General features: G+C 35.9%; 1 protein-coding gene across 8 annotated transcripts; it reads right to left on the bottom strand.

The window, feature by feature from the left end:
- Positions 1-48,479: 48,479 nt before the first annotated feature.
- CEP170 (centrosomal protein 170kDa) lies at positions 48,480-126,337 on the bottom strand. Of its 8 annotated transcripts, none has more exons than XM_014950798.1 (19): positions 126,198-126,332; positions 120,365-120,454; positions 113,997-114,075; positions 113,324-113,382; positions 113,055-113,217; positions 112,016-112,150; positions 103,339-103,812; positions 100,180-100,826; positions 85,669-85,818; positions 79,791-79,917; positions 73,008-74,831; positions 68,608-68,658; positions 66,757-66,991; positions 63,286-63,463; positions 61,698-61,865; positions 61,310-61,398; positions 54,768-54,861; positions 52,464-52,515; positions 48,480-50,835 (listed from the first exon to the last, which is right to left on the bottom strand). In XM_014950798.1, exons 1-19 carry the CDS (start codon positions 126,300-126,302, stop codon positions 50,549-50,551), a joined length of 5,007 nt encoding a protein of 1,668 aa, XP_014806284.1. In that variant the 5' UTR covers positions 126,303-126,332; the 3' UTR covers positions 48,480-50,548. The 8 variants fall into 8 exon arrangements, with proteins under 8 accessions (XP_014806284.1, XP_014806286.1, XP_014806289.1 ...); XM_014950800.1 differs by having other exon boundaries at positions 63,316-63,463; XM_014950803.1 differs by lacking the exon at positions 85,669-85,818 and having other exon boundaries at positions 126,198-126,337.
- Positions 126,338-144,179: the final 17,842 nt, after the last annotated feature.

Raw genomic sequence — 144,179 nt, 5'->3', positions numbered from 1 at the left:
GTCCTCAGCATCACCCATTTCACTCTACAGTTCTACTTCTCAGCAGTACTTGCTTATGAAGACATAGCTGGAAAGTCAACTTACATGTATGCCTATTATAAGAAAAAGGACAAAAACTTTTCATGTTGCCCAATTAATTCTTGTTCCTGAAGATAAAACAAGAGTTCTAGTATAGAACAGCATTAAATACCCTAAATTCAACAGAATATGGACATACTGCTCTTTTCTATTGACAGGGAAAAAAATCTTCCAGAGTAACAATGGTGTCTATATTAAGGCCATAAGTTTAGTTAGGGGAGATACTGGATTCTTACAGCATGCAGGTAATAAGATTTTTTTCTCTCATTTCTCTGTTAATTTCTTTTGAAAATGAAAGCTGGTAACCAGAAATCACATATATAACTGTTGTTATACATTCAGTATGAAAACAGCAATACTTATTAACATGGTGCAGGGGTAGGTCCAGCAAAAGCACTTACAAGCTGGATGGAGAAGTTGTGTGGCTGCCCCTTTGCCATGCCTTCATACACCATTCTGGGGTGCTAATGAGAAAGCAGGCAGCAGATTTGAACTCTTTTATTACTCATCTGTCTTATTAGTAATGAATGTGCCACTGGAGGAGATTTCTCAGGATACAGACTCATGGTATCATTTTAGGAAAACATAAATCAGATCTGCTGTTTTGGAAACAGTCAAAAGTACTTAAAACTATTGCATAGCATTTTAAGGCATCATTGACATACATTACTTGCTATTTTAAAAGTATTATTATTTCCATTCTTATTATTCCATTATTATTATTTCCATTTCCCATAAACCATTTAAAAACCTGTAGACTATAACTTCAGCAGGTTCACAATAGTTAAGTGAAAAAGTAAATGAGTGTTGATCTGTACTGAGGAGAAGAGAAAAAACTATATTAGGAAAAGCAGCTTTCTTTGGCGTTCAGAACAGCTTTCATCTATGACTGCAAATTCACTCGGATTCCTAAGCAGCTGACCTTTCTTTCTTCTGCAGTCTCACTAAATTGATTTTACATACACTACCTTTTTTAATGAGTTAGCCAATCATTTTGCTCAAAGCAGTGAAGCTCTAGCTAACATTTCATTTCTTCTTTGCCAAAATCCCTTGAAAAATAAAATCGAATCAGAGAAGACAATATGTTCCACATAGCATCTTTCCATTTCCAGATATCCCTAAGGCAATGTGAAAACACTGACAATGCAATAACTCTGCATGTAACTATGGCAGTGATTACTTACCTTGCAACAATTCACACACAAATTTGAATATGGCACTAGAGTATGTGTTAGAGAGAAATAAAGTTGGTTAAGATACTGAGTATAACTTATGATCCTGAGCACCCCTTTTGGTTGTAGAATAAATGATACATTCAGGTATGCCAAGCATGATTGTAATGCCATTGCTACATGGACAGATACAGCTTGAAAAAGCTAGTGAAACAGGATTAAATCTTCAAGAAGGAAAAATACTTTCCAAAACTGTTTTCTTTACATTAGGTAGTCTACAACAAAAATCAAGGAACTTTCTCTGTACTTCTTTTATAAAAGATTGTGCAGTATTCAGACTTTCATTCTGTCAAGCAATGGCTGCTGTAACAATAGTCAGGCTTCCTGTTTAGAGGATGTCAGACTTAACCCTGCAGCTGGTGTGTAGTAGTGCACCAACACAGCAGCAAGCCAGAGGACTACTGTGTGAGGTCGGAATCTCAAAATATTCTGATCAGTACCCTGGGTCTGGTTTAGACATGGTCAAAACAGTCATTCTGGGAATGTTAATAAGGTGAAATTGTAACATGCACATTTGTGCAAGCAAGCAAGTACTATTGTGTATCCCAAAATGGAGGAAGGAAATGAAGGCAGAGAAAAAGAAACAGAGGACATCTACACATCTTGAGCAGTTACAGCTAAGAAGCACTATCATATCTGCAAGCAAAGAAAATCAAACAAGTTCTAAATGCAATGAAATGTTCCCCTACTTCCCAAACCTATGTCCATGGCATACAGCAGACCTTTGGGTATTGTTTAATGTCCGCACCAGCTCAGGCATGAAGAGCTGCAGCCGACAATAGTAGAATACTGATCTCTCAGCAGTCACTACAGAATAAGGAGATAGCTCCTTTAAGAATAATCTTTTTACCCTGAAAACACGTCCAATGACACCACGTTGCACATATCCACATTTCCATGGGATATGCCATATGTCTGCCAGAGTTACTGCAGTACAATCACTTCCATTTGGTCTCTAAAAAAAATTCCATCCATTAAGCTGCACTGCTCTTGCACAGCTGTTCGGCTGCCGTCTCGTGCTGAGAAATGTTCTCCAAACACACTAGTGCTGCATTGGCACATTACACAAATCAGGCTCCTCCTATCTATAGATACAACAGTGTTGTGCCTAGCTCTTTTCACATAAATTACATCATTTGCCATCTGTAATCTCTCTGCTATTTTGCATTGAATATAGTCTAAGCATTAATTTACTAACAGGGACAGGTGCTGTTTCACTCTCATAAGCCCTGCCCAGGACAGCACACGCTCCTCTATTACGAGACCTGTTTGAAACACTACAGCTGCAGAATACCTCTTTTTTTTTTTCTCCTCCTTAGATTATGGTTGAAATTCCCACTTAGTCATATACTTTACGCTCCAGACAGACTGTGGCTCAATTGCTTAAATACAAAATAAACAGTATTATATCCTTCAGATTCATGGTAGCTGCAATATAATTCACATTCTCTTTAACGTGACATGTACCAAACATGCATGGTCTGACGTTATAGCTTCTGTAGTGCCACTCCCCAATCTTAGTGACTCACAGAGCATTCTTCTCAGACAGAGCTCTTTGTTTCATATATCCTGCTCTCTCTTGTTGTTGTCCTTGTAATCTACTATCAGCTCTTATATGCAATTTTTACAGATGGCTGAGCTGAAAAGTTTATTTGTCTTCTTCAGTTTTGGGAATAAAATTTTGCAATATATTGTGCAACAGCAGATAGCAGGAAAGGTTTTTTTTTTCATGTGAAAACCAAATGAGGATATAATTTTTACTAGTACCATGAAAAGAAACAAAAAGCTAAGAAATCTGAATGCAAAGACAGTGGTCCTGAAGAGAAAAGATTATGTACACACACGTTTCTATTTCTTTTTTTGTTGTGCATTACAAATAGTAACAGCAAGAACTGAAAAGAGCTGCACATGAAATAAAGCTGATGCCCCACATCTATTACTACTAAGACATACACTGAACTCCATGTCTATTACAGAGAAAACACAAGCCTATTAAACTTTTTTTTTCCATGTTAGATGGCTGGTAAGATAAAACTGACACCAAAAACATGTAAGTACATGCATTTGTAACTACTTATTCGAGTCACAAAAATTTCTATCACCATCTGTCTTCATTCCATATGTATGAAGATATTAATAAATTATGGGTCCAATTAAAAGCACAGAAAGACATATTTAAGTGTGCTTCTTTTAAGAAAGGAGCTTGCAGAACTAAAATTGCATTCATTCAGAATTAAGAAATTAACTCCCTTGAGATACTCTAAGTCAGATCTTGTTAGGCTAACTGCTCTGTGGCTTGTGTGACATTAAGCAAAGAATAGCTCTGGTTTTCCAAAAATGCTTCTTTTCATATAGTAATAATTATACTACTATTTATTATAATTACAGCTACTTGCTCAATATGAAGGTTTCACAGATATAGATTGTATAAGTTGTTTAGATCTAGCACACCATGGATATTTTAATACCAGTAGATTTTGGAACTAGGTTTTAATATATGGAGTGAGAATTTAATTTCTTGTTTAAAGAATATACACATGAACTTCCCTGAACTCTAGATCAACATTCAGTCTTATACTATAAAACTAAAATAGCTTTATGAAGTGCTGCAAGGAACATTTCAACTCACTTCAGACATAATAAACTCCAGTAAAATTCATCATAATTTTTCCTTAGTTTCCAAAAAAGCTAGCCATCTGAATGCTTTTCTGTATAAAGTTAGGAAAATATTGTCTAAAAGGATTAGAAAGGATCAATCTTTTTCTAATCAAATCTAAAATCAATTAATCGATCAATCAATCTGATCAATCTAGAAGGATCAATCCTTTTCTAAAAGCACTAGCAGCATAAGCATTCAGTTCTGCCACCACTGTGACCACAATGGGGAGGAACATATAGGGAAAGGAAGTGCATTTGCTTGTGCTGCATTAAGCACATGATATCAACTTCAATGGAAGAACTTGTGTCTGAAGGCACAGCTTTCACTTGTGAATGTAAGATTCATTTTTTCTCTTCTGATTTAGCCATCAGGTCTCTCCCTCATGCCTTTTATGCTTTTGAGAGAGGAAAAGGATTCAGAAACTTAAGAACAAGAGGAGCAGAATAACTGAGGCCTATTCTTCTAACTCTCTGTCTATCTTCTAGTAAACTAATCCAATATGCCTTATTTTTTTATTTAATCTTTGATTAGAATCCTCTCCTTTCATACCAAACACAAATTATTGAGTGTTGTGATAGCTGATAAGACTACGCTTCTGCATCGAGACTACTCACTACAGAACTAAAATCCTCATCAGTGACAGAGGCAGGGGGAGGATTCAGACATCATCATCTCAATCTTCCTGTATCAAATACTCAGCCACTATACTTATTATATGCTCTCACAAGGGAATAAATATTTAGGATACAAATGAGCAAAGTACTGAAAACAAATGCTTAATTTGAGGCATGTCTTGGTATCACCAACTCACATGCTAAAAACCAAACATTTTTTACAGCACACGTTGAAGAGTTTAATGTACAGAGGTCCTCTACAGAAAAAAAAAACAAAGAAAATCCTTCACTCGCTGAGCCAGGGAAGGAGGGCCCAAGCTAGGCTACAAAACTGCATGCTCTTGAGCAACAAATGGAATCAAATGATTCCTTAAATGATAATCTCATTCAATATTCCTACTTTCCAGAGGTTTTTAATGGTGAAAAATTAATGTCCTGATTGATTTTCCAATCATCTTTCATTTCCATCTGTATGCAAATGGCATTAATATTGAACTCCCCTGTAGAAAGGCTTTGATCTACTAGTGTGCTACTTCGTTGTACAATTAGAGGCTTCTTCACCCTCCCCTAATTTCATAACCTATTATACTCCAGACAGTAAAAACTGTCTAGTTTTCCAGAGATGCAATTAACTTTTTCTTTTAAATGAGGGTCATGCACATTTCATACTTGTACCATACCAATCATGTAATTTGTATTTATTTTTATATTGCTATCTAATTGCATTTAAGAAGATAGAGCAAGTTCAGAGCTGAGTCTAAAGGAAACAAGATCACTATCAATGACCTCTTTTTCTGACATCTCTCTTTCTTTCTTCATGTACTTCCTGGACTAAATTAGCCTTTGCTGTAACAACATGGAAATAAAACAGGATTGTAGCTGGATGAAGCTGACAGACGGAGTGCTTAATTCTTTCCCCCCATAAGCACTAGACGCAAGTAAAGGTATAGCAAAAGGGAAGTATCCATAACTACTCTCTCTCTCCAGAATAGATTTGTGCTGCTTTTGTCCCTAGTGTAATTTACGCAATCTCACAACTGTCTAAATTATGCTGAACAATGTCCTGAAAGCAATCTGAGCAGTGAGATACCTTTTTTACTGTGCCATAAAAGCAGGGTGGAGAGAAGTTCAAAAGCACGATGCAGCCTAGGGATTCTCTACACTGCCTTACTAAACTGCTATTTTAAAATATTTTATTAGAAAAATTGGCACAAATTTGGAGGCTTAATGACTCACTTGAAACTCTTTATTGATAAGCAATGTGCATATCTCTGAGCATTATACTGCAGTTCTCAAAAAGTACTCTTCAAACTGCACTTTATTAACACCTCATTAGAATCTTATTAAACTCTTCAAAAATACACGAGAAACCACAAGACTGTGAAAAATAGGAGAGAAAAGCCAAGAATCCTGTCTCAGGCAGTATACGTCAAAGCAAGGTTCGCTGTGTGATTGATTTCTTTAAATACTGTGAGGTACCAGACATGTGCTGACACTGATGATACTGTCCCAAAATAATATGATGTGGTATTATTTTTGAGGATCTTGTCCTCAGGCAAGATAAAGCCTGCCAATGTAACAAAAACATTAATGCACACACCAATACTGTATGTTCTCTTCTCAATAAAACAAGAAATAAAAGAAATTTTAAAAGAATTAATGAAGGATGAGCGAAAAAAGAGGACAGCCTTACCATTTGCATTGAGGTCATCAATGGATTTTTCTCTTCAGGTATGTTTATATTCTTATGAAGCAAGCTATCACTGACAAATTAAATCTTTGACAACGCATTTATATTTTTTTTAATTTACTGAGTCTTCTCAACAGCCCAATATAGTGTCAGTTCTCACTATTAAATACCCTTCCTTCAATACAAATAAAGGGCTCTTGGGAATCACACAGGTGCTTGAAATGCTTTATTTTTGATGGATCTTTATGTATATCTGGGTATTATAAAAGACTCTTCAACTAAAGACTAACTTACCGATGTAACGGAAAGGAAATCTACTTTTGTTTTTTCCCTTAAATATGGCACTCTATCCAACTTTAGTCTAGTTTTTCATGAAATTAGATTTATAGAACACATTGGTGGTTTCTCCCTCCCAGATAACTTTTAAACCCATGGGCTAAATTTTCAACAAAAGGGTAGGATTTTCAGAAAGAAAGTTCTGACAAATTCTAGAAAAACGGGTAATTGGTTGAACAAAAAATAACTGATTATAAAGCAATTTTTCTGAATGAAAAATGGAGACAAATTAAGCTTTTTTTTCAACTCCTCAGCAGCAGAAAGCTTCTCTCTCAGGGCCTGTATGATAATTTACTTTTAGGCATGTGTCGAATTTTGACAGTTACTGTATCTGCTCTTTTTGCCTAGGGAATAAGTTTGCACACGAAATCAGGTAGGAGTATTGGTACAACCTGGCATTATTGTAGGTATTAGGGTGACAGGGTTATAGAGGATATGAATAAGACAGAACTCAAAATTTGCTAATGCCATCACTTACCTACTTATTGTAAGTCTAAGATAGCAAAGTTAATTTACTCTAGCAAAAAGAATCTTTTAGAGCTCAATTCATTAGAATGACTAACTGTATCTGTATAGTTTGATTGGAAGCAACAGCACAAAACAAACCTTGATTTAAATCTGTAACTTCATTTTTAACGGATCTGTTACATCATGGATTAAGTCCAAGAAAAATTAAATGCATAGCCAGTATTGTATAACATCACCATTGACTACTACTACTGTTTTTCTCAGTTTCAAAACAGAGATTCTAGTATTTTCAAATTACTACTTTCTTTTCTTGTCTGAGTCTTTTGGCCACCCAAATTCAAACACCTGAAAGGGATTACAGAATCACAGAATGATGTGGGGCTGGAAGGGATCTCTGGAGATCATCTAGTCCAACCCTCCTGCCAAAGCAGGTCCATTTAGAGCAGGTTGCACAGGAACATGTCCAGGCAGGACATACAACATCCCATTCATATTTCTCCTTCAATATCTCTTAACAAAGTGTATATATTTCAAACCATTCCAGTTATAAGATTCACATACAATAGAGAAAGTTTTACTTTTCTTTCAGGTGTATATGGTTCTCATATCAGAAATGGCAGAAGCAATTACAAAGACTTCTTGGGAATGCAGGAAAGGAGTTTAGTTTAAGACATTACAAGGGGAACAGTTGCTCCAATAGCTAATGAAACCCCTCAGTTAATGTAAGGGGGTCTATATTTAACATGATCAATAACAATGATTATCCAAGCTATACAGGGAAGAGTGTTAATGACAGAAGTCATTCTCATTTCTCACGTGGTGAGCACAAGGTGATGTGGGACATCAGACATACAGAGAAAAAAAAGACAGGAAATAGAAGGACAGAAAATATAAGGCAGAAATCAGTGAAGCAGCAAAATAGAAATGAGAGAGAAAAGAGAATAGAAAAGCAGGTAAAAGCTGAGAGATTATTTCACACATCAAAATAACGGATCATGACAGGTAAATTTATTTGCATTTGGTAGAGTATGTGCTCTCCAAGATACTCAAATAGTATCTTTCTAGTAAGCTGGCACTGTTCCCCATGTTCAGAGCACCTCCTGTGCTGAAAGTCACAGCTACTGTCCGTCACAACTGCAGATTCCTTTTCAGAATAAACTCAAAGAACACACCATTCAATTCCCTCCTTTTTCCCTTACATATTTTTATCACCATGAAAAAAATATCTGGATGTGTAGCTGGCAAGGGAGCCACATCCTTCTTTAACAGAGGTTCCAATCATCCAGGCCTCTTTCAAATGATAAAAACAGCCCTTAAGAGTAATGCTTTATGTTAACATAAAAGTACAGTATAGATATCCAAAAGAAAAACTCCTTTATGAACATGTACTTATGTCAGAAAGAAACCTCTGACTGCTAAATTCTTGAAGAAAAGTCCCATTCAAATTTTACCCAGCATAATTTACCAATATATTTAAATAATATGTTTAAATATATTATGTAGGACAATAGTCATTTGTTGTGCCTGTCTTCATCTCCCTCTGCTCACATTTTTCTTTACCATTCTTCTTGAAAGTGACCCTTCAATTAATGCTTCTCTGCTTTTTTTTTTTTAGTGAGTCCTGCTTTATACTTTGTTTGTACCAGCAAAAATAATGAGTGACTAAAAAAATGGCTTTTGTACACTCAGTGAACCATAACTCTGTATACCATAATTTATACCTAGTGTAATCACACATTATTTTCTTTTTGTTCCCTGCCAAGCACAAATGTTTAAAACAATCAGGTCAAAGTCTGCATTTTCATATCAATCATGTCTAAACTTACCAAACATTTTGCTTCTAAACTTTTATTTAGTTGTTTGATTTTGTACTTTGCGCACAATCTAGATACATAGAACAAAAATACTTTAATACTCAAGGGTACGTACTTACCAGCCATTTTTATGCTTGGTTCAGGTCCTGGGGATACTGTATGTACAGACACTTTGATGTAGGAGATAATAACTTTATTTAAAACAGGTTCTAGGTTTGCTTTTGCTTTTTAAGAAACTTTCCTGTCACAAAAAATGTAATTGGCAAACATACCTTTTTACATTTTAGTTTTAAATAACAGGTGAGATCTTACATCAGGATCTACTTACATATTCCACTACTCCTGACAGTCTTTCTATTCATCCAAAGGCTGTAGATTTCCTTTACGGTTACTGTTGTTTCACTTCACGCGCTAAGGACATTGTTATGCTATTTTAGAGAAAGAAGATGTAATTTTAAAATGTTTGTAGTGATTTCTTTGAAATACACTGACATTCTGCTTTCCCAAAGCACACTGTATTAAATGTATTAGTCTTTTATATTTTTAACCAAGATTTGTCAATATTTTTAATGTTTATTTTCCTTTCCCTACACAGTTGCCTGGATGCCAAAACTCTGAACTGGGTGTTTACCTTTATGAATATTTGTGCATCTAGTCACAAAACTTCCCCTCTGGACTAGGCAGACATTAACACACCACCTACGTTAACAGTTGTCATATATAGGGCTTCTAACGAGGCAGATCTTTAGTAGGAAATCCACAGGCATCAGCATCCTCTGCAAAACCCAACCCACTGCGCAGAGTCTCCTAGGCAGTACCAGCAGGAGTCAGGTAGCTGCACCGCCCTCCTCTCCACAGCTGCACTCACATCACACCTGCATCCTGCCCTGCTCCTTGCAACGGCTCCTACGGGTATTAACGGTGAAAGAAGATTAAACCCTCCTCAGGGTGACTATTTACCTCATGCCCTGTCCCGTGCTAGGGGAAACACCTCTGTAGCGTCACTCGTCTCCCTAGCCTTCATTTTGTCGGTCCTCTCACCCCAAAGAAATAAGCAGTACCAGTGAGCGGCTGTCGAGACAACAAAGGACGAACACAAAAGGCAGAGGGAGGCGGCGGCACCTCGGGCGGCTGCCGCTTCCCCTCAGCGCCCGTGAAGGGGTCTGGCGGCCGTTAGCCGTTGGCCGTTGGGCGCGAGACGGTCAGGTGAGGGGAGCGCAACCGCCGCCTCGCGCTGGAGCCATAACGGCCTCGTGCGCCGCGCCCTTCCTGCGGGCTGGGGCGGGGGCTGGGGAGGCGGCGGCCCCGCTCCGCACTTCGGCCCCGCTCCGCACTTCGGCCCCGCTCCGGCAGGCGCCGTGTAGCTCTGCCGATACCGGCTCTTACCCACCCGCGTAGGTCCGTGGGCTTCGGCGGATTCCCAGTCGGCTTACCCCAGTAAAGGGCCCCGCGAGAAAGACTGAATAAAAGGCAGTGGTAACAGGGCAGTGCCAAAAAATTTAAACCGTTTAAAATAATTCGATTCTCTGACTGCAGCCCTCTGCCTTGCAACTTTCTGTGCTTTGTAGTCAGTATGGAAGTTAAGTGGGTTCGCAAGTCTGAAGGAGCAGTGTCTGAACCGCTCAACGGTACAGGTCACCTCAAAACTGGGATAATTTTTTTTGCAGTTTCAGGTTTGTATGAGCTGAGGGAAGCCAACCTCACCTGCACCATCCACAGAAAAAGCACTTTGACCCGTGCCCTTTTCCCTGTGAAGGTGACAGTGAATCCATGCTCCTGTCTCTATGGCTGTGGCTGGAGGCGATGGGGGTAAAGCTGTACCTCGGAGATCTGCAGATATCACATGGTAGTACTCACTTGCCTCAGAAGGTTGTTGACAGGTTATGTTCACTAATTTTTGTATGAGTCACACTGTTACTAAATCGATAGAGGTACATAAAAGCCTACCAGTGAACAAAAATAAATAAGAACATTTCTTCTCCCTAACTCACCATCTGCCACATGCTTATGATACCTTCAAACTAGTTCAGGTAGTTAAGGCATATTTCTATAGACTAGCCTCACTGTTCCCATGAATTTTCCTCAGAAAGTGCAAGCAAATAACATTTCATTAATACAGTCTTGGGGAATTATCATGTATTTGGTCCAGTTAACCACTTCTGTGGGGTTTTCTAATTGCATTCAAAAAAAGCACAGATTGAACAGCTCCATGGACTTGCCAACAAAAGCTAGTTAGATTTGAATATTGCTATTAGGTATTTTCTGAGTTGGTACTTAGTGTGAATAGCCTAACTGCATAAAGTCACACCAAACCCAGGACTGACTGCAACAGAGACCAAGAGCATCTGTCTCAGCAGCAGCACTAGAACAAGGCAAGCCAATATGCTGCTTCTCAATAATGCTTCTCCACCCTCCAGACACTCACAGCTCAGGGATAACATTTATGTTTGTAGTAACCATTAATAGATTTCTCATCCATGAACTTGACCAATCCAGCCATAAATCTACATAGGCTTTTAGCACCAAAATAACCTTTAACTCAGCAGCTCAGATACCCACTGCACAAAAGGTCACCTTGTGTGTTTGGAAACAGATTGCTGTATATTTCATGTCCTTGGTTTTTGCACACAAGTGACGTGCAAATATGTGTGACATATAACATTTCCATGCTGCTCAGGATTTTACAGTTGTATTATTTAGTCATTTCCAGTATGTAGCTCTTCCGAATGTTGTTCTTGTTGCCCTTCTTCAGATTTCTGCTACTGCATCCTTTCTGAGATGGAGAAAGAGGCGAATGCCTTACAGCATTCATGACGCAGGCATACCATGGATGTATACAATGTCAGAGACACATTACTAAAAATTCCTAGTGTTTGATTTGCTCTTTTGATTGGTAAGAGCACTGATCAGACAATTTTAGAAATAGCAGTGAAAACAGTGGTGCTATATTCTCTGACTTCTGAAGTGCTGATTTGGGCTTTACAGTCCAAATGCAGTAACACCTCGTCGCTGAAGTGATTTGTCCAGGCTAGCTATTCTTCCTGGCACAAAAGGAATAAGCAGTGCCCTGACTGATACTGGTTTCCTAAGCTGTTTTATTTGTAGTTACGGGAAAAAGTTTTGCCATGTTTGTATTTCATGTAAGAAATGAGACTTCACTCATGCAACACCAAATACTGGGCTTATACTTGGAGCCTGTGAAATTTTTTTATAACTGCATAAACCCACTATCAGTAGAGGATAAAAATAAAAGCTGAACTTTTACAGATTTTTATTTGATTTAAATGCAAGTAAAAACATTATTTCATGTCTGGCCTAGGTTCCCCAAGCTTGTCGAGCTGGACCATGTGTGAGAAACATTGCAAGGCTCAACAACTGTGTAGTCTAGTGTTTGGGAAATACACTGTTGAAGGGCCGACCAATAAAAAAACTAAATAAAACAAATTACAAACCGCAAAAGGAATGCGAACTCCCAGCTGTCTGTAACCTGCATTTTGTTGATTAGATTTGTTCTGATGTAAATAAACACATTGCATCACTTTTCTGTAATATTAAACCAGATTTAAAATTGGTTTTATTTAAAAATTTAATCAGTTGGATATAAGTAGATTTGCTGAACGTTATGGGAGTTCGAGTGAATTAAATAATCAGTATTTTCACATTTTAGCTTTTATCCCTTTTTCCCTTGCAAGAAATTAATAATATATTTGGCTCAGACCTATCTACTTTATGGCACCTTTCTCACTATAATTTTTTTCAGCTGTCATGTTCTTTGTTCTCATGAGTTTCAACATGGGCAGTCCATTGCTGGATTATGTAAGAGCCACAGTCTAGGATGCTAGACAGTAATGGCTTTGGCATGCAACTTAACATTTGCAATTGCAAGGTGGTGCCAAGGCTCAAAACTAGGCAGGATTGGGAGTTTGGTTTATAGCTGGCCTTCAGGAGCAGGAGGAAAAATGATGACATGAACAAATAGCTTCTGATTAGCTGCAGGCTCTTATAGTTCACTGCATTTTGGCTATATCCATGCCTAGGCATAGTACTGCAACTAATAATACTAGGGCTTAATAATAAGGATTTAAAACAGAACAAGACAAGGAGCTTGCTTTAGATCTGGTTCCTGAAAGTCCTACAATAGCAGGATAGTGTCTGTTACCAAATTATTTAAGGTCCATTCCCAAATAGAAAGTTCTTAATGAGCAATGTTAGGATTTGAATTTGCATCCTGCAACAGAAAAAGGCTAACTTGAGGAGTGGTACTAGCATTCTGATATGCTAGCAGCAGTAATTAACTCACTTCATAGGATGTCCTGAAGAAACAAGGGGCTTAGCCCTTTATGCCATACCTATCCCCATCTGCAGTCATCATCCAGAGAATGGCTCAGATGAACATGAACCCTGTATGGTCACATAACTTGTTGCTGCTGAAGTACTGCTGTGCTGCCATTCAAATCAAGCTTAGACTACACTTGGGATTAGAAAATGATAGAAAGATGATAAAGATTCAGCTTATGATTAGGTGAACAATGACAACAAAGATGAGGGCTGGTACCTGCTTGGGCAACTTTTCATGGATATTTCTGGAGCAGATATGGGATAGTAGGCTACAGATGGATGGTAGGTTAGCAACTAGAATTTAAGTAACAGGCAGTGAAGGGCAAAATGGCTGTTGCATCTTGCAGTATTTGTGAAGCAAGATGTAGACTGCAGAAGTACAGGGATGTGACTCATGATTTGTTAAAGTTAGGACTGGTTCATTTAGGCCTCGGTTTTTATACATATACTCATGATCCCATGGAAAGGACCATTATTTGCTTATTCCTCAACATACTTGCCTCCATCACAGCACTTGGGTATTTTGCAGAATCCATCAGAAGAACAATCCTTTTGGTCCACACTGCTGTGAATACTACCTCGAACCCTACACTGCCACTAAGCCTATATGCTGGTCCAGTAACATATATTCACCCCACAACTAAACATAAAATCTGTTGGCTGTGTTCCACTAATCCTTATCCCACTGGTGGGTATTTTTTATGACCTGTCAATAAGCCTAAAATTTCATTCCTTGCTACTCCCATCCATAACTGAACTCTAACATGAGACACAACTGTAAACTTAGATTTGGGTTGTACCTGACCATGCAATTGGTAGGGAATTTACACATTCTGTCACTGATCCTAAACTTAGCCATCTAGATTACAGCAGTTACAGCACCATTCATCATTGCTTTCCCGTGTCTTGCAGGTTTTAGTGACTAGCCTTAACCTTGTCCTCAGAATTAATCAGGAAGCAATTGTCTTGCTGGCTTCAGCGTCTTTTTGTCTTGCAACATTCAGGCATAATCATAAATTCCCCAGCCCTTGTGCCTATACTGGACCATAACCTACACTCTGTATACCTGTCCTGCACAGACACAGAATTACTACTACTGGAGAACCACTATCTTTTCAAGCAACATTTAACCTTTAATTCTTTTTTCAGATTATGCCATAAGAAGGACATGCTCTTTAAGTTGTCTGACAGCTGAAATTTAGCTACAAAGTGCTGTCATCCTGAAATTTAGAACAAAGTGCTGTCATTACACTTAAGTGCTGTCATCCTGAATACTACGGCATCCAACTAGGGTATATTTATACTGGGGTTAGGGCAGTTCAAGGCAAGTATCATTAGAAATACGAGCTCTGGGTGAACTGATAGTTGGAGTCTTAGAGCCTGAAACTTCAGGCCACAAAAAAGTTATTTCTGCATTATTTGGGTACCTCAATCTAAGGTACATGACAGTGCTTCCAAGCACATGACTGTGAAGCCGTGATCTCACTTCCAGGTTAAAGTAGTGTCACATCATTTGCACAGAAATGGATCTCCTGAACACAGCAGCAAAGTAAGCTGGTGGTAACACATTGTATAGTAGCTTAGTAGTAGGAGTGAAATTCTTTTCTGTCTGTCTAGCAGATCTTCTCCTATGAGCACACAAACCATCAAGCTACGTGGATTTCCGCAGTGGAGAGCACCAAGACCCACTAGTGAAGCTGATCTGTTTTTCAAAACTAATTCAAGAACGACTTCGGAAACACAGTGGATATGACTTTCCAAACAAACTGCATACAAGTGCATAAGGTTAGAAGAACTGATCAAAGGAGGAAGACCTAAGCTCCAGTCCCTTCTCTAAAGACTGATGCATTGTATCCTACAGTGTTTTCATATATAAGAAGTTGGGACAAACACCAGGACTCATGTCTTCCCCTCATCAAGAATTCCTTCTACACTTAAAAGAAACCAGTTCACATCTTTCTTTACTGACAGCATTGATATTGCTAGTTCTCCAATTATTGCTAGATTTTCAATGAAATCCACTATGCTGAATTGGTTAAACAGGCTAATCAGTTCTCATGACAGTCCCCAAAAGAGCAGGAGTATATAATATATGCTTATGCTATATATACGGGATACATAATATAGTGAAACTGAGTGATGTGTTCAGTTATAGACACAATCTAGTTCACAGCTAGGTTTTTCATTAAGTGCAAGCAGTTGATTTATGTAAGTTATCCTGGAAAATTCTAGTAAGAGCAGGGAGAAGGACAAGTATAGTTTGGGATCCCAAGGGAATTACAAGCCTCACTGAGGCCAGTGGATGCCATGAGCACTTTCTGGCTCAGCTGGAGCTGATACAATAACAACAACGCAGTAATAACAACAAATGGGAGCCACAGCCCAAATACACTGGGCTGCATAAGCAGGGCGGAGAGGATGCACCTCTGTCCGTAGAGGGTGTAGTGATTCCCGCTGCAGGGGTCCTGGGTCACTGGTTGCAGTCTGTGCGGCTGGAAGGAGAAAGGCAGCAGCAGCAGCAATTGCAAACATGACTAATTGAGAGCATAGACACAACTTGTGGAGGCTGGGGTATGACAGATGTGAGGATTTTGAAATAAAGCAGTAACCCACTGTGTTTAAAGAAACATGACTTTATGCAAGTAAACAAGATTAGACCAGAGACTATGCCAGACTTTGGAGTCTGCTTTTTAATTCTAGTGGAACAACTGAAAGTCAATAGGCTTGAATCATATGCTAAAAGCAGGTACCATACACAAGTATTTTCCAGATTTATGAACTCTATTTTTTTTTAACGAGAAGCAAAATTATTCAAACCACTGAAAGAACAGAAGAAAAAAAGAAAATCAGTGACTGCCTGCATGCCTCCATTTCTTGTCCATCAATAACAGCTCTGAAACTTGTGGCCTAGGTACTATAAACATTATACTCAGGTTTAGGTTCATGCACATCAGTCATATTGAAGACAACGGAATTTTGAGTAGTTCGTGTACTAGTCAAGAGACCAATGTGTAAAAATGACTGCAATACTGAAGTCAGAGAAAGCCATTCATTTTCATAATTCTGTTTCTTCCCCCACAAAGAAAAGGAAAATATATAAAACAGCCTAGAATTTAACTCAGGAAAACAGGCTTTTAGGTCTTAGCAATGAATTAGCTGAAGTAATTATGGCAAGTTCTATGTTGCTAATGCAGACATTCAAAAGTAAAACATATTATTGGGCTCCTGATGTCAGGTTAAAAATAACTAGTACAAGCTTTGAGTGAACACAAATGCATTTCTCTCAAAAATGGTTTTCCAGAAGATTAACACAGACTTTGATTCTACAAGGACCTGTATTTTTTTCATTTATGAGAACAAGCAGTTGAAGTAAATCTACTGAAATAAGATGAAATATTTGCTTAGAACTTTGCCTTGTTTGATAGGAGGCTTGATATAATTATCATAAAGAGTTTTAAATCAAAGGAATGTGAAGATATATTTTAACTGGGTACATAGCAAAAGGAACATTATTATGAAATAAAGAGATCATGGGTTTCCTATCATTGAGTGATGTTATATGAGTAATGAATGTAAAAATGGTTTATCAGCACTAAAAGATAAAAATATGTCAGTTATATCTTAATGTCTCGCAAAGGAAGATGCAACATATTAGATCTGTTTATATTATTCTTCTACCAGTAGAATAAATTACTTATATTGGATTTCTGTTATTTCAGAACTGAACGGGTGAAGAACCAGTCTGTCTAGCTTTTAGAATATTGTATTTGACAAAAAAAATATTCAGATGTGCATACTGGGAGAGCTTAATATAAGTCACACTGTTTATCAATCCAGAGAATTGTCTTCAAAAATTGTGCTTAATCAAAACATGTTCCATCAAAGTGATAATGAGGGTGTCACAACTAATCATATAAGGAATAAAACCACTTTACAGGACAACACAAAACAATAACATACTGCTTAGTGGGGGAGGGAAAGCCTGTGGATGTTGTTTATCTAGACTTTAGGTTAAAAAAAAATGGCCACTGAAGAAACTGGCCACTCATGGCTTGGATGGTGGGGGTCAGTTTCTTCTCCCAAGTAACAGACAATAGGACAAGAGGAAAGGGCCTCAAGTTTTGACTGGATATTGGGAAAAATTTCTTCACCAAAAGGGTTGTCAAGCATTGGAATGGGCTGCCCAGAGAAGTGGTTGAGTCACCATCCCTGGAGGTATTTAAAAGACATGTAGATGTGGTGATTAGGGACATGTTTTAGCGGTGGACTTGGCAGTGCTACCTTAATGGTTGGACTGAATGATCTTAAAGGTCTTTTCCAACCTAAATGATTCTATGATTCTATAAGCAATCAAGATTCTTCTGGTTAATTTGTCCCTGCCCATGGCATGGGGGTTGGAACTAGATGATCTTTAAGGTCCCTACCAACTCTAACCATTCTATGATTCTATGACTCTAATTTGGATGTGAGACTTAAAAATGATCCCAATCCTACTGAAGGTTTCTACTACATTTTCACTAAGAAGTTGAAAGAAAAAATAATGAATATTCTGTCTCTGCTAGGCAAACAGAATTCTCTAAAACACATCTTTGATACAAAGCAACATCCAGTGAGATCAGGATGAAAAAACCAATCTCTTCCCAGTTTTTGACCTATGTTGAGACTCCTATGGACCCAGAAGATAGAGAACAGAACAGGGACATTGCAAATTTGAATTCTGTGCCAAGCTCTCACATAAATCTTCTGTATGACTTTGGACAACTCACACCACATGTCTTTCATTCCCTTATGAACATTATGCCTGTTGTATGTCATTAGATAGCAATCCCTGTGAGACAAAGGCTTTTATTGTGTGTTTGTACAGCACACAGTGCAACAATGTCAGGGCTTAAATTAAAGTCTCTAGGTATGATAAATAAACATGGGTATGTTCAGCAAAAATAAGATAAACAACAAATGAGATTGTACATGACAGTATAATCAAACAAGGAAAATGGACTGTTTGGATTTGACACTATCCAGCTGTTAAACATAACACTGAGTAGAGGTATATAGGATAGTTTTGATTCTTGCTATTGACACCAAAGTAAAGCTAGAGGGCAAGTTTAGAATTTTTGTAAGACAAATTCTGCCCTGCGAAACATAATTGAATCTGTTGTAGCAATTATTTTTAAATGGAGAGCCATAATTTTCCCTTTGATTATTATGTTAAAAGGTTTGAAAGAGATTTGAATAACAATGCACCTAACTCTCCTTCCACACAAGTGAAAGTTCCCAGTAAAGCTGATAGTTATATGATTGAAAGCTGAAAACTCAGGCCATGTGAGGTATGGCAGTTCCAGCAGTTAGTTATGGTCCTGGGCAGCCATGAGGGTTGGACAAGATGACCTCCAGAGGTCCCTTCCAATCTCAACTGTTCTGTGATTCTATGAGCACTCTGAATCCCTAATGCTGAAGTATGGCAATTCTTGGAACACTGGCAAAATTCTAGACAATGGAAGAAAATTTATGCTATTACAATATTAAAAACACCTATTAGAGACTATCAGTCTGACATCAGTCTTGGTCAAGAGACCGAAGTGGCTGGAAAGGACTCTGTTAGTGAGGAATTAAATATGACAGTGTAATTGCAGCTAAGGAACATAGGTACATACAGTGGATATTTTCATTAACTTGATTATTTGATGGCATTATAATTTGGGGTGCAAGTACACCCCACGCCCCAAAAAAGAAAATGTTGATTTAATAAATTGCTTTGTGACATTTTTATCAAAAAACAACTTTGACAGAATTTAAATTATATATATAGAATCTTCACATTTAAGCCAGGATACATCAGTTACATTTATACTTAATTTCTTCAGTTTTTCATCCCTCATTCTGAAGTACAAACTCTGAACCTAAAAGAACGTGTAAAATCACTAATAAGATTTACAGGTGAGATTGAAGGGCTAAAAAGTAATTAAAAGGACAGATTACTGACAAAAATCAAACCAGATTACTAGGTAAACTGTCACTTGAGGGGAGGAAGTAAGCAACGAAATAGACAGCCCATACTCATCAATAAAAGAATATGGGATGTTTTACTTATAGCACAGAAGGCTATATGCTATGCCTTAAAAAGATTATGTCCTCCACTGTATGGCCAAATCAATATGAGCACACTTTTTGAACAGCAATAAGGAAGTAACGCATATATGGCTTGGAAGTCAAGATTGCATAGGTTAAAACATTAGTACTTTTTGTATCCATACTAGTGCCACTGAAGTCATGTGTCCAGTTCTAATGATTAAGCCTCAAGAAGAATAGGAAATAAATTACAGAAGATTTAGAGAAAAAAAATCACAAGCATAACTGAGATGTAGAATATGTTCCTTCCAGTGGAGAAATTTCTCCTGCTTCCAAAAGCAGACTAATTTAAAATGAACATAAATCTCTCTGGATTACATAGTGGTGAAAATGTCATCATATCTCTGAGATAACAGTATCTTCAATCTGGTAGTGTAGCTGAATGCTGGAACAGGCTTAAGTATAGCATCGACTATATTTAATTAGGTTCTATGTTTCTCTGATTCTCCAGCCCACCCTTTCAAGAAAAAACTGCTAGAGAACTTCTTAAGACCTCCCAGTGGCTGATGACTCACACAGTGAAAGAACCTTGTGCAGCAGAAACATAATATATGCAGATAGCGTTTTCAGTTACCTCAGAGACTCCCTTCGGCTCATCTTACTAATTCAATGCACATACTTGGAAATTATATGCTTTGAATTACAACTTTTTTCCCTTCAGAATGAAAATATTACTAATCATACAGTGAAGTCCTGACATTTAGCCTCTCTTAATTGTTCATAACTTTAAACTTCACCAACCTCTCATGAATTTGTCTTAAACTGCTGCTTATCTCTATTTTTCTGTGTTTCTTTTTCAATTGTTGTAGCAATGCTCAGGTCGTGACTTCAGGCAAGAAAGATCTTGGAGGATTTGCTAAATGCTAATAAGATGATCACATAGACATTAAATTTCTTTAGTAATAACAAATGTGGAAGGAGATACAGATAAAAAGGAATGGTACTGTAGCAGAACCATTCTAGTTTATGTCTTTTAGAATGTTCTTTTAAGCACCAGGCATTCAAACTGTAAATGACCCAAGCAATCAGTAACAGGTTCTTTTGTACAGAAAGGAGCAAATAGCCCCACTAACAAGACTATTGTAAACCAGAAATTTAACTTTGAAGTTAGCAAAAGAAACAACCACTTAGAGTAAAGGATTAGCCAAAATCTGCGTATTGTAAGAAAAGATCAGTGAAACAACTATCACTCTGATGTTTAGCTGTGCAGCTAAATCCACCTAATATCAAGAGCCTCAGTAAGAATCAGATTCCTGATATAGCCTTTGGCTATATGTCTGAGTGAAGCCAGAGAGAAATTAAAAGGTCAAGACTGTATCTCAAAAACTCAGTGTAAATGTGGTCATCATTTATTGAAGCCAAGTAAGATCTTTCAAAACCAATAATTTAGCCAAGGCATTCTGAAACTATAAGCCCATAAAAGACGTAATGCAAGTGTTTGAGTCCAGGGTCTAAAGATCAGCCTCACTTGACTAATGTTTTTAACAGAGCCAGGCACTGTTGAGACAGTTCTTCCAAATCCTTACCATTTTGTCAGCTCATTTGCTTCCTTCAACATCAGTCGTACGTTGCTGGTTCTGATAGATAGGCCCTGTGGTATAAATGCACAGACTTAATTCATCATCATGTTAAATCTGTTCTACTTGTGTACCGCAATGCAAAGTGAAGCAGATGATAATGTTCTGATTGAAAAGCACTTTTTAAACTTGCCTACCATAGATATCAATGAGAATGTAGGCTTATGTAAATTTTTGTATCTTTATTGGTAAAACCAAGTTACTTTAGAGAATGAATTTAATTAGTATGGAGTCTTATTTAAAATATGTTTGTTTGCTACCGTATCATAAAGAGAAATGTGTCATTGGCATGTGTCTCAAGCTGTTAATGCATCTGATTTCTTAGCACTGCATTATATCAGACAACTCCTAAGTTTGTAAACATCAACAAATTAATGTCAGTCCCTCATGTAGGAGTCAACTGCATTTTCATATTAGCCATGAGTTGCATCTATTTTCCATAGAGATATTATAACCTTATTTAAAAACAGTCCTTTGGAAAGGAAATGTATTTATCACTTTCCACAGGATGACAGCCATTGATCTCAGACTGTTGTTTTCTGTCGCATTCTTTGAATTTAAACCAGTGATGTCTGGAACTAAGTTCTCTTTGCATATACAGACAGCAGAAACATGCCAGGCTGCATCTAAGTTATATTAAATTCTGTTAATGGTATGGCCATTGCAATCATCCAGTTTTTTATAGCAAACCATGCCACGGTTTGTAGCTTTACATAGTGGCTTGTGCACCTTTCCTCAGTAGCGCTGAAAAACACCACCAGCCTTGTCACTGTCACTTGGTTCAGCCCCTTCTCTGTAATTAGCTGGCCTGCCCCACTCTCTGGCTGGGGCTGTGGGACCGTTCTGGCTGGTGATACCTTGACCTGCCAGCTCCAGGCTCCCTGGGATGCCAGGGAGCTGCCAGCCCACACTGTGCCCAGACAATAGGCAAAACTACCTGGCTACCTCCCTTCAAAGCCCTCCTTGTGAATCTCATCTGTGGTGAAAATAAAAGCTAAATCAAAGCTTGATTTTGTTTAGTTTGCCTTAGTATATTCATGGTGCTTTCGGTGGACCAGTACACAGCTATGTGTTGTCATTGTCACTTTTTCTTCATGTTCTTAGCTGCTTGTATGGAGCCATGTAAAAGAAGATATTCATGGCATATTCAATCACTGAGAAATATTGTCATTAGAAAAGCTGGTAGCTTGGAAACTCGGTATTAATCACTCTTATCTGTAAACCTGGGGATGGAGCGCTGAATTATTTTACTTTAATTTAAGTCACTGCTCCAAAATTTCTTTTATTTTAGTCTTTCCACAAGCTATATAGTTTTGAAAAGCCAAACAAGAAATAGAAGGAACTTGACTATTTTGCATTTTGAAATCTTGTTATGATTTGGCGATATTAAATTCTTCCCACGTGGAGCAAGAGCCCTTTTTAAATCTTAGTTGGCTGTAAAGTGAACAAGAGTACCTCAGTCTGGGGAAGACATCCTGAATTATTTGGTATCTCTGAAAATTAATTTTTTTATCTGCAAATACTTCCTATAAAATTAGGTCAAATTCTAACATAATTTTTGAAGTGTAGATCAGAGTCACTTCATTGACTTCAGACTGGAGACCTGGAGAGTTCTAGTACTTACATAATTTCATGTTTTCTACTGTCATCAAGATGGCAGCCTTCCCAAAATTTGTATGGATGACAAAATTATATCACCAGTTACTTCCCCCAAAATTATATTGATTCGTTTAATAGCTTTTGGCACTATGCCCAGAATTGTCTTTAATAAATAATTTTCCTGTTCTCTAAAGATTTTTATTTTGTCTTGAATTTACATAGTTTTTATAACAAGTCTCTTTGATTAAAAGCACTATTAAGTATAGTTAAGAATGAATGGAACCAAATTTGAGCAATTAATCATTTTCAATTCCACAAGCCAATATTGGTAAGTATAGAATAGCTCTGGCTGTCCTTCACTGAGATATGGGTAATTTTTCAAAGCCTAATGCCTGTCCAACCTGGAAAACAGCCACAGCGTATCTTATAAAAATTCCATTCACCAGCATTGTTGCAGCTATAATGCTCAGTAAGACTCTGCAGAGATTGTTGACTGGTCTCAGTCAGTTCTTCCAGACTGCAAGTGAAAAGTTTACTACTGCTCCCTCTAAATGACCTTCTTATACTTGCATTCTTTGCAAAACAGAGTTGAAAAACTGAAGAACTGAAGAACTGCAGCATAGTGGAATCATGCTCATTTGCAGACACAACTTGTCTAAGGGCAGCTCCCTCTTCCAACAAAGCAGGTGTGCAGGCTATCTTCTATACACTAAAATAAAACAAAGCTAGTGAATGGTTCACTGGCCTTGAAACCAATTGGCATAGGCTACATCCACACTGGCTCACACCTGACCCACATTCTCCTCTGGGTTCTATGTTGAGTTTGATTTTCAGTTCTCAGAGGCTGTGCCACCATACCTCAGAAGATGTTTTTGTAGGATGAGACAAAATGTGTCTCTTCTTGCCTCTCTGAGTGTGACACAAGGGCAGGTAGGAGCACCTGATCGTACAAAACCTGCTGGACAGTGCTGAAGGACGGTGAAGGGCCCGAGGAAGTAAGCCTGGGGCAGCACTGTTCACTCAACATATTGGAAATGGTCTCTGGAACATGCTTTTCCCTGGACTGTTCCTGGGCATCATCTCAGAGAGTGCTAGTTGGCACAAACCAAAATGGTGTCAGGTGAAGGATTAATGATACCTTACTGAGTTTCAAGACTCAGACAAAGCCACAGGGTCTGAAAAAGACCTTTTGCACCACAGGACACCAGTAAAGAAAGTCATGGTCTTACAGATGTGGGCTTCTATTTCTATCAAAGATGCAGACTGCTATAGTTGCATGGCTAACCAACCATTTGCAAGCAACTGTTTTGTTGCTGGTGATGAAGGGTTATATTGCTGTTGCCAACTGGCAACTCTTATTTTAAGAATGTACCTGAAATTAAGTATGATTTCCAGTTAAAGCAGATTTCCAACTGTAGCATAAGAGCTCAGATGCTTATAGTTTGTGCTCAGACAAAAGCCAAGAGTCATGTTAACCAAGAAGACTCCCATGTCATGGGTTTGGGAAACCACATGAACATCACTGCAAAGCAGTGGCAGGTTGCAGCACAGGATTCTCAGAACATCCAGCATTCATATTCTTTGACTTGTGGCAATGATGAAGCAATCATGAGGATGCTTTTGAATGCCTTTGTTTTGGGACTTCCTGTCTTTTCTTTCCCAGCTGAGGTAAAACCCTGTGTACAAACCATATGACTGCAGAGTAATTCAAATATGCTTTCAGCATTTGGTGCTGGAACACCTGTTTGAGAGGCTGAAGAAAAAGTGGCACTTGATTCAGAATCACAAAATGCAAATGAAAATGCACAGAACTGCAAGTTCACACCAGGATACCATGTCTATAAAACTTAAGACAACTATTCTACATGCTAAAGTTCACTGTTGTTGAAGGCCTCTTACAGCAGTTCACATAAGTGCCCTGTCCCAAGCAATATGGAGCTAGGGTCAAGGAAAATTCAAAATACTGTACAAGTTAGCATCAATGCTGTATGTGGTAGTTGTAAGGAGTAATAGATTGCTAATGCTTGTATTGTTTTATGGATTGTGAAATACCTTGGGACATGTTTTAATGATATGTTACAGTGTATTGAAATGCCTGTAGTGCTTATTTTTTTTAGACTTCTGGTGCAAATGGACTGCCAATCTGCAAGGGTTACTGTGTGCCAAATTAATTTTATAGATTGTGTTGGTAAAGGTCTATTCATTTAGCAAATAAAATATCAGTTAATTATATCTCTGTGCTTGTTCATTAGGGACATAGGGTGCCATTTAGTTGGTTCACATAAATTGCTCAAGCTTTTCTGTGTGTCTGTGCCCATTTTAATAAAAACTTTTTGCAGATCAGTGGCTTCCTCTTTCTTGCTTTTAAATTACTGAGAATGTGTGCTTGAACATGGTAACTTAGAAAAATACTGACAAGTAAAGATACTTCGATCACTAAATAAGGTTCAACTTGTAGTTCAGAAATGGATGGGAAGGCACCTTTGGTAGAAGAGAGAAGGATTTCCTGGTAGATGACTACTGAATTGAGTGGAAAGCAAAGTTTTGTGGTTTGCCAACTGTGTTTGACTTAATTATTTTTCATCTCTTTCCCAATATTGGATTTTCAGCACCACCCATCCCAAGGTGGTCACTCCCCACATAAAAAGAAACTGAAAAAAACACAATCCAAGCACTAAATGTAGTACTGCTTCATAAATGTAACAACCATAATGCATCATAGGCCAGCTGGCAGTTGTTGCCCAAGATCAGATGCTTGAAGTGCTGTCAATCACATCTTCAAATTGCACAAATAGGAGGCTGTGCTAGACTGCTGGTTAGTGTCTTTTGTCTTTCATAATTGCTCATTTGGCACTGCTACCCAAACCGATAAATGCCCAGCTTAGTGGGATTACATTATGAAGATTAATTGTTTTATTACTCAAGCCAAAATTATGGCGCTTGGCCTATTCTCTTCATCTGTTCACCAAAATATAAGTATCCCTCTCTGTGCAATTATCTGCATAGGAACACATCCTTAGCTTCCTGTAACAGGTGTTAGCTGGCCATCAGGAGTCAGCAGGTCTCTGCTGGTACTGGGTAGGAAAAATGAATGCTGAGTAAGGCTTTCTGAAATGCCATCCATCTTCCAGTAAGTAGATGGACAGAATGGTTAGAAGACACAGAATCAGGGAGCTGTAAGGATAACAGGGGCTGGGGTAGGGGGTCATCTGTACTCGAGGCTGCACTTGCATCTTTGTGACAGTCTTATTTGCAGGCTGAACGTGTAGAGAGGCCAGAAGTAAGAGATTGGCATGTACTTGAGGCCTGAGGAAAAAGCCTCAGGACAGAGCCTGCAATATCATTGCTACATTATTGGCATACTTTAAGCAGAATCCAGGCTGTTCAGGTGAGAGAAGACTCTGAGGAAAAAAATAACCTCATAAAACCTTACAGATAAATGCTGTAGGGAAGTAACTATAGCGGCTCCAGTGTCTTTGACCATCTTAGTTTGATGGGGGTGAAGAGATGCATGCTGTGAAAGTCTCTATATTTTAAATAGAACAGCAACCTGTATGATATTGTAAATATTTATTACTCTCTTTGCGGTAAATAATTTGAATTCACTTCTGATTTGGTGAATGCTATTTTATCTTTTGTGTGTACTTCTGTGAAGTACAATTGGAATCAAGTTCATTTTAGTTAAGATAAGGGCATCTCTTCATCCTACACCCCTTTCTGCTGTCAGTAGTCAATTCTATACAAGAAGAGCCTCCCTGGAGCAAGGTATTTTGGAGTGAGGGGGACCCCAGATTTGTATTTGTGATAGTAACTTGATGGTTCAGAGCCAATGCAAGGTAAAACTTCAGTAGAGTTGCACTATTACAAAAATGAGCAAGAGCAGAATCAGCAAAGGTATTGCTCTGTATCTCACACTGTTGAGAGAGCCGCAAATCAGAGTTGATCCTCAGTTGCACTGCCTCCATATTTAGCATGGAATCGCAACTGTTTTAATACCCCACAGACAGAAAGGGGATGACTAATTCAAGAACCTTCTTTTATTAATGACCTAGATATTTAATCAGCAGCTGTTTACTTCATCCACCTTTCAGCTATTTAAAGATATTCGGCTTGCTTATCTTTGAAGTTCCTTGTTTATCCCTTGTTGAGTGTGTGACGAGTTTTGACATACTGTGCTAATTTAATTTTGTTTTTCAAGTCTATGGCATGAGAACACATCTTCAAGCTGGTTTTCATTGTATTTTTATATTCTCATAGCTGAGAGATAATCAGCTAGACTCTTCCAGAAGCTCTGGAGGTTGTAGTACTGTCAGTAGAAAGAAGATGAAGCACTGCTGCGTCCCAGAGCATGCAGAGTCCACACGTGGGCTACGCCATGGCAGTCTGTAAATGGGTACTGCCTGATAACCCCTCCACCTCGCTCTCCTGATGTGAATTGCCTTGTTAAAAACTTGAAACATAGCCATGATATCACCAAATTGCACTGAGTGTTTATTGAGACATCTTAATAAAGTTTACGTTAAGCTAGTCACTGGGGGCAGGAAGGCCTTCAGCTGATGGTTTAACTGCATTTATTTGGTGAGGAGTAATGAATTATTGCTGCTACGAAGCATGAATATTTTATGGGTAGTGATGTGTGTTAATAAATGAGTGTTTGCAAGTTTTGGGGTAGCAAGGGGAGAGTCAATGCCAGGCTTTGTAGAGTTGAAACACAACTCAGGTATTTCTTGACATAAATAGATAGGATAAAGCTAACTTTCCCTGGTGGGATGAATCTTACTGACAGTACGGTTCTTCTGCTGGTACTCATTATGTTCTGGGACAAAAATGTAACTGCTTTTTTAAAAACCTTGCCATCTCAAAACCACGTATTTTGCTCGTTCTAACAAATAACTAGTTATATAGATGAGTGACAGATTTAATAGTGCTGGAGTATGTTGATTAGACCTGTATCAGCGGTACCCTTATAACAGGAGTGCAATGTTTGTTTGTTTCTATCTTGCATGGCAGTGGAATACGCTGGAACACAGAAATATTTTTCGATTTTAGAAGAACGCATTCAAGCATTGACCTTCAGGGTATTAGTCATTATCTGTGATTAATGACCAACTGGTAATAAACAGCTCAAAGCAAAGATAAAATTAATGTTGTAGCCAAACATCAGCAGATAAAATTTGGCTGAGCAGCTGTGTTTCTAAATCAACTGTCACCTAAAATGTCACATAATCCATGTCATATTATGAAGTAGATGTTTTGCTCAAATGAGGATCAACTGATAAGCGTGCTGTATTGTTAAACCGGAACTGGGCTTCACCTATGAGGACTTTTTTCTTACCCTGACAAGTAGCTGGCCTGCTGGTGAACCTATGCTGAAGTGTTTTCTTTTTTCTGCGGATGACAGTTCAGACACTGGGCAGTCCTGAAAGACAGAAAGAAACCTAGGATGCAAAGCCTTCATATGACAGTTTAAAGGGATAAGCATGTTGATACAGAATACTGCCATGGTTTTTTCTAAGAAAACAGGGAGTGGGAAAGTAAATTTCACATTATTTCACTGTTACAGTTTCCCCAATAGGGACACTAGGGAGAAAGAAGTTGATGCAACTGAAGAACATTCAAGATTTCTGAATCCTGCATTTGACACTATTTCACCTTCTTCCTTCTTTAAACTTCAACTAATATACTGGGGGTCTTTTTTGTGGGCACAAATCACAGAAGTTCATTTTCTTAGGTACAGAAGGAAAGCTGCAAATAATTTGGGTGATGTGATTGATACTAAGATTTTAGAAAATCATTTTCAAAATCTAAGAAATGTAAGTTTGTTTCCAGAGCTCCTAATTTATATGAACACCACATGAAGGAATGCATATAATAAATCACAGATCTGCAGGCTCACATGACAGGAAAGCTACTAAGCTGGGCTACTTCCTAGAAATGAGTTCCAGCAGCACCTTGTTACAAGCTACTGCCTAAGCCACACAGCGTTTGCACAGAGTAAATTTGGCATTCAGAATAAGCAGCCTTTTGCTCGCCAGTTTGAACCTTCTTGGAGGTATTTGGGTTAAAATTTCAGAATTATTTACACAAGCACAGAGATGGCAAATGTTATCCTCATAATAAAATAGGTATGGTCCATACTGGTAACATCACTCCGTGGGCTGCAAGTTAAATAAGGCATGTTGTCAACAAGGCCTACATTGTAGTATGACAGATAGTGTGAAACATACTGCTGTGGCTGTGTTACCTAAAGCAAGAATGTCTATACTAGTGAAGCACTGCCTCACAGATAGTTATACTCTGTATGCTACTATTGCACAAAGTTAATTTGTATAGCTTGAACTACCAATCAATAATTTTTCCATTAACTTTGCAGTAATGAAAAGTACTGGAGTGAAACTATTGATATGTTCAATAGTTAATTCCCAAATAATAGTTTTGGAAAGGATTTGCACTGACATTATTTATCATCTATGAGAAAGGTTTACGTTTCCAATATTTTAAGTTGCCTATAGAAGTTACAAAACAAAGTCCCTTAACCTTTAGTGCATATTCAGCCATCCTGTTTTCTGTACTGGCACTGAGTCTTTTCTTCACCATGCTTCTCATCTGCCTGGATGTTCTCTTTACCTTTTCTGATTTTTTTTTACTAGTGAAGGTGTAGATTTGCATTATGTGCGGACCAGCATAAAAATACCTATTATCTACAAGTATTCAGAGCAAAATTATAAGCCTGCCATTTCTCAGATTCCTGAAAAGGGACAAGATGAATTTCTCTTCTAAGAGATCTAAGACCTGATCCTGGATTCCTTGTCCAAATCCTCTACTGACTTCAGTGTGAGTTTGGGGACTATGAGAAAAAATGGATGAATAGCCCTAAAAAGACAGATTATCCTACCATATTGTCAGGGCTCCTAGTGATTTGTTCATTAACAACTTTCACTTCTTTCTGGCTGCTAGCTTTATTCCACCAAATAGAACAAGAAACCTCCCATGTCCAAGACATAAAAGTTATTCATCTCATGTAGAAGCAGCCTGTAAAACACAAACCAACAAATATTAACCCCTTCCCACAGTCAGGTACAGATGACAAGCAAGACTCATCTTTGGTTTCTGTTCCACAGGATAAAGGATAAACTCTCCACTGTGCAAAAAAAAAGGATATTTACACATCCCTCTGTTTACCCCAACCTGCACCATGTGGTCACATCTATCTTTTTTGACTTTTCTCCCAAGTATATCAACTGAGAGAATCACCCTCAGAAGTATACAGCCCATCTTAAAAAATCTTTGGTGAAAATACACTACCAATGGTGCCTGTTCCTACAGCTTTTATCTGCTTAAAAAACTGGGACAGTCCTGTAATTCCTACACAAAGGTCACAGCAGAACTGTTAGCTCATTCGTGAAGGTTAAAAATTCAAGACTTTCCCAGAGTTGGTAAAATCTAATTATATATCAGAATTGGGATTGAACCCTAAGAGAAGAATGAATCCAATTGCAAAGACCCACCACAAATCTTGAAATTGTACCAACTGTAAAGGTCTTTTACCAAAATGAATTTCTGTAATGTGAAAGAAAAAAAAACAGTTTTTGAACTAATAGCCTTTTCCCTAGATTTTAACTGAATCTTAATTTCTATTTGATATATGCTATTATAAGTGTCCAGGCCCACATCTCAGGACAAAAATACTTAATGCTTAACAATGCATAGTACCATAGTACATAAAAGAATAAAACTGGGGGGTGGGGGGGAGGGATAGGAAGCCAGTTAATTAATCTAAGTTCAGGATGAGTTTTGCTGCACAGTAGAATTCAAAATGAACCTGGTTTGCTCATTCTCCCGTGGATTTCCTGCTTCATTACAGAACAGCCTTACCAAAACAGAAAATTATTACTATACCTTAGTAAGCTTCCACATCTTTTTCCTTTTTCCAGAGAGATGAGAAGAGTTAGGGAAAATTGAATGCTTATGTAATTAATTAAAGAAATGCAACACCTTCTCAACATATAGACCTTAGTCTTGTATTTTTACTGTTTATTAACCCTCTGCCTTCTTTTTAGAATCCAGAACTTGACATTACTTCTAATCATGAAAGCTCCCAGCAGTCTCAAATCCCAAATTTTCTCAGTATTCAAGTAGCAGTCTCATGGGGTAAAACACAGCAGAAAACAGGTAAAGGGAAAGATCATTGTGAGCAAAAGACAACATGCAAGGTTATCTCTGCATGTATTTTCCTCAAGAAAGCATAAAATTGTTGGAAAAGGTGACTGCACTGGAAATTTTTGGGAAAGAAGGTGCTTTCCCCAAATGAGAAAACAAATCCCAGCAATGTGCTGCTGGTCACAGTCCATTGCAGAAATTCATGTTCAAGTTACCCATTCCTCTAAGCTGCAGTGGGCTTCTCAAACTTGGCAAAAGTTGGCAGCTTCATAAAGAACAAAGTGGGGCGGGGGAAAAGTGGAGGAAAGGGCAGTAGTTAAGGTTATGAGGCACTTATTTGTGGCTTAAAATAAAGACAACACACAATACAGTGTGTTGGGCTGTGATTCATTGCCCTTTTTCAAATTTCAGGAACAGACATCTAAAATAACATCTGAAAGCACCTTATTGAGATACTGGAGGGAGCCTACACCTCTCTATCTGCTAATATAAAAATCCTTGTTATCTGTCCTCCACAGGCAACTTATTTTTGTCATTTACAAGTAGAGTTCCTAAGGTCCTTTGCATGTTCTTTTAAATATGAGGTCCTAGATAACAAAAGCTGCTTCAAGGAGGCACTGATGTGTACAGCCTGACCTGACCTTCACCTGCTTCAAGTACAAACCAGACCAGCGTGTACAGATGCTAGTCAGACAGATGTCCTGATTTTTTTCTCTCCCCATGCCTATCTTAGGATACCAGTACCTACATCAAGCGTCTGCATCTAATGTATCTGTATTATACACTGAGCAACAGTCTCAGAAAAAGCAACTGTATTCCTGTATACCATACTGGGACTTATGTGCACTGGCGCATGTACACACACACACACATGCATACACACAGAGCAATTACATACATAATTATTAGCTATTTCCCATCTATAACTTGCTATTTGTCCATGCAGTTACTGTACCTGTGAGCAGCACCGCAGGGACGGTTCTGAAACTTTAGACCGATGTGCCATCTAGTGACAATGCAGATGATCCTGAAAACCAACCTCAGATTCTTTCTGCCATTTTACCTGAAACAGAAGTCGCTGACTCTTGCCACATGAGCTCACTTCAGTTTGGAAGAGATTTGTGTTTTCAAGTTTTTGCTTTGTGCTTTGGACTGTGTAATCCCGAGTCTCCATACAAACCTGTGTGTTTGTTTTGAAATAATGCTCAGCCTGCAATGGATAACTGTGTAGCTGCTTTTTCAACATCTCAAGTTATGTTTACTAACCACATTCTTAGAAAGTCTTCCTTTATGGTGGTCCAAGAACCTGCTAGGTATTTGAGATGCTATACCAGACATTAATAATCCTTTCCTCTTTTTCTCTTTTTCCTGTCTGCAGTTAGAACAGCTTGATTAGTTTATAATGGGGTTCATTTATATTTGAAAATGTACAATTGCCAGGAAATTGGTGTAGAAAAAGCAGATGAGGGAGGAGAGATTAACATTTTATTCTGAAAAATGCCCTTAATTTAAATATTAGCAAGAGGTGATCATTCAGCTGAGCAATATTATCTTTGCACCCATACCTGAAAGACAGTGAAAAGATACAAGGAAACTGACAGAAGATCTTGAGTTTAAATTTGCATTTTTACGATTTGCATGGGGTTTTGCTTTAAAGAAAACATTTCTTAAGCTAGCTATATATGGGTTATATATATGTTAAACACATATACGTATCAACATATCTATAAAAGTTTAAAAATAGACACCTGAAAAATTAATGTCTAAATAAAGATTATTTAACATTTAAGCACGAATAAAGGTCAAGAAAAGGAATCAACCATTCTCAATCATTTTATAAGCAAAAGATAATCACTATTCAAACTTTTTTTTTTTAATTGAAGTTACTCACTCAGCTGCTACAAAAGTGGAACAAGATCAGAAGAGCTGATCCAAGCTGGAAAGCATTTGAGGACCTCAAAAGAGGGACAGACAATTAAAACGAAAAACAACAGAGGAAAAGTACAGTCAGCTCTGGTAATAGAAGTGGCCACTATCATAGCAACGCAGTTGTCATTCTAGATGCCATTTAGCCTGAAGAATAAATCCATTGATCTAAGCCAATGTCGGAGGCACATTCCAGAGACAAGATGCGTACAGCAGTGACCATTATATCTATTTTCACTGGCATAAATTTTTTTAAGTGACTAGGTTACCTCTAATTTTGGCATCCAAAGACTCCAGTTTACAGAATGAGCTGCACAGCTGATATCTGAATGTACATTAGACTTGTCAATTCTTAAAAATTCACCATAGAACTATATAGCTACTTTTAAGAATTATTAGTATTATTATTTTTAATTACTCATGGAATTTTATATTAATTTACTTTAAATACTCATGTTCCCACTAAGTCTTGGTTGGTTATTGATTTCAGAAACCAAAATTGGGTCAGGTGCCAATCCTAAACAGCTCACAAGCCAAGATTGTTGATTATAGAGGGTAGTGTGCTGATCAGCTCCGTTTAATATGCCCATTTCCCCCACAACTGTATTTTAGCTTTGGAGATGCTCAACAATGCCATCTTTGTGAATGCATTGTCCTTTTAGTCATGTATCTGGTACGGCCAGCAAGAGGATTTGCAAATCCCCAAGTCTAAATAAAAATATGTACATAGCTTGTGAAAATGGACCAGACAAACTGATCCGTCTTTATGACAAACTTCATGGGCCAGACTAGCCTGGTTTGCCTGCTGCCTTCTTGCTATCATTTCTCAGTTGGAACTACCAAACTTTAAAAAAAAAGGTGCAGGATGCTCTTTGGGATGACAGGTGATGCCAGTTCCAAGCCTGCAGTTGGACAAGCAGTAGATCAGAAGCAAAACTGCTCTTTCACAAGCTTTCATGGGCACAATGTTCATAAAAGAAGAAGAAATATTGTTTCATTTTCTGAACTGAAGTTTTTACACAGAGGATGTTTAGCAGTAAAGACACAGAAAGATATCTGTAGTCTACAGAGCCACAGTGTTCCCTTCCCAAGGATGACCCAGAGCACAAAAAGGGCACTGTATAGATTCAGTCTCTGGTCTGAACACATCAGTCTCAAGTCTGCATACTTCAGTCACACGGTACGCAGCTTTACAGCTAGGCCCACTTCTTCCAGACCCATGAGCAGGAAAATAGGCAGAAACAGTCATGGTAGCACTGCGTTTATCAAGTATGTGCTACATGTGACTTCTGTGAAGCTGTGAAAGTTCAGGTCAGCATGAAATCCTCTCTCCCTGCTCTGTGACAGACTAAAGCTAGCAGCTGGCCAGAGCTCATGGTCTCAACCAGGTCTTTTGCTGGTACTCAGATGCAGTGGTGGACCAGTCCTCTCGCTTTCTTCACTGAAGTTTTTTCCCTCAAGGTCTGATAGAACTGGACTGACTGATAATAGCATGTTACTAAACCTGACTGAAGCAGCATGCAACTGGAATACCTCTCATAGTTGGTCTCTCTCCTGGAAAGGCTGTAGACCTGGGAAAATTTACAGCTGAATAGGAATTTCAGACATTACTACAGCAAATAGTTATAACAGTGAAAGAGCTACACAACATGCTATGTATCTGTCCGTAGATCAACAATAGTGAAGGTCAGATTTCCTTTTATCTTTGTTTCCCTTGGGAAAACACCTTTTGCAATAGCCTAGGTTCAGGTAGTAATACCAGTTTCCTCTTTTATGTTAATATAATTGTAAAATCTGCATTCTGAGTAAAGCCGTTGCTCAATTTGTAGTTCTTCAGTTATGCAGTTAAGTGGCTGAAGGAGACAACACCTGAGTTTTACTGCACGTTGCTCACAAACAGCAGATTCAAAGGCTTTTAAATCCAAGACCTGTTTTTAAGAATTGTGATGTCTGTTTGAGTCAAGCAAGGCAATTTTATGGTTTCTAAAAGCCTAGAACGATCCAGCTACCAATTGCAAAACTGGGCTGACTCACTCATTAGATCAGATTTGATATTTATAAATAATTCTGTGTGGATGTATATAGGACAAAGCACAGTTCAGCCATCTGCCACACAGCTGGATGGCTTGTGTCGCACACTGGCTGTTTTGAAGGTTGACAGGTGTAACTTCCCTGAAAGGAAGAAAGAAAGAAAGAGAAAAAGAGAGAGACGGGCAGAAGGGAACAAGTAGTAGTGCAGAGGCACAAAATCTCCACAGTCTTCCCTAGTTTATGTTTGCTCTTCTGCTTCCCTTCGCAATGTGCTATTCCAGCACCTCCCAGGTGCTCATTCAGCCACATAGCTGGTGTGTCTAATGCGTGTAAGACTTGTGCACTGGCTTTTTTGAGCTCTTTGGTGAGAAACAAGAGCCTGTGCTGGTGAGATGCACATAGTGGAGGGGACAGAGGCCTGCTGGCTACCGCCATGGTCTGCTCACTCCCTCATTTTAGTTACAATTGAACGTTTGAGTTCTGGATATGGTTATGTTGCAAAGAAAGCATGTGTAGAAACACTTTCATCAATACATATGTATTAAAGAATCTGCTCTGATCTCTTTATTCTTTCCCAAGAGAACAGCCATTTTAGTTTGCCATCTGGTGATCTGCAGAAGGTGAGTAGAAGGGCTACTTGTATGGAGTTGAGACAGAAAAGTTTGTGGAAGAAATAGTTGCTGAACAGCAGTAGTAGATGGCAGAGAGAACAGAAAACCTGAGCATCTGCTCTTTCTTTCTAATGTATGTCCTCGTGCTGGGATGGGAATGACTGAGAAGCAGGAGACAGCCAAATGTCTGTGCCAGGAATCACAACAACAATTGTCTCAAAGTCCGTACATAGTAAATAGCCAGAATAACCTTATAAATGTTTAGAAAAAGCTCAGTATGAATGTGGGCTGACATGGATAACATTTTGAGTTGATATAGTGCAGGCGCTCAGTCTAGAATAATCGACCCAATTTCCAGCAGTTCTCATTAGCCACATGCCTTGTAATGGAGTGAGTGTCAGTGAAGGGTAAACAGCTGAAACACGGCAGTGTGAGCCCTTGGTTTAAGTACTAGAAGGTAAATCAATATAATGCAAATCTTTCTAATCACTTTGTACTTCAGCTTTGTGTCTCAGCACAGTCTCCAGAGATGAGGAGTTAAAGGGAAACAAAAAGTGAAGAAAGGAAAATGAAAAATTGCAAGTTCTTTGGATCTGAAAAGTCTAAAATTATGATTTCCTATCCTATCTGAAATCATTTTAGACAAGATTTCACATGTTTTCTCTTAACACCTATGCCATATTCCAAATGTCTATAGAATAAAAATCTAAAGCTTCAAATCGCTAACTCAGAAGTGCAGTGAACTCATTTCATCTCCAGATGCCAGTCACGTGTGAAACGAGTTTGATATGTTCAATTTCTTTTCACAGCTAGCAGAAGTCTTGGTTCCTTCCTTAGCACCAGAAATGTATATGTATATGTGGTTTGCAATTCTAGCTCACATTACAAATCATCATCAAAGTTCATTGGCAAAGCTGGAGGGAGTTGCCTATAAGAAGTTGCTTGCAAAATGTTATCTAGTTCTTTTAAGGGTTTCACTATAAATTCCTGCTATTAATAAAAAAAAAAAATCACAAAGATAAGGCACATAGCTGTACATAACATAAAAAAGAAAGAGGATGCAAAATGAGAGAGGTTCCACGTTCCTAATCAATCAAGAGATTGATTCTTATTTGCACAAACCTGAAGAAACAGGCAGAATTTCACAGTGTATATTGGAAGCAGGGACTGAATACAAAGCAAATTAAATAAATGTTTTTGTCAGTTTACCTTGCATGCCCAAAGGAATACCACAGCCAAAATTTGCAGCCACAGGCACCAGTTATTTTTATGCCAGCCATTTACATAGCTTGACCATTAACTGTCTTTGTCTGAATTGCTATATTTGGTTGTGCAGTTGAGACAGGAGACTTGAAATTTAGCAGGAGCTATTGCATATTTGCACTGCAAATAAGGAGGTGGTTTTAATGCCATTTGAGAAAAGCCATGTTGCAGTTTGGACTTTAATTTGATATCATTAACTGTACTCCATGACTAATGCTGAAATCCTAAGGGCTGTTTCTCATGGCCTCGAGCTTAATTCCCTAATGATCAAGTGTCACATTACCCTCTCTGTCTGCCATTTCTCAAACATGCATGGGAAATGTAAACGGTGCAAAGGCAGATTTAATCTTTCTGTTGTATGATGGAAAATGTCTGTGGCGTTATAACCAGAAAACTCCACAGCTTTCTTACAAGCCACTTTATCAGATTATTTTCTCCAAGTTCAGTAAAGTGTCATGAGATAGATGAGGCAAAGAATAAAGCACCCTGCAGATGATGAGAGCACAACACCCAAAATCAGATACTGAACTTACTTGTCTCACATTGTTCTGAAGTGTAACTGTGAATAGCAGGAATCAAAGGCCACTGATATCAAGTTTGTAATGGTTAGTATCAAATAGGAGATAGATGTAGCTGTTGGTTTCATTTCTCTGACTGCAAAGGAGCCTCTTCCAGGTGAAGGAAAGCCAGACTAGTAGACTGACTCAGTACTCTCATCTTCTCTTGTAAAATGATACCCCTTATTCTCAGACAATCAGGACCAGGCACTCCTGCTGAACAAGCTACAACATATCTAGGACCATTTGAGGAGTTTTGTTATGTGACCTGGCTTGTGATGGCCAGACTTCCTCCTGGCCGAGGCAAAGCCTGGCCTTTGCTACAGCTGTTCTTCCCTAAGTGAGCCAGACTTGTTTTAGTCCTTACAGGCTGGTTGTTTACAGGAGCTGGCTCTGCACAGCTGCACAAAAATCAAGAAGAGTTGCTGTTGTTTGGCCATAGAAATAATAATGTCACTGTGTAAGTACTTAGTGCAGAATCTCTTCACGCATCCCACTGCTGAGGTTACATAGCGCAAATTGCATATTTATAGAAGTTTATTAAAGCTATCTCAAGCTAATTTAAACTAATTCTCATCTAATAGCTATTGTTCATCACTGCTTAGGTAACTCACACTCCTGGAATAGTCAAATGTGGTAGCCTACCCTTTTCATTTACATTAGCTTTGAGAGCTGAGTTTTAGGTCATTGATTCACCTTTTGCTGTAAATAATAATACATGTTGCTGAGAGCATGACAAATCTGGAAACCAAGATAAGTACCAGCAGCAAAGGGTTAGCATCTCAACATGAGCACTTAATTACATTGCTCAGCACAGCTGACATGTATTAATTCTTATTGATGTTCCCCTGGAAAACATTATAGAGAATTAGGGAATAAGTGGAGGCACAAAAATATCAAGCTGAAATAGTGCTTTGGCTTCTTGTGTGCTGCCAGTGGGATTGAGTCTCTGTGACTGTTCCTGTGTAATGGATGCAGTGACAGAGGAAATGGACCTGGCACTCTCCTTGCTCAAACAGTCTTACCTGACCTTCTTCAGGAGAAGGTGGCATGTCCTAGAGGCTGCCTGCCTCACTGGGACGGACTCCTTCACAACTTCTGTTCTGTTTCTGTAGGAGTGAAATCAAAACCAGTGGGTTCTTTAGCTTCTTGAGGTGTCACTGCCATCTTCTATGTTTAGTAAAGGAGCGAAAAGGTAACAAATTCATTCAATTTCAGTTATAGCTGTAGAGGCCTGCCTGGCAAATGCGCTCTCAGCTGTCAATGCCCGACTCAGATTTGAGATGCAGTGAACTTACAGGATTCATTGCGCAGGATACAGGAATTCTTGGCTTGTTAAACAATCCCAAAATGTTAAATACTCTTGACAAGAGGAGCCACTTTTCTGACTTCACAGAAAAGTTTCAGTGACCACCATACAGTTGGCAGACACATACAGACTTTGAGGACTGCAGAATTAAATTACATTCATTGATTTATCTTGGCTTCTGCTTTTAGAAAGAGCTCTTTAACAACCTAAATGGGAATATGTGATCCTGTTTTGCTCTTCAGAAAGCTGCTTGATAATGAAACAAAAATAAATGACTAATCTGCGTTATGCTAGGCTATGCTTTAAAACAATACAAATAAAATCAGCCAAGGAAAGTTCTTGTGAATCTTTTAAGACACATTTTGCTTTTAGTCTTAAGTTCCTCCCACTACAAAAATACAAAAGTTATTAATTGTTATAGATTGAGATAAAAATCTATTTAAATGTCCTATCTAAAGAGATAGGAAGTTTTGCAATGTACCGCACAACGCAGCACTTTATTGTGCATTCCCCCTGCAGTTACTGTTCTTCCTCACTAGAGAGTGGCTGCTGGGTATCCTGCCTGCTCAATATGTGCCTCTTGAAAGTGTCTCTTAGGGAGAAACTATTTGTGTCCACATCTTAAACAGCTCAAGCTGTTCCACTCCACCTGTCAAGCACTTTGCTGTCCTTCCTTACTGCCTTTTTGTGCAGCATCCCATAGTCACTGTGTGCTCAGTTCTTTGCAACAAGGCGATCCAAAATTACTACAGTGCTTTGAAAAGAGCCCAGAGCACAGAAAGACTGTGAGGGTACTGAAAGGTCCATAAAGTGGTCTTCAAACAGCTCCTGAGATGGTGACATTCCCTTGAATGCAGGGATATTTGGGACTGGAGTGTCACGGTTAATTGGGCATGAACAGTAGGTTTTTTTCAATAATCCTATGATGGATAAGGACCAGAGGAATCAGCCTAATCCAGATGTGTTTAGGTCATGGAAAACTTTTCATTTGCTCAATTATAATGTTAATATTAGGGATTTGATAGACAGATTATCAGCTTTATTTTGACTTGAATTCTCTGCAAAGCACATTAGGATCTTTTTTTCACCAAGCATAACTTTCTTTGTTAAAACAAGGATAAATAAATCGGAACAAGCAGCCCAGCGAGGAAGGGAAGAGAAACCATAAAAGAAAAAAAAATCTCTCTTTCTTCCTTGCTCACCAGGATTTAACAGTAATAAATCCCTATAATCCAATTTTCTGGTGGGAGAAGAGACTCCTTATTTCCACTGTGTTCAGTCTTGCTGGCCGGGCCAAGGGAGACCAAACGTGAGGAGGAGATGAGCAGCCATCAATCGCACAAGCACCTCTGGAAACACATTGCTGTCGAGGTGGTCCCACTGGCTTTCACTGCACTGTTCCAGTGGTGACAGTTCTTCAAAACTCCTCCTGTATGTTGTTTATGAGAAAGAGGAGGATACTGCATAGAGCTACAACAGGAGCCTTAATCCCTCAGAGTGCTGGGGCTGGTACATAAAGGCACCAACTGATCAGGCAATTCCCAACCTGTATTTGTAACAGCTTGGACCAGGGTCTCTCTGTGTGGCAGAAGCTGGAAACTGCTCATTCTTACAACATTAATTTTTCTTCTGAATATCAATCAAAAAAAATAAAGTGCTTAGAAAAAAAGTAAAGGCCAAAGTTGTTCTCTTTGTTATGCATGTGTAGGTCATGTGCTGACATGGATGGATAAAAATATTCTAGTTATTCAAGTTCCAAATAAGTAAAAAACAAATGTAGAAATGATAAGCTAGTAAATTTGTAGTTTCAGCCAGAATGACTCAAATTACAGCTCTGACATGACAACTTCACTTTAAAAAAAAAAAAAAATTGAGAAAGTTTCAAATGCAGAAGGATATTAAATTTGAGGAATAAAATTATTTTTGCCAGGACCACACATAAAGGGGAATTTCCATGCAGTAAATACTCAAGATACCTGTCCATTAATTTTTCTCCAGTTACTTCCCATAATTAAATCCCAACTGGTTGTTAGCACTGTACCAGTTAGCACTCTACTCTGTTCATAAGACTTCTTGCTCAAAGTTCAGGGTCCAGCTTTCTGATTTTTAGTAACTTGACTTCTCTGTCATTTTCCCTGTTTGACCGCAGGCAATAACATCTTGGCTTCTCCATTATTTGCACATCTGGGCAAAAAACTACTGTGTTTGAGCCAATGCCCTGCTTTTCTTGATTCTGTGGATCCTGTTCACTTCTCAAATTCCTTTTATTTTTTTGACACTCCAGATTTAGCAACAACAGCTGACTGGTTCTGGTATCTCAGTGCAGCAATGGCCCTTTCCTCCCCTCTTTCATGTTTTTTGAATGAGTTCAAGGGATTTCACAAAGCCCCTGAGGCATTTTTTTTAGTTGCTTCAAGCAATCTCATGTAAGAACCACTGTTTCACAGATCTATCGTTTAACTGAACATCTGCTCTCATTTTTGCATTACCAAAATTTTCACTTATTCTAGGAAAGAGATGTAAGCATTTACTCAAGCCTTCAAAAATGTGCACCCTGTTTTTCTCCTGTAAATTAGACATAGAGGAAGTCTAGCTTTCCAGAGCCCTTGCTGGCATTTCCCTCTTCTTCTGTTTCTGCTGGAAGGGCTGGAAGGTTTCCCCTGCCCCACCAGTGACACAGCCCACAGCCAGCCTGGCTGCCTCCACTGTCCCCATGCCCAAGGCCTGTTGAACTGCAGAAATTGCTCTGCCAACTGCCAGCTCCTGCAGCCCTAGACGTTCCTGAGTTAGAAAATTAATGAGTTAGAAAAGTGCAGCATGCCCTCGTACCCGAGTCCTCCTGGGTGAGGAGAGAGCCTCCTCTGGGTAACCGGATTTTCTATCCAGGCAATCAACTTCCACAGAAATCTCCAACACTTTGAATGTCTTTGCAGCATGACCTATTAGTCGTTGAAATCTAGACCGGGAAAGGTTTACGTGGCTTTGTGGGTTTACCTGAAAATATGATAGAGGTTGGACCAATCAAACTTTGTTTTCCTCAGTTTGTTCTGGGAAACTTAAATCCTTTAAAAAACTGTTTTCTGGGAAGCCTCCCCTCGCCTTTGCCCCTGCCTCTCTGTGCTCCACCTCCCCCCCTCCCCCTGCCCCGGCCCCATTTTATTTACTTGAGGAATTTGTGGTCCTGATGGCAATACATTTGAAAAGCTTTGATTCCGGTGAGACCATGCATTCTTTGTTGTAGCTTGGTTCAGCAGGAGTACCAGGTCACAATTTCTTCCCTTAGAAGCTCTGCTGCTATGAAGAGCAGCACTGCTTTGTCTTTATTATGCACTCCTTGGACTTTAGCGCACTGGTTCCTATTGGAGAAAAAATCAGTGAGACAAATCTAGTATATTCCTTGGTGAAATTGCCTTACATGAGAGAAACAGGAGAGCCAGAGAGCCAGGAGAGGCCAGGGAGAACCTGACTGTCTGAAAATGATCACTGTCTCTCCTGCCTCTGGTTTCTCTTTTGACAGCAATGCCAAAAAACACTCGTACAGAACGTGGGATTATCCACTTAACTCTGTCCTTCTATTTTGTCATTAACTTTGTATAATTCAGGGTTATCCATGATAAAGAAGAAAGGAAATCTGATCATTTTTTCAAAGGAAGGCAGATTTAATGGGCCATGTGGCCTTTCTCAAGATAACAACTTTAACATTTGAATTCTTGGTAAAATGGCAGTTTAACTAGAAAATTTTAAATGCTTCAGATTTTTTTTTTCTTCTGGATGCAATAATGTATTCATTAGTTATACAAAGGTATATCACCATATTTTTCTCTTTTCCTGAAAAGTAGACAGGCAGGTGAATGGCTTTAGGTCTTTTTTGAACCGTATGTACTCTAAATACCAAAATTATTTTTTGGGTATCATGATCCTGTGGACATTTAACATACATGAACAACACACACACAACCAGTATCTGAGGCTGTACACATCTACAAACACTCCAGAAACATCTGGGGTCTACAGCTGTGTTCTGTCCTATGGGGAAACTGCGTTGTGACTACGTGGAGGTACAAAATATAATCTTTCATATATTCTCAATAATTTTTGGACAATGGAACAAAATACAGTTGCTTAGATCCCTTTCACTCTGGGCTTCTGCATACATTTAGAAATGGAATCCTTACATTAGAAAACTAAAATAAATGGCTTCATCAGTGCACCTGCAATGCTGCAAAACTGGCAGCAAATCTAAAGCCCCAAGTATCAGTGGCTGAAAACTTGTAATGATACGATCTCTGCTAGCCCTTTAAATCTTAAGATAAAAAAAAAATGGACACTTTTAAATATATGCACATAAATCAGGATAATTTGCATTAAGAATTAGAGCACGTAAAGCACAGGCAGACTATATTAATTCAAATAAAACTGATACACATCACTGCATTCAGCGTTGTCTAGCAGACAGAAATAAGGCTAAACCTGAAAAATAACTTTTCACAGGAGACCTGGGAAAATTTTGAGATATGCACAGCAATAAGGATTATGCCTGAAGACTCCATGTTTAACAGAAAGAAAAAAGTATTCCAAAACACCAAGTTAGGCTCATGTTCTGAGGAGGCTACCAAAACCAGCTGGTTAACACAGCTCGCTGGGAGAGATACCTGCCTCTCAGCAGCTCCGAATACACCAGCAAGGAACACTGTTAGAAACCCAAACTTGGGAAAGAGAAGGAAGCAAAATTGATCTGGCTGTAAGGACACAGGTCATCAGCTCTGTCAAATCCACTTGAGAGTCAGGGATGACTTTGATATTAAAAAATGAGCACTGTCAGATCAAATGGTGCATTATTACTACCATCAGGCCATATGTTGTCACTTACTGAGATTTCAGCAGTGGGAGAGCCTTGCCTCAGCACTTTCTAGACAGCAAATACAATAAGAGTTTCTTAGTCTATTTTCCCATCTGTAAGACCAGGATGAAGCTATATCCTCATAGAAATTTCAAAATGTTTGTGAAGTGCTTGAAAGTTTTCAGAAGGAAAGTGCCACTGGAGGGTAAAATCTTGTAACTGTTTCTTTGGCTTCAACAGTGCAGTGCAAGCCTACAAGCAATACTGATGTTTGTAAAATTATCCAGGCCAGTCCTCTGAGCTGCAGTCTGGGAGGCTCCAGAAAGCGGCAAGACTGGTTCATTGATCTGCAGTGATTCTCCAAAGCTCATTTAGCTTCAGGCTTTTCACTGTGTCTCCCTGGAGAAAATAATTAATTAGAAATTTCCTTCAGATATGCTTTTTCATCATACGCTATAGATTTTTTTCTACTATCCTGTGCTTTCCATTTTTTGGCTTACTGCATTTTAAGCAGCAAGACAAGTTCCAGCATGCTTCTTCATCTGGAGGAATTTAAATATCAATTAAAAGAAACCATTGATGTCAGCCAGGATAATTTCTTCCTACTAATTTTAATATCATCGCTTTTGCAACATCAGGTTAAAGCTTATAATCAACTAATTTTAAATGCTTTTTAAAATGCCTGTGCTGGGCGGGCAGCTTTTTTGAATTCTACAAAACTGCATATAAGCAAAAACCAAAATGTAGTGATCTAGTTTTGCACTCAGTTAAGCGAGTGCATGAACATTAACAGTTACATGAACCTTTCAATTGATTACATGGAGGCCAGCTCTGCTTGACTTGTAATTGAGTGCTGGAGCATTAGGCGACAAATGCATGGTTTTATTGAACATTTTTCTCCCAGTTACAGAAAATCCACATATTTTCCAAATAAAATCACTTAATCATTAAAAAGGAAATTACAGCTTTCTATGATAATGTAACTTTGAACTTTGAAAAATACTTAAATTGGACAAAGTTAGAAATTTAGTTACTCAAGCTGCTTGGAAACCTAAAAACATGTTCTCAAAAACTCCAAGTGGCAAATGCTGCTTACACCAAAGAGCAAACCCTGCTCACATAGACTGAACCATAGCACCCCTCCTAAGTCCAGAATGCCTGCTGCGAATGGCAACACAGAGATAAGCCACTAAGCTGTGTTTTCAGACTTGTATTTTAACTTCTGTTGTCCACAGAGTAATAACTTCAGGGTGCCGCAGATGTGATTTTCAATAAACCCCAGCATTTTTAAATGTGCAAAGGTATTGGAGAGGAGGAGCTATCTTTGGGGAGGTTGTGCGTTTAGAAAATCAACTCAAGAAATCACTATAGCAACATTTTTACCTCAGACTTGCAACAGGAAGAAAGCAACTTCTAAAGTGTTAAGAACATTGCATAAGCTGCATTAAAAAAAGCTGATTTTTGTAAATGACCATTTTATCAGCCATTCGTTGTACTGACAGCAACAATGACATAAGGAGCTTGGTTTACATATAGCCTTGCATATTTGGAAACAAGGAATGAACACGGTTGTGCTGCAAATTTTTGCTAGCACTTGAGTTCCCAAGTGTGCAGGTATTAAGATTACAATATTATACAAATGCATCTTTAGTCAGTTAAATAAATTTCATCTGTGAGGTGCAAAAATGATTTTAGGAAAACAGCATAAAATTAACTGCCCTGGAGAACATGAATTTGTTTGGGGTTTTTTGTTCCACTGTATGGAAAGAGCTCTCTATTGTTTCAGTCAGTTTATTTGCGAAACTCTGTCTATTCTGCAGAGTGAAAAATGATGTGATTACTAACACACATAATAACTCCTAAGTATTTCCAGCTGCCATCCTCTGCCAAGGAGCAGGGAGGCTGCAGTCTGTCTTGCACCTGGGGTACGTCTCGCAGCAGGAAGTGTGTATCCCTGCACAGCTTCTGACCAGCTCTGAAAGCACTGTTCTTGTGGCCAAATTCTTACGTGCCATCTGCGTTTCCCAGCTCTCCTTTGCACTAAAATTGCCTCAAATTAGCTGCACCACTCAGTAACACGCACTACTCTGGTCTGGGACTTGGTATTCCCTCCCCAACCCCACTGGCTTCTGTTTATCTGTCTATAGATTTCTTTCTACAGTTTTCACAAAAGTTTGCTAAGCCTTTTGCATTTTATTGATTCTCCTTATCCAATAATGTCTGCTGAGAACACAGCATTTTTCCTGCTCATTTTTTAATCAGTTGTTACATTGAAAAATACCATTTATGTTATTTCCTCCAATAACCTTATTAAGGCATTTCATTTCTTAATACTTCTAAAATCTCCTGAATTATTTGCAATCATCTCTCTCATCTCTCAACAAAATCAGTCACTGACAACTCAAACCACAACTCACATTCCCATCAGTATTACTTCCTTAATAAATTTTTCTTAACTTGTAAATAACATCATCTTAGAGGTGATGCTGTGAATGAAAAGTGAAGCTACCCATTAACTTTTTAGAATTCTATATATAATCCTTGTTGTTTTGCATCCAGCTTCACATAGGTCCATATGTACATGAATAGACGTACAGAACTTAGAAAGCTCATGTTGCATATTTTTTTAAAATCCTTATTAGTAACTCAGCTTTTTCTGCTTAGGAAAACCACAGTTTGCTTGAAATATGTCATGCTACTACTAAAATGTTATTTTTTAATATAATATGAAAAACCTCTAGAGTCCTGATAGTGCTTTTAGCTACTCCATAGGAGCAGAAAGACTTATAAATTATAAACATGTGTATTAATTTTTAAAACAGGTCTAAAATGCTAGCCCTAAAGAATTGATGGACTAGAGTAGCAGATCTTAGCAAGGACACACATTAACTGGTAAGTGAAAATGTAGGGTTTATCCCTGAAATGAAAAAATCTCTCTCCCCTCACTCTACCCCTGAGGCCCTACTGCTTGAATAATTTTTGCAAGTATAACTTGAAAATTGCCCTATGTTCCCATGAGGATATTAAATAACTACAAACTCCTATTTTAATACAGACTCCCCAAAGAGGGCATTCTCTAATACCTTGTGATTTCAAGAGCTCTCCTCAGATGTGAGGTAAGAATGTTAAAATCTCACAAAACAGCAACAGCTTGTGAAGTTGGTAGCAAAACAAAGTGAGCATTGGGTTTGTTTTTTCATTATGAACTCTGATCCAGTTGGAGCAGGTAAAGATCAAGATCTTTGACAGGCTTCCAGTTATCTAATCCTGCTTTAAAGTATTTCCAGGGCTGCATAATCCCATTTGTTTGCTAACGATATCTTTTCCTCCAGAAATATAAGAATAGCGACAAAATTATCTGAAAAGAAAACACCTTGCTCCCAAGCCACTCCTCTGTTGGCTCTCACTCGCTAGACCATCACTGGGTAAGGCTTACCAAGTTAAAAATAAAAAACTGTTTTTACAAGATTACTGAGCTAGTGCAGCTGGAAATGCTGTTCTTTAGCATTAGGCAACCAATATTGCCAAGACTGGTATTGTCGGATGTATTTAGTATAGTACCAGGACTGTAACCTCAGCATTTACAGGTGTGCTCCACTTGAAGTCAAAGATGACATTCTTCTGCTTTTAAGAATCTGATTATTCATCAAGATGAAGGTAAACAACTTGTATGGTGAGCAGCTGTGTCTTCCTCGTAATTCTCTTCAGATACAAAAGACTTGGTGGTGTGAAATCTCCTTGGCATGTAACAAGTGGCCTCCTTTTTCTGTACGCACTATTTCACTGAATGCTTCATGCATTCCTGCACACCCTTTCATTTCATGGCTGCATGAGAAGTAGTAACTGTAGACCTTTCCTGTGCTTGAAATATTTCCAGTAAAAATTACAAAGGCCTTCCAATGGGCATGGACTGAAATTCAGTTTTCTGTAGGAAGCAGTATTCTCTTCAGAGACTGAAGTACTAATTGCTTTTGGTAGTGAAACACCATCTTGCTGTTACCAGTTACCAGGTCAGGCACATAAATTATACTCTCAACTTTATTTCTGTATGCTGCAACTAGATGTGTCCTTAAAAGTATTTCTTGGGTGTATAATTAAAACCGTGCACATAACTAAGGGAGGAACCAACAGCACTGATCAGAAAAGGCTTGAACTCTGCTTTCTCTGTGTCCCGGCATGTCAGCCCCACTTCCTGATGTCAAAAGGAAGCAGGGGACTGATGCAATCTGGCTGGATTTCCTACGTACTTCTGAAAAACATCCCTGTGTAGCCTTGGCTCAAAGTACAGTGGACAGATGAAAATATTACGTGGGAAGAAATAACAAAATGCTACCCTATTGCTCACAGAAATGGGGGTCTGTGCATGAGAATATTAACCCAGAAGTGCATTCCCCTCACTTCTGCAAAGATAAAAGGGACACTGGCAACAAGTGAGGAAACAACAGCTGATTAAGTTGGGGAATATGAAAAAGTTCTGAGCATCTAGAAAGCCCTTTGAACCTTCTCGTTTCTTTGACCATAGCAAACTGGCATCTCTGAACAGCAGTATCTCCTGCCCTTCTTGAGCGAAGTGCTACTGAGTGTTCCTGTGTGCCATTAGTGCAGTCTCAACGCTGTCAGACTGGGGATACAAAGGAAAAATAGCTGCACTGAAGAGCAAGATCAGAGCTAGCTGCTTCCAAGTCACAGCAAAGCTCAGCAACACTGAACCACAATCTGGGAAGGAATTCTTGGAGCTTTATACTAAACTCACAGTTTTGTTCTTGCATGAAGGTAGCTACAGAAAAGGAATTTTAGCGTCTTACAGGAAATCATGTAAAGAGCCGAAGCTGGGACAGAAGGAAAAAGTCACCAGTCTGGAGGCAAATCAGAATGTTCAATAAAGTTTTCCAACATATGAAGCAGAAGGAAAGCAGTCTGAAAAGCATCTATTGTTGCACCTGGCAGGTGCATCAAAATTCATTTACTTTGATTCTACAAAGGGAAACACAGTCACTATCTGGTGACAGCCATACTGGATTATTTTTTCCTCTAGCTTTGCACACAAAAATCAATTCAAGTCTGAAAATGAACCTGAGTATGGGAAAATAAGCCAATACTGTCAGTATAGAATAAATGATGCAGCAGTGACAATAATATAACTTTTTTTCTGGAGAAAAGCTGTTTATGAAAAAATGTCATTGCCTATTTCAGTAAAGGTAAGAAGACTGTGAACTTCCCAGCTCTCAAATACTAATTCACACATTTGTAAAGTTCCAGAAACACTTTATTTAAAAATGGAGTTGTAAATGCATATAACAAAATAACATACATAATAAATGTAACAAAAATAAATAAGGAGAACATGTTCATACAAAATAAGAACATAGTAATGCAAAATGCTTATTACAGAACGTAAAAGTATAAATGCCTGAAAGAACACAAACAGAATCTCGCATGAAGAGCCTGCACCTTTAGTCCTTCCTAGCCCTTTCCTACTTTCCACTCGAGTCTGCAGAAAAATCATGTTCCCAAGCATTAAACAAAAGAAGGAATTATGGTGATGGTTTGGTACACTTGGTTTTCAACACCTAGCTCTAGTTTCGATTTATTTTTGCCCTTCTGCACCTTCTAAAACTTTTCTTCGAGCCTCTGTAAACTAGTGTAGTTCAGGCTTCCACAGTTAGCTGGAGTAGAGCATATTGAGTCATACATGAAGGCTGTTTTTAATTTTTTTAAAGAAAATATGAAATCCATTATACAACAGATTAGTGGTTTTGTTTTTACATCTCTACAAAAAAAGTTTTTGCATTTTTATTAACTGGTCCAACTTTTACTGACTTCTGAAAGCCTGTACAATTTAAAAGTGTACAGAAAGTAGTTTTTTTTAAACAAATGTCATATAGGATTATTGCTGAAATATTAAAGACCATTTCATAAAAGCTGCAAAACTGTATCTTCAACCTTAATATATAGAGACAGATGCAAACATAGGAAAATTCCAGTCTATTAGTTACATTTAACAGAAATAACATTCCTCCAAATTACAGTGTTCTGGAAATACAAAGTAATTTACTTTTATTTTTATTATTATTTCCGAATGTTAAGTTACTGGGACAACTTATAAGGAAAATAGGCTTATATAGGAAACTTTAAATAGACTTGCTTTTCAGTGGTATAAGCAAAATGTCTATGTTAGCAGTCGTCTTCCAGAATTCTTTTAAATATGTAAGACAGAGACAGCTTTACTAGCAAGACTACAGGAAAACATACAGAAGCAAATAAAATCATTTGCTTGGGAGCGCATCTATCGATCAAGCAAATTATGACAACTCTATTTCCAAGTCCCCTAAAGAAAACTTTACATCTCGTGATCATTCCAAGGAACAGTAATTTCTTCCATAAGCTTATGTTGCTTTTGAATTGGCGAGAGCTCATTTGCCTCAATATGCTTTAAAATGTCCACATTGCTGTATGTTTAAATTTGTTTCCTAGTTTCAACAAACATTTGGACAGAAATGAGATATGAAATACTTCTACTTTCATTAACATCAAATAGATGTTTGAAGAAGATCAAAAAGTGCCAAATAGTCCTTTCGGAAAGTGGATTAAAACACTGCAATGATAATACATGTACAGTATTATCCGTTTTCTGTGTACACCAAAACACTGCTTGCTGTTTAATAATATCGATATGTTCACCTACCACTCCCAGCAAATCTTAGTGCAAACATAATATGTGAACTTTGTAAACCCCAAGACAATTTACGCAGCAACAAGGTTATATAAATCACAGAGCTGTTTGAGATTTTCAGTACACAAAAATGAATACTTCCTGAAATCTGTCTTACCTTTTGCAGTAATGTGTCATTGTAGTCAAAGATAATGTTTCATATATAAATCATCTAATTCAGAATCAAATGTAACTGTTCAACAGTTCTGTACAAACTTTAGTGGAGGAATTCCATTCATCAGAGCAGCTTGGCAAAGAGATTTGGGGTTTCAGTAACATTAAATATTAGACTGCTTTCATGGCTTTTCAAAAGAAATAAATCTATTAAGGGGAAACTGCTGATATAATAATTCTTTTGCAAAGCACACAACCACAAAGGGCAAACCTGCCACAATCTGCTTTCCTACACTTGTATCTATGCATATCTTTATGATTTGAAAAGGATTTGTGTGACAATCAAGCATCACAGTTAAAGAAAACTGGTTTAATAAAACAACTGCTGTTTGACCAAGCCTTTTATTTTAAAAATTATAAAACCACTATTATATTTTTTCCTTTATTCCTAAACATTCCACACGAAAGGTTTTTGTATCAACACTGAGATGTCACTCGCGCAGTGTGGCATCCTCCTCTTCCCCATCTGGGTTAAACCTATTGAAATGTATGCTGAAGTCCGACTCGGATTCAGCATTCTCAAATTCAGGTGCAACAGGGGCAGCGGTGGGTCGAGGAGCCCGAGCTTCAGGCTGGCAGTTTGGCTGCACTTGAGGGCGGGTACTTTGGGAAACAGGACTGGCCTTCGGCTTCGGCTGAGCTGGTAAGATGGGGCTGACGAATCCCAAGTTGCTCAGAGCATCCAGGGTACCATCAGGGTCAATCATAGCATTAATTGCTAAGCAATGAAGAAAAGATTAAAGGGACAAGGAAGAAACCATAAAAAATACGATACAGAAATCCTGTTCAAACACTTTTATTTTTATGATGACAGACGTGAGCCTTTATGTATCCAACATATCTGTAGCTGATACATACATTTAAATGCACTTACATACGTTAAAGATTTAGATGAAATGAAGCTGCACAAACTAAGCACTGCTTGATGCGTGGACAGGAAAGAGAGATGACAAACCATCTATGATTAGGCTTATCGGAACTGAAATATGGGATTTTTAGGGGGCTTTATCTCTAATATTACCACTATACTATGCTTCATTCCACCCTACTCCACCCCAAATATCCATACCTGCTAATTCCATGATTGAATGAAATTTCTATTAAAGAGGAATCATTTATCCTTTTTAATGCATAAACAATGGACTTATTCTGTGTGTCTCTCTCCACACAATGAGGGAAAACTGAAGCATCTCGTACAACTTCATTTTACTGTAGTATTAACACATTTGTCAAATTTATCAGAACCTTTCTCTTTTTTATTTCCAAAACTGTACTAACATCTATTTGAACACCACTGCATGCACAAAGAAATGATTTAGCCTCTTTCTCTGGGCCTTATTTCTTTGTTATATTCTCTAAACACAATATAATTTGCCATAAATTAACATTTTTTAATTATTGCTGAACATGAAAGAAATACTAATTTGTCTCTGAAGTTGGCTAATGATTCCTTCTGAAGTACTCTTTTTAAAACATGTTTTATTGTAGGATTAAATCTCAATACTAAAAATTACAAATATAGGAAATGTACATCAAATGCAGTAAACACTACATATAATAAGCATGGACCACTAATGCATTTGACCACTTCAAACTAAACAATAAATTAATTATAAACAAATAAGACTGCAACTTCTTTTTAAAAGACACTCAGTTTTTAAGTTGATTTTGATAAATATGTGTGTCAAAATATCAGATTTTATAAGCACACCATACTTCTTTCAATTTTATACATACATAAATTGTTGCACGCGCAAAGCCAAGTAACTTTTCTATTTTTTAGTCTTTGGGCTCCACAATTACAATAAGTGGATTCAACAGTGTGCAGGGAAGATGTCAAGAGCTAATTCTAAATTTTCATTTTATTGTATCAGATAATTATTGAAGTTTTTTTTTTTTAGATTTCCTTCGTATTATGATCCCAGTGCATTCCTTACAATGAATTGTGCTACACATGAGGGTATTACTGACGTGCAAAGAATATTTTATAAAGCCCAATCTTAGGATTCTCTATCACCTACTCTTCAATATTTATCCACAAAAAATATTTCTATTAAGAATGTTTCACAAATAATTCCTTTGGGATTCTCTGAACCATTTCATTTTTAGTTGAGCTTTTTCTCCCCTATATAAACAGATATCCTCACTCTTTTGTTTTAAAATAATTTTGTGATGCTTCTTTACCAAATGTGCCAACAATTATATGATATTAATGTATGTAACTGACACCATGAATATATTTAAGTAAATGTGATAACTTTGTTTCATGATATATATATGTAGATATATATTTAAAAAATTTAAAGCAAGCAACAATGAAACAGAAAAATGAAAAAAGATTTTTACCTTGCAGCTGTTTCTCAACTCGTTTCAGTTCCTGTAAGATTGATGATATTTCCTAGGAAAGAAAGAAATAAAAGTTTCATAAAGGAAAAAAGAGACTCAAACTACCTATCAGTAGTAAAAAATCCCCCTCCCCAGCCTTTGCAATATGCTGTTTGGGTTGTCCCTCCTGGCATCAAGAACATCCTTGCTTTTGGGTCGCCTAGCCACATCCACCCTGGGTCCCGGGAGGCAGTGCTTAAGGCTGGACAGCTGTGGCCTACTCAAACCAAGAGCTCCTCCGCACTTGCTGGGGTCAACAAGCCTCACTCTGGCCCTTGCTCATCTGCCTGCACTACCTTCCCAAGCACAGACTTGTAGGCACCACACTTCTGTAAAAATGGGGCAAAGCAACAGCAAGCCTCTAAAGCAAAGCTACAGTATAAGCCCAGTACTAATGGAATAGCGTGGCTTATAACCTTGTTCAGATGCGAGTCAGAATAGTAAGATGCCTGCATCAGAATTTTGTCTGCAACCATTGGGCCCTGTGCCTGAGACCCGATACAGCACACCAACATTGGGTCCTCAGCACTCTTTTGCCTTACAGATTTTTCTCCTCTGCGCTGCACTACTTGCTAATGCAGACATAGCCACAGCAACACACTCAGAAACACAACTATTAAATGTACCACAGCTTAAATTACAAATACATAATTCCTACAACTGAAGAACCCTACACTGAAGAATATCGTTAATCCAACTGCTGAGGAGAGCTATTAGTGGTCTTCAAAAGATGAGAATTTTCAAAGGCACTGATTTCAGAAATCCGTTTAACCCATTTCATAAACTCATTCTGTACTAAGTAATGTGATTTTTGTGGGTGGCAAAGAGATTGATTACCTTGGGTTTTACAAAGTCATTATTCCACATCTATTACAAAGTCAGATTCCACATCTGAACTGGACATAAATGTTCCAAGGACAAAACAAACATCAGTTACAGTTGCCCTTGGTTAACTTTTAATAACATTCTGTGGTAAAAATAAGCACTGCATTTGAACAATATATTGCTCTGAAAACTGAGCAGAAACTTGAAAATCACTGCATAGGCAAAAAACCCCAAACCCATACACTTTCAAACAATGTGAGATGCTTTAATGCATTGAAAAAGAATTTGTAAAATGCTGAACTTCGGAATAAACATACAACTAATATTTTTCCTTTTTTAATGAATGCCTCAAAACCTGATATTCATGGCATTTAAAATATAAAACACTGAACTCCAATCTTATTCTGAAAATGGGCAGGAAAAGAGAAACTCTTTATATTATCATATTTCTAAATGAGAAACTTACATGAGCAGCTTGCTAAATTAAACTTTAAAAAACCAAAAACTGCCAGTGTATCTATTAAATTATAACACTGAGTTACTAATAATAGCTCTGGATGAGTTAAATAACGCACGATGAGCTAACAGAGAAGTGTTAGCCAGTTCAACAACAGAGGAAACGTGTTCACATTTTGCTTTGAGCAGTCCAATACAAAGTATATGAGAAGGAAAACTGCCTTTGCAAACTGACATTCATCATACTCCAGACAGGATAATGCAGCTGGACTCTCCGCCTGCTCTCACATGCAGAGATGCTTTTCAACCCCTACACTCTGAAGGAGAAGTGGAGGAGAAGCATACTAGGAAATAACATGTATGCTCTGTTCCCTCACACTGTCACACAGTCTAGTCATGAAATGGCCCTAATTAGGCAGGGGTAGAAGACTACTTGAAGCAACTAGAGCTGTAGTTGATACCCTACATTTATCACTTCCACACAAATTCAACATGATTATTTTTCATTGAAGAGTGCTTTTACTGCAATGTGTCTACAGATTATTTTCATTCATATATAGTAAGATACAACTATTTCTCTAAATATTAATAATCAGTATCAATAGTATTAAGCATTATATATTAATATTAATAGGTAATCAGTAGGTAAAGTAGTTTTTAGATTGTAAAACATTCAAACTAATGGTTGTTAACTTTTCTTAAACAAAGGTACTGATGGTCTATATATACTCTGAAACCCTTTAATTGCATTCTCTATCTGAGAATTTCCCCTGAACAATTACTTAAGACTGCTTCCTTACAAGACAGCAAGTCTTAGCAATTATTAAAGAAGATCAGGTTTATTCTTGAAATATACAGACTGTCTAAGTAAAATCTTTTAAAGATATTTCCAATGATACAAAGGCAAAAAACACAATCCTCTACTGATCATTTAAAAATTAGGTAAGAGGCTCAAACAATCGCAGTAAAGATAACTATTCGTACCATGCTTGATGTTTTCACAATAGGAACTTCACTTTCAGCTCGCAACTTGTTTTCAATTTCTTCCCAATTTCTGTCTTTGTCCTTAAATAATATTCTAGAGAAAAGAAATTCAAGAACAATACATTCAAAATAGATTAAAATAAACAAAGTAGACCAGAAGATTAGATAACATGATATGAGAAAGCAGCAAAGGGAGCACTGAATAGAAGTAAAATCTGAAATATTGAAAACTGACAGGATCCAACCATACAGTTTAAATTTTCAGCGAAGCATACACGATTTCAGCAATATCATTACTATTGACATTAAAATGGCAGTTCTGTAGCTGGATAATTGTTTATGGTGTTGAAAAGACATAGCTGATTCTTTCCTCCAGCAATGAAATTTTGTTTTTAAAAATCCAACTGTTTTACGGTAGTCAGAGAATTCTCTATTAACACTGCATTTTACAACAATTGCAGAACATAAGATAAAGATTAAAAAATGGTAAATAAATGAAACTCTTTTACATTTGTATTTTATATTAACATAATGAAAAATAAAACACTTCAGGAAATTTAAAGAAAAATGCATTTCACAGAAGTTTTAATTGAAAAGTTTCAACAAATTGTATACATGTATACATGATTTAGTAATATAAGTATCAATTCTCTTACATGTTTAAAGAAGTTACTTCTATTATATGTAAAGAAGTTACTTGCCAAAGCATAATATGAGATTCCCCTTTATTTATGTTTCGCTTCCCTGCTGTGATAAATAATTTTTGTTTTCATTGGCATATCATAAATGTAACATAAAAAAGGAATGTGCAGATATTTAAGGTCTGGGTATTTATATTTTTTTAAAGTAATACCATGATGACAGAGGAGCCCAAATCCACTTCTTCTCTAATTGGCATTTCAGAGTTAAAAGTACAAAAATAGCTGCAGTAAAACTGTTAAGCAAGCAAAAAGGGAAATTAAAATCATGACTGAAAAGTAGTACATTTTAAAGTAGTAGCTAGTGTAGGTAGGTCTCTGAGGAAATAATTTTTAGGTGGAAATTCATAATACCTTGAATCCAATAAAGACCTTCTAATTCATAAGAATTCAAAAGAAAGGTTGTTGACTCAGTATTGCATTTCTGTTAATCTTTCTTCCATTATTTATACCCTATGGAAAATGTTACGCTCTATTATTACCGTGTTAAGAAAGTCTAGTTTTCCAAGACGGGTACCCTGTTTTATCAGTATATAGATATCTGGAAGACCTCTGATACAGAGATCTTCCCTTGCTGCTGCTTCAGGACATGATTTTGTCAGATGTTTTGTTGAGAGGAAGTGCTACTCTCATGACACAATGTCATGGGATCAAGGCAAAACACCACTTTTGCACATGGCTTTAGTATATTAATGTACAAAGCATACAAAGAGTAAACATTAGTACATACATTTTCTGAGGAAGAAAAAAATAAACTAAAAGTAATCAAAACTAGAGTGAAGAAAACATGAAACACTTTAGGTCCTCGAGTAGTGCCATCATCTTGTAACAAAGTTGATCATCAGACATCTGACAAGATTGATTTTGTGTTCTGGAAGAGAATGTAAAAGCTTGCAAAGCTATACAACTGCAAACCTGGACACCAGAAAGTCCAATTAAAATCAATAATTTAGGACGTCCATGACACTGATGAGTTAAAATAAATAAATAAAAAGCAGAGCAAATTAAATCCATTATAGGATCTTACACAAAAAAAACAGGCAACTCCTAGAAATATTTGGATTCAGTATACAGAGAATCTTAGGCAGCTATACTTTCTGTACTTTAATAGCATTTATATCACACTGAAATCAACAGGAACACAGAAGATAAGGCTTTATGTATCAGTAAACAGCACTAGTAAGAAAAATACAGACATTGTGACACTGCTTGCTTTTTTTTCATTTACCCTCTTGCTCACTCTATATTAAAATACTCCTATCTTTATGTATGCAATTGGTGCCTTTGCTTGTGTATGTGGTGTTTTCAGTCTTACTCTCTTTAAGAGAAAATGTTCTTACTTCTCTTTCACATTTTGAAAGCTTTACATTTCATAGGTCATTTAATTAAAAGGGGAAAAAAAATGAAAGCATTAATTTTAAAAATGCTATTATTTCCACCATAAAATGGACAGGCCAACTGGTGTTTGCTATAATTTTAGAAAGCCTATTTCCTTTTTACAACATTTTTTTCAATTCCTCTTTTAGTGCATTTTAACCTCCTGGAGAAGCATCTTCATCTCTGTCTCCTTTGCTCGTCCTTCTTCTAACCATACTCTTTGTATTAAAAAGGCTGTATTTAAGAATGCCTGCCACCTTCTGCTCTTGCCTTTCTCTACTTTCTGAGGCAAATCTGCCTAAACTTTCTTATTTGGTTGTGCTCAGATCCCATTTTTCTTTCATTGCACTTTGCAGGCTGCACCACAAACCGCAGAGACCGACAAGTAGTACGTGCACTGACCTGAATGCTTTTCCTAGATTTTGCCTGACTGAAGAGGTACTTGCTGGCTACAAATCAAGCCAATAACACTTCATTCACATTGTACAGCACCAACAAAATCACGTAGGTCTTCTCACTGCAAAACTTATTTACCTATTCCCCCCATAATCTCTGAAAATTCCTGTAAACTCATTATAACATATAATGCGGCAGAAAAGCAGAAGAACTGCCTATCTGCTTCCCGAGAAGTCACCACAATAATTTGTTAGCAAAGAATGGATTATAGGATACATGGCGAGAATGCTGCAGAATTTTTAAATATGATGTAGTTTTGTGTACACCAGCAAATAAGAACCTGATTATAGAAAGTAATGAATAAAAATGATTGTATTCATAAATAAATGAATAAAAATAAAAAGTAACCGAGCAATACCCAAGCCATGACCTTATCCTGAAGAAAATTACAAATCACAGAATCACAGAATGACCATGGTTGGAAGGGACCTCTGAGATCACTGAGTCCAACCTCAAAAAAACTAACAAACAAAAACCCAACAACAAAACAAAGACAACGAAACAAAAACCACCACATCACACCCACCCACAAACCAATAATCTTGGGCACTACAGCATGCCCTGAAGTGCCATGTCTAGATGTATCTTAAGTACCTCCAGGGATGGTGACTCCACCACCTCCCCAGGCAGGCTGTTCCAGCGCCTGACCGCTCTCTCAGTAAAGTAATTCTTCCTAATATCTAATCTAAACCTCCCCTGGAGGATTTGATGAAAGGAAAGAACCAGGCACCTGAATAGGTTCAAACTGAGCACCACAGTAGGACTTGGGGAAAAAAACCCAACAGTTTGACAAGCACTGGGAAAAGTTAGCCAAAGAACACAGCGTCAAAAGCTGTCAATCCTGTTTCTTCATATAAGGTAGGAATGATGACAGAACTCAGTGGAACTCCTCAGAACCTTAGAAAACAGAAATGACAGCTCTAATGAAGTGGGGAGGAAACTAGTCAAGCAAAAAGATAAATCTTTTATCCTCGTATTAATTTATTTTCATGATTGATATCGGCTTATTTTAATTTCTGACAGGTTTGCTTGTCAAGAATGACTGAAAATATTTATGTTCTTAATATTTTAGCCAAAGTGAAAGGGGTCTTTTTGTAAAGCTAGGTATTGCAACTAAAATATAAATGAAAGAAGAGGGCTCACATTCACAGAGAGCACATCTTTCTCCACTTGGACCCAGACAGGAAGGATGCAATGTTTTAATATGTATGATGCAATTTGTAAGGACTGTAATTACCCTATCCTGTCTGTGCTCTCGGGAGGGAGGTTTACATTGGTGAACAAGAAAATCTGAGAGGACTTTTAAAACACAGTCAGGGTTACTGGCTTACTCTTATTGGTGCCTCTAAATCTCTCCTTTCAGGTTCAAGTACTTTGGAAAAAATACACCACTGCTTGACAAATCCCGATTTATTCTCATTGTATCTGTTCTGGGCAGAATTTTTAAGTAGCTTAACTCCAGTAAAAGGAATAGCAGCACAACAGCTGGTTGAACTCATGTACATCAAAAAACAAAGCTAAGGTAAAATCTGTAATAGGGCCTAGCTGCCTTATATACTCTCTAACAAAATTTCTGAAACTATTTTTTCCTCATTCAAAATACTAATGACATTATGAATAACATCATATTATTCATATTTATTCTGAGAAGCAGGAAAAGGAAGTTTTGATCACAGCTATGGGGAATATCCGAAATAATTGCTTATTAATTAAAGTTTCTCCACTGTATTTTTATAGAAATATGCAATGCCACTCTCTTTAAATGTATATAGAATGTTTATAGGGATGCTTACATTTATAATATCATACATGATCACATCATTTTTACATTCCTTACAATGCAGGTGACTTTTCTTCTAAGATCAGAAAATTAATCAGAAAAGTGTAAGACTTGATTTTATAGTTATCTGCTTTTCTCAGAATAAATTTGCATACATAAATTTATTTTAACTCATGGTACTGAACTCAGTTTTTTATGTTAAGTAAACTACAGCTGTGCTAGCAAGATATTTACAGCTCAGAAACTGCCAACCATCAAGAAAAATTAGCACAATGAAAAAGGTAGAGCATCTACTACTGCTTCTGAGCAATTTGAGATACATATTATCCTAGATGCCTACCACAAATAAGTGAGTCAATAAGCAAGATTCTTGTTCCAATGATGCAGCTTTAAAAGGAAAAAAAAATATATATTGGTAAGCAGAGTTCCTTATAGATGTCACTGTATTTTTCCAGACAATTATAAACAAAATACTACATTAAGTTTTGTTTTGTGCATATTTCCAAATTGCAAACACATTTTAAAATTACTTTCAAAGAATGGTCATGCTTAATTACCTCTTTGCATGTATTTATTTGCTCATTTTTTGAGATCAGCCATTAAAGTAAATGATAGCCTGCACTCAGAGGTTGATTAAACTTGAACAAGTTGTGAAATTTTACATAATTTGTAATAAATTCTGCATAATGAAGTTGAACTCTGCTAATTTGGCACAGCTTTTGAGAGTAACCGTATTGTACACCTGTATTTCACTAACTCATTTGTATCCAAAATTTACATAGCAAAAGACATCTATGCCTTTTGTTAAAGGATATCAAAGTAAATAGTATGATACATAAAAGAATGTATCTGGTGAAACCAAAGAGGGAAAGGCAGCAAATGGTGTATTTCCAGTATTATAATCCCACAGCCCCAAAACGGTGAGTTGAAAAAGAGAAATGAGATTAATTTTTTCAGGATTTTTTATCAGTCCAGGAGCTTGTTCCAAGATAGTAAAAATAATGTACTCAAAAATGTTACGTATAATCACCGGTAAAAAACAACACACAAAAAACCTTAGAACAGAAATTATAAGAATGGGCTGCAGACTTTTAAAGACTTGATTCTTCACTGAGTGATAATCTTCCTTCTACAAATATCAGGACAAGAAATGGCAGATAACCTACAGTTTTTACCAATTTATATATTTTCTTTTTCTTCTTCTTGATTTCTATGGTCATGTCTTTTTTGGTACTCCCACAATTACCTTCAGATATGTTAGTATTTTGCTGCTTTTATGAGTTACATCACCATATGCTGAAATACATTTGTGATTTGGTGACTAAGATTTCAATATTTAACGCTTTTACACAAACTGATCAATTATAGTATTTTCTCACATTCAGAAAATTATACATGAAGTTCAGCCAAATGACTTCCTTATTATTAATGTACTCCATTTTAAAATTATTAACTGCACAGAGATATGAAGGACATGTGAAATATACAGTCCTGAACTTTATATTTAGAGTTTTGTTTTATGCCTGTCAACGAAAGTGGTCACCAAATGGCTGTACACTCACTCATTCAAGTTAAACAGAATTGTTGACAGAACAACATGTTACCATTTTTGACATGTCTATAACTTCCTGTTAATATCACATTTTATGCAGGAATCTAACTATCTAAGCAGGAATTTTCAGTTAAAAATAACAGATGGTTACATCTGTTACTTTAGATTTAGAACTCAATAGTGACCACACTGTCTCCAGAGCAAGGTCTTTTTCAGCAGGATTTCCTGAAGCTGCTCTCCTCTGTACCATTTGTTTTCCTTCCTAAAACCAGTGATCCCTACAATAACTTGGAAAATGTACAGGGTCCAGTTTTACAGTTCAGTAACATTTTAACCTTACATTTTAAGGAAGGGAGTTTTACAAGGCTTGCATAGATTTGGCACAGCATTTGCATGTGTTCGAACAGCTCTTCTGCTGGAAGTATGATGGATATTGTTCTGTCCATGTAAACTTTGCTGATATCTATCTTCATATAACGTGAAATACACACAAGCAATAATGGAAAAATTATTAATCCCAAATCTTTCTGAATGCTAGAAAGGCCATAGGTAACATTGCTTTTTTTTGTTACTACTAAATATGTTTCCTCTATCTGTATTATACATACTTCTTCTACTAATAGGAACGTTGATGAGAGCAGAATATTTTCAGTAATAACAATATTTTTTAAAAACCCACCTGATTTTGCCAGCTGTTTTGTCTATGGATTGTCTTATCTTGCGAGAAAATTGGAAGACTGAGGACAACAGCAAACTGTCCCCCATAACCTGCAGTAAGTTTTTAATAAAAAAAGATATTATTATTTTAATGGGAATTAAATACAAACAATTCCATATATTTTGAAATTTTTTTAACTTAAAAAAAAATATACATGTGTTCTTATTAGCATCATAGACAAACAATATGATTTGAACATTTGCAAATTAAGTAACACAAACATTTTTTTCCAGTGTTAATACCACCTGCTACAGGTAGGAAAGAAAGGATAGTTTCTAATTAAGGGGGGAGGCAACTGCAAAAGCTTAAAATAGACACATTACTAGAGAGAATCCTGTTGTGGACTCACTTCATCTCTGCTCCAAGTCCTTCTCCGGGTAATTGTTGGGGGGTCAAGGGCATCTGTTAGCTGAGGTCTAGCATCATTAGGCCGACCATTCCCCTCTGGTGGCTTGGCATGCACTAGTGGAGGGATTTTTCTAAAATTGAGACTTTCATCAAATACTCGGTCAACCAACTGGGGGAGGTAAAAGAAAAATGCAGTTTATGAAGCCTACTGCATACATGCAAGATCAGATTAATATTTTTTTCCTTCTGAAAGTTTGCAAGAATCCTATCAAACAAAAATCATTCTGTTGTCTTGCACGCTATGAAATAATGCATCTCTTGTGTAAGAACACGTTGTATAAATGAAGGCCTTTTTTCAAATACCAGACATACATAGTAAAATTAGACTACCCCACTGAAATTTTGCTTATGGGCAGGTAACGTAATAGTTAGATATAAACTGGTATTGAATAACTGGTTCCTTTGGTTGAAGGAATATGTCTGGAATTAAGTATAGTACTATCAAATTTAGGTTTTTTTCCAGATTAGTCCTAGTCTTACAGAAACATCTGTACCTACTTAAAGGAGATACTGCCACCTGCAGTAGTATATACACACTGTACAAAATTTCTTTAAGAAGAAAATAATTATTTAGTAATATAAAACTCAGAGTGATCCAACTGGATCTAAGAAAATGAGAACTTCACTCTCTTAAAATTTGGCCATAAGTCCATGAGAATTAAAAACAAAATCTATGTGAGTGCAGCTACAATTTTTCTGACTATACAACTCACAGATTTCATATCACTGTTTATATCTTTTTTTCCACAGAAAAAGACAATATTATACTAAACACACTAAATTAATGTATTAACCAAACTTTATGCACACATAAATGAATAAACACATTTTGAAAAGAATACTATGAAGAAAAAAATGCAGTAAACATTTACAACATATTAGGGTGAATTCTAATATGGTAGAAAGTGATGGTTTAAGTTCAGATTAACATGTTTACCAGCATTAGACCTGTGATGGTTACTAGAACAAGTTAGTCAATATATTCATAGAACAGCACACCAGAGATAGTAAAAGAAAATAAGAATTATTACAAGCACAAGGCAAACTTATTTCAAGGCAATTTTTGACAGTGTTATTAAGAAAGAAAATCTAAAGGTCTTGTCAACTGATGGTACCTAAGTATTTCAGTGTTCAGAAAACAAAACTTTAATGTCACCTGTGAGAAGAGGGACTTTTTTGTTTTTAATAGCTATGCAAAGTATTAAATGCATACGTTTACATATATTTCTGCATACACACTAATATTTTTAAATGCACTTAGATACTGTACAACGGTATCTAAGGCTACAGACAAATAAGAAACAAATAACTACCTTGTCCTATGTTTCGTGGAAAAAAAGAGACAGACAGATAGTATGCATCCTTTTGACAAGCTGTGTTCATAGAATAATTTCTGGATTGTTTATTGAAACATAAAGGAACTTTAAATTAAAAAACAATGTAGAGATCATGCATACAGGTTGAGTGGAAATAACTAAAAAAGGCTATGCGAAATGCTAAAAGCAAAAGAAATAAAGAAAAGGAAGAACCTTATGCATTTCTCCATGAAGATCTCCTACCTCTTCTCTAGTGTCTATGGCAGAGCCAGGGGTGGTGGCAGCAGTGCTTACTGTGGTACTGGGAGCAGTGCCTGATGAAGTCACTGAATCTATCTCTCCTGCTACATCGTTGATTTCCCGTGCGATGAGAGCCAGATCTTGACTGATCCTAATAATAAAGAGAGTGTTACATTCTCCCCTACAAATACTTCGGGATCAGTAGAGCCCAATCTGCGGCCTTTGAGCTTCCAAGTTCTAGCTCCTGATAACTGTGCTATGAAAATATGCCCTTCTAAATGGAAAGTTTATTTGCAGAACCATAAAAGCAAACTTTTAACTGAAGCTTTTAATCTACATGCTGTAGAAGGCATTCTCAAGAGACAGAGAATCCTTGTATCTTTCTAGGATTCCCAGGCAGAGATGTACGCAACATGCAGTAAATTCAACATGTGGGATACATTGGAAATATGCTGAAAATACTGCACAGATGACCTGTATACATATAGTAAATCTGAAATGTCCAGAACACATTTAATTTATACCTCAGTTTACCTATTTGAAAGGAACTCCTTCAGGACCTCTGATTATGTAGCAGCCCTGCAACTTGCTCAGATCAAGCTTCTTAACGTGTCTGAAATTCCAGACCAGTATCCTAAATCTTCAAATTTAATCAAGACAAGCTTTCTAGTTGGAAAAACAGAACATGCCTATAAAAACCTGGACATGATGGCACTACATAAAATCATTTGAATTCTCAGCTGAAGATTCCTTTTCCTTTCTTCTGATCCACCACATCAAAAAATAGCTCTGCTGTGTATTCTGCTCAGCACAGGAAGGAAGCTTGCCTAGCTCTGCTTGTGTTACCTCTCCAGGACATGCCAAAAAGAGGAGGGAAAAAACCTCAGCACAAAGGAAAAGCTAAAAGCCCCCTACTAACTATGGCACCCTGAATCTCCAGTTTGGATCAAGCAGTTCAGAAGATGCAGAATTAGAGCTGCCCAGCAAGCGATCCCCTTTCGTGCTCCTGTCTGAAAGGAGTGAAGGCACAGAAGTCAACAGTGCTAATTCTGCACCACCAAGGACTCTGTGAACAGCAGCACCTGCCACTTTAGAAGGAGTTGCACAGCCACGTGACAGTGATGCACACCATGCTGGACAGTGCTGGTTAAAGGTGAGCTTCTTTCTGCTATTTATTTTCACTTTGTCTTCAAGACAAGAAGAACAGACACCATTGACCTAGAGATAGTTTAAGACTGAGCAGAATTTAAGAAAGGCAAACATAATTAGAGGAATTTCCAGTCAAATTCCAACACTGGATTTTGTGTCTAACCATCAGCAACCCACAATAAAATGCAACCTTGTGTAGCACAGATGCACCTGTAACTGGGATATGCTGTAGAAGAATAAGCAGCAATCACTCATGACCACTCAAGACAGTATTTCTGAATTCAAACTATCACAATGGAACACTAAAGCAGAAACAAAGTCAATTAATCTTTTTAATAAATTAAAATATCCTAAGTACCTACTACATTAATTACTTTAACCTAATTACTACATCTTATGGGTCAATTTCAATTTGTATTTCATGCTCTTATATATATGTATTATTAAAACTCCAAAACTTCAAGGTTTAAGCTAATATTCTGAGTAGAAGAGATACTACAGCACCTACTTTTTTCTTTTTTCCCACACAACCACATGCTTTTTTCTTAAAACAGAGAAGTTGCCAATAATCATGTTTGAATTTCTCAGACAAATTTTGGTATATAATCAATAGTTGTGAAGAAAATAAAACCCAAGAAATTTCAATTATCAGTACATCCTCCAGAGGATAAATATCATAAAACACCATAATAAAAAGCACTATCAATCAACTATGACTTATCTCTCCACAGAAATCAACAATGCATTAACATGCCATAGCCACTTCAACTGAGTTCTTACTAAGCAATCAAAATTACGAAAAATGTCAGATGTCTACATGTAAAGGAATTCAAATGAATCCTGAAAATACCATAATAAACAACTCTAACATGGATGGCAAGTAACTTGTTAGACAATCATCATAGTGAAACGCTAGGCAAGAGGAAAAATAAATCTGGAATTAGTTTCAATGTGACAGTAATCTATAGTCAGTACTCAATAATGTATAATTCTGTATAAAACCAATATAGATAGAGCACTAAATTAAATGGATTATGAAAAAGAAAATGCAAATGGAGCTGAGACAAAATTATCTTATAAAGGACAGAAGTTAAACTTAAAGCCGGGGGAGCAATACTGTGAATCAACACAGAGATACTGAGGCACACAAAGAATCAACTAGTGATCTAGAGCAGGGGGGCTCAGCAGGGGGTAACCAAGGGAACTGGTGTTGGAAGCAGTGACAATAAATGACAGTAGTCTAGCATTTCTCAACTGCTGACTGATAGCTTTCTTAACCTTAACTGTCCTCATTAAATGCAGTTTGTGTAAAATTTCTGTACACAGAATACAAACTTGGCAATACCAATTTGAGCCTCTCACCACTTCCACTGGAAACAAAGAAGTTGAAAAAGGTAGGGTAATTAATTAATAATTAATCACACTAAGCAAAACACAATGCTTCACAGCTGTGAGACCACAGAGTTAAAATTAATTTTAAAAGCACAACATTTTTTGTTTAGACTTCCAAATTAAGTTCTGGGACAAGGTTCAGAATCTGAACACTGGTATCTAAGTTTTAAATAACATTTATGTACTTACACAGTTTTATTTATTTAGTGCAAGGTATTGGAAGTTTTCACTGCCTGGATATTGTATGATAAAGGAATAACTGGTTACCAGAATGTAGGACTGACTACCTTTTCCTCGGTTCACTTGAAGCAGTGCTACTAGCAATAATGGAGGGATTGCTATACTAAGCTCAGGGACTCGCAACAAAAGAAATTACTTTTCGATGAACACATATAATTTAAATCAGATAGTATCTAACATGAAATAATGTCTAGATAAACAAAAAATTTAAATGAGAACATGGTCTCTCCCATTGCCAAAAATAATTTTTTTCCTCTTTCTGTCATCTATGCATTTACCCGAACTTTTACCTTGACATGAATATAAAGAGCAGATAGACTTCAGCCTCAGGAAATATACCACTAGCAACTAAGTGTTCTACACAGAGTACCTCTGCAAGTTCTATTAATGTGACCAGAAGTTCTGGGATCTGGCTATCGTAAGTCAGGAAATTATTATTATTTTCCATTAGAAAGAGATGCGCTGGCAACACGAGTGTTCTCTCTGCCAGTCTCTCATAAGAATTTTAAATGAATTAAAAGAATTACCCATGCAGTTTGTGAATGAAAATGGGAAATGGAGTGATACAGAAAATCCATTAGCTCTCTTTCTCCTATATAGGTACCTGCATAACTGGTTTGGTACAAATCTTTGTTATTTTAGAGGCACTCCTTTAAAACCAACCTTGCTATTTCTTCTCGGTGAGCAGTCCAGTCACGAATGTAGTCTTCCTGTTCCTTTATTCTGTGTTTGAATGTATTGCTACTTTGAGCTGCTGTCCCAGTGCTCTGCAGTCGTGTGGTTTTCAGGGCTGGAGAGGTACGTAGACGGGTATGTTTAGGGGAATTACGGTTTGATCCAAATTCATCTTCTGAGGTGGAAGCATAATCTGTGGGAAAGCGCCTCCATCTTGCACTTACTAAATTAGTTCAATTATTAAAAAAGAATTATTATTGCATCTTCAATAAGAAAAAAAAATCAGTTCAGTAACATCACAAAAATACACAACTATTCATTATCAATCCCCAGATACCTCACAAAAGGTTTATTTACTACATCTTAAAAAGAAAGCTACAAAATCTGTGTTAAATAATAAATATTGATTAATAAAAACATAAAACGGATGCTCTTTGTATAATGATGAGTGAAATAAGATGTAAAAGCCAGTAATTGCATATGAGCTTAAGCAAACTGTATTACAAAACAAGGGCCCAATTCATGAACATTTAAGTATATAGTCAGATTGCACTTTTTCTGCAGATTTTTTCCCAAGTTTAGTTCAAGATTTAAGTGATATACAAAAAATGAAGAGACATGAAGGAAGGATGGAGCTGGCACCAAGCTTAGAAGGCATGCTTACATAAGAAAAGCATAAAAATCCTAGATGATACATTACATATTCAGTACAGAAAAAATATTTTAAAGTTAATGCTGTGTTATAAAAACCAACAGCACATCTACAAAAACAGCAGCCTCAAAGCAAAAAGCATATATTTTCACATGTAGCACATAAAGCACATACAGCCATGTTGCTGAAGACAGTTTGAAGTATTAGAGAGCTGAAAGTCTCTAGGAGGCTCTCATTCCCCTAGAATTCCTAATCTAGTAAAAGCATTCCAGATATGCTGTCCTCAAACATTCCCAGCAGGAATAGATAGCACTAGGTGTAAAGGAATGCTCATCATGACAACCTGCTAAAGTCTTGCAGGGGATTTAGTCTCCCAAACTCACTGACATTCATGAGGCTCTATAATTACGGTAGAAATTTTAAAAAGTGCGTGATCACCTCTTGATAATTTAAAAACAATAGATTCAAGTAATGTGTATCATTTAATATCAGAAAAAAGCAAGAAAATGCACGAATGATTTCTCCTGAAAATTTTTTTAAAATTTGCAAGTGAAGTATATGTTAATATGAATTTAAGCAACCAAAAATGAAAGTAATTTTTCATTGAGAAAAGATTTGTGTAACGCTCTCGAAGATTACAGTATGTAGAATATGACATTGGTGTATAAGCTTACATCCCTTCCCTCATATAAATAATACATTTTTAACCACTGAAAACAAAAATATGCTTGTGCAATTTTTTTCAGGTCTAAATGTGGGCTTCAAATCATGTCCAGTTCTACGAGCTTTTTTTTTTTTTTTAAATACTGTAACTTTACTGAGGAAAATAAAAATGTCTCTCCAGGCATTTACTGTTCTCTTTTTAGAGTTTTCAAACTTGTTTTGATCTTAGGGAAGTAGAACATAAGCAGAAAAAGCACATTTCCCCACCAAAAGCATGCAAGAAATGGGTGACCGAAGTCCAAAGAGCTTTATGAGTTGGGCCCACATTTTATCATCAATTTTTGTTTAAATTCTTTGTCCCAGTTCAAATTATATGCATCAAAATAAATATGAAGTTTATCTTAAAATCTCTCAGGTGCAGCAACTCAGCACTGTACAATGAGCATATGTAGTCATATTTTTAAAAACTAAAAATTGAATGAGAAGTGAAATATCAGAAACAGATTTGATTTCTAGTACTCTACCACTGTAAGTTTCAACATCAGGATCTGGGTCTGGGAGAAGCTTGGATTTCTCTGTGTACAAAATAGTGTTTTATCATGTTAATTCGTATTAAAACATTCAGATTAGAATCATTTGCTTAAATAAAATATATTGATGAGATTAGTTTTAGGTCCTCTTTTCCACCCACACTTTTTAGGAAAAGATTCTTAAATTATACATTTAATCAGAAAAAAGAGAGTTTTGTAAAAGCTTAAAAATTTCAGAAATACTAACTGAAATGACATCAATAGCAATTGTCTGCTTAGTACCATAAAATCCCTCTACTTTTTTAAAGACAATTAAATTTTAAGGCCTTAAATTATTATTTATTTATATATTATCAATGGGTTTCTCATTAATATGGGGAAAAAATTAATGCAAGTTTAACAGTAAAAACCTCAAAGTTGTATTATTCATGACAAGCAATATCCAAGCATGTTTCCCATTAAGCTATACATTTGCACATACATGATTTTAATACTATTCATAAATTATGCAGCCCCAAAATGTCATTGTAGTTTATGTAGATTTCTGAATGCTATTGTGCAATTAATTATCTTAGATACCAAAGACTGAGAATATCAGCACCAGTAACAAGAAATACTCAAAAAACTTGGCTAAAATAATCAGTAGACAAATCTAATTTTGTGGCTACTCTGTGAGAAGTACAATTTGTTGACAATACCTTAAGCTTGCAAGTTTAATGACTGGACACCATAATCTCACTTTTAACACTTTTAGATTTGAGGACAGACTTTATTAAGCATATCCCTTATAAAATACTTTACTCTCATTGATGCATTGCCTTCTCAAGGTTCATCCATTTCAAAGATTCTGAGATTTGGTGCTCAGTGATGCTAAAGAGCAGTTAATAAGGGTGTTTTCTCTCCATCCTCAAACTTTGATCAACCTTTCTGCTAGTTATTTGCAATGACAGCTAGGCCAGCAAGCCAGCTGAGTTTGCCAAACACAACTAGTTGCTCAAGGTCTCTGTGTTTGACTCAATGTTTAATTTTATAGTTGCAGCTTAGCACTTTTTGACTAGGTCTGATCTGCAATTCTGAAAAAACATGTTTGGTTCTTCTCTGTTTTTATTGATCATGCTCTACTGTTTGATGATTCAGTGCCTTGATTAAATCTTTCATTGCTTGTGCTATAAAATTACTAACTCTGCTTCGCAAGTCTTCACAGTGTTGTCAGTTATCAAGCCTCCTACCACAGAAACACCCTGGTAATTACTTTAACGCTGGTAATTCTCATCCAAGATGTTCCATTTGTCTGCCTGCCCTTTCACTTAAAAGTAAGCAATACTTAACTGTATCAAGGCTTAAAAAGATCTTTTAAATTATGGGCTTGCTGACAACTCTGACAATTTTAATGCTATTATGTTGCAATTCATCCACATGAAGTACAAGACAATAAAAAAATCCAGTGATTGCAGCTTTTTTTGCTCCTTTTTTACAGACATGTATTTTTGAACATTCAAAAACATTTGGGAAATGTGGAAATAATTTTCTCTTTGGTGAACTGGATTTAAGAAGCAAGATTCTGCTGCCAATATTTAGTGAATGTACAATGTGGTAACATTAACTGAACTCTGATGAGAAGAACAATGGAACATTTTTAACACTTTAATAGCAACCAGTGTTCTGGTAAAAGAAAAAAACCCAAACAACCCAAACCCTATATTGGTAATGACCATTCATTTTCCAGCCTGTCTAGGCCCAGGGATAGAAGAAAATACATCCCCGTTATGCCTTGATTAAATGTGCCCAAAGTAAAACATATTCAAACAGTTGAAGCACTTTTGTCAGACTCTTCATTAGTAATTTCCAAAAGTGATAAAATTAAGTGAATTGTTGACTTTTCTAGAAACAAAGTAAATTCAGGAATTACATGCTTTGCACCTAAAAGCTTCTGCTACGTGACATTTTTAGATGTTGCATGCAAGTAACATTCTAGTCATAGATGTTTTAAATACATATATCTAAGGATAAAAGAATAAACAATACTATTAATACCCCGATGTGTTGGGTAGATACTAGCATCTTTTTGTAAGATGCTAGTGGGAAAATGGGGATGTATTGAGTAGTGGCCTATGTATAACAGTGGGGAGAGAGATATACTCTTATACTAGATGACACCACTTTCAAAGCAATTGAGATTTTCCTAAAGTATACTCTAAATAGTCCAGTAAAAAAATTATGCAATAAGCTTACTGATACAGACAAAATCTGGAACTCCAAATTCTTTACTTACATAATAGCAAGATTTGATTGATTTATTAAGCCATGATTTTGTTTTGAAAGTATATGACTGCTTTAGATGCAGTCAGATACTTCCGATTTCCAGTTTTTGCCTTTACATTGATACAGGCTTCTCCCTGATTTTGATATATAAAATGATAAAACTTTTCAGGAAAGAAGCAATTTCTAGTGTAAATTTTTCTAAGAATGGTCTTTTTAAAATACCTAGCTTATTATGCTGTTGTAGCTCACGGGAAGATAGCATCTTTTCTCTCTTGAAAACATAGTAGTATGAATTGAACATTAAACAAGGATGGCCATAATAGACTAGTAGACTCAGAAGAAAAAGATATACCCAATCCCCTGAGCAAAAGTGGCAAATCACTTCAATGCAACAACCTGGAAAAACTTCAAGAAGCATGCAATAGTTCACATGGACATAAAACTCAAAATCCGTAGATAGTTTTGGGAAAAACACAAGTGAAATGACAAGTAACATCTGGGGTTTACCTTTTCAAAAGTCCGCAATATCACGATGTGAACTACTGTTAATTATTAAAGTAAGCATACAGAAGCAGTCTGAACTGACACTCTTCCCTGACCTAATGTTGCCACCTTTCAGGCTGCACACATAAATTTAAAACTTTGATTGAAAATGAAAACATACCATTTTTACAATGATATCTTTCAGGGAAAGACTATAGTTTTTCCTGGAAGTTTCACCTTTTTTTTAATCTTTGTAGACAACTGTCATAATATTAAACAGATTCAACTTCATTTGTATCTCTCCAGAAATTTCTATTCAGCTAATAAATGACACAGCCAAAAGATACCTGTATGGGGAATAAGCACTTCTAAGAATGCTAAGAAGGTACATTTATAATATACAAGCAACAAAAGGGCAGTAGGGCTGTGGGAAATTTAAAGTATCACAGAAGTTTATATCAACTCTGAATGGGAAGCAGTAAAGGAGAATATATAATCCCAGTAGCAACACTTTTTTTTTTTTTCCTTAGATTGGTTTGGCTTCAAATATAGTCAGTGTGGTAGTATGGCAATTCAAAAAGCAAGATGACATCAACTTCAGATGTTCATTACAAATGAAAGTTGACTTATTTACTTATTATTACACTTTGCCTTGGTTGATTTAATATTGCTCTTGGAAAAAAAACTTGCAGCCTTTCACACTGCTTACACTTAAAAGTGTTATATTAACTTGTAAGAGAATAGGAGGTTAAAATTAATCAATTATACAGATTATTCCTTCCATACATAGGACAATATTATAGTAAAGGAAATATCACCCAAAAGGAGATTAACATTATTTCGAAATAATGATGAAATCACAAATTCTAATGATTTGGAAAAAAGAACAGAAAGTATTCCAAGGCTAAGCAAACATTTTAATATAAATTTCTTAACTTTATGGTATTTAGTTAGGTAGTGTTTGTGTTTTATTTTTACATTTGTTACTTAATTATTATTCTTACCAAACAAACCTCGCTTTTGTAGATGATAGAATAGTTTAGGTTGGAAGGGACCTTTAAATGTCACCTAGTCTAACTCCCCTGCAATGAGCAGGGATATTTTCAACTAGATCAGGTTGCTCAGGGTCCCTTCCAGTTGTATAATCTCATCTTAAATTATAAATACAATTATTCTACAGATGCTCAGGGTATACCTCAAGGAACGCTTGCTGTTCAGCACATTTACAAGCCTACCTTACAAACTAATATTATATCTTCTATGTAGTAAAAAGTGCTGCTGACTTTCTGAACTTCTACTACCATGACCCGAGCAAAGACATCTCTGCTCTGTTTTTTTGCTAATGCAAATCAGTGCTGCCACATCTGATTGTCTCAATGCAAGTCTTTGTTACTGGTTTCCAGTTAAAAAAAATAATATTCAAACAGTTAAAATCACAAAGACAAGAAATTCTAATCCTTTAAGTGAGTAACATCCATAAGCCCCGCCAAGGAAGCCTCCTCCTCCAAAAAGAAAGACTGCATCAGCTAAAATGCAACGTTACATAAAAAATGTTCCTTAAAAATATATACACAAACAAACAAATAAATAAATCCAAATATGCAAAACATCTAGCATTGTGTAAGACTAGTTCAAATAATCTCACATACCTGAAGGAGAATTATGAGCTGAAGCCAAAGATTTGGATTTTGAATCTGAAAGTCGGGAAATACTATTGGCTCGAGTTCTAGCAGAAACTTTACTACTGTCTCCTGCTGATGTTAACCTTGCACCACTTCTGATAATAGCTTCTGGGGTACGAGATGAGGCAGTGCTTCTAGTTATTGTTGCTTCAGAATCACTACGTGCTGATAAAGAGCCAAGTCGAGTTCTGCGAGGTTGAGCAAGTAAGTCTATCCTGGAAATATTTCTCCTCCCCGATGGAGGCTTTGATGTAGAACTTGTAGTGGACACTTCGGAAGCCACTGAAGCCTTATCAGCATCAGCAAGCTCACTATCTGAGGCTTCACCAAGCCGTGCTCTGCGCAAGAGAGAAGTCCTTGTAGGACGAGGTCTTGGAAGAGTGGTAGATTTACTAGATTGCCCCAGTGCAACAGGAGAGGTTTTTGATTTAGATGACTTTCCTTCCATTTTGGAATGTAGAAGCTCATCTGCTGAAGCAAAAGGAACTCTTCCATGTGATTTGCCAGAGTAGGTTTCCTGGTCAGACGATAAGATATCAGAAATGGCAGAATGAGGTACACTAGATGTTTGGTCATCATCTGTCAAATCCACTGATGGTTGTCTCATTCTTCCACTGGATTGCACAGTTTTGCGAGCATCAGCTCTAGACCCACTATCTGAAGATCGACTTTTAGTCTTCTTTTCCATCTTTTCTCTGGCACTTGCTGCAGAAGATTTTAAGACATCCTTTGAAGGGGAACCGGAAGAACACCTATCTTTATATAAGGTTGTAAAGCTCTTCCGCTTCTGCGTGGATTTTCTTTCAGTGTCACCAGTAACGAGACTGATTGTGCTGGCTGTATCTACATCTGATTCAGGTGATATGGAATTATCTCTGTTATAGCTAGGAGTCTCAGGGCCTTCATCAGTTTTATTTTCTTCACGCAATTTAGCTTCAAGGAAAGCCATTACAGCTTCTGTGTCTTTCAAAATGAGTGTTGTATCCAGACTGGAATCAGTGTCCATTGAATCACTTCTGTCATGTATCCTGTTTCCGGATGCTAAAGGGGCAGCAGATCCACTTTGCTTATTAATGTGAGGAATAAGTTCTATAGGTATATTTGTGCTAGGCTTATCTATAGTAAAGCTACCTTGCCTCACTAATGGTTTTGAAGATTCCTTTTTTTCTCCTCCAGATGCTTTGGAACTTTGTCCTTTAATAGTTTCTTCATTTTTTCTTCTTTTGCCCTCACTCTGTGGCAACTTCATTTCTGCTTTATCTGTAACATATGCAGGAGCTTTGTCTTGATTGTCTGAAGTTTTGGGTGACATCTCTTCCCTACCTTTCTCAATGTGGTTTGCAGCAGGTTTTGCAGAGGACAGTTTTGTGGGTGTCCAGTGTCCTTGTTCCTTTCTTTCTTGTTGTTGAATTTTTGCTAAAGCTTGTTTCACCACAGAAGTTTCTCTGCCAGTTTCAACTCTCTCTTTACTGGAAGAGCTGGGGAAAGAAAAAACTTTGTCTCCAGTAGCTTTGGGCGAAAGACCATTCATTGTTCTGCTTGACTTAGCTATACTTCTGCTGTCAGCATCTGAGGCACGAGCTGGAGTTTCTTTCTCCTGAAGTTCAGTGTCTTGCTTTTCACCTATTTCTGATCTCTGATGAGATGTAGTTTTTGCTTTTGAGCTGTCATTCACTTTCTCCTCTTTGGGAAGCTGTGGAAGAGTCCTCCTCTTTCGCTCACCCTGGCTGGTCATAGAAGCAGCTGAACCAGTGCTTCTAACAGAAATACCAGACTCACTGATGTCTGTGTCTAAAAATGAAAAAGAAAAAAATAGCTGAGAAGTCATACAATAGCAAGGTAAACAGAAACATTAAATTCTTACAACCGCATAAGACTAATAAAACAACATAAAATAGAATTGAAAAAAGTTGTCAGTCCATCCCTCTGTTCTATGGCAGGATCAATTATACTTAGATAAATATACATTAAAAAACATATAACAAATTCTTTAAAATCTCAGTTGATGGACATTTGACCATCCCTAGAAGCTATTTGGGTCAGTAACTCTTTAAATAATATTCTTTGGAGAAGGCCCAGATCATGTTAATTTAAACCACTACTGCTTGTCCTGTTCTCATTAGGCATCATTTCCTCTTTACAGGAAAGTGGAAACACTCCTCTTATTATAGACTGGAGTCTGTTTGCGAATTACATTAACTACCTCCAAACTATAATAAGTTGTACATAAGTATCAATATTATTTCATTTCATTATTGCAATGTATTTTGTAATAAAACACAAACAAAATCACAATTTTAGAATAGGTACCTCTTATTTAAAAAATTACATATATAAAAAAAATTTCTGTATTACTAGAAGTAGAATGTTAGAATGTCATACAAAAGAACAGTTCATTCTATACAATCCAAAGTGCTGATGCTGAGCATGTGTCTATCAAAGCAATGTCTAAAAGGTTGCAATGGAATTACTGCAATAAACCATTTCTGGTTTATCACTGAGATGTGACCAAGACAGAAAAAGCCATCTTCCAAAAGTATACTACCTAAAACTAGCACATTGCAGGAACAGGGAAAGAGCTGTTAAGGAGGCAGGGTAAGAGTGCAAAGACAGAACAACACTTCTTCCTGCTCTGCTACAAACAGGCTGAATTTTTTCCAAACCATGAATAATTTTGGCTGTGATTAAACAATTGTCTGTTTGTATGACATCCTGGTCTAACTACTACCTTGGTGACACTCTGGGACTATATACTGGGAAAGGGAACACCTCATGAACACTTGCATCATTCTTGTAGAGGGACTATGGTATTTTTTCCTGCTTAATTGTAATTTCAGTATATATGTTACATAATATGGGCTAGGATCACTCTCATATACAAAGGAAAGTTTTCATAGATAACAAGAAATTTAGCTACATGAGATACACTCCCTCTGAAATCAATCTCTTTGAGCCAGCAGTGTAGACTAGGACCAAATATATATGAACCTAAAGCTCCCACAGTATGGTAAAATATGTACACAACAAACCACTGTTAGATCAGCAAACCATTACAACAGGGAGTGGAAAGCAAGTCTTACACTCTAAACAAATTCAGCATCAGATTTCAAAGCTACTGAGTAGAGTAAGATCCCCCTCTTTCCTCCCTACCTGCCTGGTCCACAGCTCAAGGTCTTGTTTCACCAAGGTTCTAGAGCCTCTCCCTGCTAGACCTCCCCTCAAGGAAGAGGCTCTAGTGCTGGGAGACACTCTTTCAGCAGTATTGAAAAGCCCTACTCATGAAGAAAGATGATGGTTGAGAGAGCAAAAAGAATGCTTTTAACCCAAATAAGACGTGGCAGTATAGAAATACAGAGAAAATGTATGAAAAGCATCAAAAGAAGGCAGTACAACCACTTTAGTGCTACCATGGAATTCTTAGGAGGTATAGAATGCTCTTTAGGCAGAAAAATATGGCCATCCCATGAACTGTTGCAAGGAGTAATTCATGGTCAATATCCCCATTTTAGAAACTTTATTTTTCCAGTGATGACTGTGCCCTCCTTGCCCATTAACAAGTATAGTAGTTGTGCTGTCAGAAACAAGACTTTATTACTCAGAGATAATATTAATTTATCTATTAATTTCTCTGATTTTGAATGTTTGGTTAGAAAATAATTCTTCTTGTAAGTCCATTTGCCAGTTGTTGCAATATAATGTGACATACTTACTAACACACATCTGTTGATTCACTTTTCACCAGGAGAGATCTATAAACAACTGCTCTGCATTACCCTGTTGCGATTTTTCTGTCAAGGCTTGTCACTGACACTGGTTGCTCCAGGAATATAAACTGGAGTATCAGGCTTACCCCTCTGCAAGAAGTCTCTAAGCACTTAACTGAATATCAACAATCATACTGTATGGATGCAATGGTACATATTGTACAATTGTATACATCTGCTACTTTCTATCTGAGCTTTTCAATCTCTCTTTTCTCTTTGTACAGCGTCACATCTTTGACAAAGAATGCACAATGACTCACATCTTTTTTTGTATATACTTTGTATATTGTATGTTAGGACACTCATTTGAGAAGTAGAAGGTATCTCTGAAACCTAAGCAAGGTTTTCTAATTAGCAGACTATTTTTCTTAGAAATTATAAAGACTTCGGAGGTTCAATGAAAACCAATTGATTGCTATCTGTTGACTGACTTATCTCAGACATACCTACCAGATCACATCTTTTATATGTATTTAGGCATATAACTTCATTCCTGGTGAATTTCAGTCTTTAGTAGAAGACAGATGTGGATTTGTTCAGCATTGTCTCTGGCCACATATGTTAGTGAAGTTTAACTACTACGATTTCTAAGGCCAGCATGACAGATTTTGTGAATTGAAAATACAATTTGAAATGTATTCATTACATCTTTGGTGCTTGAATATTTTCTGGATTTCTCCTTAAGTATTTTAGAACTCTTGCAGTATGGGTATACACTGTGCAGTAGTTGCTTCATGTAAATAATAAAGTTCTTACAATGTTAAAAGAAGCATTCATCTCTCTGAAGAAATTCCTAGTTAGTGTCCCACCTGAAAGTGACAATTTAAAACAGTACTAAAAAACAAAAGACCAACCCCCCCAGTTAACCACCCAAAAGATCAGTCTCAACGTGTTTGATTTTAAGTGCTCTGTATGTATACCTGATCCTTCCAAGAAGTGCAAATGTTGCTCTTGATTTACATTATTCCATGTACAAAGTATATCAAATAATTTAATCTCTCCCTTTCCACCTCAATTGACTTTTAGTATCCTATGCAAAGTTCAACTGCTACGATGAGTGGAAAAGCTACTATAGAAGCAGCAGTCACTCGTAAGAATTCTTCCACGCATTAATACAAAAGTTTGCCTTACGGAAGATCAAAAGCAACATTTCTTTGTAAACTTCACCAAAGAGTAAAATGAGACAAAGTTGAAATGTGTTTTATTTCTTGCTTTAATAAATGGCCTCACCTTCTATGATCTTAAAACCAGTGAACTTACTTCAAGAAGTATATTATCAGAAAAATAACTGCATCTGATGAACCATTTAATTAAACATGGTTACATATACTTGCATCCACTGAATAAAAATCTGAATAGAAATTCAATTACTAATCAATACATAACAGCAGCTTCATTTTGGGAGAAACTTCCAATAATATTTCAGTTTCACTTTTCTTTTTTTCTTTTTGTAGTCAACTTGTTTATTCAACTTCAGAATGAAAAGTCATGTTCTTTCTCTTCCTTTCATTGTGCCAGTATAACACAGAGAATCAAAAGCTAACTCTTTGAGAAGAAGCTAACTGGCTTTTTTACAGTAAAGAATAAATTGTACAGGTAAGATCTCTATAATGAGCGTAGAACGTATCTAAATTAATTGATTAGTGTTATATGAAATCTGAGGGCAATAAAATAAATTTATCACAAATCCACTTAGGAAATGCATATATTAGTTACAACTAAGTCAAGGTGTTGTAGGAGAAATAGAGTGAATTTTTAGTAAAAAAAAATATTATTGCCTATGGGATTCAAGATTGAGCAGTTCAGACAATGGCTCAGTTCATGTAACCTGGGCCAGGAACAAAGGGAGTTACCTAAATTTATCAAGAAACCTAAAATTTGGGCAGAAAAATATGAACAATGTAAGTATTGGGGTTTTGGTTGGTTTTATCAGTTGAAACGGCAGTCTTCAGAGAGACTACCTTATAGGTCAAAGATGTAGTTTGCTCTGAAATGGTAACAGACATACAGATTCTTGAAAATGTGAAGAAAGCCAGCAGCTACAATAAAAAAAAACAGGGAATATGCATTACATAAAACGTAACTTTCTGGTGAAAAAAAAGAAAAAAACCAAACTAAAAAGATGCTCAGATCTATAGAAAAAATCCAATTTATTCTACTCACTGATGTCTAATGAGGTTATTAGACATATTATGTAGATGGTAGTATATCTTCAGAAGTGAGTTACACAGGAAAACATTTCTACTTCTAAACCACATTTTTTCCCCCATAATAAAAAAATCTTTTAAATTTTACTTTGATGCTGAACATTTCAAAGTCGGCTGGAATAAGAGGAAATGCTTAAATTGCAGGACAAAAACATCTCTCACATGGTAATTAGTTACTTCTTGATCACTACACAACATATCACTTTCAGAATATGAAGCATTCATAATATGATGTCCCTTTGTAGTTACCAGTCAATTTTATACACTCTGGCACACACAAGGGAGAAAAATTTCATTGCTGAGGAGAAGGTTTCTATGGTTTTCATGAAACATAAGAGGTTTTCTATGTTTCCAAGATAGGTAAGTATGCTATGCTTCAGCTGAATAATGACTGAATAATGAAGCCTCAGGTTGGACTGTTTAACAATCAATCTATTAAAGTCAATTTGGGGCCATTACCAAGAAAAATGTAAGGGAAGAAACATACTATGCAGACTAACCCAAGTGGCATTCAAGTGTAAGTTTCTTTAATATTAAATAGTTTGTATTTTTTGTTTTTGTAACATTCAGTTTAATATTGGCGCTTTTCTGTCATGCCAAACAACACTACCATTGAGCTCATTTTTATGCTGTTTCTTCTCAACAACATGGAAGAACTTCAGGTGAAGATGTGATACTAAGAGTTAAAAAAGCTACTTGGGTAGGTACACAATCACTCTTTTTTCCCCTTCACAGGTTTCTTCAGCAGAAATTATGACAATAAGAACAGCTTTTAATACCGTTTTCTAATGGAGCTGGCACAGACGACTCCAATCTGATGTCATCTTGGTCATGATGTGTGTGATTAGCAGCCAAACTGGCCCACTGTGATACCCAGCGTTTACCTCCAGGGGCAGCAGAACCTTCCTAGGGAAGAGAAGCAGAAGAAAAATTACAACTGTCTGATAAAAAGCCTGTCCTCTTTCCATTTTTTTCCTGACTACAAATGTCAAACACTATTTGCATTGAGGAAGCTAAACAAAAAATTTACCTCAATAAATTTTATTGTTACCAGCTCTAGAATGGCAAACAAACAAAATCTGGACAGTTACAGAATCAGTACAGAACAAGCAGCATTTCCAATTGCAGAGAATAAACATCAGAACCTATATAAAATATATTGGAACATGTACTAGTTTTAAAATTGGGTTAACTTCAGTCCTTGGTGCAGGAAAAAGAGCAGGAAAAAAATAAGGGGTGTAGGGGTGTGTGTGTGTGTTCAAAAAATAAAAATGTGCTTCAGGAAGACAAGAAAGTGACATTTTACCAGTTTAGAAGACCTTCTTGTCCAGATGAAATATTGTATTTACTTCATTACAGAAAGACTACCTTAAGGACTGAAAGAGTAAGAAAACTTATGAGGGAAAAGAAAGGAAGATCAGATCATTTGTTTGGCCTAAACAAAAAAAGAAGCAAAGATTACTTTAAACCATCCTACTGGGTAACAGTGAAGTCGATGTAACCACTATCTGGATCATATTTTGCAGCTAACCTAGAAAAGAAATCAATTTACTTTCTCAACAGCAAGACTTTTGAAATCTTGAAAATTTCTAAAGTGTAATGAAAGTAAATATAAAATTAAACCATCTTCTTATGTTATGTTATAGTATCTTAAGTATTTTTAATCAAAAAGTGATTTCTAAATAGAATGCAATGTTACTGTTTTATCCAATATACTATAGCCTCTCTTACTCATGTCCAAAAACAGACAGTGTGCACATGCATACGCACACACACAGGCTGTACACTGTCACAGGCTCTATAGAAGTTTACATATTCTAATTTATTGGACTTAAAAGGCAAAGCACTGTAAATAACAGAAGTCATTGACTAAAGTTCCAAAATAATTACATAACCACAGGCAAGTCAAATGAGAAATCACAATCCAACATGAACAAAAGAGATGGAAGGGACATGGAGATAACGGTAACTTCCTTAACAAGGGAATTTGTAAGAACTATTTCAAAGGTTAGCTGAAGCTTTACTGCCTGTTCAAATCTTGACACTTCTATTCAAAATGCTGATTTTTGCCTAATGCCTTGGCCACTCTGGGATTCTAGTCTTTGACCAGGAACCAACTCCATAACTTTTATGAAATTTATTTAGCAGAAATTGAGTGGTGAACAATATGATCTAGTGTTTGATGACTTCTTTCAAATTAAAAGTTGCTTAGACATTTGAGAAGACCTGAATTTATGATCTTGACTATTTCCTGATTAAGAGTGACCCTATTTAACGCAAACAAGTGCAACATCACAAATCTCTTTCAGAATATTACAAATGTAGTAAGTCAGAGATGCACCAAATTGTTTATTTCAGCTATTATACAAATTTCCACATTGTGAATTCATTTCTTTGAATCAAAATGCTATAAAATTCAAGTCTAATAACAGCAAAGGCAGTTAGTTCAATGTTTCTGTTATTTATGGGCATTTCTGAACACAATGCAAGGTAGAAGGGTGCCAGAAAGAGTATTACAAAAATGCCATTCAAAAAAAAGTGCATTTATGCATTGACAACTACTACTGAAGCCTCACTTTACTTTCATACCTCTACAATTTCTTTTCTGTTTCCTGTCTGTACTACTGAACTTCCATCTTTAATAAAACAATTAATACAGCCAAACCAAAATATGATAGACATCCCAATTATCTTTGCTACAGAAAGCTCCCACTATTTCCTTGTGTACCACCTAACCAATTCCAGAGATACAGATAAGATACGTATTGGAAATCAAAGTTCCACTTCACAAGAGAGAAATACATTAAGACTTTGCAGATTAACTGTACTAAAGCAACATGATAAATTACTTTTCTCTGAAAGTAATTACACTGCCAAAAAGCCATTTTCTACATAGCAGCGGATGTAAATGTGTTTTGCCAACTCTCTCTATATACATGCACAAACAACAAAGCTATGAAAAGCAGTTTCTTTTGATAGTAGTTTAAGCACATTCAAAAGGTGAAAGGTTTATAGAACACACATTAAAAAAGTCATACTTAGTTATCCGTATGTTCTTCCTATAATCCATATAAATTTGCATCTTACAGGTTCTCAAGTAAGCAATCCTCCAAATCTTCTCTTGAATACCAAGAGGAATTTCCTAATCTTTCAGAAAAGCTGGTTTTATGTAAGAGATACCAGCATTTTAACTTTGTCTTAAATCTGCTTTCCCTTATGCTTATCACATATACAAACTAAATCAGAGTAATAGATCTTCAGAAAACGTACCGCTAGATTTCTGTGGACTTAGTATTTAGCCTGAAGATTTAGGGCTTCAGGCTCTACATCTGAAAAAAACCCCAAACACCTGACACCTGGAAGCATCTCCAACAATTAGCATTTCAGAGCAGAATAATATTTTTTGAAATATAAACTTCAACAAGCTGAATGGAAAAAAAAAAAGACAACTTTTCAGACACATACTGCAATAATCTCCAGTCATCAGCTTGGTGGCCTTCTATGATGGGGTTACAGCATTGGTAAATAAGGGAAGAGCAACTGACATAATCTACCTGGACTTGTGAAAAGCATTTGACACTGTCCCATGTGACATCCTTGTCTCCAAACTGGAGAGACACTGAGACACAGATTGGAGAGATGGACCACTCAGTGGACAAGGAATTGGCTGGATGGTTGCATTTAAAGAGTTGCGGTCAACAGCTCATGTCCAAGTGGAAGCCAGTGACAAGTGGCATTGCTCAGGGGTCAGTACTGCGACCAGTGCTGTTTAACACCTCTGTGGGTGACATGGACAGTGGAATTGAGTGCACCCTCAGCAAGTTTGTCGATGAGACCAAGTTCTGTGGTGCTGCCAACACACTGGAAGGAAGGGATGCCATTCAGAGGGACCTGGACAAGCTTGAGAGGTGGGGCCGTGCAAACCTCATAAAGTTCAACACCACAAAGTGCAAGGTTCTATCATTCTGTTTTTTCAAGGTAAATGTCCATTCCCTTAATTAGACCTTAAATAGACCTCTTTGAATTTTCTCTAGTGTTGTATTTGCTCTTCTTAAAGAATGGTAACAGTTCCAGTGCCAGTATGTCAGAGGAAGTTTTACCAACAGTTTCTAGCATGGCAACAACACTGCCCTTTATCTACTGACGATACGTTTTCCAGGGTACCCAAAGGTCATATTTGCCTTTTCACAGCCATATGACATTGGTGAGACAATCATCCTACATTCCAGTATAGCATCTAAGTTCAAACAAAAAGTATCAGACTTCAGACTGAATGGTTTGCTCTACAGAAGGACAGAAAATTAGTGTAATTAGAAAGGACAAACAAAAGGAAATACAGCCTCTAAATACACACAGCAGTTCTCCAATTCTAAGAAGCAATATAGCAAATATTTACTGGAATTAAGTTATTCAGAATGTCAGCAGTATTATTTAATCTGCAGTGGGACAAACATGAAATGAGCATTCGAAGTAGGAAAAGGAACATTGTAGTCAATAGCACTGATGACCCTGCAGGTGCAGAACCAGGTTTCTAACTGTGCTGCATTCTTAACAAAACCTTTAAAAAAAAACCCCACAAACTAAAGAAAACCCAGGTATGCTCTTAAGATGCACATCAAAGACAATGTGGATAAACCATAGATTATTGGCCACTGAAAACTAAATGGAAGCTGGATGGATAAATCATAGCCCAGATGTCTGCAGTATCTGTATTAATCAGGCTCACAAAGTAAGAATAACTAATAATAACAATAACAACAATAATAATATTCTCTTTGCTCTCTATCTTATTTAGCTTTTGTTCTTAAATCACACTTACCTCGGTTGGCAAGTGGCAGCTTATAATACAGAAAATAAAAACATTTAAATATCTTAAATAGACGGATTTAGTACTTTTACTGCCTATCTGTAAGCATTGAAACAGCAAGAACCAGTGCATGCAGGCTCAATCCAGCTGTGTCAGACACTCACTCCACATTTTATTTAGTCTCCTGACATATGCTACTCCAAAGTACCAAGGCTTGTCACATCAAAAGAAAAGCTGAGAATTTCTTTAAAAGAAAAGCAGTATTTAGGTCCTTCCCAAGCACACCGGATATTTACGATACTTCACAGGTTTCTGTAAAGTTAAGATATTTAAGTTTTTTCCCCCTACCATGCCTCGTAACAATCTTGTAAATTAAAACTATGCCAAACAACCCATTCCCTTCCCAATATACGAGGACCTTTTTATTCAGCAAAGCATCCACAGTAATAAAAAGGCACCATTCATTTTAATTTCAACCTAAATCAAAATGAGTTTTAGTATGCCATTGCCAGGATTCTTAAACCTGCCCTATCATTGCAGATGTCTCAGTCTTCTAAAGTCAAACTCTGTTATTTGCAAAATATGACACTTGGAAAGCTCATTTATTTTCATAAAATTACTAATATCTTCTTTTGCTCATGAAATTACAGAAATGGAAAAATATTAATACTTTTAATAATCTTGAAAACTGATATAGCACAAAAGAGCTGAATGCTGCAAAAGGCATGAAAAGGAAGAGAAAGAAAAACTGTGGTTATAGATTCATGCAAAGAGGCAAGGTAAAAGGTAAAGTTTCTCAAATTCTTCCACACGATATGTCCATCCTGTATGGCAATAATTTGCCTGAAGCAGTAACTTAAAGAAACTATTTGAAGATACTAATCTAGATACAATAACATACTTACTGTATCAAGATTGCACAGTAGCTAAAATACAGACATGATAAAGCACACCTTCTCTAGGCATAGGATTCTTACACACTAAAACCAATATATTTGCCTAACAGGAACACAACCTCATACTTTAAGCTCTTGATATACTCCAGAAATTTTGATTATTTATAAAGTTTGCTAATGTACAGGATCGTATTTCAGAAACAGCTTGCCATGGCAAATAGAACTAAGTGTGGTATGCTTTGTGACTGTTACTAGATTAATTCTGCTCCAGTGTAAGCCTGTTATAGTTTATCCATTACAACTATATCAGAATGTCTCCCAAGATTTCAACATGAAATATGATTTACATCTAGCTTGTGCGCATATTTGGAGTTATATACAAAGAACAGGCACTTTGCTTAATCTTTCACCAACTGATTAAACTTCTCATGAGTGGTATCTCACTTGAGAACTCAAACTGTGAACATAAAAAGCTAAGTCCTCTAGCTTTGGAAAAAAGTTTGAAATGTATTATCCACCATTTTTTTCCTAGCTGACTTTGTATCACTCATTAAATCCATATACCTTATTTCTGAATTTTAATATAGTTGATTTGGGCTATAAAACATACAGCTTTTCCTCAGTTCTGCTGCATACCTTACAAGAAGTATATACTGTGCAAGTGTATGTCATAAATATAATGTTGCAAGGAAGCTCCTGCTACATTTCCAATACACTAGTGTTAGTGCACATGGAAAGGCAGCAAAATTTAAAACACCTTCACAATGTAGCATGCCTGTCTCTGACAGAGAAGTTTTGACAATGCAATAAAGACCTAAGAAAAATAAAATACTTATAGATCTGAGCTAATGTCTTCTAGGCAAGGTTTTGTTTGCTGTTTAACACTTACTGGTCAGTTATTAGTGCTCTCTCTTATTGGAAGAAAAAAGAAGACCGTCAAAAATTAAATTCTACCTCTGTGTCAAGAAATCCAGTTGTACTCAGTGGTCTTTTTTCTTCCAGCACTACTGTAGCAGAATTTATAGCCCAATCTTTTACTAAATCTTTCTGGTTCTCGTTGATAACAGGCCTAATATAATCCTGGCTGTCATCCACTCCAAATACCTGAAAATGAAACAAACCATTACATACATTAACCCAATACCATCCTGATACAATGTTCAATGTTAATGGATGGATGGTGGCATGCTGATAGTGAGTTTAAATAATTTTTATTCTATTATGCTTATCTGTCATCTGGGTGAAGTCTACAATTAAAAAGAAGAAATGTCTACAGCAATTTAAAAAAAAAAAAAAAAGAGCAGAAGTCTATGTGAAAATTGAAGGAACTGCTAGTTGGAATGGTCAGATATGAAAAAATGACACTTTGATGAAAGAAACAAAAGGCAAAGGCAAAATTATCACAAAAAACATTTTACAGCCCATTTCCCAATTAAGGAAAAAAATGGAACCACCAGATTTTTTTCTATTGTCTAGTGAAAACAAGAAATACAAGTGCTTACATCTGCTACTGATATGCTCATTGAACTATTTATACAAACAAAATTTCCATTTTTCATTTGTTAGGGACTTTGCAGATGTTGAAGTCCACCAGGTCACATAAACCATGTAGACACATTCAAGATGTGACTTACCACATTTTTTCTACTACACTGTTTCCTACTGATGCTTATATTAATCTTTTCTCTTTGTGAGAATAATTTTCCTATGGCATTTAAAAATCATTGCTCAGAGACAAATCCTAGAAAAAAGTTATTACCAAGGCAATTTAATAATTAGGACATAAGGAGAAGAGCCAGCATATAGTCTACTAAATGCCTCACGGATCATAGATACTAGGGAATATGAATTGCTTTCAGAATTGATGTATACTTCAAAGATATTTCAGAGAATCTTTTGTATCTTGGAAACATAAAATTTATAATTTTCTGCCTAAGAAATATATTAACTACTTTACTTCTAAGGACTTGGACATAAAAATTACAGAATAAAAATGGAAAAAACCCACGCACATTAACACTGACGACTAAAAAGAAAGTCTTAACATAAAAAAATTGTTTTGTCTTAGAAAAAGACAAAGAAGGAAATTACCTTCATGGATGTTATCCTCCTGTACAAAATACTACTAGTGCAAAAGAGAAAAAGATATACAGATTACTTTTTCCCCAAAATTGTTTTGTAGTTCAGTTTTGCATAGCAAAGCTAGAAGAGCGTTTTATTAAAATTCTGAACGAGGTTAGTTTAAGACGGATTCACCACTAGATGGCCACAAACCATAATGTTTTTCAGTGACCAAGAAGCAGATGAAGAAAAAAAAAATTAGATACACTGTTATTCAACTCCTGTTTATGCTCTTCTGAATGTCCAGAAAGATGTTGCCATTACATTTTATATATTTTATAACTGAGGAAGCTTTTTAAAATGCATTGGATTTCTGTTTTGCTCTCATACAAAAAGTGTGCCTTCTGCAATTCTAAAATTCAAGCAATGCTCCCAAATTTTCAATTAATACAAAAATCATATCTAGATACACTTATGCACTGGTTGTTTGAGAGTATTTCATAAATATCTATTTTCTTTTAAAAAAATTGTGATATAACTTAAATTTTCTCCTTAATGATATACTTTTGATTCATAGAGTTGTAGCAATATTTGAAGATACAAACCAGTTATCATTGACTGCCAACTTTCTTTGGGCATACAGCTATTCTGCAGCCACCTTTCTCCTTATTTAATGCAGTTCCATTGAATACAGAATTTCACATGTTCTTTTAAAAAGAAACTCTGATTTCATCACATAAGCATCTGAAGGAAAATATGAATTCAACACTTCCCTATCTAATCAGTACTACAGGACCAAATTGCTGCCTCTAAATTGCTTCATATTATTCGGTGGCACATTCATTTACCACATCAAATTTCTTTACTTGTATCACAAACAGCAGCACTTAAGGCTTCTTTCTTTCAGCCTTACCTTTTCTATTTAAGCAAATTTTGTTATTCTTCTTCTATTACTGAAATTACTGCTAAACCAAATTTGAATATTGCCTATTTTTTCTGTGAAAGGCTATATGGGTAGTAATAAGACCCAACTGATAGATTTACCTCCTAACACTGCTCCTAATGCTCCCTCTGTATATATAATGTGGATATCATAGATCAGAAATGATAAGTAAAATATCCGGTGACACTATTACTAAAAAGAAAGGGAAAGCATTTTATTCAATAAATATATTTTTTTGTGGTATACATTCATTCTACATCTAGGAGAATTGGTACGTGCATGCACCTGCCCTGCTGAAGTTCCATTGTTAGACAACTGTAAAGCTCCTCTTCTCAGCAAGAAAGAAGACACTCACACAGGTGTGACCTAGCCCAAAGACTAAATTTCAGAACAGTGATATATAAAAGCCCTTTGAAAACAATGCCATTAATAATGAAGACTTTAAATATGAAAGGTATGCAAAAGATAAAACAACTCACATTGAATGTTTGACAAAATTCAGAACATCACTTACACACCTGTCACGCACCTTCATAAAATGAATACTACCAGAATTTCAGGATTAACCAATTCACTTACACTATTCACCAAATATTGAGAATCTACCCTCAACAGAAGTGATCATGGAATAACCTGAAGGTTTCTGCTAGAAATTGTCTCTCTACCATTTAGAAAAATGCAATATGTACTTGAGGGGTTGCTATGATAAGGTATGTGTGCAAACAGTGGGCTGTTGTGATTGAATCCTGAATGGACAGACACCTGCATCTTCCTACAAAGACTAACATTCTTCAAGGCTTCCAGTTCTTCAAATGTTTCTGTTCTTTAAATATCTTCATGATTTCAAAGTCATTTAAGTAAAGTCTAGGAAATAATGAAACCCAAAAAATTCTGAAATATGCTGATAACACCCATCACTGCATCTCTTATGTATTTATACAAAAACACTGAAGTTTCTTTTTGTAAGGATTGCATTTTTCAGAAACAGCACCTATAAGCTTTAAACAAAAGTAACCACCATCTATATTTTGATTAACTGTGTTTTGGGGAAGAAAAAAGTGAGGCCAGATTCTGAGATTCAGGTTTGGACATAGTGAGATGTTTGAAAAATTAAAAGATTGCTTTTTTGGGGTTTTGGAGGTAAAGAGAGTCTATGCATTCTATGACTTCAAGAACTTTGCAAATCAGCTCAAACGACATGTACCCACACACCTATCAATGAAAAAAAAGATGTCTCCTAAATCTTTTACAATTTTTTATATCACTGTAAACAACAAGGACTTTCATAAAATCATGAGTCTGGGGGACGGGGAGTAGTATGTTTATTTTTTAACTTAGGTAGCTGTACGCTTAATGAAGAAAACAATTCCTAGAAATCTTTTTAAAAGAACCAACCAATCAAAAAACCCAAACAGATACTAATGCTGATTTCTAAGAGGTAACATTTAAAAATGCAAGTACCAGAGAAAGATATTTCCAAGCTAACAGTTTCCTATAAGCAATCATTCTGGAAAGTTGAAGTTTTCTGCCCTGTTCTTATTATTTATTTTTATGAAATTATTTTTTAGCAGAAGAGTATATTATTTTATCCTAAATTCTTCACGTTTCAGAAAGTTGCAAAACAAAAACCAGGTTAATAATTTTCACAGAAACCTCTGTGAAGTCAGGGGACTCTAAAAATCTGTCAGAAATCTCACAGAAATCTGACTAATGGGGGAAAATCTAGGCACGCACCAATCTACACCATTACATGGCGTTCCTGCAGGGTATCTGCCATACAGTTGTAATGGTGGAACTGTCAGAAACATTGTATAAAATGTGGTAGTGGTACCTAAAAATAACTATTTTATTATTATGGAGCATGAAACAATTTCCATTACAAATAACGGCATTCTGAATGGCAAGGGAATGACCACAAAATGGCTGTAGAAAATCAAGCCCCATTTATGAAATGTAGCTAACATAATTTTGTTTAACCTGCAATCCAGATGACCCCTTAACCATCCAGGTGATAGACTGCATCCAGTTTTGGTCCCCTCAACACTTGAGACATTGTCTAACTGGAGGGAGCTCAGCAGGGGCCTCCAAAATGGTCAAGGTTGGAGCACTTTCCCTTTGGGGAGAATCTGGGGAAGCTGAGCTTGATCAGTTTGGAGAAGGGAAGACTTTGGGGGTGCCTAACGGCAGCCCCCAGTATCAAGTAGCATATCAAGATGACAGCCAGGCTCTTCACAGTGGTGCATGACAGGAGGACAAGGAATAACTCGCATAAGTTGAAACAAGAGAGTTTCAGACAGGATATAAAGAAAAGCTTTTTCACCCTGAGGAGAGCCAAACAATAGTCTCTGTCCTTGTACGGTGTGAAGGCCCAAATGGATAAAGTCCTGGGCAACCTTACTGACCTCAAAGCTGACCCTGCTTTGAGCAGGGGGTTGGACTACAGACCTCTTAAGGTCCTTTCCAGCTAATGTGATCCTATGAGCCTTAACAACAGTGATCCTAGATAACAACTTAGCATCTCAGGTCAGCCTTCTATCTCAAAGAATCAGTCTTGAGAAAGCCCAAATGGAAATCCAGTAATATCTAAATTGCACAACTGCTAACACTGTGGCTGACGTAATGAAATCTCCTACGTCAGCAGGGAAACATACTTTTCAGTTTCAAAGCAATGAATGGTAAGCTCTCTGAAGATTGCCCCTGTGATACTCCATTTACATTCTGTGGTTCCACAAGTGAAACAAAGGGGCAAAATTGCAGGCTAAAATATAGCAAGTCGCATGCATGATGATGTTACTTGCTGGAACATAAGCTCACCCTGAAAAGGCGAGAGGCAACGTACAAAGTAACTGATGGCAAAACAATTGCACATTGATGTAGATATTAATAAATTCCATCACAGTTCTTCCAGTATTGTAATAGAGAAAGTAACTTTATCTAAATAAACAAGTAATTTTAAAAATTATTTATCTAATAACAAACAAGAATTAACAAAATCTATGTAACACAATACAAGCAAGATGCAGTCATTGCAATAAGTACTGTTGTATTTTTGGAGACAGCATGAGCTACGGGATGAAGTATGAGCACATGCCTTGTTCTTTTCTGCAAGAGCTAATTTTGTAGAAAGCAGAGTAATCTGTTTTGGCAGGCCATACACATTTCCCTGTGAAAACAGCTCATGACTCAGTGCACACCTGCTTGTCACAATAGCTGAAACACAGCTTTAACACAAACTAGCTTGAGTGACTGGGAATGAGTCTTGTTCACTCTCCTTTTCCCCCTTCCCTATACCCCAACACATGAATTAATATCTTTTGTACCACAGATGAACTATACTAGAGGTCAGTAAAATGACTTCAACTATCAAAAGCAATGATACTTTAAAACCACAGAGGCAGTTTTTCTGTATTGATATATGTGAGACCTCCAAGAAATTAAACTAAAACTGGTCAGAAACATTAATGGCAACAGGAACCATTTTTCTGAATCAAAGGGATAAAAATGGGTTAGCTAAAAAAAACCCAACAAAACCCCACCTGATGTTTTCCTTATGTGCCACTTATAAACTTTAAAATTTTTGAGTAAGAAAAAAAACTTCTTCCAGTTGTATGTCATTTACTTATTCACATGCCTTTCAGAGCTCCTAAAGTTGAGACTTTGTACTTAGTTTAAAATTAATGCCCTGGCATTAAACAAAAGTATTTCATGGTTTATGAAGTTCTACAATATTATAATTACTCAGTACTTAATGTCCACAGATATAATTCCTCATCTATACCATTACTGAAGATACTGATATCAATGGAAAAAAGGTCTTGAGACTCCTAATAGATATGCTGACTCAGTTTCATAGCAAATTATGTATATTAGAACAGAGATTCTATTGATCTGCACACATACTTAGTACCTAAAGCATTAGAAAGCATTTTGAAGAGCACTAACACAAATTCGAAGCATTCATTTTATTCAAAATACAAATCTGAATAATTCTGTCTAGTTTTAAAATTTGCTGTGGTCTTAACGGATATGCAGTAATTAATAATTATAGTAATAAGATTAACAGAAAAACCAACAAATAAATAATAAGGATTCTAGTCACAATTCAGAGAGCTGCCCTTTAGTGATGATTTTTGTAAACTAAAAGTATTTGAATAATTCCCCTTCTGTTCTTTCAGATCCTAACAACAGTTATAGCCACAATCTGGAGATGTATTTGAAAAGGATGATGAATTAAATGCTAATAATTTCAGTGCAGACAATCTGTATACAAGGAGCAGAACAAAACCCAAAGACAAAAAGTATATGAGGGAATTCGAAGATGAACAGTTGAAAAAGCAAACTAAATCAAAGCAGAGCACAAGTAAAGGACATGGGGCTGTACTGCACAGTGCATTAAAGACAGAACCATGGCAAAATAAAACAAGGAGTAAGTGATTAAATTTGAAATAAGGTATTCACCATTGTAAAGTGATGGGAATGTAATTTATAATAGCAAACATGTTTCATAACTTTTTAGGGGAAACGAAGATAAGTAGTATATTTGATTTTCAGGGAAGTCAAAAGTACATTTCAGAAACTGAGCTGTGAACTTATATAGTCGGACTAGCAAAAAAGAAAAAAAAAAGAAAAAAAAAAGAAAAAAAAAAGAAAAAAAAAAGAAAAAAAAAAGAAAAAAAAAAGAAAAAAAAAAGAAAAAAAAAAGAAAAAAAAAAGAAAGAGGGAAGAGACACAAATTTGGAAACACAAGCAGGAATTGATACAGTTTGGATGTACTAAGCAAGAAGAAAGTGTAAATAAGCCACACTCAGAGGATGCTTGATTGACGGGAAGAAAGGATTCCAGACAGCAGGGAAATGGAAGAGGCTTCCGATCATTATTGCAGAACATCTTGGCAATGTTCCATGTAGCGCTCAGACTGAGTTCCTCATGACTCTTCCAAAGAAGATAGTCCAGACATTCATAATATACAGTGAATTGGTTGTTAATAGTCAAAGTTACTGATCAGATAGAAAAGACAAAAGGCAACATTTTCTTCCCACCTTTGAGGAAGTGTGAAGAGCCAGAGTACAATGCCTAAGCTCACTTTGTGTTTAGCCACTGCATGAACTGTGTTTAACCAAGTTGCTTCTGAGAAGTCTGATTTTACTAGTGTTTGCTTCTTCTTGGCAGTTATCCTAGCCACCCCAGGCAAACAGGCTGTGTTCTGTGCAGGGCATATCTCATGAATAGCCATGGTTTTTCACAGAAGCTGTTTATGTCATTTTAACTACATAATGAAGATATAGAATCAGATGCAAGACAGTTTGGTATAAAAAAAGCTATGTAAGCAAATGAAAAGGATGAATGTGCCAAGTCTAATAACTTCCTGTTACCAGATGCCAGTTACATATTTACATAGATACATATTTTGTACCTATTTGCTATAGTGAATTCATTTTCTTTAGAATTGCAAATTCAAAAGGAAACAGTAAGTTTAGGGACTGTAAAACTCCCCTCCCCTGAGGAGAAAAAAAGATTACAAACATCCTCTGAACTCTTGACAAAATGCTCAGATTATTTGATAGGCTTCAACTGTTCTGCTGCTTTTTCAGCACCGTATTCATAAAATACGGTCATTCTGCAACCAAGACTCTCTGTGGGGCTAAAAGGCATTCTTTATAGAAGAAATTGCTGAAGCAATGCTAAAAGAAATTAAGCCCAGAGGGTATGTAAAGATAGATGATATGAAAGTAATTTTCTGAAAATAGATCTGTCTTGGTTCCTCAAACATTCATTGAAACATGCTGAGATATTTTTTTCCTCCTAACTTACTCCCTGGCCATTGACACTTTTCAGGTGGTTGGTAATTCATAATACTGTAAAAATTTACCAAGAGGAATTCCATAAGATGTATGTTAACTCCATCACAAGAGGAGTTATAATAACATGCGTGTTAAGTATTACAATGGAAACATTTCCCCCTCCTTGCTCCACTTGCACTTACATTTATAAGTTTTTGGGTGAACAGAATTTTAGTAGAAGAGATCAGAATATACATTTTCTAAAAAAAACCTTGCAGATCTTAAAAAAACGTTTTGATTTGGTATATGGCTCCATGTTTTAAAATCAATCCCTGCTGTGCATTGCACAATATTTAAAAATGATAGAAAACATCTGATTTTAGCCTATACCTCTCAGAGAACTAGACTGATATATAAAAAGATAACAACGTCATAAAATACCTACTTATGATTTTGTCACTCTGCCTTTCAAAATATTTAGAATAACATTAAACTTGTCAGTCCACAATTCTTCATTTAGCAGTTATTTTATGCTTAATACAATGTTTCATGCTATCTGCAAGACTACTGATAAAACTTCAAGGTTTGCAACAGAGAATACAAGATCTGGTAAACAAGTTTTATGAACACTTAAAGCAATAACAACAGATCATTCAAAAGTAAAAGTACACAGTCCTTGAGGAACACATTAGCCAGTAACATAATATGGTACAAACAGACATAACCTGGGAGCAAAGAGAGTAAGGGCATTCCATTTTATTATAATCATCTTTCAGAATAGATTCTCATTCATACAGTCAAGCCAAACTGAAATATAAGTATCATCACAAGCAATAAGATGTAAAATATCAAACCAGAAAAACCTGGTGTCTATATGAACACTAACACAGCTTTCCCCAAAAATTATTATTTATTCCAAATTTTTAATGGGAAAAAAGAATCTCTCCCAAGATTGTGTCAATAGAGTAATATTTTAGGTATAGTCTTTGCATAGTATATAATCAAGTAAAATTAAAGATTATAGCATGTACATTAAAAACAAGGTCATTACTATTATGGCCTGACTAGCTATGTAAACAAAGACTTTAAAACAGCACTGTTTTCCAATTTAAAATAAATTGGAACATAGTCTAAAATATGAACTTTGCACTGAAAACAGAATCATTAAATTGTTACAATAATTCTTTTGGAAGATGGCAGAAGGATGGAACGAGGTTTGGTTTTTGTTATAACTTTTTTCAAGTTTTACTTCTGTTTTGGAATCAGAATGTTGAATTTGAGATTTAAAATTACTTTGCTGATGAAAAAAAGTCAATTATTTATCAGGAAATCTAAATTAATATAATATAATTGAAGAAAACCATTTTGGGACTAAAGAAAACTTTATCTAAGCTCAATGTTTCCATACCTATGAGCTGGAATAGCATTCTAGATTCCTTGGTTAGCTAGCATGATGAGAATTGAAAGATAGCCTCTATTCTGTTCTTTCCCTCTCCATACGTGCATAGAAGAGTTTAACTCTGCTATAGTAAGTTCTACAAAGTTTTTCCATTAAGAAGTACCCTGAAATGAAAGTGGCTGAAGAAGAAAAGCAACAAAATGTCTTATACAAAACTAACAAAAAAGGACACCCCTCAAGAAAACCTCTGTAGAGCTTGCAAAAAACACATTGAGTTGCTTTTTTTTATTGCAGTAGCCTCAAATTATTTAATATTCCAAACACATCCAGAATTAATTACACATTAATTTATTAAAATTTATTACTCGTAGTAGTATGCTTTATTGAAAAAAGGGAAAGCCATTAGCCTGATAATTTGCAGTCTATTTATACCAACAAAAAGGAAGATGAACTGCAGAAACATCATTTTGAATTCTTTCATCTGTTGACGGACTTACCTTTCCCATGGCCTAGGAAGAGTTTTTAATCTGATATGATGATGGTAGAGAACAACTTCCTTCTAACAGAACAAATTTGGTTATTTATAAAATGTAACCCAGAAAATTTATAACTCAGTGCAAAATAGAGACGAATTGCTAAAGCGCTGAACCTGCTTAAAGACAAAACAAATCCTACAACGCTGCCCCATTTACTTGTATATTTTATGTGTTAAAATTAACACTGAAAATATGTTCTAAATGAAACCAAAATCCTGAATTTGCTTTATTTTTTATTTATCTGTCAGCTGCAGCAGTAAGAATATTATTCTGCTAGAAAGAATTGTGCCTTTCTGAAGCTATTTGAGTAGAGAATATTATATGGCTGGCATGTTCAAGGTAGCCTTTAGAGTATGTAAGAGCAGCTTTTCTTCTTTACACATTGATGAAATTGCTCTCAATGGCAATTTTAAAGAGAGTTCTACAAGTATAAACAGTGAGCCAGCATCTATTATTCAATCATAGCTTTCTTTCACCTTGTTAATGTATTTATTTTCTAAACCTGTTGTTTCCCTACTAACCAATTTAAGTGGCATTCAAGTACCTGGATGTAGAAGTATCATTGGCTAATGAAAGGACTTCTAGGAAGCAAGGTTTATTGCTATTTTTCAAGTGTTCTCTATTTATAAAGAACATTAACACACAACCATACACTTATACTGTAGAGAAGTAAAAAGATCACACACGTTTGAGAGAAATAGCGCCACTCTTGCTTTGTATTTTGTAAAATAAAGGTAACAGAGGACCATATGGAAAGCCATGATAGAATAAAAATGCAAGGAAACTTAGTGAGAGATGAGGGAAACACACAACAGATTTCCATACCAGTAATACTGGCAGTATTCGCTCCACCTCTATATATCATCAAAAAACCAACAGGATTTGAAAGAAATACAACAGATTTCCATACCAGTAATACTGGCAGTATTCGCTCCACCTCTATATATCATCAAAAAACCAACAGGATTTGAAAGAAATAGTAACAACGTCAAGTTACTAAAAAAAAAACAAAAAACAAAAAACAAAAACCAACCATCAAATCACCACCAGAAGTCCTAGAACACATGTTTTGGAGAAAATTTCAGTAATACAAGATGGAGTTTGTGCTCATGGGTTTGTGTTACTTGCGAAAAGAGTAGCTGGATCAGAAGCACAGAAGTGATAGCATTCTCACCAGCTGATTGACGAATGAGAAAAGGCAGTTACAGAGGGTAACAGCTGAAGACTGCAACTGTTCGCAGATTATAACCACTATCTCAACAACGGCAGATCTTTCCATTCAGAAATACCATTAAATTAAATTGCTCTGACAATATCTTTATGATTTATGAATAAAATTCAAACAACAGCACAGAAGAAGTAATTACTAGTATTTCTGAAATACTTTTTTTCACCCTAAAATAAAATCTTTTTAAACCTTGCAAATTTGCAAACAATTTAACAAATTTCTCTTTTCCCACTCAGTTCACTCTCTGTGGGCATTTATATAAACTGATCTTATTCCAGACCTTGATATCTTGTCTGATTTTAATTTCAGCAAATTATCTACATGTTGAAAGTTATATAAGACACAAGCCTCAATGTTTTTGGAATCTTTCATTTTAGGTAAGTGACAGTCACTCCAAGACAGTCATCACTGCAGATAAATGATTACACCTCTTTCTCAGGGAAAAATATCTCACACTAAAAAGCTTTTCTCTGATACCTAGATAAAAATAATCAGAAGGAATATTCTCTCTCACATTCCCTTTTCAAAAGCCAGGCTTTAAAACATTAAAAGAAAAAAAAAAAGTTGTTTGCTATTCTACTCCTTTCACTGTTGTAGAGACAAAACTTTTTTCGTAGAGACTGAAAGAGTAGTAGAGGAATAAATGGAACCCTGTAAATTAAATCAAATCAAGATACTGAATAAGCAGAAAAGCATTCTTTTCAGATTTTTAAAATAATTACACATAAACATGTTTTCCTTGAATCTATTTCCTAGAAACTTTAGTAAAAGGCTATATTAAGAAAAAATGGTACTTTTGAAGGAAATAATATAGCTCAATATTAACGTCTTTCCCCCTCCTGCCCCTTTTTAAAATTATATCAATAAATATTTTTTCCATTTTTTTCCTGAAAATTTTAACTTCAATTTTCTGCATACCTCTCTTGGATTCCTAAATCAGAGAAGCATTATTAATCATGCCTTGATTTTGACAAGTTAATGCCAGTCTTCCATTTGTGGTTTGCTCTTACGTTTCTCTCCAGAGAAAAGAGTAGACTGCCTATGGGAGTAAGGCCAAGGCTAAGGTTTCCCAAGTGAATGAGTCACACTGAAAGTAATCTTCGGATATTGCGGTCACTCTCACTCTTTCTTCCAGTAAAAGAGAAAAAATACCCAAACCCAGTAGTATTTTATTCCATAGGAAATTCTTCAGGTAAACCAGACACGAATCTCAGCACCATTCTAACATAAATTGTTATTTGTGCAAATGTTTTAGAAAGTTACCCTTGCTGTCTGCAGTGAGTTTTCACCCCAATCCTAGCAAATGCAACTCTTGAATTTCAGTTAATTTTTTGACCCAACAGACACTCTTAAATGACACTCAATTTGAGTAGGCATTGTAACTGCTGAGAAAAAGGACTGACCTGACAACAAAGAAAGAGAGGTTATACTGGAATTATTGATAAAAGGTATACCAATAATTCTCTTAATTCCTCAATAAAGCAGCACAGCAGTACACAGGCCAACAAAAGTCTTTGTCTTACTCTTTACTTATTCACCTCCAGCAAAGTAACAGACTCCACAGCATTAGCAATTTATAATAGGAGGGAAGCAAAGCTGAGCTCAGCTGGTAGAATAAATTTTGGCTTCCATTTGGTTTTGATTTTCTTCACTGGTTTTTTTTCTGCGCTTCATAAATATAATATGATACTTATTTCATGTTACCAAATCTAATAAGAATTGTGCAGCAGGACACTTTGAACTGGGTGGAAAATATACTGTTCATAACGCTTCAACACAGAAGACCTCAAAGAAAAAACTTATCTGCTTTACTTCCTAGCTAATCTTTAATTTCTAGTGGTGACACTTTTTAGGTTAGCAGTAAGGGGTATTTATGGTATCCAAAAGCTTTTTATAAAATCCTAAGAATACCAACCATTACTTTACTGCCATTCCTAATGCTTACATTCATTAATGTTCCTGAATACCTCCTGTAACAGGAGATAATTTTTTCAAACAAAAAACTGACTGTGGATATCCTGAACAGATATTAAAGACCACAAATAATTTGAAATCTTATTAAACATTAGACAGTATTAACATTCTTATAAAGTACATATATTGTGCATTTCCAAATGTTACTTTTTCTAGTTTCTAAATAAATCATATTGCACAACTATACTTAGCAAAAACAGGACTTACACATTTGCTGGTGCAATTTAATTGAAGATTTGTAATTTAAGAATTAAATGTAGACATTCGTAGTCACGAAGTCAAAGCAATTACATTCTTTAATATTCCCTTCCTTCATTTGGAATGGTTTTAGTTCTCAGAAGTTCTTTGAATACTGACTCAAAGAAGTCAAGTGTCTCCTTTTCAGAATCCATAAGAGGCACAATTGTTATCTTTATGATTTTATTGAAGGTGATCCTCTTTATTTTAATTTCCCTCTCCAAAATGCTCCCTAAACATCTTTTATAACATAAGCCATCTGTAATAAAATTTCCCATTTCCCCACTATGTCAGCTTTTTTCTACAAAATCAAAATAGTGAAGCTAGCTTGTCTTTCAAAAAATATTTTTCAACGTTTAGCCAAAATTCATTCTAAATGTATTAATATATTTGTTCAGCTCTGAAAAAGTTTTAGACACACAGAATCAATCCTTAGATAATTCTGTAACAAGTAAGCAATTAATTTCCTGTTAAATTGGCCAAAAAGTTGCCTAGATTTGGATACCAGCATTCTACCACAATGGATTGTTTAAGAAAACAACAGTAACTGAAACAAAATCCTCTTCAAGAGTCAGTTAAGCCAAATGATTAAACATAGCTCCACCAACCCATATCTTCCTATTGAATCCAATGAAAGAGTTATTTCCAGTTATTAAACTGTAGTTATGATTTGTATTGTTATTTATACTGTTACAAAGAAGCAAAAGTTACTTGGTCATCATTAGATTCCTATGCCTAATGAAGCATATACCTACATTTAAACAGGAAAATGACACTGCTATCATGTAAACATTTTTGGAAAATGAAAGCATCCTTATACTTAGTCTTTATAATGGATGCTGAAATTTAAGTTATTGTTATTGAGTATACTTTTTTTCTAAGTAAAGAAAACATTTACATTCTATTTCTATATGATAATTAGGATGGAACCAATTTATATACTGAAAATTACAGAGACCACAGGATTTTAAGAAAAGGTATTTCCACAGGGACATAATAAATTCAAATCTAACAGCTATCATAAAAAATACCAGTTAATTGAATTTTGCACCCTAGTATTCTTACAGTACTTAAATATTTTGAAAATGCATTAAAACTACCAAACTAAAAGAACAGCAGTATCAAAAAGGAATAATTTTTAACCAAATGCCTGCTGCTGCTTTTATGACATTCCACCTTTCATCATTATAGGTTGGCTTAAAAACTTGTATTATTGCATTAGCTTTAATAAGTGGAACCAAAGTGGTAGACTGTTGCCCATACATCACATACCACTTTGACATCAGAATACATTTTAGATTTCTCACCTTGTCAATCATTTTACGTGCTTCCATTTCTTCAGAATTAGGATTTTCCAACTCAATAGTGTAAGTACCTTTGTCACTCTGGTCATCCTCATTGTCCTTTTCAGTAGCAGCGGAAATATGTTGGCTTTTCAACTTTTTGTCCATCTCCTGGTTCTGACCAGGCCTATGGCCAAGGCTTCCCGAACTCCTTAACAATGCAGCTTGTAAGACAGGTAATGCAGCAGAGGGTTCTTCTGATTTTTGTTTTAGAAGTTTTGCATGAACACCGTGCACAGCTTTGTGATGTGATGAGCTGGCTTGCACAGATGATGGGACTGCTTTCTCTCCTGATGTAGGTTTCACTCTTTCAGCTCGCGTGTGAGGTGTTGGAGATGGAGATTCTGAGCACAGAGCTCCTACATTCTGAGAAAAAGAGTAAGAACGTCTCTTTCGAGGATGGTCTTCATCAAAAAACTCGATCATAAAGGCAGTCTGACTCAAACCGGTTTGCTCTTGCTGCTTTTCTGTGGAATGGACTTTCTGGTGTGACTTTTTCAGCTCCGTATGATGATGCCTGAAATGTTCTTCAAGTGCTGCCCGCTTACTGTAATGCCGGTGTGCACCAGCATTTTCTGAATCACTTTGTGTGCCATCATCATGCTTATTCCCTACAAGCAAAGCAAAAGAATACATAGCACAATGAAACAAACAAAAAAAAGCCCAAACCCCAACCCAGCACACACTAAAGAAACCAGCAAATTAAGAAAGAATTTCAAATTGGTTTTCTGTTTAGCCTCCAACAGCTTTCAGTACAAGGCTCTGCAAATATTTTACAGCTCCTGAGAATGCATTCAGCTTGCTATGAGTCAAACAATGAACTACTCTTGTCACCAATATTCTCATCTGTAAATACTTATCAGTGACTTATAAAACCCAGTATTTTACCAGCTGTACTATAGTATGATTCCGAATTATATTGATTTTGTTACACAGCCAGTTGATTACTAATGAATACTGAAACATTCTAGGCAAGATTAAGAGGAAAAAGAAAACCCTAAAAGAGTCCTTCTGGTAGCTGAAAATACCCATTTGACAGCCACAGTTCATATTGTTGGATTCCTCACACATTTACAACAGTTCATCATGAGAAATGTCTACTGAAAATTGGAATGAATTCTTTATTACTCTTTCCAAGAAATACAATGAGGTTTTCCATCATTCACTCCACTCAGCATCTGATATATGCATGTAAAATGATTATTACTTACTAATTCCACAAACTACTTTGAGATCTATGAATAAGGTTTAAGTATTTAATAAATCACATATAAGCATATAAATATACTTTGTAATGATACCTCAATATGCATGGAAGACTGGATACCTACATACATTAAGTCATATTTAACACAGGGCAACTTCACGTACTATGAAAGTGTCTACACTTTTGAGTATTAGCTCAGTTTGTCAGAAGGAACAGTTTCACCTTCTTTGAACCCTTTTGGATCAAGTCTTACTTGTGTGTACATACAAAGTATAATTATTTTTTTAAGGTTCTCTCACTTGCATAGTTAGGATATGCAGCTCCTATTCAATTAAACAGTAATCACATATTGGGAAACATTACTTATCAGATAATAGCACTGAATGCGCAGCTGAAATCCTAACTTACATTCCTGTTTGCTACTTATTTATACAGTGCCTAAGAAAACAAGGTGATGATTCATATACTTCCAAATAATAAGTATCAACACTACAGTGACAGTCATATAACATAATTTTAGCAGTGTGTCTTCAGTACAGGATATTTTGAGAAAAAGCTGAAGATTTTTTTTAAAAATCGAACTTTCAAAGTGGCTAGGTATATTCTCTACCTTTACGATTTTAAAAAGTACAAATAATGAGTGAGAATACAAACAGATCACAGAAGCTTACAAAATTCAGATATTTATTATAGCCACATGCACCCCATAATTTGCATAATTTCCACCTCTCTCAGATGAAAATTTATCAAACTTGGAGCAGTTTCTGCCAGGAAAATGATAAGGCCTTGTAAACAAAGCCCTTCCTATTTATGAAAGTGACATGGCAAATATTTCATGAATATAATACAGTATCATGAAGACCAAAGAATGCCCTGTGATATATTCTAGAAGAAACATTGTTATTATCTTAATGCTAGCACACTGATATAATTCTGTTTTCAAAATTTTATTTTTTAGTTTAATTTGGAAAAGTTGGCATTAAAAAGCAGACTTTTGATCAATAAGACAAAGTATGTTGTACCCATCCCAGTTAGCTTAAGAGCTAGACATGATAATGTTGCAGAATCAAGAAAAATCGGAATTGCAGGGTTAACCTGCCGAAGTTACGAACAGAAAATAGGAGAGACTTGAAAAAGTTCTTCAGTTTTCATTTTGAAAGTTTGAATGACACCAGAATCTTCATCTGAACTACTTTCCTCTCTATTCCAAAAGCATCCAAAAGAGAATATACTTTTCACACTTCTCATTTGATTTAATTTTATTTGAAATGTTACTGTCTGCAGTAAATGAACACGTATAATCACCTGGAATGCCATTCAACAGCAGCATTCTTATAAATATAACATTCTGCAAGCTTAGTATAAAAATTGAAGCTCTTGGTCTATTTTAGATTCCTGACTCAAACTTGACTCCATCATACATGATCGATTTAAGCAGAATAAATATATGATGTATTCTTTGCTGTAAATTATTTTCTTAGAGCACATGAATATTCACAGAACATATGCTATTGGAAGAGTTGCTAAAAGCATAATTTGAACTTCAGAGCTTTGATTCTAAAAAGCAATTCAGCTTTTTAAAGTAATGCATGGGAAAAAGTGAAATACATGAAGTTTACCTAAGGTTTGGGTTTATTCCTTTTCCCTTTCAAGATCAATGTTTTAAATACTTGATGTTTTCAGCTGTACTAGAATATCCACAATTAGTACACTTATTGTAAGATGATTTAGGATTTGGCTTTCTATCCTCTTTTTAAGACTTAATACTGCAATAAAATTTCCCAGCATAGATCCTTGTGCACATGTGGAGTATCTGTGACTTCAACTGAACTCCGCAAGGGCTCAGGGATCCAGCTCACTGGATGCTGGTGAGGAATGCTTTCAAAAATAAGCACAGCTGGAATTATTCACTTTACCTTTCAGTCTCTTCAAGTACACTGGAACATCACTCTTAATACTTTTGGAATCCTCCTCTGTTGGTTCCCATATCATTCTAGGAGGATTGTTCTGTGCTAGCCAATCTGCTACTTTGCTCTCTGCGGCCATCATCACCGTTTGAAGCCCAGGCAGGTCCTGACCACTGGAGGAAGACTTTTTTGACTTGTGACGCTGTTCCGATGTGAATTTTGTCACGTGATCTTTGATCGTTACTTTTCCTGGAGTGTTGTCATCAAATTCAATGGTAAAGGAAGCATGCCCTGCGCCTGCTGCATGGGAGCTTTGGGTGTCTTTTGTTGGAATTTCATGAATAGTGCTCTCTGCTACCTGCGAAGCTTGCTGGAATTCTTTTGTAGGGATTTCAAAATAACTTGGTTCCCTACAGAAAGGATAAAGTTCTTCACTTGCAGCTGCAGATTGCTCCTCAGCTTGCTTGGCATCTGTGCTGCATCCTATTAAGAAAAATAAAAAAATAGATTTCACAATACTTGGGAACTTCAGGTTCTTCAAGAAGTTTCTGAACTGTAAAGGCCACTTGAGTAATTTCTGGAACAAACAGTAAGATTGTGGACAAGACTGAGAAACGTAGTTCTGGAAAAATACTTCCAGAATTACATATAAGAAGTATTGCTAAAAAGACAGCACAAGTTTTGACCGTATGGATTGTAAAGTGGCAAAAATCTCACTCAGAATTTGTCAAAGGAAACTTGCATTCCAAAAATTTTTAGATGATGTAAAGGTCAGATGAGTATTAGCACATGGAAAACAGGGAAATCACATTAGAGAAATAGTTAAGATGATCATTATTGCAATTCCAACCTATTGGAAAAACATAAAATCAAGGTGCTCCCAAAACAAGTGCTAGTGCTCTGGCTTTCTAACTCCTGCAGTGGATAGCTAGTATAATTTTGTTTGGTAATATTCTTAGGAAAAGCAATTTTCACATTATTGCAAGATAAACATTAATTCTGGCTTGAAAAGTCTAACAGTGATAAGCATTGGAAAGTGTTATGGATTTCAAACACTTTATGTTTCTACACAAGATAAAATCAAAGAATCAAGCTAAATCCTACTGTCACCTACTTGTTTCCATAATTTGCAGATGAACAGAAAAAGCAGCAATAGCTGGATGCATGCAGAATGTTACCAAACCATGCTTTAACTGGGTAAAGAAAGCAGAATGTGGAAAAAGCACGGGGTAGTAACTGAAAGTCCCACTGCATAAGCCTGAACAAAGGCCAAAGCTTCTTGTGGTTGCTAACAAAGCTACCAATGTGCCTCTAAGAAAACAAACCTTCTGGTTGCATTTCATGAACTAGTAAGTGAACCAAAGTATCTGGTGCAGAGATGTGCTATAAGCAACAGATGCTTGAGATGTTAGTAGCAATGGCAAGTTACATACCAGCAAAAGAATTCTGAATAATTCCTACATGATTTATCATGAACCACATTAAGATGTTTAAGAAATCATTTTAGATTGCTAAGTAAAGTAATAAGAATGCAATTAAGAGATTTCTGGCACTAAAAATAGCCACACTATATCTGCTGAGATAGTTAACATTTGTGTATGAAACTATTATGCCATAAGGTAGCACCAGAAACATTTATACTGGAGCCAGGAATTCAAGGGGTAAAGGATGCAGGACGGCATAATGTGCCTATGCTGTTTTTCACAAATGCATGCTTCTTGTGAAGGTTTAGGAAAAGGTTTAATATTAAAAAAAGGATGGTAGTTTGATACAGAGAAATAGAACTAATTAAGGGACAGTATAATAGTTGGAAAAGTTAGAAAAAGAATGGTATTATGGAGTGATAGCAAAAATAGTACACATTATTATTGCCATGCTTGGATACCAACAGGATAAAGTAACTCTGATGGAGATAACACAGCTGTTTTATTTTATCTAAAAGTAGCTGATACAAACACTAAAGATGTTCAGAATTTAGACAGTTTTTTTATATTGTGCTGTTGCATTCCAAATATACCCTGGCTAATGCTTTTCACTGCACTGTCAGCGACCTCATCTCTGTGAGGCAGTTTTCAGGTGCTACAACAGCATCTCACTAGTCTCCTCCCCAGGAAACAGAATGCCTTTTAAGTCTCCTTCCTAAAAAAAAAATTATGCCAGCAGATAAACAATATAGAATGAATCTATTTTACTGATGCAAAGGTAGTTAAAAAAAGCTTCTACACTTAGACATAAAATGCATAGAAATAAACAATAATCATGCTTTGCAGCTACTAGATTTTAGGTAAACTACTATCGCTCTCTGCTTCATCCAGCTAATAACAAGCTGGAATGGATCAAGCTCTAGCAGGATGAAATCTAGAGGCAGGATCTTTACAGTAAGCAACGCTGTCATTGAATAGCAGAGTAAGCCACCAGGAAGCCAATTCATATATACTTTATTTTTTCCCTCTGGTTCTGTTCAGAGCTTCAAGCCTACAGTTTAATGTAATTCCTGTAACAACTAATTAAGCAAGACATAGTGTACAACGCTCCTTTAAAAGATAACTGTCTAATACAGTATGTTTTGAGAAATATTTCTATTTTTGGGCCAGGCAAGAGTAATCTACTGGCCACACAATAAACAATATTTTTCAGGACACATGCAGTAACTGGTTCATCAATATCTTTTGAAAATTATAAGACTGTAGCCAAACTGCACCAGATGTCTGGTAGGCTTAGGATGAGTTGATCTGTAACACCAGCTTGTCAGTGTAGATGGCCAACTTCATAAAAAAATTTTCCCTGTGAAACTTGCTTACACCAAATTTAACACTTGAAAGCAACTGTTTAATCTATGATACACACAGTATTTGATTCTAATATTTTTGACTAAACGGATGCTAGAATATCATTTGAATCTAAATTATGACAGAGTTTAATCAAAAAAGTGAAAAACTGAACTACAACTACATTGTAAATTTTTCTAAACTAGAAAAATTCTTAGAAATGATATAATGAAAAATATGAAAATAAAAGTACAAGTTAATTACTTAAAAATTCTATTTTCAGTCTGAAGTACTTGCATTTTTAGAAGACTTAAATACATCAGAATTTGTTAGAATAAGGAATTGAAAACAATGAGGAAACAAAAAATATAGATTCTGATCTGAACCACTCTTTGGAATTTTTCACCGAAATTCTAAATGCAAGTCCTTACAGCTCTCTAAATATTACAAACAGTCATCTAGAAAATAGCCTTACCTTTGGAATCCTATTATAAAAAGTCATCTGCCAAGATGAAGGAAATTATGTATCAGACCAAATACAGGCAGCTTTAAGAGAAAACCCTCAAACAAATACAGAAGATAGCAGTCATCACAGCTCTATTGAGAGCGAGCAGCATATCCGTAAAGCAAAAAAGACAATTGTTTGGAACTGAAAGTGTGTTTTGGGTAAAGAAGGGGGTGGACATGTTGTGAACTGATATCTCTTCAGGAACTGAAGATTTCTCTATTGGCAAGGGTGAAAGGAGAGGGGAAGAAAAATGACAAGGATATCTGTAAGAAGGTGCTCTCATTCTACAAAGGTCTAGAGCTACAAAAGGCAATTGTTCCTGCAAGGCAAATAAGGAAGCAATAACTGTAGCTGCCACAGGTGTAGTGAGACTATGTATGAAATAATGAGTCTAGGAGAGGCTGAGAGGATAACTATGTAATATTTAGGAAATCACAGCCTTAACCAAATGGAGATTCAGGGACATTCTCTACTAGAATAATCTCAGAGATGATAATCAGAAAAACAACATTCACCTTGTATCATTAGTAGAATTGATTACCATTTTTAGGACTTCTTGGGTTTTAAAGTGTGTTTTCAACACAATCTATCAGATATGCAAAAAGTCACCTTTGTATATGACTATATTATCATCTGCAAAGATAGGATGACAACTCAGAAAATATTTTGCAGCTTTCAGATTTTTTAGACGTTCTTTTTTTCTGCCTTAAAAATACAATTTTAGAAATAAAACTTCTATAAGAAAATGATCTGGAATTTACAAAGCACTTGAAAAAAATGTCTGTAAACTTGGAGCAAAATATTTATTTGCAGAAAGTACAAGAAGCAGCAAAAATATCCTATTTCCACAATACCCCAACATATTTATTGTGTTAGCTTTATATTAGGTACTGTGCAATGTTATGTTTAATGAAAAGAAACTGAAGTTAGCACTTTCAAAAGCTTAATATAATTTCTTTTTTTCCTTTCTCCTTCTCTCCATATTATTACTTTTTATTTCCCAATTACCTTTTAAGTTCTTTTTTTGCTTTATGGCTGAAGCATATTTTTCAATTGTTATTTAAAGATAATATTACAAAAACACATGTAATGATGCACCTAGTATTAAATAGGAGGATCTCTGTCTTTTAATGTCATAACCTGTCTTATGAAATAATATGAAAATTTCTTTTTATAAATAAAAAAATAAAATAGTATTATATAGAAATCCCCACCTGTGATAATAAATCATTTAACTACATGCTTTAAAGGAGCTACAGTGAAAAAAGTGCCAAAAAAAAAAAATCTTTCTTAAATATGTTGCTGTAATGGCTCTAATGTTCTGTAAGCTCCATGTGACATACCGTGCACATTCGCTGGTGTAGCTTTACAAAGCAAGTCTTATATATGCAGAGCTTTTGTGTATTTTAGACCAAAACTCAGCAAAATTCTAGAACAAACTTCTAGGAACTTTAATGTTAATACTAATGATGAAACGTGTGCAAGCTTTTGCACATACGGATTATGCTAGTACTTTTAAAGTCAGCCTGCTTTACCTTAAAATGACACTGTTTCTTAAACATGAGGAGCATTTAATCTCATATACTGTTATGCAATGCTGGAATTAAAAAATGCTTCATGCCAAATGGAAAAAAAACACTTCAGATTCTTAAAACCTGTTTAAAAATTGACTTCTATATTTTCTTAGATTTCTAGTAAAGGCATTAATGATGTAAAATTCTAATACTACTGAAATCAGCAGAGAATGCAGTTTATGCTTTTCCAGGAAGTGAGAGTGTAACACATGGCAATAATAATTACACACTCAGTAAACTTGCCAATAGCATGCAAGTTTAACTGCTGCAGCATTGATAAAGTGACACTATAGGTATATATGCAACTGCTCATTTTAATAGAGACTAGTAGATCTACGGTTCATTAAGAGCAGCATGCATGTCTAAAAAAAGCAGAAAGTTTTTTTCTTTTTAAAGTTGTCCAGGCTATTCTGCTCTGCTTGCAAATAATCTCCATTAGTGAATTTTCACTGTGACATAAAGACATTGAAACATTGAAATAATCTTATTAACTTGAAACTGTAAAGACCAATTGTCTATAGTTGGCTTAGCAGAAACAACTCTCCGATTTCTATCTCCTCATTAAACCTTGCCCCATCTGTTACAATTCATGCCTTCTTTTCTATTCAGTGAATAATCATGTACCATATCATTAAAGCATGAAGTAGGTTCTTCATAGGATTAATCTGTTAAATGATATTGGCTTTATTTGAGTTACTGAACAAAAAGTTTAAGTACTTACATATGTGAATTCACCTGTAATGTACTTAGTTTTATGCAGTTTATAGTAAGAATCATGTTCCAAATTGGTGTTTTAAAGGCTTAATACAATTTAGCCCATGAAAGAATAAATAACTGCATCAATCTTGAACATTTTTTATTGGAGTTCATTTTTATTTGAAAGTTATCCAAACATGACAGTCTTGTTATATTTCAAATTTCCTTTCATTAAAGTGTTCCTTTATATTGATTTCCAATTACTATATTATCTATGTTATAAAACCTAAACACATGAAGAAAATACATACCAACTTGTTGAAAATTAACTAAATGTTTTCACGGAATGCAATTGTAGGACAAAGGGGCCCAAAAAGCTTATGCCTATTTTAGAGTTTTATGAAAACTTTGAGGACTTTTTTTGTACACATCCACACCAACATAGTTAGTGTTCTGAGAATGAGAAAATGTGTCCATAGAGGCAGATGTCAACTCTTATCTGCTCTGTCCTCTCAGGCTCTCTGTCAACACTACTAAAAAATATCTACAAAAGTCAAAAGGCAGACTAGTAAAACATCCGACTAATGCCTACAGAGATTTAGTGATCAAGATAAATAAAATACTTGTCTACATACGGGATTTTAGTTCCACATCCCCCCACATTAAATTGTTTTGCAAAAATGTTAAGTTTTGGGTTTTTTTTCCAGCAGTGTATTCCCATAATATTTCACATAAACTTTTGTTTAGTATGTGCTTATTTAAACTGAATTCCATTCCTGCAGATTTATTAGTCTTACAGTTTGAGGAAATAGAACCTATTCCTACACTCTACTTAGATTAATTCTATTTGTCAGAGAGAAATTCATGATTAAACAACAACAACATAAACAAAGGAGATTTCTAACACATTGTACATTTTAAAGAAAAGAAATGTATTTGCCAGGAAGACTCCATGCTCAAGTTTTATTTTTCTATATACTGTATATATATGGAAAACAAAACCAAAATCAGTTAAACACTGTAGAAAATATTAGTCCATCCTCTCTATTCATCATTTACCTTATGATGACTTCACTAAGGCAAAGCATATAAAAATATCCCCATCATTGATGGGCCGTCTAGAACAAATTTGTTTTCATCTACTAAAGAAACAGACTGCACCTCCTTGCTTAGTTTGAGGGGAAGTTCGAACCTTCTTCTATTCTGAACTCAGGAACTAAGACAGAAACGCTGACAGATCACATTCTGAAAAATCTCTTGGTAAAACAAATACAGGAGTATGTAAACCACTTGATGCAATATTGCTTCTGAAAATCAATTTAAAATTATGAAAAATAAGAATAAGCATACTACTAAACAGACTTCAGGATATTACTTTTTAATACTCCTATATATAATGAGGGCAAATAACATGCATGTTTTTTAAATTAAAACAATGTAGATAGATACATGTGAGTATAAAAAGCTTGATGAATTTACACTTTTGTTATATTAGTTTGCTGCAGACACTGGCATCTAAGCAATAAAAACACAGATACTAGAGACATTATCACCCCTGTTTTGGCACATACAGCAAGATACAGCCACAGATTTCATAGCCAATAGTTAATACTTTTGTAATCTGGAAAGCAAGGAGAGTCATGTGGCTAGCAACTCTATCAATGGCATGACTTGAAGGCAAGGACTTAATTCTTTTTCTTTGTAACTGACTACATACATGATTTTCCGTTTTGTTGAGAAAAATCGAAGTGGAACACCAAATAAGTCATTGTCTCTCATTATTACTGTCGCTAGCAAGAAAATTTGTATTCCTTATGAATGCCTAAAAGTCTTTGAAGAACCTATTTCTAGACAACATTTGAACTGCAGAGTTATAGATTACAGATTGCTACTGTAGGATATTAAACCTGTTTTTAAAGCCTCCACAGGAGCACACAACAGCATACTCTACTCATGCCATGTATCGTAGAGAAGTTTTTAAACAAAAAAAACCAACCAAATAAGAAAATGTTTTAGAACTGTATTGCACTATGACACAGTTCTTTTATATAAGACAAAGTTAAGTTGCACAAAACTTGTCAGTAATTTAAATGTTTTCACCTAGTTTCTTTCTAGTACTCCAAATCTTAGGAGACTGACTTTACTGTCTTAGTTATGACAGCTTTAGACTAATATGAAAAAGGTCATTAAAGGCTATTACAAGAAGTTAACTCCAAAGATGTTGACTTTATTACATTGAACTGTTAGGTTAGTTTTACATGTTTTTAGAGTTTATTCCAAGTACTGCAAAATAGGATTCTTGACAAGCAAGGCAATTACTATTGCAGGAGACAAGAAATTCCCACCTCACCTAAAGTACTTTAAAAATCCGCAAACTTAAAACTGCTGGGCCTTAAATGCATGTCTGAACAGCTAAACAGACATGGCTGGATTTTGTCCTAACTTGAGTAAGTTTTAAAGTCATTATCTTTATTAGAATAGCGATCACTTTATTTATATCCCTGATGGACAGAATTAGGAGCCTAATTATAGATATTGAGATTTAAGTTTCAGCAATACATACTGTGTACAGACAAGCTAAACTAAAAAAAATAAATCTACGTTATGGGGAAACAAACATTATCAGTTTAACTTTAGACTATGCGAATCCATATTGCAAAAACTATAAAAGGCAATTCCCACTAATGCAACATTATTGAATTACAGGAGAGACTGTTAGCATAGATCACCTTATATAGCTAAAAGTCAAATACAAAAATAATATAGCACTATTTATTTTCATGAATTATTCTGATAAAATATCCCTATGCAATTTCTAATTTCTAGCATATAAAATGACAGATAGGGATTAAATTGATAAATAAGACACACTGGTTCAGGTAATGTTATTTGTTATATTTATTGATAACAAATTGTATTATATACTAGAAAACAGATACATTATACATGAAATAGGTCTCTGGAAATGCACAGTTTCTCACAGAATAAATTTTTTCAACTAACGTAATTTTAATAGGCTTTCATCTATGCAAACTGTCTGTGAAACTTCCAAACATTAATATCTGTTTAGTTCACTAGTTAAGAATATATGCACTTTAGTAAAGAGCAAAAACCCCACAAAAATAAGACAACTGACTTACCTGAAGCCCCCGTGTCATGCATTTTTTCTTCATGCTTGCTATCTGGCTTAGAACCACTTTTTTCATCAGCTTCATCATCACCCCACCAGGCTGGCTGTCCATACAAAGGTGTCCCACGAGGCATGGCAGAAAGATCTATAAAATCAGCCCAAAGCAGAGGAAATTACTCTTCTGTTCAGTTGTGGTATTTAGGTTAAAATAACATGAAGAGAAAGTCATTTGCTTGGATCATATCTACTGGAAGCTGGTTGCATGTATTTGTCTGAATACAAAACAAACTTGGAGGCTGGATAACTGATCTGGGTTCTAAATATAAAAGCTTACTAATGACCTGATCAAAACTCCTGGCACAAATGTTTATGCAAAGGCACCCGACATGTCTTATTGTTACCCTGATATATCTGTAAACGTTATTTTCTGCTTTCACTCTGAAGTCATCAGCACAGCAGTACATTCCTAAAAGCTGTCCACTGTTATTTCTGTGAGAAGATCCCTACTTTTACCCACATTGACCTTTCAATGAAATCTGAACTCACTGCATGAAAAACTGATCAAATTTTGCAATGTTGCCAAGGTTCCAAATTGCTGACAGTTACTACAGAGTGCCGAAAGTTACCTTGTGTAAAACTTTACTGAGTACAACCATTTTTAATTATTTTTTTTAAAAGGTAATATTTAAATTACAGTAAAATTGAAAATGCTATTACTTATCTAGGAAGCATAAACATGATTAAACTCATTTAAACATAAAGATTAAATAAGTAAAAATGCACTGATATACTTAAGATTTCTACCTTCATAAATTGATTGGATGTTTTGACCTGATCTCTTGGAAGAATAGAATTTCTGTACCTGTGGATACTACAGTAAAAAAGGCAGTAATTCAATTCTCGAAGTTATTGATTACACTTAAAGTTTGTTTAAAATTTCACATATGTAGAGTTTTTACATTTATCTATAGACCTTCACAAGCATCCTAGCAAAGCAAATAAATACCCTTTCCAAGTTTGTGTGCTTCTGCAGCAAAAATGAATCTTACCCATTGATTTCTCTTCAGATTTCAGTGCTTCTGTAGTTTTGTGGTGCACTTCAGCTGTGGAGTCTGCTACCTTGGACTCTGAGCTTTTGGAGCTGCTTTGCTTCGACCCTTCTGCCTCTGAAGATTTTTGGGATAATTGGAGTTGACTTGTGAATTTTTCATGCTATGTGACATTAAATAGAGAAAAAAAAACCTCAAAGAATGAAAAAAAACCCCGATGTTAACAATACAAAATGACAGAAAAACATCTAGGAACTGCACACTGTTACCTTTAGTGCTTCTTCAGGGACTCTCATCTCTCCCCTGACGACACTAAATAGATTAGTATGTAAGAAATGCTAAGGAAAATAGTGGAAAGGTTTCTCAATTCACAAGAGGATTTCACAGAAAAGCAACAGTTCTTCAACCTATTGTTAATTGGAGTGTTGACACCTGTTCTACAAATACGTCACTGCTAGGACCAGCACGTACAATCATGTTCATCAAAGCAACTCTACAATTATTTACTATTTGTAAATAAAACATTGAGTAGATACCTTACTGTTGTAATAATATAAGTTCTCTTTTTTTTATTTAGCAGTTTGCTTGTAATCTTCTCTACTTGTATACAGTCTCATATGACACAAATATTTGTGTAGTTGGCTCAAAGAAAAGAAGCATTACTTTGTGAAACAGAAGTTGCAGCTTAGGTTTTAAATAGTAACAGGAAGTTGAGGTTTCTTGCAGTGAGAAACAATGAAATGTACTTTATCAATAGTTCTGACCAAAATACAGTATTCTAAAACCCGCAATTTTCTCTACTGTAGGCATTTTTGTAATACCAGGTGAAATAAATATTTCAAAGTTGCTTCTAAAATAGTATGAGAACTCTTCATTTAACACAATCATACTTCTAGCAAGAAAAGTTTGTCAGGGCATTGAGCATTTTTATGACAAGGATATCATATCCGAATCTCAATTTATCTTCCAGCTTCAGAGTGATGTATGTCTGTTCTGGAATCCTCACATCATTCACAAATGTCTACAGAAATAAACAAGGACAGAAAGACATACTGTTAAATTCCAATAGAATAAAATGATAAATCATTTAACTGGTTTTATAAGCAAGTTTTCAGCATTGCAAATTTTCTACTGGTGATTCACTGTGGAATTAAACTATAAGCTCAAATTGCCATCTGCTTCACAAAATATTTCAAAAGAAAGGTTAAACCAGGTTAAATTGCTAACCAAGCTGCTGACATCACACTGGCCTTGAAAAGTGCCTTACAAGTTTAATCCTGTTAGCAGTATTTACTGAATTGTTGATTAATGTTCCATCAAATTAGAACCTCCACTCATTATTTTTCTCGTAGTTTGCTTTTTTCAATCTGAATTAGCTGTCAGAAGTTATTTATCATCACATTTGTACAGCATTTAACATTTGATATAAGAGTCCTGAGGTAGCTTGTTGTTTTTAAACAGTCAAATGACTTAAAGGAGAAATGAAGTTATTACACGTCAGCAACTCCACATAGCAGTGATAAAGAACACAATATATTGTGACTCCTGAAAGAGCAGGTTTAACAACATTTGTAAGTATAAATAACATTATTACACCAGCTAGCCGCAAAACAGAGCAAATTCCGTTGGCTTGACAATACCTTTTGAAAATTCAGTTATTGTACAATAAACAATCCTCTCCTCGTTGAAATCCCTGTTGGAAACATAGTTGGAGAAATCAGACAAGCTTTCAGCGATTTGGATTAAAATTTATGTTTCTGAAAGTTTGCCCAGTTTCACCAGCCATATCATTTGGCAGTCAGAGGCAGCACAGATTACCAAACACTCTGATTTCAAGGTCTGGATTAAACCTAACAGCAAAAAAGAACAAGAAATTTGCAAAAACATGCTGGCATAAATTTCAAGAGAACACCCAAGGTATATAGAATGACTAATTACAGAGGCAGCAAGAAGGAAGAATAATAACATGTTCAAGTCAAATGGACCTCTGACATGTAATTTAGAAGAACTGGAAAACAATTTCATCTCTTTGGGAAAAAGCTTAAATGAACATAAATAGGGCTTGAAATTACATTATTCAGGACCTAAATAACATTCTAGAAAGTCACCTACATAAAATTCTAAGAGATAAACAAGCACTGGTAAGTACTGGTGCAAAAAAAAAAAAAAAAGTTTATTCCTTCATTGTAACTGATCTGCATCTTCAAAGAATGATTTACAGTCTTAGGAAAGTAGGCTGTCAGCTTCAAGCAAACTGCCCAGCTTCCTAACATCAGCAAGACTCAAGGTTGCATGTGGTGACTTCAGATACCCAAAAACAAGGATGAAAAGTCTGTGCACAGCGTGACCTGACAAAAAAACTTCAGCACAGCATCTTGCCTTACACTATTCCTCAAGGCTTGATTCAAGTCTGCATTAAGAAGCTACAGTTTACACTCTTAAGTTCCTCTCCCCTGTGTTCTCCCCGGCTTTCTTGAGATCTTCCCTCTCCTTTTACCTGAAAAGAAGGTAATATCTGAACTTATAAGAATGTAGCATCTTCCTTGAAAGAGATATGAATAATCAGCTGTATGCGATCAGTCTCTTGTTTCTTGGTGCTACTTTGTCTTCTGTTAAAATCTAAAATGAAGCCTTAATTTAGGGCAAATTCAAGGCAAACAAAAGATTCATGGTTTAGCTTGTATGAGATTGTTGCATTATTTTATGCATTATTTGTTTTACATTCTCCCATACCTTAAAGAATCTACAGCTTCTTGCACATTTTCACTTTTTGTAACAACTACACGTTAATACTGCAGATAGGAGATGAAATATCCAGGGTGCTTTTCTGAAAGACATTTACTACAGGTTTGTGCCAGTTTGGAGGACTCAAAATATCGCAACCCCACAGGATCATCTTACTTCAAAATTAAGAATTCTACAACAACATGTATGTATTTCTAAGGAATGCAGCAGCTGAATGCTGTCATTTTTTAAGCACTATGAAGCTAGGGACACACATACACACCATCTTGAATAATTAAGCCATCTAAGAATCTGAATCTTTGAATGCTTGTGTTGCTCATCTAAATCTATCACTATAAGGTAAGTCTGGAAAGACAGAAACAATTTCCTTCCCCAAAATTTTAAAGGGATCTTCTGTTTTATTCTCTTTTTCTAAATGAAAATAATGTTGGGTTCATTATTTACAAAATTGCTTACCTACATTATAGAAAATATCTTGGTTAGAGAAATTAGAATTAAAGGTCCCACTATTTAGTGGTTTGTAAGCATGAAACTTTGAGTGGCGTTCAATACATATTTATACCAATTAAACATTGTGAGAGTTCAGAGCAAAAATGCGTGTGAAGAATATCCTCAAGGCAGCTGGAATTTTAGTGAATCACCATAATCTAGGCTGCCTTGAGGACATGAATGTATATATGCATGTATGCATTTCTTCTCCCAGGTCAGGGTTCTGAAATTCATGTGCACAAACTACACTCAAGCCACAGAGTTCTGAAGGTAGTGTGTGCAGTCTGAAGACATCTCGTGACTGAACTGATGGCCTACAACAAGAAGCCTCAGTTGCTTTTTCACTGGAGTTTTGAAATCCCTCCAGACTTTGAAATGCAAGACAGAGTTAGCTTGAAAATCTAGTTACTATATAAACAAGGAATCCTTTTGCCTCTTTAAATCACCCTACACACATTTTTATATATTCACATGATTTCTAAAGCTTTATTCTTCAAATAGCGAGAGAGTCAACTCTCCTTAAGCCATTAAAAAGTTTGCTAAGCATTTTGCAATCCAGCCCTAAAATATCAGTGTGAAAGGAATTCACTATCCTGTAATTATAACTGAGAAGAATGCTATTCACCTGGGTAATAGATGATTGATAATTCTTCTGGTATGTTTTTGAGGTGACAAGGAGACAATACAGTTGAATTCTGCTGATACTGGTGAAATAATAAATTATATCTTAGCAACTGTACACATTTTCTTCAGGAAAGATAAATTCCCTTGATCTTTTTGTATGAAATAAAAGATAAGCAGGAATGACCAAGAGAAGTCATGATGGAAATAAAAGTTTTATTTTGGAAATAAAAGTTTTATATCATGTAAATCTGATTAAAATTTACTTCTGTTTTTTTTTTTTTTTTTTTCAGATCTAGATGTACAACATCCAGGATGAAGATGTAGCTTTTGAGGGATTAAAGGGTTGTAAATTCCATTAAGAAGAGGGTCCATTAAGAATAGGAAAAAACTCAAAAGACTAAAAAGGGATTTATTGCTCTTCTGCATTTCAGAAATACAGGAAAAAAAATTAAAATCTTGATTCTATTGTATTAAAAAAAAAAAGGCATTTCAGCCTCTAGTATGTCTGGTTAAGAAATGGACTTTTATTTCATATGCTGTTTCTTTTTTCTCCTTTTTCATATAGAAAATAATGTTAAACTGTACTTCATACGTAACAAAAGAAAAAAAGGACGAAATAACCAAATTGCATTTAAACCTATTTAGCTTATTCTATATTAGCCTTTAGTTTTGCAGTATCCTTTGCAGTATCAAAAGTATGGTTAATGTGTAAGAGTCAAGTTATTACAGACTAATATAGGGAAAATGTAAAGTTATGAGCAAAATAGTTACCTATGTCATTTTAAGTTTTAAGGCTTTTCTAGGGATTGCATATACAGTATTCTAGGTAAGCTTCACCTTTTGTAACTATTTTGACTATTAGATTAGATTGTTAAAAACTTATTAACTTTGTCATATTTTTGTAGCCCTTTAGATAATTCTTTATGAGCTTCTTATAAACACTGGATATGGTTGTTATTTTATATAAATTAAAATGTTTGGCTGCGTCATGAATATGTACTGAGTAAAACTGCGAGTTCATCTGTGATAGATATTCACTACCAAGAGCTTTGTAAATATTAATTTGAATAAGCCTTGTCAAATGTTTAAAAAAATAGAAGCTGATGGAGAAATCTCAAGCTTCTGCCTTTTAGCATTGATTTAGGTTTTTGTCTTTGATCTTGAAGTGCATTTTGAAATAAAAGCCGTTAGTCTGTCTCTATTAGCTCTTCTGTTTTTATGGTAACTAACTCAGCCTTCCAAAAAGTCAGTCTGAACTCCATATGAAACCAGTATAATGTGAAGGATTATTTCCTTTGCATAGTTGTAGATGTATGAGAAATTTACTCCTTAAATATTTAATACACCTCTGTATTTTGAAAGTCAGTGCACTGTTTCAAGGCAGTTATCAAAAAATTAATTCAGCACACAGTAATATTTTGCTGAGCCACTTGATTTTTTTTTTCTAATCCTGTTATTCCTTTAGTCAATAGTCATACCTTCAGATTTTCCTTGCCTTGTCACAAAACTTGAATTTAGTAAAAATAAATGTTAAAAAGCCTTCATTCGCCTCCTTTCTTTGCCTCCAATAAGGAGCTTTCAGATATTTGCTTCTCTTGATCTGCTTCATTCTCAAGTTTGAGGTGTCAGTTGTTCTATAGCTGTTTACCTAGACACATCAAAGAAACTCCTTCTTCCCAATTTTGAGACAGGGAACATTAAGTCTTAGGAGTTCAGTCCTTGTCTTTGTCTTCTCAGTGCTTCCCTTACTATGTCTTTCCAACTGTGCTTTTCTTATATACCTCTACCTACCTGCTTTCAGGTCAAAAGAGGAAAAGCATAATTTTGTAACACTGTACTTAAACCAAAGTGTGTGACAGAACAATATATGCAATGACTCCGCACTGTGTGGTGAACTACTAACTAGACAATAATTCCTTTGATCTAGCTACTATTTCCACTGAGAACACGAGCTCCGTAGCAGCCAAGTCCCTCTTTTAGGGCTTCATCAGCTTCTACCAGTTCTTATTTTACTTGCTTCATCAAACGCAAATGTTTATTTTAGGCCTCCTTTTAGTCCCATTTCTGTGGAGAACAGATGTATACTTTTCTTAGCATACATTTTCAAACTTGCATTAAAAAAGGAATTAGCATACGCTTGTTAAGTCATACTTTCCTTGCTCAGAAAATAACCCCAAACAATCATACAAAAGACTATGGGGAGCTATCCTTTTCTGATGGTAACTTACCCCATTCAGGCTGCCCAAATCCTTCACCAAGTGTTCATCTGTAGAGGCATCATAGTTAAGTACAGCATGCTGCTTGTCCACACTTCGTGACTAAAATACATATATATAACAAGAAAAAAAGGTAAGGTATTTAAAAAACAGACCAAGATAGCATTTATCACTATTACTTAAGAAGAGCATGATTATTTTCTTTCTACATAGCATATTTCTTCAAATGATATTAAAAAATTAGTCCCATGTGAAAAAACTCACTCTCTAACCATACCCAACTCTGGCCCTGGGTGACCACAGCAGAATCCTAAAATTATCTCAGAAAAATTATTTTCTTAATATTTCCCCAATGTGGTTATAAATCAGATCCAGCCATATCTTATCCAAAAATATTATTTTTCCAGTTCATCACAGTATCATAGATTGCTGAGCCACTTGATTTTTTTTTTCTAATCCTGTTATTCCTTTAGTCAATAGTCATACCTTCAGATTTTCCTTGCCTTGTCACAAAACTTGAATTTAGTAAAAATAAATGTTAAAAAGCCTTCATTCGCCTCCTTTCTTTGCCTCCAATAAGGAGCTTTCAGATATTTGCTTCTCTTGATCTGCTTCATTCTCAAGTTTGAGGTGTCAGTTGTTCTATAGCTGTTTACCTAGACACATCAAAGAAACTCCTTCTTCCCAATTTTGAGACAGGGAACATTAAGTCTTAGGAGTTCAGTCCTTGTCTTTGTCTTCTCAGTGCTTCCCTTACTATGTCTTTCCAACTGTGCTTTTCTTATATACCTCTACCTACCTGCTTTCAGGTCAAAAGAGGAAAAGCATAATTTTGTAACACTGTACTTAAACCAAAGTGTGTGACAGAACAATATATGCAATGACTCCGCACTGTGTGGTGAACTACTAACTAGACAATAATTCCTTTGATCTAGCTACTATTTCCACTGAGAACACGAGCTCCGTAGCAGCCAAGTCCCTCTTTTAGGGCTTCATCAGCTTCTACCAGTTCTTATTTTACTTGCTTCATCAAACGCAAATGTTTATTTTAGGCCTCCTTTTAGTCCCATTTCTGTGGAGAACAGATGTATACTTTTCTTAGCATACATTTTCAAACTTGCATTAAAAAAGGAATTAGCATACGCTTGTTAAGTCATACTTTCCTTGCTCAGAAAATAACCCCAAACAATCATACAAAAGACTATGGGGAGCTATCCTTTTCTGATGGTAACTTACCCCATTCAGGCTGCCCAAATCCTTCACCAAGTGTTCATCTGTAGAGGCATCATAGTTAAGTACAGCATGCTGCTTGTCCACACTTCGTGACTAAAATACATATATATAACAAGAAAAAAAGGTAAGGTATTTAAAAAACAGACCAAGATAGCATTTATCACTATTACTTAAGAAGAGCATGATTATTTTCTTTCTACATAGCATATTTCTTCAAATGATATTAAAAAATTAGTCCCATGTGAAAAAACTCACTCTCTAACCATACCCAACTCTGGCCCTGGGTGACCACAGCAGAATCCTAAAATTACCTCAGAAAAATTATTTTCTTAATATTTCCCCAATGTGGTTATAAATCAGATCCAGCCATATCTTATCCAAAAATATTATTTTTCCAGTTCATCACAGTATCATAGAATGGTTTGGGTTGGAAGGGACTTTAAAGATCATCTATTTCTATTCCCCCTGCCCATTGCCAGTGACCTTCCACTGGACCAGGTTGCCCAAAGCCCCATCCATCCACGTCTTGGATACTTCCAGGGATACGGCATTCACAATTTCTCTGGGCAACCTGTTCCACTGTCTCACCATCCTTATAGTGAAAAATTTCTTCCAGATATCAAATCTAAATTCCAATTTTAAGCCATTACCCCACATCCTATCACTACATGGCATGTAAAAAGTCCCTCCCCATCCCTTCTGTAGGCCGCCTTCAGGTACTGAAAGGCTGCTCTAAGGTCTCCCCAGAGCCTTCTCCAGGCTCAACAACCGCAGCTCTCTCAGCCTGTCATCATTCATAGAAAAAAATGCTCCAGCCCTCTTTGTGGCCCTCCTCTGGACCCACTCCAACAGGTCGGTGTCCTTCTTTTGATGCAGCCCAGGGTATGGTTGGCCTTCTGGGCTGCAAACTGGCTGAACATCACTGATGTTTAATCTAACATCATCAATTTCACCTTTATTTCTCTGTCTCTCTCCTTAACTACATACACCTTTCAAAATGTGAGTATGATTGGATGGCATTGCTGTTCTCTCTGAACCATGCTATTTTCTGTCATGCATCAGTAAATCTTCCATTGTGTTGCTCTGGATACCTAACACAGTATACAAGTATTCAAATTGTTTCTTCTTGATCTCAATTTCCTAAACAAATTAGCTATGTATTCTTCACTAAATGGCTGAGTGGTTCCTGAATTACTACTCCCATAAGTTCTGACTCTTTTTCTTTGATCAGTCCTTCCTTAAGCTCTTAGCCATTTATTTAATTAACTTTTTAGTTCACATCCAAATGTCAACCCATAGATCAGGAACAATTCTTGCTACTATTTTCTCTGAGAACTCCGCCTCCCTTAACAGCTCAGTCCCTCATTTAGCACTTGCCCACAGCCAAGCATTTGTAGCCTGAGGTGCTGATTTCAAGCAGGGAAGAGGTGGGACTAGATGTACACTTCCTTCACCCGTACATGTGGTCATCACCTTGACATCTAGAAGAGTTCCCAGCTGGATGGATGCCACAGCTCATCTTCCCCAGCTGTGCACTCAGTCTGCTTTCTGGCATTTCTGCTAGTGCAGTGTCCTACCATGATTGCATAGCAGAAAATTTCTTCCAACAGTATTCTTTCCAGTTTCAGGTTTGCATCTTCTATCCTTGCTACTCAACTCATTGTTCAGGACTATATAGCACTGAGAATGGTAAAATTCTGACCAAGATTTCTGTGCTTATTTTTTTACTGGCATCTGCAGTTCTAGGAGTCCCAGGTTATCGTTGCATTAGCCAATTCAAGGCATCAGACCATACTATCATGATTCCTAAGGAAATGCCTTCTCTTCTCAGAATCCCACATTTATCATCTTGTTCCTTCTTGATTTCTTGGGACTTGGTAATATTATTTTCCTTCCTTCTTTTCAATTTACTTCCTTATTCTTCCTTTCCATGCCATCTTTTGACTGCCTCACTTTCTCCTCAATAAAGAGAAATCAATTCTCTTCTGCATATACTATGTTATTTTTAGACTTACCATTTGAGCTAATTTGCTCTGCAGTCTTGAGGAGTATAGAAGGGGGACCAGGATATAAAAGACGAAGGCAGAATTAAGGAAGAGATAGACAACAGAACAAGAGGGTTCATGCCAATAAAAGCTGCACTACTATACAACTACTATACAACTACTATACAACTACTATACAACTACTATACAACATCATTTAAGTGTTCTGAACGGTAGATATACTAGATATACTTCTATACTTAATGGAAGATATACTAGTATAGCTCATTTTCTACTAACTTTTAATAACTTATCTCAGTAAAATCAATTTATTGATGTGGGTGTTCTGCCGAGCCTATGATTTCACTGAATTTCACTGAATTTTTAGAGTTGGAAGGGACCATAGAGATCATCTAGTCCAACTCCTCTGCTAAAGCAGGACCACCCAGAGCTTGTCAAAGCAGGTTACTCAGGACTGCATCCAGGCGGGTCTTGAAAATCTCCAAAGAAGGGGACTCCACAACATCCCTGGGCAGCCTGTTCCAGGGCTCTGTCACCCTCACTGTGAAAAAGTTCTTCCTTCAAGCAGAGATTACACTTTTCCACACTCAAGTGATGCTGCAATGCAAGCACAAGAATTACCCTATCTTTACTTAGGTTACGGGAAAAATTTCTGACCTTCTTTCAACTATGTTATTCAAATACAAATTGTATTATTAATCAAATGTTTTATTATCTTTAGATGCTACTTCCTACCAAAAAAAAGGTAAAATGTAGATGACATAGAAAATCCTTAAAGCTTCATGATATTCTGTCACGTCTTCTGAAATGGTAAAGAATGATTACTCAAGTCTGTGACTATTAGAAAAACACCTGAAATTCTGCAGAACATTAACGTCCTCCTCAGGCTCAGATTTCTTGCATATAATCAGACATGTTTTTTTCATTGCAGACAATCCTTACTGGTGAAAAAGATTGTGCAAATCTTTTAAACACCATTTTTCCTGCTGATTTGTTACTGTAGCCTTCTACTCAAATTTAAGTATTATCAAAATTACTTTTTATAAGACTGTGGTGCCCTGGCTAAGCACCACACAGCTTCTCACTCAGTCCCCTCTGTCCCAGTGGGATGGGGAGGAGAACAGGAAGAGCAAAAGCAAGAAAACTCATGCATCAAGTTAAAGATATTTTAAGTAGCGAAGGAAAGAGGAAGAAGAAAGAAGAAATAAAACAAGTGATGCAAAGGCAGTCACTCACCACCTCCCACAAGAAAACCAGTGCCCAGCCAGTCTTTGAGCAGTGGTTACCTTCCCCGAAGTCCCTTCCCTCAGATTTATGGCTAAGCGTGACATTATATTGCACAGAATATCCTTTGGTCAGCTTGGGACAGCTGTTCTGGTTGTGTTCCCTCTCAACTTCTTGTGCACCCCCAACATAGTCACGTGTGTGTAGGAGGAGCAAAGTGAGGAAGAAAGAATGCCTTGAAACTGTGTGTGCACACTGTTCAGTAACAGTTATAATATTTGTGTGTTATCAACACTGTTTTGGTCACAAATCCAAAACACAGCACCATAAGGACTTCTAAAAAGAAAATTTATTCCATCCCAGCCAGACCCAATACAAAGATTTACACATGACTGCAGAAATAATGAATATCATAGAATAACTCTGCTAAGAGCTGTATGAATATAAAGAGGAAAACTCCATCTTCAATTAAAATAAATTTATAACTAGCATTATTTCAGACAAAGACTGTTCAATCCAATTCACACTACTAAGAAAATGTTCAGAATACAGAAAATAAGAGTATTCCTCTTTGGAAATAATTTTGATATTATGAATAATGTACAATTTTACACCTTGAGGATGATTCTCCCATCAAGATTCAACAAGGTATTTATCTGCAAGCAGGGTGATGCACTGGAGCAGCTAGCTAAAGACAAAGACTGCACACTATGTTTGAGCATATTTAGAAAATAACCCAGCTAAAGCAAATTGGTATTCCCAGGCATGAACAAAACCTCTGTTAGAACAACAGTGGGTAGGTACAGATCTGAGGTCTAATTCTATCAAGCATGCAACAGAACTGAAATGCTTTTTAATAAGACTTTTATAACATGTTTTCTGTCAAGAGATTATGAATAAAAGCATTACATTCTGCTTTCTTTATCATGCATTGTCCACACGCTTTGCAGTAAGAGAATAACTGATTTGTAAAGAGTGGAAAGGAAGGGCCTACACAAAGAGCTATACATACAGAACAAGAACACATTATTAGCTTCTCTTCTGGTGGATTCCCCTCCCTTCAGCAGTATGTGGTGTTACAGTCATGCTGGCATGTAGACCTAATATAACACCAGGCTAAAGAGAATATTCTTGAAAATAACTAGGCCCCTTGATTTTTTTTTTACTACCTCTGAAGACAATATGCAACAAATAACATTTGTCAATGACTGGAATCAATTCACAATATTAATCAAAGAGGCAGCTACTTTTGAAGGTGATGATTACTGAAGTTTTATAACACAAAATAATAAATGCTTGAGTATTCAGTTGCACTCTAAGAACTGATCACCCACAGACAGGTGATGACAGGGGAGAGAGAAGGAAGAAAAGGCTCCTTTTTTCAGAGACAACAATCCATTAAAAGAAGCTAGTGGAAAAATAAATTTTTTTGATTATGATCTTCTGTGCAGGAACAAGAGGGTGGAGTTCTTTGGCTTTTGTTTTGTTTTGGAGTTTTTTGTGTTCCTTTGTTGGTTTGTTCAGGTTTTTTTTAATACTTCCCTCATAAATCACCAAGACATCATACTGTATGTCTTTGAAGAGAAATTTAGAGTATTTTCAACTACTTTTTAACAGCACAAAGTATTTTCCTCGCCAATAAAACCTTTGGATGCCTTCTGAGGTTGAAAGCCAAACGCAATTTACTAGAGATACTACATTCTGAGTAATAAACATTAAAAAGGATTCTAGGCACTTCATTTGTAAGTGAGATTATAATTGGCCATTAATGGCTGCACATACGCTCTTGGTTACAAAAAATCCAAAAGAAAATATTTTATTGAATGGTACAAAGTGTTGCAAATATTAGTTTTGAAGTTCAGTCCTCTTAAGAGTTCTACTTTAACCAAAGACAAGAATTCAAGAAGAAACTCCCCAAATACTACCATTAACCATTCAAAAATACATATACTAGAAAGAAGCAGCTCACAAGACTACAGCTTTGACAGGACAAAGTGCATGAAATATGGCAACATAACAGTACAGTTACACATCTCTAACAGTTCTGCATCGTGATTCTGGACGTTGAGGAAGTTACTGAAGTATCAAGCTATTTTGACTAAGACTTGTATTTTTACAGTTCCACTTAAACTATTACTGAGTCATTCAACTTCCTTAGAGACATATTCTTCTCTACTAACTTCATTTGCCTTTGTACAACAAGATCAGGACATGGGGATAGAGTTACATCAAATCATGTGACTAAATTAGATTATGAGCTGCAGAAAAAAAGAAAGCTCTTTTCAAAAGCATTCAGTGCACCTAGCATTATCACATTTTATGGGAGCACAGAGTCTACTTTACTGGTCATACTGCAAAATTTATTTCATCTTTATTCTTGCATTCAGTATGTAATTTATATGACAAAAATGTGATCTTCTGAACTTCGACAGTAACTGTACGGTTGATGGGAATAAATTTAAACTAACTTTTTCTAAGAACACAAAAAATTAATCAAAACAATTGCTCCCCCAACATCTGTGGAATTTAATTTTTGGAAGGAATATAAAACTGGTGCATTAAGTTGACGATTTAAGCAGTTGCACATGTAAGGCTGACGCAATTACCTGTAACATCAGCTCACAGTCATCTCTTCCAACAAAAATCATTTCTCGTGGCAGCCTATGGCGGGTGCCTCCACTGCTCACCAAAAACCAGGATGTTAAGCTCATTTTCTGCTTAGCTGATAAATCCTTGGCAAAGCTACGTCATCCTGCAGCGAGAAAGAAGGAGAGACAGAGAAATTCATTTTAGTTATTTTTAGCTACAGTTCCTGCTCAGCAAACACAGTGAGCAGAATACATAAAGCCTTTGAAAATATGGCATTCTCAAAAGCATGTACTGAATCCAGCAATCACGGGAAGTGACAGGCTGTAGATTTACATAGTCTGAGGCTTCAGGCAACTAGACAAATTTAATCGGAGCTAAACTTCTTTGAAATGAACAACCAGCTAGTTAATCCCAAAGTCATATGTCAAGTTGTCAGAAAGCCTTTAACATTTGACCGCTTAATATCAAGATAATTGCTACATTAATGTTTCACTATCACAACCAATAAACAACGTGGCAAATATTCACAAAATACAGCAAGTAACTCGAATGTGTGTCACTATATTTTCCTGCGAAAAAGAACTACCTCCTTCGGTTTTAAACTCAAGCCCTCTATCCGCAAGTTTTGCTTCCTATTTCACACTAGATTTTCTCAAATAAAACTTGTGTTTTGGAAATTTAACAGTGTACATTTAAAATGGCAAACAACAGAGCAATATGAACAATTTAAAAGTTGTTTATAAGTAATAAAGTAATAAGGAAAAAAACTGAAAGCGGTGTTCCTACAAAACTTTACCTTGATTTTCCAATAAACAAAATTACATACTACATACACAGAAAAAAAACCCCATAGCCATTTAAAATGTCATAAAATATAAAAGAAAACAAAAACCTGAGAACTGGATAAAATCTTTTATTGAAAAGTTCTTCACATAATATGACCTGGACAAAAATATGATTAAAAGCACTCTCCAAAGTAATTCAATGGTTGATACTTTGAAAAGCCTTTAAGAAGCATTTCAAAACTCTCTTTAAAAAAAAAAAGCAAGCGAAAGCAACCATTTCATTCATTGCCACTCTGTATTCACTAAGTGGAAAGCTGAATAAAATAAAAAGCAACGTCTGCATTCCTCTCAGTACCAAATAGCTGGCATTTATCTTCTCTTTTATTTTGATGTCATTTAGTGAAATTATATAACAAATGTACTGTAAGTAGACATAAGCCTGTAGCAGACTTGAGCATAATCTGCCTAACAACAAGAATGCAGTGAGGTTCTCAAAACCAAGACTAATATGTAAGCACTGGTTAAGATGACTGCCAAGGTTCTCAAAACCAAGACTAATATGTAAGCACTGGTTAAGGTGACTGCCAAGGTTATCAAAACCAAGACTAATATGTAGGCACTGGTTAAGGTGACTGCCAGTGCTGCCCCATTAGGCAAACTACAACCAAGGAGAGACACCGCAAACTATGAAAATTTATAACAAGGACTGAGTTAAGTCAAAACTATATCTGAAAATGACAAACCAGACCTTTACAAAGCAGTAAATAGAAAGCATACCATGGCAGGTGCTAAAATGAACCAGCAGAGCTGCCAAACCAATTTAAAAAAAAAAAAAAAAATTCAAATGGAAGAAGTTAGAAGGATTTAATGTACTAAAGATTTATTAAATATGTATTGCAAAAAAGTGATACCTACAATAGGGTTATCTTTCCACAGCTGTATCACAACACATTCTTCAGATTAAACTTGTATCCACTTAATGTTCTCCAATTAAATGGAAGAAGTCATACAGCATCCCTATTACACTTTATTCACAGAAAATATGAAGATTACAAATTACATCTACAATGTAATCTACAATAATCTGATGAAATCCAATTTAAAGACATCTTGTTACCCAATAAGTGTTTTAATAATTAAAACAGTTTATTCAGTGCCTTTGAAGGAAATGGATATTTGTATTTTTAATTTAACCTAGTTTAAAACTAGAAGATAAACTGGGTCAATCAAATTACATTTTCCCATTCCTTTTAAGAAAGGAAAAGAAAGCATCAAAAACAGCCAGCCTGGGTACCAGCTTTTAACAAGTAAATTAAATGGATGTTTGACAGAAAGCATGCTGTTCAGTATCAAAGCTCCTCATTCCATTTATATTTTACTGCCATTTAAATTTCCCATCTGCTTATCATAAAAACACTTACACTATTTGGCCTCCCTGTTCTAATTAGAAATCCATATGAGAACCTCCAAGAACATGTAAACAATTTGAAAAAGTTCTTACTCAAATACTATGTTTTAGTTTACATAGAGAGACTGTCAGTAAAGGAGAAAAACTATTTTTATTTATAAAACAGACAAGTAGGTCAACAACTACTGAGCTAGGAAAAAAACCCAAACCTCCTACAAATGATAAAGCTTGACAACAAACAGATTAAATTAAGCTATCTGAAATAATTTTTTAAAATGTAATGCACAGAGCAATCATTACCACACAGCATGGCAGCACATTTGTAGTTAAAAGCCCATCACCATTTCTATCGAACTTAATAATGTTGTTCTTTTCAAACAGTGCTGTCTCAAATGCGACGAATCATCAACCTAGATACATATTTTATTTTCAAGTATTCTTTAGAATAAACCAATGTCTTTGATCAAAGCTATGCTGAAATTCTGCATAGCAAAACTGACTGAAAACAGAACACAGTAGCAACAGTTGCTTAATATCAGGACAAAAAAGTGCACTAAAAATTTGATATGAAACTGAACACTTATTAGTTATATAGACAGTATATGGACAATTACATTGTACCCTGAAAACTCCATAAAAGCTAACAATACTTTTAATACACTGCTGTGCTAGATACTCTGGCTGTAGTATTCTGAACAACACAAGGATGAAAGGCTGTTCACTGTCTGGGAGATACCAATTACATTACTATAGGACAGGTGCAAACCCATCAGAAGTTCTCTTTACACAGTGTAAATTTAGGTCATGATAATTCTTGCAATGAAATTTTATGGATATTAAAATGTTACACTGAGTTCAAAAAGCAAGCATTCATGGAAGTAAGAATTATCATGCATATTAAATGCAATGGTCCCACTTAAAGCTCAGGAACTTAATGAGCTGGGCATTTTGAGAGGCTGGGAGGGTGCTCAAGTGAGGTTTCACTTGGTATCATTCTAGTTAATAAACTCTCTTCCTTACCTAGCCTCTGTTTATGTGGAACAGGATACTGGCCCAAATGGACCTGTCTTACTCCAATACAGACTACAATTTCTGGATGATGTATTTACCAAGAATATGATGATTTCTTCCCTAGAAAAATCCTTTACTGAAACATTGTTTCATTACTCTTTCCTAATATGGCAATATTGTGTTGCAATCTTTAAATAAACTAGTAAGCATTTCATCATTACGACTTGATCATTCAAAGCAATACTTCATCTCTGCAAGTCAGTTGCTGAGACACTGCAACTGCAAAATGTCTGCAGAAGAAACATTTTATGGTGAAGGACTATGAATTTCAAAAGGCAGTAACCAGTGTGTAAGAATGAACACATGGGTAAGAAGTCATTTGAAACAGATGATGCAGCAACAGGGAAATTGGCTCCATCACCCCTGTAAATATAATTCTGTCCTAAGAACTAAAGCCTTGCATTATGTAGCCAAAAGAAGGGTGTAACCAATTTGAAATATGTCTAGAGAAACACTGCCAAGATTATAGTTTTGATACAATAATGTTATTGTAAGCAAAAATCCTTAAGAACCTCACATTTGAGCAATCTACAGTCTACATTTTTGTATTTGCCTGTAAATCAAAACAGCCAATTGTTATCTCCAACTGAACTATTGGGAAGTATTGAGACACTAATCCTACAGAGAAACAAGAAGTTACCTTTGAAATTTAAACTCAACCTAATAAATAGCTGAAAATCTGACTTTTAATCACTGCAGCCCTCCATATTGACTGAAAATAGTATAATTTTAGAGAGACACAATTATCCTATTACTGTATACAATACACTTTAAGAATATTTTAAAATAACTATAAAAAAACCTGCATCAAGCTGCGACACAACTTGATGATAATATGTTGCCCATTATATTCCCTTAAAAGTTCCCATTTCCAGCTGCTAAAATTTTGCTAAAATTAAGTTTACCTTCTCATACAATTGCCAGGTATACTTGGGGAAACTTCAGAAGAAACAACTCATTAATTTCCGAAACAAGGTTAGAGGAAAATATCTTATGTCATTACCTTTAAAAAACAATTATAAGTAGTACCTCATATATGTAAATTGGTAATGGAAATGTGACAAGCTTTAGCATCAGTTTGTACCTTTTAGTATTGCTCTTGTGCAAGTCTATCCAAATGTAGACATGCAACAGGCTTTTGAAAACTTTCCATGTGTGTATTAATTAAACAAGTACACAGCTAATTCTCTCAACACATCTGTCTACACAGAGCATGCTCCACAATTTGCTTAAACTACTTGTTTTTAATGTTAGAGTGCCAGTGAGAACCAAAACCAGGGCATCTTTCTCCAATACTCTCAATTCATCCACTGTTGCTGGTAGAGAACAAACATGACGGTAGAAGACCCACAAGGAGAGACCACCACCATACATGGACAGGAGACGTGAGCTGGAGCTAGGCAGTGGGAATGAGGAATCAAGAAATGCAAACACCAGGCATAAGCCATGACAAGGGAGAAATCAGAATTAAGAGAGCACTAACGGAGCCAGTAATGACTGGCAAAGACCTGGTGAAGCTGATTCCCCAGTAACAAAGAAATGCTGTCAGTAATCAATGCCCACTAGAAAACTGCCTACCATGACTGCTTTATTGACTATTCAATGTAATTAAGGATACTAATGCCAGCAGTTCTATTTTTGACTGAAATGGAGAAATTTATGCTATAGAAAGAAAAGAGGAAAGTCAAGGTAATTCCAGCCCTTTGAAGATTACTGTATCAATATAATTGATATTTAAAAGTAATCTATAAAGATATTTTATTTAAATCTAGGAATCTATAAGTGGAAAACACCACAACAATATTGTCTACTCTCTGAAACATTCTGAAGCTGGGCAGTATCACATGCAGTGTTCCATGTACAATTACAATTAACCTACTTACATACATGCATTAGAAAAGAATCTTTAACTGCATCACCGCATATTTTAACTAGGACTCTACCTTACTCAGGTTAAAACAAAAAGTTTAAGGGTCAGTTAATCAGTATTATTTTCCCCTCTCCTCATCAATTGAGTAGCCTGTACCTCACTTATTGCACATCACTAAAATCCTTTTGTGATTTATTAACTTCCTACTGACTTTATCTGCCATGCTTATCACCACAGCATGAGAAATTCATTAACACTTACGGTAAAATCTCAACAAAATCTCTATAAAGGGTTTATTATAAATAAGGAACTGTAGACAACACTTTTTAAAAAATGAAGTATCTTAATCTTGAGTATTTCAGTTCCAAAATCATAAGCATTTAATCTGAAAGTACCTGGTTTTACACAACACTACAGGTATTCAAATGGTCTCATTTATTTGTTGCAACACTGAATACCTAATTCTTTTACAAGTAAAGTTAAAGCCACATGTAGGATGGCTAGAAAATTAAGAGCACTTTTCCAAAGTATGGTTAGACAGCTTATCTGCCATCAGAGGAACAAAAAAAAAAATATACTCCAGGGTACCTTTTAAATGTTTTAGGCATGAAACTATCCTTGGTGGTTTCAATAATTCCCTGCTTCTTTCACTAATCACATTGTTGTCACCCCAGAAAGGGAGATAGAGGGCTCCACAGACAACAGCTTCCTGGCTGAAATTACTCTCACCAATTCCTAGGGCTAGTCCATCAAGTGAATTTAATAAAGTGAGTATCTTGTGCAGGAAAACAAACAAACAAAAACAAACCAAAAAAGAAAAATGCATGGCTGAAGAAGCTTCCATTTGGAACAGTAATTCAACCTACACAAGCCATCCTTCATGCCACAGTAGTGTGCAATGTTGCTTCTCAAAACCCTTAAATAAATAAATACCCATCTAAATTAAAGCAGTTTAAGCCAATGACCAGTAAAAATATTTCTTTAATAATTTATGGACCTTCTGAATTCACAGTGTACTTCACAAGGGGAAGCAAGAAAACTACACTGTTGGCCACTGATTGCCAAGCATCATGGGATACAGCTGTAAGTTTACCACAGTGAAAAGACCCTACTCAAGTAATGCTTTGGTCAAGTCAGATCGGATCAAGTTGTCAAGTGACAAACCTTTTCACTTTGAGGCTTCGGTTAGTGTCATAACAATATCCATAAAGGTTAATAAAAATATACCCTTAAAAGGCTGTATAAAAAAAAAATTAATAAAAAAATAAAAGCAACGGAAGCATAAATAAGGTAATTACAGTTAAAACCACTGAAACTCTCCTTTAACATCCCCCAGAGAAGATGAGCTTGCATACTTCGGAAAACTGACCAGTTTTAGCAGTTGTCAAACAAGCTAGAATTGCTCTTATTGGATATTTCACTGATTGGGAAGTTGACCTGAACACATTCCTCTAAGAAACACTCAAATGCTATAGACAGACCTGAAGAAGTAACTGTTCTAATTCACACTAATATAAAGAAATATTGCTATTACTTATGAAGTTAATGAAAATTTTATGCAATTACTTGAGTTACACTGACATAACAGAGTAGAACTGGATGGCAAGCATGCAAATAGGTAAAGTGGAAGAAAACAAGAAACTCGAAGGAAGAAAAGTGAAGCATCTATTCAATTTAACTTCCTTGCTCAAATGGAGAAGAGTAGTACATTTAGGATGACTGTCATCATACTAAAGCCTTATACTACATCTAAAATATATAATTTTCAGTGTCTGTCAAAAGATGTAGCGATGAATAAATTCTACAGAATGAGGGAATCACTGAGAGCAAAAAAACCCTCTTAAACAATACCCTGCAACTGTTCTCCTCTCTTTGCCCCTTCCCCCCCCCCCGCCTTTTTTTTTTTTTACTCAGAGATGAAAGAGACAAGAAGGGAAAATAAGAGTATGTAAACCACCTTGAATCTTTAGTCTACAGAATCACCTGGGCCCTTTGTTCACAGAGAAAATTGTTTACTTGCAACATCTGCTAGATCCAATAGCTCAGAAAAGACTTTTTAAAAGTTATTTTAAGATTAAAAAAATTAAATATAATAAAACATTGAGCAGAAATGAAAACCAGAGCAAGAAAACGCCTTTATAAAGCATCAGGAGATCAAGCTGAGTCATGCCCCAAACTTTTTTTTTTAAATTAGTACACATCCAACACATCATATTACCTATCATAAAAGACTAACTAAAACAACAGGATTTAGAGTTCTACCAAATTAATAAGGCAACAGCAATGCATTTCTCAGGGGGTCTCTGGATGGGAGAGAAAGGAAGTAAAACAAAAAGAAAACAACGGTCCTCCTTCCTTTCCCCCTTCCCCCCCCCCGCCTTTTTTTTTTTTTACTCAGAGATGAAAGAGACAAGAAGGGAAAATAAGAGTATGTAAACCACCTTGAATCTTTAGTCTACAGAATCACCTGGGCCCTTTGTTCACAGAGAAAATTGTTTACTTGCAACATCTGCTAGATCCAATAGCTCAGAAAAGACTTTTTAAAAGTTATTTTAAGATTAAAAAAATTAAATATAATAAAACATTGAGCAGAAATGAAAACCAGAGCAAGAAAACGCCTTTATAAAGCATCAGGAGATCAAGCTGAGTCATGCCCCAAACTTTTTTTTTAAAATTAGTACACATCCAACACATCATATTACCTATCATAAAAGACTAACTAAAACAACAGGATTTAGAGTTCTACCAAATTAATAAGGCAACAGCAATGCATTTCTCAGGGGGTCTCTGGATGGGAGAGAAAGGAAGTAAAACAAAAAGAAAACAACAAAAAAGCAGGGTGGGGAAGAGGCATTCAGCCACACCTTTCACTTCACTTTAGGGTGATGAAGCTGGAGGGTGCAGCCTGGCACCCTGTCAATCCGGCCCTTGGGTCAGATTATCACAGCAGACTCCTCAGCACCACAAAAACCTTCTAACTGGGAATACTACTAAGGATAGAGAGAAGTTTCCCTCCTGCACTCAAAGAATTTGGGATTGCTACAGAAGGGACCCAGATAGTCTTCTTGCCATACAGGTCGCCCCATGTGTCTGATGGAATAAGAACAAGCCACTCAGGAGGCTGTTACTCTGTCAGTCAGCAAACCTGTCCTGTAATGTGGCTACAGCTATGGGGTTGCACAAGCATCCTTTTCCTTCCTGTTCAGGTAAAAATTAGTTCTACATCTATTTTATCGCTGTGACACACAGGAATAAGCTGTCAGAAAAGCAACTGAAACCCCTATTTCTGCTAACAGTGCAGCTGCACTGAAAGTTGCTCGGGGTTTTGATTTTGAGGGACAAGGGACAATGACTTAAAAGACCATATCCTACTCCATTATTGATGTAATAATGACCAAAAGAAAAAACAGGAAAAAGGCCAAGATATTTTCCTTTGCTATTATATCAATATCAACACCAACACACAAATATTCAAATGAAATGTACAAAAATAAGGTATACCTGATGGCTATCAATGATTTAAGTGTCACAGTGCAAAAAGATATTATTTGCATGAATAAACAATTCTACAAGCACTATGAAGTCCAACATTAAGACTTTCTAGCAAGTTTAAGTAAACCTCCACAACTGAAATTAAATAATCTCCCATCTAAAGCACCTAAGAGAAGGAAATTAATGCTACAGGTACTATGCAGACAGTCATGCCTCTCCTTACCACAAAAGCCCCCTTTCCAAAAAAACCCCACAATTCCTGGTAGAAGCTAGGAGATGAAATTGTATTAAGAACAGCAGATTGAAACAAAGACTTCAGCAACTTGAGAAAAAAATAAAATACTGGGTTATCTTTAGAGAATACTGGTAAACACATAAATTATGAAAAGACTGATTAGAAAACTTTGCACAAAACTGGTATTGCATATGGAAATAGTCTTACACAACAATCATAAGCTTTTTTATGCATATATTTTTCTTATAATAATCAGGGGTACCTGAAGGTTAAAATCTAATTTTTTTTTTTTTTTTTTTTTACAGTTTTAAGGTAATCTCGGTCTAAACATTAGATTCCAAATTGTTAAAAGCATACTCAGTTACTTGCCACCAGGATAAAGCCATTAAGACTTCAAAAAAGCAATCCTATTTTATCCTCTGGTAACAGGCAATAAGGATATTTTGCATTTATTAAAGAAAATGGAGAGGTCATTTTGCATTCCTAATCTTTACACTCAGAAGCAAAAAAGTTCTTCTTAGCCTTCCTGCATTGAAAGGCAACACTTTTCAAAAGCTGTTTTCAATAAACAGTTAAAATAAAGGGTAATGACTGCTTGCAAGAGTAGCTTAATTTCTGATCAATCAATGAAGTGCTCACCTCTTGTCCATCACCTTCATTCAGATTAAGGAACCGCATAAAGAAAATTATTTTCAAGTTTTCCTATTTCAACATGATCAAACAAGGTCATCTATATAGAAATTAGCATAGCCAGTATGTTGATAAAATAGTACATCTGATTAGTAGCCTTTAGAAGTAATTGCAGCAGGCAGTCCAAAGAAATCATAACGAACTTATCTTCAGGAAAAAGCTTCCTTTAATGAAATCTACAGAAATACTTCCCTCCCCCGCTTTATATCAGACTATATTACCAGTCTATACTAATGCCATGATAAGCAAATACAAAAATAAATAAATAAATAAATATGAATTAGGCATTGCATTTAGGCAGAATGTAATCTTAAAGAAGCAGTCAAGTCCTCCTCCTCCACTTCCTATTCTCACTGCCTCTGTCGTGGCATATTCCAAGCTATTTTGTAGGCTGTGTATGAAGAGGAGGTTTTATTTGTGTTGGCCAAGTACTGACCACAGTCCTAAGCACTACTGAAAAGACAAACACCACTTTGCAAATAAAATTGGACCTCTTAACCTCCCAAGGGTGGTGATTTCACTTTCCCCAAAATTGTGAAATATATAGGGTTCATCCCATGTCCCAAGATACTTAGTAAGATTAAATTACATTCAAGGCAATGCAAATTTTTAATACAAGGAATTACTTATTTGCAAGTATGAAAATAACTATACTCTACAAAGAAAAACATATATTTAAATAATTTTAACATCAGCCATTTAGTTTTCAATTCCATTTTACTTCTTGACACAATACAGAAGTACAGAGAGCATGAAAGGGGAAGTAAAAAAATGACGATTCTTTAAACCAATGTTATTGATCTCCACATCCATCTATTCATAGCATTACAGATAAAAATTGAAAAAGGTATTCACTTATTATTCTGTGCTAGATCTACACTGTAACATGAAAAACATTGATCATACCAAGGTAGGCTCCATACAAAATATTTGATACACTCTACCCCTCTCCCTTATGGAATGCTTTAGAGCTTTTTACAATTATTCTCAACAGCCATGTCCACAGATGTATTTTTCTTGAAAATACACTAAGTTGTTTGTTCCAAGATCAGTAATGCAGGCCCTACATGAAAAAAAAAAATTAAAAATTGGATTTACTTATTTTACAAAACAACCAAAGGTGTAAAAATTAAATAAAAAGTAAAAGTTTAATAATTTTGTTGCCTTAAAAAAAAAAAAAAAGGCAAGAAAAAAAAGGAAGAGATGTGAAAGAGAAGGCTAAATGGGAAGAGCTCTGAACTCCACACACACCACTCCGGGCATGGAAAGAAACAAGATGAAGTGGTACTATAACGCCAGCCACAAAAAGGGATCGAGTCATCCCTTTCATTGGCACTTCAGTGAACATGTTTGGGGTTTTGGTTTTCATTTTAAGAAGTACCCACAGTTACTACAAAAGTTACTAATTTTATGTCTCCAACAAAAGATTTGATTTGGAACTTAGTTATAATCAGCTGCATAAAAAGTAAAAGATATATTAAGCAACACTAACCATGCTGCTGTAATAGAGAAATATACTGGTTTACCAAAAATATTTTAAATCACTTTAACATGGAAATAAACATCGACAAAGGCATAAGAAATTGATTAAGAAAGATCATCATCAGTTCCGTTTTTAAAGGCTGCAACAATTCACATCCTCTGTTCTTTTAAGTTACTCGACATTTCCATGGTACAGAAGTCATTATCACTATTGATACCCACTGAGCAATGCTTCTGATAGTTTAACAAATAACACCTAACATCTTAGGTGTGAGAGTAAATGACTGCTGCATTTCTGTGTTTATTTATTTTGCCCTGGCTCTTCCTGGACTTTTTCTTGTATATTTCCTATTGAGAAGATGCTAATTATTTATTTAATATATCTGTCACATACAAGACCAATATTATCTCTTGCTTAATCCAAAATAGCCCAGTTGTAGCTGTCATTTGACTTCCCCAGACATATTTTTAAAAGGCATATATTTAGTTCAAGCAAGAGTGTGTTTTTTTAAACAAATTATTACTGGTTTTTTAACTGTATTCTCCTTCTGCCACACAGTTAGTAGTTAAAACTCTTACTGAGGCCATTTTTAGTTGCCCAAGGAAGTGAGGCTCTTTTTCTGCCCATCTCTTATTCTAATAGCAACCTTTAGAGAGCTGGAAATTTCAGAGATACAAAGCTCCTTAAAGTTCTGGGAGAATGGAGGGCTGAGGAGAAAAAGTTCATAAGAATAAGTCCATCATCCCACCAGCAGAAACACATCAGCCAATACATCCATAATAGTCAAGCTCTACAGTTAGGAACAGCTGCTCTAGAATACACCAGTAGCTAGCAATCTGCAATCTTCTGCAGACAGGAAGACAGTTGAAGTTTAAAAAGATACTGAATAATCATGACAAAACAATTATCCTTTATTATTTGTATTTTAACTCTAACTAGTACGAAAAACTCCATGAACATTGGAGCTCCAAAGACTAGCTTTTACTCCCACTTTCTCCTCCAGTTCAAAGTGCTTTTCAGACGTTTTTGAAAGTTTGGTTCAGAGAGAAAGTAAACACATTTTATTTTCAAATCCTTCCACAATTTTTAATATCTGAAAAGGTGAGAAAATTCCAGTGTATACATTGTATTCAGAATTTATGAGGTTAGAGCAGCCTGTGCCCAAAGTTTTACTGGCTGAAATGCAGAAGTTAGCAGCTAAATTAAATTTAAAGATTTAAATATAGGAACAGTTTACTGGACAGCTGTATGGAACGTGAATTTTACTAGCAGCTCCTGCATCTACACTTCAACTGCAACAAAGCTCAAGTAACCTACTTTGCATGAACTGCCTCGTGTTTGTTGCACGTGCCACACAGTAGCAGTTCCTATGGAAAATTCATACATATAAAGCTAATACATAAATAAATTACCCTGTCATAAGTTGCTTGCATGTCCAGAACTTCACTGTAGTGATTTATTTTAAACCCTAGTGTTGCAGAATCATCTGACAAGCAAGTGAGCATTTAAATGCTAAAATGAAGAAGCTGCAGTTCCATATCAGCCAAAGCCAGTCTCACTGCTGTCAAGACCCCAATCCTCTTGCCTTGCCCTGCCCCAGCCACAAAGTCTCCACTGCTCCCTTTGCCTTGGCTGCAGATCTCACGTGGCTGTGCAGCTGAGCTATTTCAGCATGTTCAACTAGTGACAGACTAACTTGTGTGTTCTTCTCCATGGTTCCTAGAAGCTAACACACAGTAACCTAGCACCAAAGCATAAGGCGTGGGGCTCTGCAGCTAGGAATGGTACAGAAGGGAAGAACAGGGCAGGACCAGGGCAGCCAGCAGCCAGTTTTGCTTAGGCTGCTAGGAGAACACAGATCAATTACACCAAATCTACCCAAGCCTCATAGGACTTCTTGTATTTTAGCCAGGTCTATAGTAACTGTAAGAAATATTAATACTAAGATTATTATTCAAATATAAAGTAGTTTTTCATATTTACCCATTACAGATTAAAACTATATACTTTTTAAAAAGATTCAGTGTGCGTTTTTATTCTTTTTTTCACTTGCCTCAACTGTTTTTTTTATAATGCATCACAATTTAATGATAAAATCTTTAGTCTCTCACCTCATGATACACTAAAGTCTTTTTTCTAAATCCGCCTTAGATCAGTGATACCAAGTGTGAATAAATATCTTGAAAAGAAAGAAAGATTCCTATGGAAATAACTGTACAACTAAAACATTACACAGACATCTTTGAAAAATTTGTTGTGGTTTTTTTTTTTTGGTTTTTTTTTTCCTGAAGGCCATGGCATTGTACCCTCCAAAAGCACAACAGATAAAAATAGTAAGGCATAATGCTCTTTTTGGTTTTGTAATAAAACTGCACCAAGTGAAAGACCTACAAAATACAGGAACTCAAGGCTCTTAATCCGCTAGATCTAGTCTTCTCCCAAAGGGCTGTTTGAAGTAATTTTATGAATTGCACTGAAAATAACAGCATGTTTGTTTACTTTAAAAAAAAACAAAACCAAATAAATCAAAGGTTTCTATTTGCCTCAACTGTGCAAGGAATGACTCAGGACTTCCTAGTTCACTGTTATGTCTTGATACTGATGTTTCAGGTTTGGGTTTGTTTTTGTTTGGGTTTGTGTTTAAGCCACCTTAGAAAGGACTTCAGTATGTACTATAGGCTGCCAAGACAATAAAAAAACAAAAATGAGTTCCCCTTGTCAGATACTTAAGCAAAATACCGAGCAGTATTAACTGGACCAACTGAAAATGGTTATTACATAAGGTACAGGTAACTAGAATTATAGACCATGAAAGCAATGTCAGAAGCTACAACAGAAAAAAAAAAAAAAAAAACCAAAACAACAAACTCTTCATGCTTCTTAACAAACTGGAGCTCAAGACATGACAAATAAAAACTTCAAAACATTTCTACCATGTTGGGGTACTGAAATGTGATTCTGACATCAGGAACTGAAGTTGTGGGATAATTTAGTTCTTAGTTCTGTTACAAACACTGACCTCTCCAAAGTAAGTAACCAGGCAGCATTTTGAAATGATACAGTTGTAACCATAATCCTGCAAGAGATCAATGCAAACCAGACTCTGGAGCATCAGTCTGCCCTAAAGGGGGAACTTGACTATTGCTATTTGCACTTTCAGCAACACCTGAACATGTTTATCTTTGACAGCTGAGGTTGCCAATACAGTAAGCTAAAGAAAATACAATACAACAAGGCCACAAAAATGAAAAAAAAAAAAGCAAGGGAATGTGTTTGTTTAAGGAAAGCTAGAAAAAATACACATGAAGCATGCAAGACAATTATATATTATTTAGAAGTTGCAAATACTGAAGAAAAACTTATTGTAGAAAAAAAAAAGAAAAAGAAAAAAACATGGGAGAAAAGGAGAAAGAAAAAAAAAAAGACATGCATATTAGATAATACCAAGCAATAAAGTTCCTATAGCAAGTCAAAGAATATAATGCAATGGCATTATACGGGGCCTTGCACTGTTGTGTAAAAACAGATTCTGCCATACATAGAACTCATCTGCAGTACTTGAAGGTTCACTGACTTCACCAAGACCTGGGGCAGACAATTTACCCATGCTCAAGGAAATAAAAAATAAGATTTTGAATGAGAAAAAAAGCCAACAAAACAAATAAGAGTATGAAGATGCATCACAAAGTATATTTTGTGTGGCAAACTATGATTAACAGAAACAACAATACATTTTCTGTGATGGCTACCATGTTTCAAATATTGTTATTGCCAAACTTAAAAAAAAAAAAGAAAAAAAGAAGTTTGCAACATTTCTGGACTTTCAAGTGGTTAGCTCAAGCTATAACCAAGCCTGGGTGTTGTTTTTTATTTTTGTGTCAATGTATTTTTCCATTGCTCATTCTTGGGTTTTTTTGTTTGATTGGTTTTTTTAAATATTTATTCTTTTTTGACTATTGACTATATCGAGCTACCCCTTTTCAGTAATACCAGTTCTGTGCCAGCAAGATTATCTTTCTTACTGTTCTTCAACTAGGAAGAAAACTGAAGAGAACAAAGTCATGCAGTACTATCTACAGAAGATGAAGAAAAAAAAAAGTAAGAAAAAAATTATCACATTCATCAGAAGCCTCTCTGCAGCTCACCATAAAACAAGTAGACACAATTCTCTAGATTAGCAATCTGTTTTCAACCAATGAGAACCAGACATATGCTTCCATTCTTTAACTCACATTTCAGATCTTTATGAATTTGTGCATCCTTTGATATGCTACATAATATATATCTTTAGGACTGATATTGGGCATGCAATCGCACTTCTCAGAAGAGTGCTCAGCAAGAAAAAGTTGCATATAAGATTCCTTGCAATATATTACAATTGCAACTGGTCTAAAAAGAGATCACAATGTGTATCTAGAAGCTGGTGAATTAAAATTTGATTAATGAAAAATATGCTACAAAATCTGTGATCCAAATGGTAATAGTTAAAATTAAAACCATTTATTTTAACAAACACGCATGAATTATGACAGACTTAGAACTAATTAATTTCAGTAAGGTTGCTAAAGGTAGTTAGAGTAGACATCACCAAAAACAAAGGCATACCCAATTATTTCCAACATGGCCCAATAAAATAATTAGTGTAATGTTTAAAGGACTATTAGAGCGTGATGACTGAACAGCATTTAGAAGAAAAATAGTTTTTGAACAAGACCTTTAATAATGTTTACGAGCAAGAACTGTAATAGTAAAACAAACACAAAATGACCACAGAGAACATGAAAATACTGTAGTTGTTCCATAATTCTTATATCAACCAGTTGTGGTGATTCTTCAAAACTCTCTTGCTAGTCCAAAAGCTAAACAAAAAGAAGTTCTGGGTTCTCAGAAGTTTGTGGTGGTGTGCTCTTCCCTGCCCCCTTTCACAGTTTCTGCTCAAACCTTAACTGTCATTGGGAGTTTTGATGTGTTTATTATGCTAAACTTTGATGAAATTTTAGCTAAATTATAAAAAGGATTGATAGCGCATATATAATTCTTTAGACACAAACTGTTGATTGAGTCTTGGACTAAGATTGGATCTAGCCACACCTAGACTCCAGTATGAGAAGGAGTTCAGAAAGTGAGGGGGTCCCTTCTGAACCTCATGACTCAACAGGAGGGTCTCCCTGACAGTTCTGTCTGACCCTGTCCTCTATAAAGTAAATAACCAAGTGTGTCTTGCCATCAAATCTTGCTCAAATACTGTCACATTTACTATAAAATTTTGTTAATTCCCTGTTTTATATCAATAAATAGTTCGCTGCTTCTCTCTTACAAGTGAAGTGAATCACTCCACCCACAACAAGGCTTCCCTGAATAATTTCTGGTTACAACTAAAGAAAGGTTTGTAACAGCCAGTTTCACAGTCAACTTAAAGCTAAAATTCAAGCTGTGTTTTTCACTTGTGAATCACCTCAAAAAGCATTGCTCACAGGAAGGGTTTGACCCTCATATGACATGACTATACTCTTTGGAAACCAAGTACAATATAAAGGAAACATGAGCATTTAAAGAAAGGGCAGATGGATGAGCAGAAGTGTAATCTTCATTAACCTCACAGAACTGGCGTGGCTTTTTTATAATAAGAAAAATGTGTAGAAAACCAAGCTTTTAATTATTAAATTAAGCTGGTATACAGCTGAACGTGTACAAGAAATAAAGGCCTGAAAACTATAAAAGGCCATTTTTGCTGAATTGCCTTTTCAAGACATAGCTGAAGAAATGCAGGTCAAGTGGAAGGAATAACCTTTAATAGAAACTACACCTGACTCAAAAGTTCCAAGCAGAAAATAGATGAAGACTAGCAATGCCTTAGCAGAAATTACCATATATGCTTGCACCTTTCTTATCTCTCCCTTGGCACTAGGTTACATCTATTCTTGGAGAGAAGATACCGGGTTTGAGTCAGACCAAAGGTCCATCTGTGTGGCCATTTTTACTTTCTTAGGAAAATTCCAAGGGAAAAAAAAATTAAGTAAAACTACAATATTAGTCATTAGGTGTCTTCTATTTAGTAAATGAAATTATAAAGTTAAGTAGAATAATTCCTTACATGAAGATTCCTGCAATGGCAATGTTCCACAGGACTAAACAATTATTTAAGTCATGGGGGGTAGAGGGGAGAAGGTGAAATTAATTAAAGCAAGAAAAATATATGTTCATGAGAACACAGAAAAGGTATCATGACATTCCAACTTTGTGCATTTTTCTTCCTAATCTTGAAATGTAATCCACAATGAGAAGACAAATAAGAGATAATTGAAAAGGCTTTGGTTTTGAACTCAGAACAGAATGCTTATTTAGACGGCCAAATATTTGCAATTCAATACAAAGATCAGCAACAAAATTATTTAAGCATGGCATTTTGACTGAAAAGTCAGAAACACATCTGATTTAATGCATTCAGTGTATTGCTACTTTCAGACCATAATGCTTAGCTAATGGATTGATTACAAGTTCTTCATGCAATACCAGAGCAGAAGACTAACAAAATACCCTGTGTACAAAGAAACATTTTGGAAATGCCAGGGAGTGCCACCACTTCTGTTATTATTGCTCTGAAAAGCTCAGTAATTGCAGTTCTTCCTAGAAAGAACAAAATGAGCAGAACTAGAATCTCATTTGGAATGAGATGAGATTTGGAAAGCCCATCACAGACTTGAGAAGATTCAGCTACTCATCAAGCAAGATACCCTCAAAGTATCATGGAAAAGATCAGAATATAAAACATTTTAGTTCAAAAGAATGGAAACAAATAAACAGAGGACCCTATTACAAAAAGGCCAATCCTTGCAATAAATGCAGCAGAGTAAGCTCAAACGAGACTGTAAAAGAGCTGCAGTTGTTGGATCTGAATCAGCTTGCTAGGTCCACCAGTGGATGATGTTGGAGCTCTAAAAAGCACCTAGCTAAGGAAAGTCTAT

This window comes from Calidris pugnax, unplaced genomic scaffold, assembly GCF_001431845.1.
Source record: "Calidris pugnax isolate Ruff unplaced genomic scaffold, ASM143184v1 scaffold24, whole genome shotgun sequence".
NCBI classification, from domain to species: domain Eukaryota; kingdom Metazoa; phylum Chordata; class Aves; order Charadriiformes; family Scolopacidae; genus Calidris; species Calidris pugnax.
Note: the sequence above shows the minus strand (reverse complement) of the source record. Positions and strands in the feature narration are given on the sequence as shown.

Excerpts from the sequence above, each read along its gene's own strand:
- CEP170 (XM_014950798.1), bottom strand. The coding sequence starts at position 126,302 with ATGAGCTTAACATCCTGGTTTTTGGTGAGCAGTGGAGGCACCCGCCAT. Across the intron at positions 120,455-126,197 it reads ACTGTGAGCTGATGTTACAG|TCACGAAGTGTGGACAAGCA; the intron begins GTAATTGCGTCA and ends TATGTATTTTAG. Across the intron at positions 114,076-120,364 it reads ATTTGGGCAGCCTGAATGGG|ACATTTGTGAATGATGTGAG; the intron begins GTAAGTTACCAT and ends TTATTTCTGTAG.